Raw genomic sequence first — 125,153 nt, 5'->3', positions numbered from 1 at the left:
CTGGGCTGGTTTTGGGATGCGGTCGGGGGAGGAGAGATTTTGAAGCTTGTGAAGTCTACATTGATACCATTGGGCTGCAGGGTTCCCAAGCGAAATATGAGGTGCTGTGCCTGCAACCTTCGGATGGCATCGTTGTGGCACTGGAGGAGGCCCAGGATGGACATGTCGTCCAAGGAGTGGGAGGGGGAGTTGAAATGGTTTGCGACGGGGAGGTGCAGTCATTTGTCGCGAACCGAGCGTAGGTGTTCCACAAAGGAGTCTCCAAGCCTCCGCTTGGTTTCCCCGATGTAGAGGAGGCCACATTGGGAACAGCGGATACAGTATACCACATTAGCAGATGTGCAGGTGAAATCTGCTTGATGTGGAAGGTCTTCTTGGGGCCTGGGATGGGGGTGAGGGGGGAGGTGTAGCACTTCCTGCAGTTGCAGGGAGAAGTGCTGGGTGTGGTGGGGCTGGTGGGGAGTGTGGAGCGGACAAGGGAGTCACAGAGAGAGTGGTCCCTCCGGAAGGAAGATAAGGGTGGGGAGGGAAAAATGTCTTTGGTAGTGGGGTCAGATTGCAGATAGCGGAAGTGCCGGAGGATGATGCGTCGGATCTGGCAGTTGGTAGGGTCGTACGTGAGGACAAGGGGGATTCTGTTTTGGTTGTTGTTACGGGGAGGGTTGTGAGGGATGAGTTGCGGGAAATGCGAGAGACACGGTCGAGGGCGTTTTTGACCGCTGTGGAGGGGAAGTTGCGGTCCTTGAAAAACGAGGACATCTGGGATGTCCGGGAGTCGAATGCCTCATCTCAGGAGCAGATGCGGCGGAGGCGAAGGAATTGGGAATAGGGGATGGCATTTTTGCAGGAAGGTGGGTGAGAGAAGGTGTATTCTAGGTAGCTGTGGGAGTCGGTAGGCTTGAAATGGATATGGTTTCGAGGTGGTTGCCAGAGATGGAAACAGAGAGGTCCAGGAAGGAGAGAGAGGTATCAAAGATGGTCCAGGTGAACTTAAGGTTGGGGTGGAAGGTGTTAGTGAGGTGGATCCTATTCATGTACCTATCCAAATGTTTTTCAAAATGTTAAAATCTATAAACTTAGTAAATTAACAGGGAGATGAAAAAGGATGTTCCCATAAATAACTGATGTTTCTCGTAGTCAGAAGATAATTGAAAGTGATATCAATAAGATTATCATACCTTTAAGAATAAAATCATAAATTGGACCCATCTAGCCAATCTGAGACTGAGCATGTGCTGTTCATGCATTAGCAAGTCAATTGGAGACCAACCAGAGACTCCCCAAAGCCTGTCCACCATCTGAAAGGCACAAGTCAGGAGTATGATGGAATACTTTCCACTTGCCTAGATGATTGCAGCTCCAACAACACTCAAAAAGCTTGACACCATTAGTCCTGGTTTGTCCTAAAATAGCTCATTTGATTGCCATCACATTAACAAACATCCACTCCTTCCACCACCTGACCTGCAGTAATAGGCAGAGTGTACCATTTACAAGATGCACTGCAGAAATTCACAAAGACTTCTTAGATACCACCTTCCAAACTCTAGACCACTACCATTTAAAAGGATGATGAGAATATCTAGAAGAGAGCAGAAGATACATGGGAACACCGTCTTCTGCATGCACCCCTCCATGCCATTCACCAGCCTGACTTGGAAATAAACTGCCATTCATTCAGTACAACTGGGCAAAATCCTGGAACTCTCAAGTTTTTTGAGAAGATTTGTAGCTCAGGTTGTGAGATGAGATTGTAGACTTGCTCGCTGAGCCGGTGTGTTTGATTGCAGACATTTTGTCATCCTGCTTGGTTACATTGTTATTGCACCTCTGGTGAAGCGTTGGTGTTCTGTCCTGCATGTGATTTATATGGCTTGGCTTGCTGGAGGTTGGTATCACTTCTGGTTCTGTTCTTCAGTGATTTGTATATCGGGTCCAAATTGACATGTTTGTTGATGGAGTTCCAGTTGGAATGCCAGGCCACCAGGAATTCCCTGGCATGTCTCTGTTTGGGTGGTGCTATTTATGGATATGTTGTCCCAGTTGAATTTGTGTTCTTCTTTGTCCATGTGTTTTGAGACCAGTGAGAACTGGTCGTGTCTCTTGGTGGCTAGTTGGTGTTTGTGTATCCTTATTGTCAGTTTTCTTCTGGTTTGGCCTATGCAATGTTTCTCACAGTCCTTGCATGGCATTTTACATATTATATTAGTTTTATTAGTTGTGGGTTTGGGATCCTTTATGTTAGTCAATAGCTGTCGCATAGTAGTTGTTGGTTTCTGGGCTACCTTGATACCTAGGGGTCTGAATAGTCTTGTGGTCATCTCTGATATACGGTAGAGTGACTAGTATGTCTGGCCATGTTGGGTCTTCTTGTTGTGGTCTGTCCCAGAGGTAATGGCAAATTGTGCGTTTTGGGTATCCATTCCTTTTTAAAAACTCTGTATAAGTGCTCCTGTTCTGCTTTGTGCGATTCCGGGTTGCTGCAGTGTGTTGTGGCCCTTTGAATAATGTCCTGATGCAGCTCCGGTTGCTGGTGTAATTAAGTATCTGGTCCATATGTGTGGTCTTTCTGTATTCACTAGTCTGGAGTTCCTGTTGTTCTTACATTCTACTTTATGTCTAGGAAGGGTACCTGGTTATTGTTCTCTTCTTTTGTGAATTTCATTCCAGTGAAGATGCTGTTTGTGCGTCAGTGGGTTTCTTCTGGTCTTGTGCGTTTGATAATCACGAAGGTATCATCTACATAGCAGACCCAGAGTTTGGGTTGTATAGTAGGGAGTGCTGTCCGTTCTAACTTTTGCATTACTGTTTCTGCGATCAGTCCTGATATTGGGGATCTCATTGGTATGCCGTTGATTAGTTTGAATATATGGTCGTTGAAGGTGAAATGGGTCGTGAGACGCAGATCCAGCAGTTTCAGGGTGCTGTCCTTGTTAATGCTGTTGGTGTCGTGGGGCACCTGCCTTCCTGATTTGTCCAGCTGTGCGGCAATTGTCTCTTGGCTAGGTCAATGTTTATGGATGTAAGTAGTGCTGTTATGTTGAAGGATATCATTATTTCGTCCTCTTCTATTCTGGTGTCCTTGATGCTGTTGAGGAATTCTTGGAAGGAGTGGATGGAGTGGGTAGTGTTGTCAACTAAGCATTTCAGTTTCCACTGTAGTTCTTTGGCCAGTCTATATGTTGCCGTGCCTGGTAGTAAGACAATCAGTCTGAGGGGGACCCCTGGCTTGTGTACCTTAGGGAGTTCATAGAAGCAGGGTGGCAGGGTGTGTTGGATCCCTCTGTATTCATTTTTTGGTCATCTGACTTGCTGATATCTCCTGAGTTGTGTAATTTCTTCAGGGTTGTTTTAATCCAGCTCTCTAACAAGCAAAGCAGAACAGGAGCATTTATACAGAGTTTTTAAAAGGAATGGATACCCAAAAAGCACAGTCCACCATTACCTCTGCGACAGACCACAAAACATAACACAGCCAGATACACTAGTCACCTACAGTACATCAGAGATGACCACAAGACTACTCAGACTCCTAGGTGTCAGGTTAGCCCACAAACCAACAAGCACCCTGCAACAGCTACTGACAAACGTTAAGGATCCCACAACCAATAAAACTAACATAATTTACAAAATACCATGCAAGGATTGTGAGAGACCTTACATAGGCCGAACCAGAAGAAAACTGATAAGGATAAACGAACACCAATCAGCCGCCAAGACACACAACCAATTCTCACTGGTCTCAATATATGCAAGGAAGGACACAAATTCGACTGGGCCAACACATCCATAATAGCACAAGCCAAGCAGAAACATGCCAGGGAATTCCTGGCGGCCTGGCATTCCAACTGGAACTCCACCAAGAAACACATTGAATTAGACCCAATGTCAACCACCCCAGCAATCCGAGGCATATAAATAAGAAGCGGGACAGAACACCGGAGGCGCACAGACGGCGTGACCTAGCAGGGTGACGAAACATCTGCAACCAAACACACCACTGGACGAGCAACTCTCTCCCGAACAGCAACTAGGTCGATATGGAGTGTGGCTATTCAAGAATGCAGTGCAATCGTTGGCTGACCTAGCTTCCCGAGCTTTTCCACCACCTTTAAACGTGCACTCCTTGACGACGCGACCCTCAGGTAGACATACCCTCTTTTCCCGCTCCGCCGCCCGTTGGAACACGGATTTTAAATCCGAGCGGCCAGGGCCAAACTGGCATGCGCGGGAGCCGGAGCTGCCGGGCAAGCGCAGCAGGAAGGGTTTAGGCCCAAAACGTCAGCCTTCCTGCTCCTCTGATGCTGTTTGACCTGCTGTGTTCATCCAGCTCTGCACCTTGTTATCACAGGAATAGCCACAGTCCGCTTTGGACGCGGCGAAGCGTTGTCACTGATCCAGCTGTGAAGCGAAGGCCGGCGAGGCAAAGACAATGTCGGGAATGTGAAGTATTTCTTCTTGCTTGAAGTAAACCTGCGAAGCGATGATCGTTTGGTTTCGGTTTGATAGTCGGGGAATGCTGCCAGCTGTTGATGGATGAAAGTTATTTTGCTGTTTGAACCGCGTCGGTGCAGTTGAACAATTGGACTCTTGCAATTTTATTGATGTTACTTCGACTGCGGCTCCTGTACATGGCTATTCACAATCCCCATTAGACATCTTTTGTAAGTACTTAGTTCGCTTTCATTCGCCGTGTACTTCCATGCGCTTCAAACTTTCCCTCACGCTATATTTTTTGATTATCTGTGCTGCACAGTTTGCGAACTTGGATCCCTCGCACCAAACAGAAACCGAATTTCCTTCATCGCCAGTCCTTCTCTGGAAGTTGATCCAATGTTTATTTATGGCAAATGAATGAATTTAAAGTTATCGATATTTTTCAAAAGATATCAAAAGGTGTCGGCACCGCAATAATTCGTGCAAGATGCAAGAATATATGTGTGTGTGTTTTAACTTGAAGAAGGAAATTAATTCTCCTGTCTTGTAGCATTGTTGACATTGTTTCAAATGATATTCTTGGTCATCAGCTTTCTTCAATAACTTTCTTTCGAAAGATTATAGATAGTCAGCTATGGATATGGTGCCTATGGCTGAAGAAACCAGTCTGTGACAAAAACAAAACAGGAAAGCTCAGCAGCTTCTGTGGAGAGAAATCAGAGTTAATGTTGCGGGTCCAGGGACCGTTCCTCAGAACTGAGTTCTGCTGAGCTTTTCCAGCAATTTTTATTTTCGTTTCTGATTTTCAGCGTCCGCAGTTCTTTCGGTTTTTACCAATCTGTGAGATGCTGCCTTAGGTCTTTTGGAAGCGTTGTCCATCAAACATTGTTGTAGGTTCTGAGGAAGGATCACCGGACCCGAAACATTAACTCTGTTTTTTCCTTCACAGACGCTGCCAGACCTGCTGGGCTTTTCCAGCAACTTTGTTTTTGTTGTAGGTTGTCGTGTTCGGTGTTGTCACCTTTCGTCAAACCACAGTTTTCATTAATCGTTAAGGTGATGCACTCCGGTTATCACAGCTGATGTCACCACTTTTTTCTTTTGACATCGGCTAATATGTCCCAAGCGAGGAAAGCAATGTTTCAGGCTTTCATATCATTTGCTAGGATGCTTGGAATCCTACTCGTCTGCTGGTCGTTTGGTTCTGATAATACTTGGGTATGTAACCATCAGGATATTCTGTGTTAATGATTCAAAAGTTATGCCAGTAGGACACAATACAGAGCCATGAAATAATTGAGTAAGTCAAGCTCTACTTAATGGGTGGTGTTTTTGTAATGGCAGATCTGTACGGTATTTTTACATAATTGAATCATGGAATGTTACAGTACAAAAAGGAGGCCATTTGAACTGTTGTCTGTGCTAGTTTCTGCAAGAACAATCCAGCTTGCCTCACTCTGTTTTATAAAGAATCATCAAAACTTGTCCTAATTTGAAATTTTGGAATTTGTGCCTATATTTAGAAAACCAATCATCTTGAATGTCTTTTAATCAATTATTAGATTTTTCCTGCCAACGTCAGTGATCTCTGAACATACACACTCAGGTGTTTCTGTTCTATGCCCCTTTAATGTGTTCTTTAGTTTCTCTTGCTCTTTCTGTCTGTTTTTGTACCAAAATAAACCACTTCACATTTATGAGAAATTTTGTCTCCCATGTGCTTGCCCATACTATTAGCTGCTTATATCTTTTGAAAGTCAATAATCCTCCTCCCTGTTCAATATATTTCCAAGTCTGCGTTATCTGAAGTGTTGAAATTATGCCTTGTAAACCAGAATTCAAATCAGTATTAAACATCAGGAAAAACTGTGATCTGTGTACTGACTCATGTGAACCCCACCACATCCAGTTTGGAGAAGGGCATTCATCATGACTGTTTCCTGTCCTTTAGTCAGTTTTTCATTTGCTGTCTTTTTTTATATTTGACTTTGCTGACTTGTTTATTTTGTGACATTTTAGCAAATGCCTTTTAGAAGTTTTTGTACACCACTTCCTTCATCCAGTTCTTGTTATCTCTTTTTAGAAGTTTTAGTATACCACTTCCTTCATCCAATTTTTGTTACCGCCTCAAAAAAAATCAAGTTAGTCGGGACTTTTTTCACTGGAGCATACGAGGTTGAGAGGTGACTTTATAGAAGTTTATTAAAATCTTGAGGGGTATGGATAACATGAATGGTAGTTGTCTTTTCCCAAGTATGGGGGAGTTCAAAACTAGGGGGCATATTGTTAAGGTGAGAGGGGAGAGATTTAAAAAAGACATGAGGAGCCAATTCTTTACACAGAGGGTGGTGCGCGTGTGGAATGAAATTACTGAGGAAGTGCTGGATGTGGGCACAGTTACAACCTTGAAAAGACATTTGGATAAGTACATGTATAGGAAAGGTTTGAAAGGATATGGGCCAGGAGCAGGCAGGTGGGACTAGTTTAGTTTGGGATTATGTTCGGCATGGTCTGATTGGATAAAGGATCTGTTTCTGTGCTGTACTACTCTAGGAATAACTGTGAATATAAACAGAAATGCTGAAAAACAGCTGATCTGGCAGCAGCTGTGGAAAGAGAAAAGCAGAGTTCGGATTTCAGTTCTTCAATAGTTAAATTTAATTTTTCTTTTAACATATTTATGCTGGCTTTCCTTAATTATTCCACATCTTTCCATGCAATGATTTTGTTTAGATTATTGTATCTAAAAGCTTCCCCACCACAGAGGTTAAATTGACTAGTGAATAGTTGCTAGGTTTATGTTTATATCTCTTTTTAAACCAAGAGTGTAACATTAGCAATTCATCTTTATTTTAGTTTTGGGTATTGCTAACTAGATCAGCATTTATTGCACAACCTAATTGCCATTCAAAGAGTAGTGCTGAGCCGCCACATTGTACTGCTATAGCCCTTGGTATGTAGGTAAATAGTCACTATGTAGTTAGAAAGTTGTTGACCCATTGACAGCAAAAGATCAATGATATAATTCAAAGTTGGGACTCCTGACATTCTAATTGGGGGTGGCACGGTGGCTCAGTGGTTAGCACTGCTGCCTCACAGCGCCAGGGGCCTGGGTTCAATTTCCCCCTTGGGTAACTGTCTGTGTGAAGTTTGCACGTACTCCCTGTGTCTGGGTGGGTTTCCTCCGGGTGCTCCGGTTTCCTCCCACAGTCCAAAGATGTGCAGGCTAGGTGGATTGGCCATGCTAAATTGCCCATAGTGTGCAGGAGTGTGTAGATTAGGTGGGTTTGGGGAATGTGTCTGTGTGGGATGCTCTGAGGGACGGTGTGGACTTTTTGGGCCGAAAGGCCTGTTTCCACACTGTGGGGATTCTATGGATTCTTTGGAACTCGCAGGTTGCATTGTTGCATTTAGCTACTGCATCATTTGTCCCTGCCCTCTGGCATCACCTTTGATCCAAAGATTGAAAGATTATAGATTATATCTCTGCACTTTCCACCCTTGCTTCTCTTAGCATCTAATCTGAACCAGAGTAACTTTAAGTATAACTGGTGTTTTCTATACCTACTCTTTATCAAGGTCCAGCCTATGGCAGCATGAGCACAACATTGAGAATACTGGAACTTTGAAATAAAAACTGAAAATGCTGGAATTTCTTAACTTCAGTAAAGAAGAAGTTGAATTCCCATTTCAGATCTGTGATTTCTGTATCAATTGGTATTACCAATCTGACATCTGTCATTAGCACCCTTTCTCAGTTTTGTCTTACTCTTTATCTCTTTTGTTATTCATTGAGCTCTTGTTTTAGTTCCCTTGCCTTTTTCTTCTTGTGGGAATATACACAGACTGCACCTGAAATATAACTCTCTTGAAAAGCCTTGTCCAATGTATGTTTTACAAGTCAAATCTTTGACTTCAGTTTACACCTGCCCTCTATGTTCCTAACCTAAACTTTTCCCTTTTTAATCTTTCATTGGCATTTTCCTAATCTAAAATTTATGATACTGTGATCACTGTTACTTGAATGTTCCCATACTGAAGGTTTCTCTATTTGACCTACTTTTTCCCAACACCAAACTACCAAAGCTAACTTCCTTGTTGGGCAGAAATGTACTTTCAATAAAGTTCTCCTTAGTCTATGTCAGAAACTGTTGTTCCTCTCAGCTACACATTATTAACCCAGTCTGTATTGCAATAACTCAAGTTGGACATTGGTGAGGCTACTTTTGGAGTACAATGTACAGTCCTGGTCACCCTGCTATAGGAAGGATGTTAATAAATTGGAAAGGGTGCAGAAAAGATTACCACGACTGGAGGGTCCGAGTTATAAGGAGAGGCTTTTTACTGTGGAGCTTAGGAGGTTTGGGGCCGACCTTTATAGAGATTTATAAAATCGTGAGGGACATAGATAAGTTGAATAGCAAAGGTCTTTTCCCTACGGTTGGGGAGTTCAAAACTAGAGGACGTAATTTTTAAGCAGAGAGGAGAAAGATTTAAAAGGAACCTGAGGGGCAACTTTTTCATACAGAGGCTGGTTTGTATATGGAATGAATTACCAGAGGAAGTGGTAGATGTAGGTATAATTACAAGATTTAAAAGACATTTGGGCAGGTACATGAATAGGAAGGGGTTAGAAGATTGTGGGCCAAATGCAGGCAAATGGGACTAGTTTAGTTTGGGAAACTTGGTTGGCATAAATGGGTTGGACTGACTTTGAACCTCATGTATTGTTTTCTGTGACAAACTTGCTGTTTCATGTTTTCCCCAGTAATCAATAACCTCAAGAATACACCCAGTAATGGTACAAAAATAGAAGTTTCTGGAAGCTCAGCAGGTCTGGCAGCATCCATGAAGAAAAAAATCAGGGTTAATGTTTCAGGTCCGGTGACCTTTCCTTAGAACAGTAATGGTATTGCAATTATTTCTTCAATCTAACAAAATAAAGACAATAAAGGTGAGCGACTTTAACCTGCAAGTAGATTGGGCAAATCAAATGAGTAACAATACTGTCGTAGACGAATTGCTCAAGGGTGTATGGGATGGTTTTCTGCATCAAAAAACTAACTGGAGAACAGGCCATCCTCAACTGGGTATAGCATAATGAGACAAAAATAATTAGCAATCTAGCTGTGCAAAACCCCTTAGGGGGAAAAGCAAACAGACTATGATAAAATTTATGATTTAAGGTGGAGTGACACAGTTTATTCTGAGACTAGTGTCCTGAATCTAAATGAAGGGAACTACAATGGTTTGAGGCGTGAGCTGGCTATCATTAATTGGGGAACAATATTTAAAGGGATGACGGTGGATAGACAGTTGCAAACATTTAAAGAGCGCATAGAGGGATTGCAACAATTGTACAAAATAAAACAGAAAAGGTGGTCTGACCACAGCTAACGAGGGGAATTAGGGATAGTATTAGATCCAAGGAAGCGCACACAAATTGGACAAAAAAACACAGACCTGAAGATTGGGAGCAGTTTAGATTTCAGCAAAGGAGGGCTAAGTGATCATCATTGAATCATTTATTTATTGTCACATCTATTCTATGTGAAAATACATGGAAAAGTGCGTACCTTCGCCGTACATACATGGCGCCATTCACATTAACTTAGAATAAGACAAGGGTAAAAAAAAAATAACTTAAGAGATTCCAACTTTCCTTTCCACTGCTACAGTCCTGCTCCAGGCTTTCCAGCTCTCACCATGCTTCTGCCAGAATCCCGCTCTGGGCTGCCTCACAGCCTGCTCTCGCCAGCCCACTCTTGATCTGCCGCCATTGCTCCGGCCCACACTCAATCTGCTGTCACTGCAGGACACAACCGGTGCATTTAGCTCCTGCCACGTGGTTCCCGGTCACGACCCGGCTCCTTCCCAACTCTTTAGGTATGTAGTTAAAAGGGGTAGGGGGGATAGAATTACTAAGAGGGAGAGAGAAGGGAGAGAAAAAAAAAGACAAAGAAAGAAAGAGAACTGGCGAGCAGAGCGGAGGTCCGAATGGAGCAACTTACCCTGCCGCCATCTTAATGTAAGTATTGAATAAGGGAGGGAAAATAAAGTGCAAAAGCAAGCTTGTGGGTAACATACAAATTAATTGTAAAAGCATCTATATAGGAATGTGAAGAGAAAAAGATGGTAAAGACAAATGTATGTTCCATATCATCAGAAACAGTAGAATTTATAATGGGGAAAAAAGAGATGGCAGACTAATTAAATTTATGATTCTGTTTTAATAAAGGCCGACATAAATAAGATCCCAAAGTCATTGGGGTCACATGGTCTGGTTAGAGAGCAACTGGTGAAGTTGGGAAATGTGTTGGGGAAATTGGTAGGATTAAGAGTAAATAAATCCCTAGACCCCGATAATCTACAATTCCAGAGTACTTAAGGAAGTGGCCCTTGAAATAATGAATGTATCAGTGGTCATCTTTTAAGATTCTATAGACTCTGGAATTGTTACTTTGGATTGGAGGGTAGCTAATGCAATTGCACTATTTGAAAAGGGAGGTAGAGAGAAAAACAGGGAATTATAGATTTGTTAGCCTGATATTGGTAGTGGGCGAAATGCTAAAGTTCATGATAAAAGATTATGATCAGAACACTTGGAGATCTGTGACAGGGTATGACAGAGTCAATATGGATTATAATGGCGGAGGGGTGGTTGAGGGAATCCTTGCTTGACAACTCCACTAGAATTTTTGAGGATGAAACAAGTGAGTTGATAAAGGGGAACCAGTGGATGTGGTTTATTTGGACTTTCAGAAGACGTTCAATAAAATCCCATATAAGAGATTAGCATGTAAAATTAAAGCACGTGCAATTGGGTATAGTGTGTTGACATTGAAAGAGAAGTGGTAGGCATACAGGAAACAGTGAGAATAAATCGTTCTTTTTTCAACTGGCAAGCAGTGACTAATGGGGTTCTGCATGGATCAGAGCTTGGACCTCAGCTGTTCACAACAATATGTTGATGATTTAGATGAGGGAACTACATGTAATATCTCCAGATTTCAAGGCAATGCAAAGCTGGGTGGGAGGGTGAACTTTGAGGAGAATACAGAGAGGCTTCATATTGATTTGGACAAGTTGAGTGAGTAGGCAAGTACGTGGCAGATTAAGTATAATGTGGAAAAATGTGAGATTATCCACTTTGTTGGCAAAAACTGGAAGGCAGGGTATTAGAGATAAAAGGGGGAAGGTGCAATGAGACCTTGGTGTCCTTGTACACCAGTCGCTTCAAGTAAGTGTACGCATGCAGTAGGTGGTGAAGAAGGCAAAACGTATGTTGGCCATCAAAGCAAGAGGATTCTGGTTTAGGAGCAGGGATGACTTCCTATAATTGTACAGGGCTTTGGTGAGATCACATCTGGAGTATTTTGTGCAATTTTGGTCTTCTTATCGGAAGAAGGATATTCTGGCTATAGTGCACATCAGTTTCCCATTTCGTTCAGAAGTTACCAACTTCAGTAGTTCAGCATTTTCTCAGTACTGCATTGGATTCGCAGCCTAGATTTTCATGCTCAAGTCTTCCCATTGGAACTGGAATCCACAACCATTTTATGCAGAGGCACGTATGTTGCAAACTAAACCACAGCTTTGGCAGCCTTTTAAATGTAAGACTTGGAATTATTTATGGAACTAATTCGTCTTATTTTGCAGAAACTGTTGAGCTTCCTGCCGCACCGCACCCCCTGCTTTGACCTGATTCTTTGTTGCTCAAGTGCTTGGCTTTCTGTACTGCTGTTTCTGCACCCCATTCTGCTTATTCTTTTTTCCATGGCCCCTGTTGTAGCATTTCATGATTGCAGAGATTAATAATCATATTAGCAGTAATTTCTGAAGGTGGCATGAGAGGAAGCATGAAACACTATAGCCAATGTTTGTCTTCTACAAATTAGAGAATTGTATTATGTGTGTGAGAGAGTCTGTGCATCTTTTTGTGTGATTACTCATCCATGCGCACTCCTGTTACTGCCCCTCCCCCCACCCCCACCAGAGAGTATGCATTTCTCAACTGGACAATTGCAAGTAGTATTGTGCTTTTGTTTCCTTGATGCATCTTCTCAGGTTTGGGGCAAGGATCCACAGTGTACACTGTGTGGTGTAAACACTTCTTATGTAACTTGTGCAGGAAATCTTACATTTTCACTTCTGCTTCAACATTTTTAAAATACTCTCTTTTTGACACAAAGGAGAAATGGGTGATGGAGTGATAAACTGGGAGGCAGTGGCCTAGTGGTATTATCACTGGACTGTTGATCCAGAGACACCAGGATTGTTTTGGGAACCCAGGTTTGAATCCCAACATAGCAGATGACCACCAATTTTGGTGTCATCCACAAACTTACTAACCATGGCTTTTTATATTCCTATCTAAATCATTTATGTAAAATGACAGACAAAAGTACACCCAGCAAGTGAATTAAATTAAAAAAACTTGAACTAAGAATCTAGTTTTTTTTAAAACTAAAAAAGTTTTTTTACTTTGACTAATCTAATTTTTGCTAGATTAAACACAATTATTGTGCAGTGTTATACATTTAAATAAGATTTGTATGCTGTTTAAATCCTCAGTGACAGATTGTCAAAGATTCAGTAAACTACAAATAAGGTTTTAATGTTTCACATTTTCCCTCCTGCTTAACTCTCCAGCTAAGGGTGTTGGAAGACGAAGCAATCATGGCTGATGTCCTGCCGAATGCAATATTAGAAATTTGTGTCGTTGTGGGAGCATCTGATGAAAAACTGAAGGAAATATGCCAGGTGAATTTCTTTGTTATAAAAAGATCAAAGGATCCGGGGTCTAGATTGGAACATCTAAGTGCCCCTCCAACTATTACATTTACTTTTACTTTAAAAAGGTTTACATTTGAATTGCTCAGCTTCTGCTCTTGAATCATCTGTTTTATTTTTGATGCTGTTGTATTTCATTTGACACTAGTTCTTGGTACGGTAACTGAGTGCTTAAAATTTATTAGTGAGTGTATTTTTTACCAGTTGATATTCACCACACTGTATGCTACTGATTTCTTCCTATCTCCCTGTGAGTAATGACGTAGAATCATTACAGCACAGGAGGGGACATTTAGTTCATTCCTTCTCTACGTAAACGTAATCAGGTATCCCCAGTCCCTTTGTTTCTGTGTAATTTTTCTTTTGCTCAGATAATTATCTAATTCCCTTCTTTTTTGAAGCCCTATTTGCCTATTGTCTCCATCAGACTTCAATGCAGTCGATTCAATTATCATAGAATTCCTACAGTATGGAAGCAGGCCATTTGACCAGTCAAGTCCACACTGACCCTCCGAAGAGTGTCCCACTCAGACCCCACCCCAACCTTATCCCAACCCTGTAATCCTGCATTTTCCATGGCTAGTCTGCACATCCCTGGACGCTATGGTCAATTTAGCACAGTCAGTCCATCAAACCTGCACGTCTTTGGAATGTGGGATGAAACCAGAGCTCCTGGAAAAATCCCATGTAGACGCTGGGAAGATGTGCAAACTCCACACAGACAGTAGCCCCGAGAGTGGAATTGAACCCAGGTCCCTGGTGCTGTGAGGTAGTAGTGCTAACCACTGAGCCACTGTGCTTCCTCTTTATGACTCATTCTTTAAAGATTTCCTTTTGTCATGTGTTAGCGTTTGTTGTTTTGCTAATTTCTAGTTTTTTATTCGATGATTCTTGACTTTCACTGGTTTCCTCCTGTTACAGTGTCCAGACTTCTTATGATTTTAAACACCTCTAACAAATCTTTCAACCTCCCCTATAAAGAGAACAGCCTCAGCTTCAACTGCCAATCCGCATAACTGAAGTTTCTCATTCCTGAAACTATTCTTGTAAACTTGCTCTACTTCCTTTCCTGTGCTTTTTCATTCTTCCTAAAGTGTGGTGCCCTGAATTGGACATAGTTTTCGCTAGTCCAATGTGCCATTAGAGATTCAGTATTTCTTCTTTTACCACTTGTATAGCCTAGGATCAAGTTGACCTTATTAACTGTTTTTCTACCTATCACCTTCAATGATTGTGCACACACACACACCCAGATCCATCTATTCCTGCAGTAGAATTGTATCTTTTATGTTGCCTTTCCACATTGTTCTTACCAAAATATATCTCAAAACATTTCTCAGTATTACATTTCATCTACTGAATGCATTCCCAATCCATTCATTTACTTCGTTTTTGATTTCTTGTCCTTATGTTCCTCATGGTTCACAATACTTTCAATTAAGTACCATATGTATATTTTGAAATTTGTGCTGTGCACCATCAAGTTAAACCATCCATACAGATCAAGTGAAGCAGAGGCCATTTGGACTGCTAGGAAATCTCACTGTAAACTCTTAATCCAAATTGACTTAATCCAAAATTAAACATGCATTACTGTTTCCTGTTACTCAAAAACTTCATATCAATGTGTGCACGGACCCCTTCAACTTTGCTGACAAGACTTTTAGTGGCATTTTATTAATTGGCTAAGGCGTTTTATTAATTGGCTTTTGGAGTTCCAAATGTATTAAATCGATTGCATTATCCTTATCAATGCTCTCTTTTACTGTGTTATGCGCATTCTGAAACTCTTGCTCTCAAAGCTTCTTTCCCACCTTGAATTGTTGGATTGTGAACAATCTAAATTTTCAGAGTTTATGGTCAGTTGGAGATATTTGATGTAGAAATCATTTTATTTTTTGTAGATACGATCATAAATTAAGCTGTTACTTTACTTGATTTAATGTTGGAAGTGGTCATAACAAGATCAGTTATATTTTTGAGTAATGTTTGTATGCAGCAATGGTTTGTCTTTTTCCTTTTAGGTAGTCCAAAAAGATGATGCTCAGTCACATATTTGTCTTATCCCAGAGGTTCGGTCAGCTCATGTTCCTCCATTTGTCACTAGAGACATCAGCCACTCTAGTCACATTGCTCAAAGTTTTACCAAAACTTCAAGACATCGCTCGTTCAGGAAGAAAAAAGATTTTAAGCATTCAACATCTGCCCTAAGCAATACAAATGCAAATCATAAAGAGCCACAGACTGAAGAGATTAGCATTCCAAATAACATTGATCTCCAAGGATTGCCTCAATTATGTTTCCCAGGTATTTTGTTTATATTTGAACATCAATCACTTTACTCCTTATCACATCCTACTTTGAAACCACTTTATACCTAATACGGTGACACATTTTTCAATTTTTCACCTGTTTTGTGGTGAATTCCCAATTTAGCAGAGTTATGCAATAAATTTCGATTATGTATGCTTGTGTAGATACCGGGAGGTAGGTACTTAATCATCTTGGTTTAGGATTTAGAGCACAGTCCACAACTTTGAAAACCCGGTTTGGATGAAAGTGCTCTGATAGATATGCTTTCCAAAATGGGATTTGATGAGGGAATCTAAAGTTGTTTCCAATTACAATGCACAGATATCAGTCTCTCAATTTTAATCACTTAATCCAGAATTAATGGAAATTGAAAAGCTTTACAGTCAAATCTGGGGTCCAGCAAAGCTGTCATTGCTCCTCTGTCTTCATGTTTTGTATCAAATCTGAGTCCATCTTCTGCTTGGATCTTCTTCATTCTACAAAATGCTGAATATCTGAAACCAATTTGACATAACACTGGGACCTAGGGTAAGGTATCAATTTTACATCTTCACTCTTGGTACAGAATTTTCTGAAGGCACTAGAAATATGCTTTGGAGTGTGGTAAGAACCTGATGAACCTAGCTACTGGTGTTGTGCTATGTGATGAAAGTCTGACACATACTGTAGCGGTTACCTGAATCACCTTGGGCTTTATCTGAAGATCAAAAATAAACCATGTCCCAGGGACATGATGATGTATATGTTTTGGGATAAAGGGGCAATAAAACACCTGATATTACCTTCATCTGAAGATTCTTGACGTACAAACACCAAGTCTTGCCATGCATTATGTTTCATTTTGTTCCTAGTGTTGGGAGAAATGGGGTCTGGCTATTTTGCCATGGAATGCATTGTTCAGTTGGACAGTTATACCATTTGACTTTTTATTGAAATGTTTATGCAGAAAACTTATTTGACCAAAGTCAATCAGGTAGTGGTTGATGCTCTACAGGGAAACAGGAGGGTAATGGATCTTGCTGGATGGTTCCTGACTGATTGATTGTCAAAATTATTCGACAGAATACCTTGTTAGTAGAAATTGCAAACAAGGATATAGCTGGGCTGTGATGAAAAGGCCCTTCCAATCCTTCGTGAACATCAGAGGTGGGAACAGACTGTCGTCCATTTCCTTCAGTAGTATGCATTCACAAAGAACATCTGAAAAAAGTTATCATTTGTTTTCATTGATGTTCATCCAAACAGCTCCCTAACAAAGGAAATTTTGCTAATCTCAGTGATGCTGCAAAGAGAAACATCAATTTTGTTAAAAATTATCTTTGATCTGAAACATGTCACTCTTCCACTTCAAGGAGCCGCCCATAACCAATTGTTGCAGGCTGACAAGATTATGTGCTGAGGAAAAGCACTAAAACTTGTTTCTGCCACATCAAATGCTTAACTGAGATAATAATAATCAATGGGCACAAAATATGAAGGGTATAGAGAGAGATGATGGGAGTAAACTTGTTCCCTTTATAGAGCGCCTTAGATTTGAGTAATTAAATATAATTATTAATTAAGCATTTAAATTATTTAAGCTAAGGGGCAGGAGGTTTGAAGGGGATTTAAGAATTTCTTTTCACCTGGTGAGTGATTATCTCAGACTCACTGTGTCTGAAAGGTGATAGAGCTGGGGACCATCATGATATTTAAGAAATATTTAGACGAGCATTTAAAATGCTGTAGTGCACAAGGCTATGAGCTAAGTGCTAAGAAATAGGATTAGAGTTGACAGATTTTTGATGATCAGTATGGACATGATGAGCTGAAGGCTCTCTTATGCTGAGTTACTCAAACAATGCTCCTATGGTCCTCATTTTTCCTTCAAGTTTTAATATATTTTGCGCTTAATCATTCTATTGTTAAAGCCACAGTATTGTTTTAGTTTACATTTAAGTCAGAAGCATTTCAAAATAACTAACTTGTTTCTGTGATGTTTACTATCATATCACATTAAATTTGTTAGTTTTCAATGATCATTGGAAATCATGAGGCATTTAAACTGTATGAAGACGAGAAGAGGAATTCTCTTCTCTCAAATGGTCACAATTCTTTGGAATTCTTTTTCCCAAAGTGGGAGGTATTGGTGAGAACATTGAGTACCTTTAAAAGTAAAGATAGAGATATATAGATTCTTGACTAACAAGAGCTTGGTGATTAGCAGAGGTAGACATGAATGTGGATTTGAGATTACAATTAGATCAGTGTGATCTTATTGAATGATATAGCTGGTTGGAAAAGCTGAAGAGATACTTTCTTCTAATTTGTGTATTTGTACACCCATGTGGTTTGACAATTGAAGTTAAATAATGGACAGAATTTATAATATACCTCTGAAGACTGAGCACCCATTAATTAGACAAGAAGGAGTGACGTAGAGACCCTGTTGCTTTCCTGCTCACCTCACATTTAATTGAATAGCGATGGGAAGACCTCATGGGGCTCAAAATATAATCCTGCAACTTGAGCCTCTGTAGTACCAGCAGTGGACACTACTTGCAGTAACGCTGGCTTACAGGCCACTGTAAAAACAATTTTTTAAAAATTAATTTTCTGTTTTTTGTGGGCCCAAAATGGGAGAAGGATTGTTTTAAAAAGCCAGGGGTTGTGAAAAGGATTACTCCACTTTATAAAAGCCTAACACTTGTTGTAATTGCAGTTTATGTTGCTATTTGTTCAAGCAGTGATGGGGAAGTCTAGTTGCAGATGAGCTGGAGCCAAGAATTGTGTATGAATGGAGATTGGCCAGCAGCAAATAGCTGATTGGTCTGGGGAACGATGACTCATTGTTGATGACAAAGACCTTCTGCCAGCTAATAACTACGTGATTGTTTCTCAGGTAGCTGAACATCTTGTGGTTTGAATGTTTTTTGTGAAGCCATTGGACGTCTGGAAAGAGAAAAAAAGTTCTTCTCTCTGCAGTAAAAACATGTCAAGCCTGAAGAAAGACAGGTTATTTCCCCTCATCGGTTATTGTAATCTGCCACTTCTAACGAATAAGTCAGAAACATTACAAGTGTGAATAGGTTGCCCTGTGACTCCTGCAAAAGTGTAAGTACCTGGAGAAGGAAGATGGAGGAGCAGCAAGTCCTGACAAAACAAAAAGAAAAACAAAAACTGTGGACAGGGACAATTGAACTGCCTTCCCAGCCTTTCTACCTGCGCATTGTTTTGTGTCTGTATGTATGACTGTTTGTATGTCTGTAGGGAAAGTTTTATAATGGGGCTAGAAGTTTAAGACAGAGTTACATATGGATGGTTCATACAAATAAATCAATTCTATTTTTAATAAATAGTAATTCTTAATCATAGAAGCCTAGGCAATGCTTTTTGTCATACTTGATGTAAGAGACAAGCAAATTGGGAAGGTTTGCATGGTTTTGTAATATTTTTATTCCTGGAATAATCACAAAAGTTAGTGGGGCTCAATTCTCGGCACACCGCCCCAGTGAGGCATAATGCCACTGATTGGCTTGCAGCTGTTGGGGTGGGACGCACACGCACACACGCACACACCCAGACACACACACTTCCCTCCACGTCTCTATACAGACACACACCTCCCTCCTAATCTCTATACACACACACACACACACACACACACACACACACGCGCGTGCGCGCGAGCACACACCTGGTCAGGCCAGCGGAAATGACTACAGCACGGTTGTCTCAAAAGTATGCCATTTGATCCATTGAGTTTAATAAGATAAAGTTCATCTGGTAATCCTGTTTTAACAATACGTTTAACCTTCATAAAATGAGATTGCGTGAGGCCATTTTTTTTGGCACTATTGCTTCTGGTGTGACTGGTTCAGTTTCTCCTGCTGTTTGCTCAGGGAGGAAACACAGTTTATGATTTGGGAGCCGGATTTGAGCACTTTGTGCCTTCTACCAACCCTAAAAGCAAGACTGAGCACTTGATCCCGTGTCCCTGCAGTCGGGTAAACTTCAGGGAAATCCTTATCTCTGGAGTTATCACACCTGGTGCTGAAGATTTTTTGAGATAACAAGGTGTAGAGCTGGATGAACCCAGCAGGCCAAGCAGCATCAGAGGAGCAGGAAAGCTGACGTTTCGGGCCTAGACCCTCCTTCAGCTTGTTATCTCAGATTCTCTAGCATCTGCAGTTCCTACTATCGCTGAAGATTTTTTTGTTGAGTTGTGCAGATGAAGTCTGACAGGACTTAAAGCTTGTAGCTTTCCTGGTCATAGAGTGTGGTACAGTGCAATACAATGCAATGATTGGTGCTGAGTACTTGTATATCTTTCTGAAATCAAATTGGAATTCCGGCCAGTGGACATGTTTGAAGCCAGTGTTTAAAATTTAAAGGAACTGCGTGGGGCATAGATCCCACGTTCAGCAGAACCTTTTTAGACGATCATGCCAGTTATGTCAACAAACGTTTTCTGGGACCGAAGTGTTGACAAGTATTCTCTACAATATTGATTGTTTATTTACAGGAGAACTGCAAATAGAAACTGAACCAAAGGAGGATCACTACCACTTCTTGGTGTTCACAGATGTTTTTGGAGCAAGAACCTATGGTGTGGTAGTGCAATTTTATAGGCCTATTCAGGTATGTAAAGTATGCATCAAAATACAGTGTATAGATTCATACCTGGAGGTTTCTAGAGAAAATTTTTATCTTCTGCAATTTATCCCAACTAGGCTGTTGCCAGTTAGAAGTACTGAATTGCTGATTATTCTCAAACCAAGGTGCAAAGTGTTATATTTCTTTGGCCTGATCAACTGGTACAGGATGCCAACCACATCGGGAATTGGTACAGTAGCTGGGTGAATAAATATGTGCTAGTCGGTGCACTAATCACTTGCATATCGATGCAAGGATTTCCAGCATTGTAAAGGGTAACTGTGGGAGCTTTCCACTTGTTGATATTTGATGACCTTTGTGATGGAATTGACAATTAAATTTTACATATTTTGATGTGATGTATTACCTTACTAGTGTGGTTTGTAAACAGGTAAAGGTAGAATTGTCGTAGTCTCTCATCAGAGAGAGCTGAGTGTAGGGGTTTGTAAATAGGTAAAGGTAAAATTGTCATAATCTCTCTCACTATTGTCATAGTGTAGGTGACTTTAGCATGAGGCTCACCAACCAATGCGGCACCATTGAATAGGTAGGACCTTTATGATGACCTCAGCCAGTTGCATTGCCAACAGAGCTAACTGACGACTACCACCACCTTCTGGGTGAAAAAGATTTTCCTTGTGTCCTGTTATGGACCAGACCAAAACCCCTCAAAACATGTCAAGGAGTTGGCCGAGAACCTAACTTTTTCTTATTTTAGAGGCAAGTGCCAGGCATTGTGTTCTGGATGCAGTTCAATCGGTCAAACAACCAGGCTTAAGCAAAACACGCTTTATTGATACAGACAAAACAAAAATAAAATAAAAGAATTGGCTTAACTGTAACAATCGAAATACTTAACAAAATAATAAAATACTCATTAGCTGTTCTAATATAATGGGGCAAGTTGCTGTAGCCTTACCAGACGATAGGGCTGCGCTCTCATTTAATGGTGGTGATTTAACCCAAGGGCCAGCATACCTCACGTGAGGGGAGAAGCTGAGAAGACAGTCCTTCGTGGTAACCTCAGCAGACATGGGGATTGAATTCATGCTGGTTACATCACACTGCTTCCCAACGCAACCGTCCAGACGTTTGAGCTAAACCGGCTCTCCTCCAATTTAACATCCACTAAACACACCCTTGGCAAAGGCAAAGTCAGTAAAATACATAGAGATAGTCTCTCATGCAATTCTAGCAGCAGGAGGAGAACTCGAGCTTTTAGCTGTGCCAAAGAGAGAGAGAGAGAAATGTAGCAGCTTTTACAATCCCAACAGCTAGTGAAAGGTAAAACTCCTGGTTCTGTGGAAGCTTGACCCCACCCTTTAAGGCAGCTTCTGTTATTCCAACTTTTTAAAACAAAACCAAAGGCCTCAAGTCTTTTACTGTATTGGCTTGACATAGTTTGCTTGGCACACCCGTCTCAACCTCTGTTCATAAGAAAAGCCAGGACAAAGTACACCTCTTAAAGCCATAGCATCATCACAGTCCCTTCCACTCTTACTACACCTCACCTTAAATCCCAGCCTCCTGAGAGAGCTGTCCAGTTTTGTTAGAAATAAGTGACTGACCACTGTATCTGCAGTCTGCCACCTCTGCTGCTTCCTTACTTTCCTACTTTGCTTTCCAGGAATCTTCCAGCATTTCTCTTGAGCTGTAATTTTTGCTTCATTTAAGGTAATAGTTTGGATATCCATTCCCTGTTTTTCCCCTTTTACATAAGCTTTTCTTTGTCACTGACTAATGTCTTGACTATTGAATCCAGTGTTATCTAATTTGTTATACTTGGAGGAATTATAAGTCTGCACTGTATAGGTTGACTGTGGGTCTGGTGGATATGTTTCCTTTTTCCTTATTTAAGTAAGATCTACCTCACTGGGGAGTAGCAATACAGTTTACAAATTTAGCTTTAGAAAAATGTGCAGAGATTGCATACAAAATATAAAGTTCAGTTAGTGCAACTCTGAGTCATGTGATTTTGCTTCTGTTGACAGGAAGAAAAGAGTTTTCAAGATGGACAAGCACATTGGGATGCAGCTGTGCAAAAGCCTAGGATGTCTTTATATGCTCCGTTCAGTATTTGTGTGATATCTAAGTTCCCTTACTTTACAGCCTTTAAGGATTCTCTGTCCTGGTAAGCACTAACATATCAGTTAACTTTTTTGTTACTGTGGTGCAGCTTGTTAGTGATTTAAAAACTGCTGCAGTTGAGCATCTGTGGTGGTTAGGTTGAATGTCGATGGTGGTGAATGTGGCGCTAATCAAGTGGGCTACTTCATCCTGGATGATGTTGAGATTCTGGAATGTTGCTGGAGATGCATTCATTCAGGCAAGTTGAGAGTACATCACACTCCTGACTTGTGTCTTGTAGATAGTGAACAGGCATTGTAGAGACTGGAAGTGAGGTACATGAGGGAGAGCTGCTAGCCTGTTATTTTAGTCACAATACGGTATTTATTTGCTTGTCCAGTTCAATTTGTGATCAATAGCCCTAGGATGTTATTAGTGGGAGATTCAGTGACTGTGAATGTCAAGGGGCAATGCTTAAATTCTGTCTCATTAGAGGTTGTCATTCCCTGGCACTTGTAAGCATGTTGTTATCCAGGTCTTGCTCCATATGAACACATACTGTGTTTGCATCTGAGTCATGAATAGACAATGTTTAGGACCAATCATCAGCAAACTTTGGACCTTGTGATGCTGGGAATGTCATTTGATGAGGCAGCTGAAAATGTTTGGGCCTAAGATCCAGGACCTGGGCCTAGATAGTTTACTTTGTGCCGTGCAATGGCAGTTACTTCCTTTGCGTGCAGGTCGAACTTAACTAAACAAGGACATTAAATAGATGTGGTAGGCTGTTCAGGAACTTCTCATGGATTGGCACTGAAATCTTTTATTATGAAGTAGTTTTCTATTCAAAAGAAGTTGTTCAATTGTTTCATTTATTCTAACAAAGTCATTACTTAGCAACATGGATTTTGCTTGATCATGGATTTGATCTTGTGTAGTACAAATTAGGGTCTTGGTGTGAAATCTTCCCAGAGTCTGAATGATGTGGAACTATGACGAGAAATTTGGAAGAATTTTTGGGAGGTTGAGTGCTGCATTTCTTGAAGTTGGGAGCAATAAGTTGCGTTTTCCAGTGGAGTTTTGGACATCGAGATGAGATTCTTGCTAGTAAGTGGTGAGAGGCCTATTACCGGAGGAATATTGTTCATAACCACCCTCATTACCGAACTTTATTTATGGTCAGGTTCCTATTTTAACATATATCAGATTGAGACTAGACACCAAGAATGCCTGACATGCGAATCAGAGTGGGTACCTGGTGACTCTAAATCGCAGCTTGTTTCTCAGGACTGCTGGATTAGACACTTGGCAGCAACTTCTCGAGGCAAAGTCAATGGGCAGTTTCCCCCCACTCCACTCATGCATGCTGGCATCTTGCGTACTCATGGTATTGGCTGTCAGGTGCTGTGTCAATATTGGAAGGAAGGGGGTGAGAAAGAGGTGTGTGTGTGGATAGTCTATGCCTGGCGCAACTGTCCAATTGGCTATGCCACATACATTAGGTGGGGTCCATGCCAGTTTGGTGGTTCTGCTGGTGAACTGATCAGGCAGGACTCTTCAGTTATCTTTAGATAAAGTATGCTGCATTATCCTGTCATGCTGTGCTCTGCCTGCTCCATTTTTGCAATGAGGGGATATGATGGATGCTGAGGAACTGGGAGAGTGGGAGCAATCTTTTGAGGAGGATGAGCACATTGAACAGGAAGAACATTGCCTTCAGCATGACAGTGCAGTTGCATTGGATGCTGCAAACCAGACAGAACTCAATTGGCACCTGTTTCCGGTAGACTCGAGCTGGGTGTAGTGTTCACTCATTGACTCTAAAGTACTTTTCTCTCAACATGTGAACAGTTTGCTTGTATTCTGGGAAAGAAATGCAGCTTGTGTTTGTTTCATTTCTGTTTGCTTTTATTGTTGATAAATAAAAGCTAAATGTTTGAATAATTTGAAGGCTTTCCTGCATATGATGACCCCATATTTAATGATGATAAAATGCTGGTCTCCAGTGGGTATAGGAAAAGGAGTAGTATTGACTTCGAGGTTGTTTCTGTTGCAAGATGGAATGTTGTTATGGACTGGTGAGTTGTGCGGCTTGGCACTTAAACAGAGATTTGGGGAGGAAAGTGAAGTTATATGTGCAAGGAAGTGTCAGCTATTCTGTGTATATTGCATTGAGAAGTGCAGATTTGTACCTATTGTGCGTTGATAGTGAACAGCAACTTAAAACAGCCAACGCTTGGCTGGGTGTCAGCTAGGGTTCAAAGACGGTATTGGTTCCAAGGATGATAGTGTATTCTTGGGTATCCCAGCAGTTCCTTCGTCTGTGGTGAGTGGTAGAATCCAGTTAGTGTTGGACAAGAGGGGTGCCATAGGGTCAGGGTAGGTGGTTAATGAGGTGAGTTTGGGATGATTGTGTGAGTAAACTGCTTTTGCTTTGCAGAGAGAAGTTCTTCATGAAGGTTATTCAACCTATCCAGTCCATACTGGTTTCCTGCAGAGCAATTCAGTTAGCCCCACTCCCCTGTTCAGTGTGACTTCCAAGTGTAAATTTCTCAGCTCACCATCCTATGATGCTGATCACTGGTGTTTTGTTTGGGGTTTATCAAGTTTATTTTTATCATTGCGGGAGTGTTAGACATTGCATAATATAAAATAAGAAACTGTGGAGAAATGCAGCATGTCTGGCAGCATCTGTGGAGAGAAAGCAGAGTTAATGTTTTGAGTCCAGTAACCCTTTCCAGAATTAAAAATTGTTTTATTTTGTTGACATTTATTTACAAGTTCTTGGTCTTTCTTTCAGTCTTACCATGCAAGTGAAGTCATGTCATCAGGTGGACTTTGATCATAAAGTTCACCAATTTGCGGCAAAATTAGCATTGGTTCCCAGTCCACCACCTGGAACCCTCCATTTGGTAAAGTAGCATTTATCGTCAATTTACTTTTACTAAAAGAAGGTGGACTGAGTTCTCTAAACTTTCAAATGCTGAAATGGAAATTAATACATTGGTGCAGCATCTCTTATTACTGGATTACTACAATTATCAAGCTCTCAGTGAAAATAAATTTTGAAATCAAAGTTTTTAATGGTAACAAATTGATCTGACTCCAACTATCTTGCTTTTCTGTCATTGTTGCAATATGTAATATGAACTAAAGGAGTGAGTTTAAAGGGTTAAATTATAGGGGAAGTTTGTAAAACTTTGTGTTTGGTGTTTATAAAATTGAGGTCAACCTAAATTTAAGTGCCTGAAGTAACGAAGGGATTTGTTTAGGCAGGGGAAGGGTACGGTGAAAATATCTCAAATAGGAAAAATACACAACATTGCGGCACATTTTTAAACTTGCAGTTCAGCCCTTCAGAAGTGAAGTAAGGAGTGCCTTGTCATAGTACAGGGATAGTGGAGTTCTGGAACTCCTCCTAATAAGTCTGTCAGTTGAAAATTTGTCTATGATTGTATTGTTAAAAATATCCATCGCATAGTTCTAAACCCTGCTTTTATACTGAGAACGCTGTCATCAGACTTGCAGGCAGTACATTCCGGATCCTAACTGCTCACTCATTCATATTTGCTGTTTTTGCAAAAGAATTTAAATCTGTGCTGTCTGGTTCTTGAACCCCTTACGATCTGAAATTCTCCCTATCTACTATGTTTAGACCCCTTTCAAAACTTGGCCTTCTCCACTCCATGGAATGCAGTCCTAAGTTCTTCAATCTATCCTTTTAACTTGTTCAGGAATGAGAAACTTCATTCTCATAAAATGCTTCTGTACTCTCTCTTCATTGTGTTTATGTCCTTCTAAAGTGTATCTCCCTGAATTGTACACAGTTGTCCAGCTGAGATCTAACAAGTGTCCTGTAAAAGTTCATCATAACCTCCCTCTCTTGTACTCTGTGCCCCTATTAATGAAGCCTGGAATACTATATACTTTATTCACTGTTCTTTCTAGCTATCTTGCCAGCTTAATGACTTATGCACACTTACACCCAGGTCTCAATGCTCGTGTATGCCCTTTAATTTGTACTGACTCTCCATGGTCTTCGTATCAACATGTACCATCTCTCACTTCTCTGCATTGAACTTCATGTGTTACTCATTCGGCCATTCCACCAACTTGTCAAAACTGCATTGAGGTCCTCTATCCTTCTCATATTGGCAATGCTGCCAAGTCTAGTATTATCTGTAAACGTTGAAATTTGTCCCTTGCTCACCAAGATCTAGGTAATTTATATATACAGAAAAAAAGATCCAATATTGAACTTCATTACAAACCTTCCTCCAGACTGAAAAATACCTATTAAACATTATTCTGTTTCTTATTCCTTAGTCAAATTTGTATCCACCTCTTTACTGTTCCTTTTATTCCATTAGCTATGACTTTTCTCACAGGTCTATTATGTGGCAGTGTACTGAATGTTTTTTTGCAAATCCATGTCCACCACATCAACAGCAAAGCCTTCATCAACCCTCATCAAAAACATCTAGCAAGTTAGGTAAGCACCATTTTCCCACAACAAATCATTGCTGGCTGTTCCAAATTTCCATGTGGCTATTAGTTCTATCCTGAATAATTGTCTCTAGAAGTTTGCCTTCTGCTTTAATTAAACTGACTGGTCTGTAATTTTCGGGCTTGTCTTTACAACCTTTTTTGAATAAGGGCATAATGCTGAATAAGAATGGAAGTGTTATGGGGATAAAGCAGGAAAGTGGATTTGAGGTTTCTCAGATCAGCCATGATCTGATTGAATTGTGGGGCAGTCTCAACTGGTCAAATGGCCTACTTCTGCTCCCATGTCTTATGTTCTTATAGTTTGCAGTTCTCCAGTTCTCTGCCGCCACCCCTCAGCCCAGCAAAGGTTTGAAAAATCGTCAGTGTCTGAACAATTTCCATTCTCTCCTTTCAGTATCCTTGGATGTATTTCATCCGATCCTGTCATCCTCCTTATCTGTTTGAAATCCTTTTGCACTGCCCCCCCGCCCCTGCTCTTCCTTCCACTATCACTCGGTCAGTATCCTAAAATTCCCTTCCTACTACTGCTATATGTCTATGCAGACCAGAGGAACTGCACCAATCAAGAAGTTATCTTACCACCATCTTCTCAAGGACATATGGGATTGGAAACAAACACCAGAAATACTTAATTCCACAGGCAAAATTTAAAAACTTCAAAAGTACTGCTTTGAATTTTAAACATTTTGAGACATCATGAATTGATGAGTGGGGCTTTTCTTCATTCCCTTTAGTTTTTTGTGACTGTTTTTTACAAGAGAATGTAGTTGTGATATTTTCAAGTTCAGGAATTTCTTGAGTGTTTCAAGATAACTTCTTTTTCATGATTCTCCAAAATGTCTAATTGCATTTGGAAATGACACAGAAATAGGCAAGAAGGCAAATTGTGAGAGGGATACACCCAGTTTAGAGATATTGAAAGGTTAAGTAAGTGGGCAAAAAGTTGTCAAAAAGAGTATAATGTGGGAAAATGTGAAGTTGTTCATTTTGGAAGGAAGAATAAAACAATAGAATATTGTTTATTCCTATTTATATGGAAGAAAAATTACAGGAATCTGCAACATAAAGGTACTTGGGAGGCACTTGTGCATGAAACACAAATCTACCACACAGTTGCAGCAGGTAATCTGGAAGTCTAATGGAGTATTGGCCCTTTACTTTGAGGGGGTTGGAGTATAAGAGTAGGGAAGTCTTACTGTAACTGTACAAAGTGCTGGTGAGACCACATCTGGGATACAATGAGCATTTTTGGTCCCCTTGTTGGAAGAAAGATTTCAGTCATTGGAGCAGTTGAGAGAAGGTTCACTAAGCATAATCCCTTATTGCACATGAGCAAAGGCTAAACAGGGGTTGGGACTTGACTCACTGGAGTTTAGAAGAATGAGGTGATCTCATTGAAACGTACAGAATTTTTAAGGGGCTTGACACGGTAAATGCAGAGAGGATGTTTTCTCCTGATGGGAGAATCTAGGACCAGAGAGCATTATCTTAGAATAAAATTGAGATGAAGAGGAATTTCTTCTCTCGGCCTGTTAAGTATCTTTAGAACTCCTTGTCACAGAGAGCTGTGGGAGCTGAGTCCTTGAGTATATTTAAGGCATTGATCGATTCTTGATCAGTCTTGAATCCAGGGTTAGAGGGAAGTGCATTAAAGTGGATGTGAGGAATGTTGATTCAGCCATGATCTTATTGAACAGCGGACCATGCTAGAGGGACTGAATAGCCTACTCTGGTTCTTACTTTTAATGTCCTTATGGTGTTATTTATTTCTAAGTATTAGCTTCAAACTTATTGTAAGAGAGCATTAATATGTTTTTCAGGTATTTAATTTGAAACCATTGCAGATTATATTGCCTTCAAGGGAGGATCCGAAGTACCCTATAGTAGATTTGGACCTTCACATTCCTTTCCTCTGCTTCAAACCTAAATGTATCCTTCAGGTAATTACTGCCCCATATTTGGAGTAACACTTGTCATTTATGGCATGTCTGCTTTCATGGTCTCAATCACTGACTAGGTAATTTCTGTCTATCTCACTGTACCCTTACTACTTGATTCCATCTTCACGATTTCCTTCTGATATAGTGACTGGAAAAGGACTTCCCCAAGTCACTGCTACTAATTCTCAAATTTAAGCTACCAAACCTTTGGTCTTCCATTTGCCAGAGTATGTCATAATTTGCTTCAAGGATTAACCTAACCACCTTTGTGTAATAGGTCACTGAAAATGCAAACTAATAATTTTGCATTGAAAAGCATTGACATTGCAAACTTGGTATGGAAATGGGAAACTATCAGGACCATGGGGGAGCAGGACAGGGAAAATGGGCACTGGGACTGTTGTTTAATTACCTTCCTTTCTAAAAAAAAATGTATTTGACACTTGTCTGCTCACTCCACTAACTTGTTGATGCATTGCTGAATATTTCCTTTCAGTTTGCCAAGTGCTTTGATTTGATTTTGGTTGTAAGTTTTGATATGTATAGCTTCAGAATCACAGAATGGTTAAAGAAGTGGTCATTTGGCCTTGCATGTCTGTGGTGACTCTGCATAAAGGAGCAATTCACCAAATACAATTTTCCTGCTAGCTCCCCATAGCCCTGCATATTTTCTTTCTCAGGGGAGAGCCGGTGGCAAGTGGTGACATATTGGCTAGTAATTTGGAGTTTTAGGCTCATGTTCTGGGGAGATAGGTTTGAATGCTACCATAGCAGATGGATGAAATTTAAATTCAATCAAATCTAGAATGTAACCATTGGTGTAAAAACCCATCTGGTTCAGTAGTACTTACGAAAGAAAATCTGCAATCCTTATCTACTCTGGTCCACATGAATTAACTCACAGCAATGTCTTTGACTCTTAACTGCCCTCTGAAATGCCCTAGCAAGTCACTCAGTTGTAAATAAGCATTAAAGATCTTGTTGCAAACTGGTGAACTGCTGAAAAGTTTAAAGAAAGGAATGAAACCAGATAGACCACCCAGATCACATGACCTGGACGGTGGAAACTGCTCTATCAATGCTGCAAAACCCTCCTTATTAATATTTGGCACTTGTATCAAAATTGGGAGGTTGACCCATAGACCAGTTTTTTAAAAAACAAAACAGCCTAATATATTCATTCTCATGGAATCATGCCCAAGAAACAACCATCACCATTCCTGGGTATATCCTGGCAATAGAGGTGGTGGTGTACAGTTGGGAGCCATCAACATTGACTCTAGACCCAAGCTGGATGTGTTCTGAAGGACTTGGCTGCTAAATTAGATCAGTGGTAGATAGTGAAAGAACGAATAAGAGGAAAATTATCACTCAACCTTATCCTCCCCAGTCGCACGGTGGCTGTGTGGTTAATACCTTTACCTCACCATGCTAGGGACCTGGGTTCGATTCCAGCCTTGGATGACTGTGTGTGTTTAAAGTTTGCATGTTCTCCCTGTGTCTGTGGATTCCTGCTGGGTGCTCCGTTTTCCTCCCAGGCTCTAAAAATGTGCAGGCTAGGTGGATTAGGTAAATGAGGGTTAACAAGGTTAGGGTAGAGGGCTGGGCCTGGATCTGGGTGGAATGCTATTTGTAGAGTCGATGCAAACTCGATGGGCCAAGTGGCTCCTTTCTGCATTGTAGAGATTCTGTGATCTTCAGTATGTTTGTAGTAGTTAGAGTTAGAGTCATAGAGATGTACAGCATGGAAACACACCCTTTGGCCCAACTCAACTATGCCCACCAGATATCCTAAATTAATTAGTCCCATTTGCCAGCATTTGGCCCATATCCTTCAAAGGCAACTTCCTTCTCACTGTATACCACTGTGCCACCACCTTTGGTGAATCTGTCCTGTTGTTGGGCTAGGACATACCTAGTGATGGTGATGTCTGGAACATGTCTGTAAGTATGTCTATGTCAGGCTGTTACTTGACTGTGGGTCAACTCTCTCAATTTTGGCACACACTACCAACAAAGAATGGAGGACTTGGAGAGATTATTGGACTATGTGTGATGTAAGTTCTGGTGCTTTGATCAATGCTAGTGGTCTATCTGTCCTTCTTTCAGATTTTGTAACAGTTTGTTACAACTGAATGGCTTGCAATGCTATTTCAGAGAGCAGTTAAGAGGCAACCACATTGTTTGAGCAGTTCAAGAAGGCAGCTCACCATCTTCTCCAGGGTATTGGCAATAAATGCTGGCCTAGCCACTGATTCCCACCTTCCACAAATGAATAAAAATTAAAACCCCATTTCCTTTTGAATACTGTGCACTATATTCCCAGGTGGTACATTCTAGAACCTAAATACTCGTTGCATTCTCTGTTTCTGAATCCTACCATAAATAGAAACAGTTTTTCACTATCTACTCTGTTCAGGTACCTTACGATTTTTAAAAAATTCTTTCATGGATATGAACACTACTGGCCAGGTCAGCATTTGGTACCCTTGAGGTTGGTTAACAGGCAACCACATTATTGTGGTTTTGGAGACACATATGTGGGCCTGACCAGGGAAGGATGGCAGATTTGCTTCTCAAGAGATATTCATGAAAGAAATAGATTTTTATGATAATCACTGACACTGGCTTTCAGAATATATTGATTAACTGAATTTAAATTCAACCTGTTGGCATGATGGTATTTCTATGTATGTTCCCCACGGCAGTGTCCTGGGCCTTTGGATTAATAGTCATATGACATTACTATATAATAACTAACAATATGCCACTGTTTTCCTATACAGTTTTAAAAATCAAATCTCCTCTCACTTCTCTTCTCCATTGTAACAGTCTCCATTTCTCCAAAGAATCTATTCAACTGAGGTTCCTTAAGAATTTGAGAGTCTTTTCTGTACTCATTCTAATGCTTTCACACCCTAAAGAGTGGTGCCCAGAACAGAACTCAGTATTACAACTGAAGCTGAATGAGTGTTTTACCTAAATTTGATTTTTTTTTTGCTTTCGTAGTGTGCACCCCTATTAATAATGCATAGGACTCTCAATTCTTTATTTACTTATCTCTCAATCTGTTTTGTCATTTCCAATGATTTATGTACAGGTTCCTTTACACCTGAGCTCTCATTAGAATTGTGCCATTTATTTGATATTGTGTTTCTGCATGCTACCAAAATGAAGCACTTCTCATTTTTCATCTTGTAGTTGTGTTCAAGTTACTTATGTAAGTAGGCCAGGCATGGACCAACTGTGAATATGTTAAGGATATCTCATGGATCTACTCAGAAGTTTTCATTGTTAAATTTTACTTTTTGGAGGAAGCTTTGAATTCAAAAAAATTAAAATACTTTTGAGGTTGGTTGGCTCGCCGAGCTGGTTTGTTGTTTTGCAGACATTTCGTTACCATGCTTGGTAACACCCTCCGTGCAGCCTCTGATGAAGTGTCGGTGTGTTTTCCCGCCTGGCTTTTAAACTCTGTGGTCCGTTGAGATGGATTGCCTCACTTCCGGTTTTTCTTCATAGTGGAATGTATATAGGGTCGAGTTCAATGTGTTTATTAATAGCATGCTTCGTGGAGTGCCATTCTTCCAAGAATTCTCGTGCTTGTCTCTGCCTAGCCTGTCCCAGTATCTTGGTGTTGTCCCAGTCGAAGTTGTTGCTCTCCTTGTCCATGTGGATTGAGATGAGTGAGTATTGGTCGTGTCTTTTTGTAACCAGTTGGTGTTCATGTACTCTTGTTGTTAGTTTCCTTCCTGTTTGTCCGATGTAGTGTTTCTCGCAGTCTCTGCAGGGGATTTTGTAGATGACATTGATCCATTGTGGGGAGTGGGTCTTTAGTTCAGGTGAGCAAGTGTCGTAGGGTTGACGTGGGCTTGTGTGCCACTCTGATGCTCAGCGGTTGTAGGAGTCTTGTGGTGAGTTCCGACGTCTTCCTGATGTAGGGTAGTGTGAGTGTGTCAGGGCGTGTAGAATCTTTCTGATGCTGTTCGTGTAGGCGTCTTCTGACCCAGTTCTTTGGATATCTATTATCCTTGAACACTTGGAAGAGGTATTCTTCTTCCTCTTGGCGTCGTTCCATGTTGCTGCAGTGTGTTGTTGCCCTTTTAAATAGTGTTCGCATGCAGCTTCGTTTGTGTGCGCTGGGATGGTTACTATTGAAGTTCAGTACCTGGTCTGTGTGTGTGGCTTTTCAGTGTACTTTCGTTTGCAGTTCCCCATCTTGGGACAACACCAAGATACTGGGACAGGCGAGGCAGAGACAAGCAGGAGAATTCCTGGAAGCATGGCACTCCACGAAGCATGCTATTAATAAACACATTGAATTCGACCCCATATACATTCCACTACGAAGGAAAACCGGAAGTGAGGCAATCCATCTCAACGGACCACAGAGTTTAAAAACCAGTCGGGAAAACACACCGACGCTTCATCAGAGGCTGCACTGAGGATGTTACCAAGCATGGTAATGAAATGTCTGCAAAACAACAAACCAACGCGGTGAGCCAACCAACCTCAGCACCCACAACCCGAGCTACAGATCTACTCCAAAACCTTAAAATACTTTCACAGGATGGATGATTATCGCTGGCTAGGCCAACATTTATTGTTCAACCTAGTCACCCTTGAGAAGGGGTGGTGAACAGCCTTCTTGAACTAATGTAGTCCATTTGGAGTAGGTACACCCTTAATGCCATTAGGAGGAAGTTCCAGGATTTTGACCCAGCAGCACTGCATGAAAGGCAATATATTTCCAAGTTAGGATGGTGAGTGGCTTTGAGTGGAATTTGCAGGTGGTGGTGTTCCCATGTATCTGCTGCCCTTGTCCTTCCAGATAGTAGTGGTTGTGGGTTTGAAGCTTATTGCCACAAGATTCCATGGAAAGCGCAGTTGATGTAATTGAAGCCCTTTTCTTTATAGCAGTGAGTGTTGGCTACATGGCCTTCTTGAACTGTATCTCATTGTTCAAGTAGAATAGTCCATAAAATATATGGAAGATAGTGTGCCTGATTTTAGTGAAAAACAATAGTAATGTTGAACAATATGCAGAAGTGAATGGATTTTAAGGACAAGTAAAATACCTAGGGAGGATAAATGCCAAGTATTGATAATTTTCTCATTTTTCTTTTTACCTCAGATCCTGACATGTTTTTTAATTGAACAGAGGATAGTCTTTCTGTCAACTGATTGGGCTTTGCTGACACTCATCGCAGAATGTTTTATTCTCTATCTTCACCCACTCCAGTGGCAACATACCTATGTTCCTATCCTGTCCAAAGGCATGATGGATTTTCTAATGGCACCAACAGCTTTCTTGATGGGCTGCCATGTTGATTACTTTAATAAAGTTAACTCTGTAAGTATTGTGTTATATGTCTGCATATATTTATAGATATCCCAGCTGCTGGTAATATTGGACAGGTCAGATTTCCGAATGGAACCTGACTTGATAAATGTAAGTTTTTCTTTTTGTTTACTGTGGAGTTCCGTTACTGAACATATTCATGTGGCTGCGAATAAACTTTTAACAAAAGAACGTAAAAGTTTATTACACAAGGAAAGCACAATCTATATCACCTGATACCAGAACAATTGATAAAATTTCATTACAAACATCAGAAAGAAAGATTCATTCATTCTGTCACCAGAATCAGAGACACTCAAACCACAATGAAGAGTTTCCCTCATCTCTGAACTAAAGTTTCTTCCTCAGTTGTCATAACAATAATTTGTTGCCTTTCAGTAAATTTATTTGCATTCACTCCATGCTATTTTTTCTTGTGAATGTGTTTCCAAGAGCCTTCAAATAAACTGCTAACTTAGCACACTTACTATTCCACGTAGATGCCCTGAATTTACATTTTAAAGGCCTTGTAAGATGTCTTCCTCTTTGATATCTCCATGCTTCTAGAACTTTCTTTGCATTAACCTGGATACTTTACATGACTTCTCCTTAGCCTGACTGGTTTGACACTGCTGCTAATAGCACTTCTGCTGTAAAAACATTCTGTCTGCATTAACTTGCTCTGACCCTCTGTCACTTTCTCTTTTTGGATTGTAAAACCCAAGCCTGCAAACACCTTAGTAATTATCTCCCAGGCATATTGCAGGTTAGTTAGCTAAAAACCCATGACTTCTTGTAAATGCTGCTTTGAACTTACTGTTCAAAATTAATTTTTGACCTTCTTAAAAATAAATGTCAGACTTTCACAGAACTGAAGACTAAAATCCATTTTTCCCCACTCTAGAACCCAAGTTCCTAAATAAAAATAATATATGTAAATGAAAGTTCATAATATATCTTAAACTTCTACTATTCTTATTTTTTAAAATATATATCTTTGCTCCTCTTTTCCTGATATCCATGAAAAATGGGAAACCCACTGGAGTTGAGACTGGTAACAAGTAAAATATTACCTGTGTCCTGTCCTGCCAGGAAGTTCAATTGGCTCAAAGTTTCCCATAGTTATCCACACTTGCTGCATCCACCAGAAGTTTTCTTTGATACCGTTGCTGGTTCTTCAAGGTCACCAGCAAACAAAAATTTTGCTCACTTGCAATGATCCTATATGCAGCGTTAATCTTAGCAGTACTAACAGCATTACAATCAAATGATTTTACAATTTGAAAGGAGTACATTGCACTTACCTGGATGACTACAGCTCTAACAACACTTGAAGTTTATCATTTATTTGCTCGTAGGACAGGGGCATCATTGTCTGGACAAGCATTTATTGCCCATCCCTAGATGCCCTTAAGAAGGTGGTAGTAAGCTGCCTTCTCAAACTGCTGAAGGCGTGTGCTATAGGTAGATCCTCAATGCCATGAGGGAGGACATTCCAAGATTTTGTCTCAACAACACTGAAGGAATTACAGAATCATTCCCAGTCGGGATGTGAGTGGCTTGAAAGAGAATTTGCAGTCGTGGTGTTCCCATATATTTTGTGCCCTTGTCCTTCAAGATGGTAGGAATCGTGATTTTGGAAGGTGCTGTCTAAGGATCTTGAATTTCTATAGTGCAATGTATTGATGGAACACACTTCTGCTACTGCACATTGGTGATCAAGGGATTGGATGCGGTGTCAATCCAGTGGTCTGCTTTGTCCTGGACGGTGCCTGGCTTCTTGTGTTTTGTAGGAGCAGCACTCATTCAGGCAAATGAGGTGCGTTCCATCAAACTCCTGACTTGTGTCTTGTAGATGGTGGCTTGTCACCATTTTGGACAAAGCTTACTCGATGGTTTGTTTATGGATGTGTGCCATTCACTCCCTCCACCACAGGCGCAAAGTAACAATAGTGTGTACCATCTACAAGATACACTGCAGAAATTCACCAAGGCTCATGAAACCGGAACTGAGGAACTCAACCAGGTTGATGTTGAAATGTATGTTGCCTATTTCTAATTGTTTTTGAACTAGGTGACTTGCTAGAGCATTGGACAGACAGTGTCTGTAATACTGTGTGCGGTACTGGTCACTGTGCTTGCAAATAGATATTAATACGGTGGAAGCAGTTCAGAGAAGGTTTACTAGGTTAGAATCTGGACTACGTGAATTGCCTTCTGAGGATTAGCCAGACAGACTAGACCTGCATCATCTGAAGTTTAGAAGAGTCTGAGGTGACTTAATTAAAACAGAAAAGATCCAGAGTAGACTTGACCAGGTAGATGTGAAAAAGATATTTCCTCTTGCGGGAGAGTCTAGAACTAGAGGTCATAGTTTATTTTAAAGAGTCACCTATTTAAGACAGAGGCGAGGAAACATTTTTTCTCCTAGGCTGATGAAACTTTTTGTTTCCTCAAAAGGCAATGGATGCATCCTCTTTCAATATTTTTAAGGCTGAGCTAGATAGTTAAAATCAAATCAGCCATGTCTTATTGAATGTCGGACCAAGCTTGAAGGGCCAAGGGGTCTACTCCTGTTCCTTATTCGTATAATAACACTTTCCCAAACTATGACTGCTACTATTTAGAAGGACAAGGGCAGCAGATACATTGGACAACAATAACCATATATCAGTACCCAACACCTGCAAGTATCCTAACTTGGTGAATATCCTGGAATTCACTTCCTTACAACATTGTCGGTCTACCTCAGCCAAAAGGACTGCATTGTTTAACAAGGTTAGCTCCTGTTGCCTTCTCAAAGGCAGCTAGGGATGGGCAATAAATGCTGGCCCACGCAGAAAAGCCCACACCGAATGAATGAATTATTAAAAATTGTAGCTGATCTTGTTGTGAGGAGCGAAGAAATGTAATGTGTGCTGCTCAAGTGAGCTGATAAAACTTGAAGAAATGCACCTCAATTTAAACAATTTGAGAAATTAATGTGACAAGTTTTGATTGTTTGGGTATATTGCTTGTCTCTGCTAGAGAGGTCCCTAAAAACAATCCAAGTTTCTATTAATTGAACGTTAAGACTGCTGGATATTGTTGTGAATGGGTGAGTGAAGTAAATTGAACTCTTATTTTTCTTGCATTCTGTGCACAAGCAGAGGTGTTTCCTTTTTCTCTTTTGAATCAGGCTGTGCTGTATTTCCCTCAATGTTCTGTTTGGGAGTCTAATTTGCAAAGTGACCAGCATTAAAAATCTTGAGGTCAAATCAGAAGTACAGTTTATTCATGCTTTCAAACCCAGGGAATGATTGTAGCAACATGCACACAGAGTCATTCAAGGAAGAAAAAGGAATAGGAATAGGTTACAATAAAGAATATGAGTATTCATTCACATGATTTTAAAGTCCAAAATGTGGAGGGTTAATTCCTGCAGAAACTCCAATTCAGGCAGGTTCAGCTAACCAAGGCACAAGCTGCATGATTCCTTGTAAAGTTGAGAAGGCACAGCAATGTAACATTGACGTGTAGATACTTAGTCTGCTTTTCAGTCTAATTCAAGGTTTCTTTCTGAAATAGTTTTTGAAACAGCTTACTTGGACTTGAGATAAGCTGGGCTACTGGCCTCAGGTCTGTTGATAGTCTTGTAGACTTAAATCACTTGGGTGATCAAAGTAGACTGGATGTAACCAACTGGTTGATTTCTTAGCAGACTGAAGTAAGGATGCCCAGAGTTTAAATTTAACTAAAACACTTTTGGTCTATTAAATGTTTGTGTCAGAGTTTCTGGATGAGCCACATTAGTTAGTAATTGTCTGTGCCCTGGTCAAAACCATTGTTTGTTTTGAGACCTGGATAGTCAGCCATTCACATCTTTTCAGGTATAATGAATTTTGATAGCTGTCTTTATTTGCCAGACTCTGCTGGCAGGCCATATCATTGATTATTGGTTTATATTTATTGATTGCAAGACCCACATATTACAAGGGTATGAGGTTTAAGGGGCTGGTGTCTTGAGTTTTAGCCTGGTAATTGCTGTTCAGAGGTTTCAAGAATTGTAGTTAGCTTACATGATGTGATTGACAGTAACCACCTATTAATCCTGCAAAGTCCATTTTAAAACAAACGTAAGAAAGTATAGATTTCAAACCAATTTATGGTCTTGTCACATCATATTGACATGACAATACGACAAGAAGGGAAGTAGTTTGTAATCCATCTGAAATGGCAATGGCCTTTTCCTGTTTAAGGGTTCAGTATTTGAATTTTTAAAAAAAGTTAGAACAATATAAACCATTGCATTCCAGAGAATTTTAAGGAAAATTGCGTTGAATCAACATTTTAAAACAATATATAAAGCCTAAAATTAAATTTACTTGCTCTTAATTATATAGGAAATTGAAGGCTTGATATTGGTGAACATCGATGAAGGAACCATTAAATCCTCAGACTTGTCACATATCAAACTAGATATACCTGAAATTCCTTTAGAAGCAGCGGAATGTTTTACACAAAGGTAAATGCAATGGAAAAACTGTCTTGTTGTTTTTGCTTTTTTTCTAATTGTGGATTGAAATGAGAAAGGAACTGTTTTTAAAAAAACAAATAGCTGGAATCTGGCAGTCCTCATAGTAAGTGTCATTTATACAACTGTTTACTCATTGAAGTGTGGTTTGTATACAAGTTGGAACCTTGGAGTTTTATACAGATGGAGCTTTTGCTGGCAACAAGCCACAGGTTGGTTTGTAAAACTAGTGACCAGTTACCAATGACAAAGATCTTAAGCCTGCCAACAAACATGTGATTGGTTTAATTATTGGTACACTTTTTATTCTCTTGCGGGACGTGATCGTTGCTGGCTGCACGGTATGTATTGCCTGTCCTTAGTTGCCCTTGAAAAGGTTGTGGTAAGCTGCCTTATTGAACTGCTGAAGTTCATGTGCTGTCGTTAGACCAACAATGCCGCGAAGGAGGAAATTCCAGGATTTGACACTGCAACAGTGAAGGAGTGAAGATATATTTCCAATTCAGGATGGTGAGTGGCATGGCTGGGAATTTGCAGCTGGTGGTGTTCCCTTCTTCTTCCAGTTTGAAGTTGTTCTGGGCTTGGAAGGTGCTGTCTAAGGATCCTTGGCAAATTTTTGCAGTGCGTCTTGTAGAGTACACACGGCAACTCCTAAGCACTGGTGGTGGCAGGGGTATAAATGCGGGGCCAATCAAGTGGGCTGCTTAGCCTGGGATGGTGTCAGGCTTCTTTGAGTGCTGTGGGAACTGCACTCATCCCAGGCAAGTGGAAAGTATTCCATCACACTCCTGTTTTGTGCCTTGTAGATAGTAGAGAGGCACTGGGGAGTCAGGAGGTGAGTTACTCGCTGCAGAATTCCTAGCTTTTGACCTGCTCTCTTAGCCACTGTATTTATATGGTGAGTCCAATTGAGTTTCTGGTCAATGGTAACCTCCAGGATATGAATGGTGGGGGATTCAGTAATGGTAATACTGTTGAATATCAAGGAGTGGTGGTTAGGTTGTCTCTTTTTGGAGATGATCATTGCCTGGCATTTGTCTGGCACAAATGTTACTTGCCATCTTTCAGCCCAAGCCTAGATTATTGTCCATGTCTTGTTCTATTTGAACATGGACTGCTTCCATATCTGAGGAGTTGGAATGATGCTGAACATTGTGCAATTATTGGCGAGCATCCCCACTTCTGTTCTTATGAGGGAGGGAAGGTCGTCGAGGCAGCTGAAGATGGTTGGGCCTAGGCTACTACCCTGAAACAATCCTGCAGAGATGCTCTAGAGCTGAGATGACTTCCAACAGCCACAACCATCGTCCTATGTGCCAGGTATGACAACCACTGGAGAATATGCCCCTGATTCTCATTGATTCCAGTTTTGCTGGGGCTCCTTGATGCCAAGGGATGTCACTCTCACCTCACCTTTGGAATTTAGCTCTTTTGTCCATGTTTGAACCAAGGCCTTAAGATCAGGAGCTAAGTGACTGATGGAACCCAAACTTGTGTCTGAGTTTTGGCTTGGTAATTGCTGATTAAAACTTCCAAGAACTGTAGTTAGTTTACATGATGTAATCAATGGTAATCACCTTTTAGGCCAGCAAAGTCCATTTTAAAATATTACAGATTTTAAACTGATTTATGATTGCATCATGTCTTAGTGACATGACAATTCGACAAGAAGGGAAGTAGTGAGTTTGTAATCCATCTGAAATGGTTAATTATAATGGTCTTGTCCTGTTTAAAGGTTCGTATTTGAATTTTTAAAATAAATCAGAACAATAAATAGAAGAATATAAACTATTGCATTCCAGAAATGTTTAAAGATAATTCTATTGAACTGAAACAATTTAAAATAATTATAAATCCTAGGAAATTGAAGGCTTAATATTGGTGAAAATTGATGAAGAAACTATTAAATCCTCAGACTTTTCAGAGATCAAACTAGACATACCTGGAATTCCTTTAGAAGCAGCTGTTGAAGACACGTTCACATTACTGATGATTGAGAATAGATTGATGGCGTGGTAATTGACTGGGTTGCATTTGTCCTGCTATTTGTTTCAGAACATACCTGGGCAATTTTCTGCATCATTGGTGGATGCTAGTGTTGTAGCTATACTGGAACCAACTTGGTCAAGGGTAAGGAAAGACTGGAGCACAAGTCTCCAGTACTGCTGCCAGAAATGTTGTTAGGGCCCATCACCTTTGCAGTGTCCACTGCCTCCAAATTGGCTGAAGACTGGTGTCTATGATGCTGGGAATGTCTTGGGGAAGCTGAGATGGATTTAGCACTTCTGGCTAAAGAGAGTCAAGTAAGCCCAAGGTGATGTACAGTCAGCCTCCACCTGATGAAGTGGATGATAACGACCCAAAGAGAAATCTTTGTGGTCTAACCCTCTCCTTTAAACACATTGTGAACTTGAGCATGAACATAACCAGCACCTTTTCCACTGTCTCCACCCTTGCGCGCTTCTCATTTCATTCCTCCTCCCTCAGTCCCTGTGCAGGAGAGTCACCCCCACACCAGCATTTCCCTGGGACTCTGAACTCTAAAGCGTTAGGAAAGGTTTTGAAGGATCTGTCTATTTCACGATATCTTATATCCAGATGTGCTGAGCTTTCTCATCGTTGAGGTTGGAGTTATTTGTGGAGCTTCTTCCTCTAGTGAGTTGTGAATGGTGATGAACAATTAAACAACTGGATGTGGCAGGACTGCAGAGCTTAGATTTGATCTGTTGATTGTGGGATTGCTTAGCTGTATCAATAGATTGGTGCTAATGCTGTTGGCACACAGGTGGTCCTGTTTGGTAGCTTCACCAGGCTGGCATCTCATTTTTAGCTATACCTGCTGCTGCTCATGACATGCTCTTCTGCACTCTCCATTGAACCAGGGTTGATAGTAATGGTTGAGTGGTGGATATGCCAGGTCATGAGGTTGCAGATTATGTTGGAATATGATTCTGCATCTCATAGATGCCCAGCCTTAAGTTGCTGTATCTATTTTTAGTCTGTCCGATTTTAGCATGGTGATAGAACCATACAACACGGTGGAGGGTATTCTCTATTTGAATGCTGAACTTTGTCCCCACAAGGACTGTGCGGTCTTACTAATATTGTCATGGACAGATGCATCTGTTACAGGAGAGGATGAGGTCATTTTTTCCTCTTGATGGGTCCTGTCCTCCCTGCCGCAGATCCAGTCTAGCAGCTATGTTCTTTAATCAGTAATGCTGCTTTCGAATCACTCTTGGTGGTTAACATTAAAATTCCTCGACCCAGAGTACATTTTGTGTCCTTGCCATCCTCACTGCTTTATCCAAGTGTTGTTCAACATGGAGAAATACTGATTCATTAGCTAAGGGAGGATAGTACATGGTAATCAACAAGAGGTTTCCCTGTCCAAGTTTAACCTGATACCCTGAGACTTCACGATGTCTGGAATTAATGTTGATGACTCCCAGGGCGATTCCCACCTGACTGCATACCAGTGTGCTGCCACGTCTGCTGGGTCTGTCCTGCCGGTTGTTTTTTAAAAAGTCCCAAGTGTGCTTCTGTTCTGTTCATTTTACTGTGGCTCACTTGGAATTGAAATCCCTTGTCATGAAATTGACAGATCCTTCAAAACCTTTCCTAACTCTTTCTAGCATTAAATTTACCATTGAAGATGTGCACTTCATTTGACTCCTTTATTTCCTTGAGATTTAGTTGCATTAGAAATTGCTTTATTGGTTATGATTCTAACCCAAAGATTTTGTGCCTGTCAAAATGCAAATAGCTATATTTCCTGAAGGGACAATCAACCCTTATCTGATCTCAACTCAAATTACTTCAATGGGTGTCTAATTTAGACTAGTTAGAATTTGATTGACAATTTTCGAATGCTAATTAGAAATTCTTGCATTTCGTAACTGTTGAAAGCATATCCGTAAATCATAGCAGCTGCTAATTCCCACAAGAGACAAGTCCAGTTATATCAGCTCAAAATTAAGATTATCAAATTGATATCAGAATAAAAATGATAATTTTGGACAGTAAGCTAATCTGTAGAGAAGTTTTGAATTGCTGTGTTATAATGACTTGCATCATTTACTATTTAACTTTGTTTATTTTCCTGTATGCAAGATACTACAAATGTCATAAGGAGTCATATTATTTAAGACTTTATATATTCCACCATTCTTGAATCTTTGATTCTTTGGGTAAAGAAAAATACAAAAAAAAACTTCTTTTTCAGGATAGAAAGCTTACAGCTGTACTATGATCTGGAATTATCTCACTTGGGCTCCAGCACAGATATTTCAGATTTACGCATGCGCAGAAGGGAATGGCAGCAGAACCTGAATGTTCAAATTCAGCAAATATCCTTGGAACTGATGGTTAACATCTTCAGGTAAAAATGACTTCAGAAACACTTATTTTATTGGATTCACCATTGAACCGTTACTTAATTTTTATCTAAAAATTTAACAATATGCACTGGAGGCTCAGAGGATTTGGGGTCAGTGCCTTGCTGCTTAGTCAGGTCAACTGAGATGGCTCAGGCCAGATGACCATTTTAATGATGGTGAAATAAAAATAATTGGAGATTAAATGCAAATTATCAGTTGTGATTTTTGAAATAAAAACAAAAATGCTGGAGAAACTGAGAGCCTAACAACATCTGTGGAGGGAGAAGTGGAGTTATTATTTGAGTCCAGCATTACTCCTCTTTAGAGTTTAAAAGAGTGATGTCAGTGTGATGTATACATCAGTGTTTGCTGTCACCATGCATGAAGTCACAAATGGGATACACGTGTATTTCTAGATCCATCATTGTTAAATAGACAATTGAGAAATTGCATTTTCCAGGATATCCAGGAGAAAGTTCTAGTTATTTGTAAATAAATCAATGAAACAGTGGGATTTTATTGGTGGAAATTGGTTGAAATTCAAATCAATGCTTCCTTAATGCTTATCATAATTATAATGGCAAATTACTTGGTTGAAAGTGTCATGTGTTGTTATCTGTACAGGAAATATTTATGATAGTGAATGACCACTCCATCAGATCTTTATATTTCATATTCACTATTATATAAAAAAAAACTTACCTGTAGTTACTTCAATGTCTCTACAGAGTTGCTGGAAAAAAAACCTACAAATTAGTAGCTCTTTTCAGTGTAAATACTACTTCCTTGTTATTAAAAATTCAGTTTCCTTCACACTGGGAAATGTGCTTTGCAAGGAGAATAAAGATCAGTTCAATATTGTCACAGTCACATAAGAGATCTTGCTTGAAATAAAATGCTTGCATCTGAACTGTTTTACTATCATAAAAAAAAATCTTTCTCTGGTAAATATATGTAGGAAGATACAAAATAGAATTATGGTATTGTGCCAGATATCAAGCGTACTGTTAAATTTCTGATACTGCATTTTCTTCTAAGTCAGTTATCACATTTTTAAAAAAAAGTTACTGTTGAGTTTAATAAAAACAGAAGCTGCAGATCTGCCGAGTTTCTTCAGCACTTCATCTTTTTATCTCAGAGCTCCAGTATCCTCAATATTTCGCTTTCTGTTTTAGATTATACGTTGAAATACTCTGTCTTAAATCCATGTCCATAAATTTAACTTGTATACTTTGAATGCCAAAATATTGATCCATTTAAAATGTTAAATTATAAAACTCTTCACTGCAAAGTTTACATAACCATTATTTTTGCAGGGAAGTATCAGACTATCTTAATTATGAATATCGCGTCTTCAACAGTGAAGAATTTTTGAAGAACAGAACCATTTCTGATCAGCCTTTTTACAAAAAGGTATTCATTTAAAAATGATATCGGCATGTGAAAATGATACTGATACAATGGACCATTACAATTTTCATTATAGGTGGGAACCATTTGATGTGTTCCTACAGCTATCTCATGCAATTAGGTTCTCAACTCTAATTTGTTCTCAGTACTGTTTCCCTGTCCCCTCTAGTATATTTTGGTTTTCTAAATCTAATTTCTTCTTCATGTCAAGAATGAATTCCTGCAATTCCACTTGAGGATTCATTTCATATTCTTGTAGATCTTTTACAGAAAAAAATCCCCAAGCTTCTCTTTTATTTTTATAGAACTAGTTTTGAATACTGTAGTACTAGTTATGTTCATTGTTGCCAATGAACTGATGGGTAGAAAATTTTTTTATTTATATTCTGAAAGTTACTATGATTTTGAAGTTTGATGCTCTTATTTTTGCCTGTTCCACACTTAATTTTTCCTGTTGATTCTAGTGGATTCATATTCCAAGTTTTCAGTGGCCTCAATGCTTTTTTTACTTTGTGCTGAGAATGGCACACAGTATTCCAAACCATATGGCCTAACCAAGATTCTTGTACCAAGTGCTCAGATATCTGAATTCTTCTTGGACTTTCTATCTTTCTTTTTTTTAACTATTTGTCCTTCCTTTTCCAATATTCCTCGCACTCTTAAGGTATTTCTGTTCCTTAATTTTTTTCCCCATCCAGTTGAGAATATCATTCCATTCTTGCTAGTTTTTGGTAGAATATAAACTCCAAAAAGCATAAGATTTTCTGTACTATTATTAAAAATACTTCAAAGTAAAATATTCTAGATTAATGCTTATTTCAGTAATGTTTCAAAGAAATAAGAATATCATGGGGCTGTTATCCTAGATTTTTAAAATGATGAAGGACATGAGATGGGCTTGAATGTGGTTAATGCAAAAGAGATTGTTTGTTTGATACAAAAATATGGTAGAAACTCAAGGAAATGAGTACATTGAGCAAACAAAATATCAACTTGGCATATTGAATGACTTTATTGCCAGGAGATATTTTTCTTTGTGTTATGTGATTATGAAGATTAGGGTTGAAGGTTTACTATATGTCGTTTAGCAAAACTTTAGGCCAAGTATGGTAGTTACTAAACCTAGCATACAAAAAAAATTCACTTCGGTTAAATCTTGTTTCACTAGATCAAATGAAGCAACAAATTAATCACAAAGTCTTGTGTGAAATATCGCTATATCAAACATTCATGTACAGAGTAATAAGCTTACAAAGAAGGGGGAGTGTGTCTAGCACAGACAAGAAGGTAAAGACAATTGTAGTTTTAAATTTTTGAGTCCTTCAGTTGTGAGGATGACCTGAGTCTCAACAGTTTAACTGTTGCTTTGTCTCTTCAACACTGCTCAAGTTTGCAGATCTTGAGTTTTCGGTGAACCATTGTTACTCCAAGTTCCTTTTTAAGGTTGAGAGGGAGATTTCCAAGATGGTGCATTCCAGTTCTAGCTTACAGATCCATTTATCCTGTTATTTGCCTTAGATGCCTCAGAGCATTTGTTGATGAAAGTCTGTTTATATTTTCCTGACTTTGCTCACTGTTTTTCCAAGTTGAATACTCCATAGACAACATTTTATCGCAAACTGTAACTTGCAGGAAGGTGCAAACCAATTTGGAGATACAGGTCTGAGTTTCAGTCACATTTTAGAACAATTCTAATTTTGGATCAGATTGATTCTTGTTTACTAATCATTTCATGAGCTCGCCTCAACTTAGTCAAGTAATTACAATAGCTATTTGAGGTAAGCAATTGACCTTTTTAAAACTAATCTTGGTCCATGAAAGTCTGAAGTATTTAAGTCAAATGATTTAAGTTGAAAATTGATAGTGCAATTTAACTATGATCATAACAATTTTTAAGATTGGTTTTGTTATTGCAAATTCTAGGTTTTGGAGACGTATATATTCCATTCTTTCCTTAAAGCTCGTTTGAGTGGAAAAATGGATGCTTTCAGCTACATGGAACTCAGCAGTTGCTCCGAAAATGACAGGTAAAACTGAAGGATTGTGTTTTAGAAATCACAGTTCTTCAAAAAAGCATGAAGACTGTTGCAGTTCATTTATGTAAATCCAAAACCAACTGTTTAAGTGAAAATAATTGATTTAGTGCTATTTGAAGTAAAACATGGAATTCTTGCGCAGAGAAACCTGAATAGGATTTCGATGGAAACTGCTATTACTACTGGTTTTGCAAGTTCTTGCCAGATAGCAGATAGGTTTTTCATCTGGGAGTGAGTTATGTTGTTGATCTCTACTGTCTGGTTGGTGATGGTATGAATTTTGTGCAAAGATTTTAGTTTTGTGTCCGAAGTAAATTGAATGGGAGCTTAATGGTGATAGAATGGAATAGGCTTCACCACTTAAATCCTGAGAGCTGATACTTGCTGTGAAGTTTATTTCAGAGTATTTGTGATTCAATGAAGTTTTGTTTTGTAGTTTTTCCATGGTTCTAAATTAAGAGTTAGGAGTTGAATATCACATTTAAAGACACGTTACTTCCTGTTTATTTTAGGTGCCAGTGTTGTACTGGGGCAGACAAAGTCAGAAGCCACATGACACCAGGTTAAAGTTCAACAGGTTTATTTGAAATCACACAAGCTTTCGGAGCGCAGCCCCATCATCAGGACTATAACCTGGTGTTATGTGACTTCTGACTTTGGAACTTGTCCAGATCACCATTGGTGAGAATTTAGCATTGCAATGATTGTGGTTGTAAAATAATTTCTTATCCTCTGACATGGTGCACCTCTACAACATGCTGGGTTTCTATTATGACAGTTTAATGGTTTGGCATTTAAAATTGATTGTGCCAATTTGCAATTAATATATTCAGATGTTAGAGTATAGGGTTATGAGTAATAAATTCTACTTTTTGAGTGAGCTGCATAGATGATTTATACTTGCAGTATTAAGAAACTAAATTTTACATGGGAATGGATCATGGCAAAAATCTTTAGATTTCTCTCTGCTGCCTTGTCACTCTTTTCACTTCTGTTAGCAGAATGGAGCTTGGATCTAGTTTTCTCGATTTAATTCAAATCAGGCACAAAAACAGAAATTGCTGGAAAAATCTCAATGGGTCTATCAACATCTCTGGTGAGAAAGCAGAGTTAATGTTACAGGTCCAGTGACCCTTTTTCAGATAATTGAGCCCCATTATTCAAGTTAACAAGTTATCACAAATGTATAGCTACCCAATTTTTTAGGACAAAAGAGATTCAGTCTTAATCATTAACAAGGAAATGACTATTTATTGTAAACAAAATTAGTCTAGAATAAATGAAAAACAAATTACTAATCTCCTATGATGTGTCTTGTGTCTTGTGTTTATCTCTGTTTATGTGGCATCTCTTTAAAACCCCAACATATACATTACTTCACAGAGGATTTGCTAACCAACAGAAAGCAGAGAGTTGGGATAAATAAGTCTTTTTCTGGTTGGCAGGATGTAATTAGTGGGATATTGCAGGGCTTAGTACTTGGGGCCCCAAATATTTGCAATCCATATTGACTTGGATGCGAGATAGAAAATACTATAGCCAAATTTGCAGCTAACACTGAAATAAGTGGGAAAGTAAGTTGCAATGAAGAAATAAGAAATTTACAAATGGGCCAAAATTTGGCAGATGGAGTTCAACATGGATAGCTAAGAGATTATTCATTTCTGGTCAGAGAAATAGAAAAGTAGCTTATTATCTAAATGGAGAAAAAAAACTTCTAAGTGCTTTGGTGCAGAGGGATTTGGACATCCTCATGCATAAATCACAAAGCCAGTGTACAGGTACAGCAGGTAATAAAGAAGGCAAGTAGAATTTTGACATTTGTTGCAAAAGGAATAGAGTATAAAGTAGGAAGGTGTTGCTGCAACTGTATAAGGTGTTAATGAAACTGCACCTGGAGTATTGCATACAATTTTGGTTCCCTTATTTGAGGAGGTATGTCGTTACATTGGAGGCAGCCCATAAGAGATTCACTAGATTGAATCCACAAGTGAGGAGTTTATCTTTATGAAAACAATTGAACAGTTTAGACCTATACTCATTAGAGTTTGGAAGGATGAGAGAAGACCTAATTGAGGTATAAAAGATTCTAAATGGGATTGACAAAGTAGATGTAGAAAGGAGGTTTCCTTACTTGGGGCAATCTAGAATGAAAGGTTATAGTTTTAGGATAAGGGTAGCAGACTTAAAATAGAGATGAGTAGAAATTATTTCTCTGAAAGGGTCATGAATCTGTAGAACTCACTGCCAAAGAGTGCAGTAGATGCTGGGACATTGAGTAAATTTAAGGAGATAGACATTTTTAGTTAGAAATGGTTTGAAGGGTTATGGAGATTGCAGAAAAATGGAGTTGAGATCAACCAAGATCATTTTAAATGGGAGAGGATGCTCAGGGCTGAATTGGCAATAAAAATAAATTCTGTTAATCAAAATCTAGACTGCAAAGGTTGGATGAGTTGTTTCAGTCCCTTAAATTCTTGGTAATGATGATATGATATTGTCTGCTGAGTGATGGTTGATCTTTAGTTCAATAGCCAGTGTGTAGACCTTTTGTTCTATGTGAATTCTTTCATTTCAGCGTCTTCAGGTTTTGTTTTATTTTTGCTCAAAGAGAAGGGTGAGAGTTGTTTCATTTTTGCTTCTGGATGTCTCCAAAAGCACCACACTCATAGCCCTGTAAAAACAAGCTGCAGATAGCTCAAAACCAAGCTGCGGTGAGGCAGTTTTTCCTTAACTGAAAAACTTCTGGTGGCACTCTTTTATAAAGTATCCACCTCATTTCTTCAAAAATTAAGAGTCTTGTGAAATTCAGATATATGCCACACAATCCTATTTGACCTGGATGCTGCACAAAATCTCCTTGGTAGCTTTTAGTTACATGGCAGTGTCCAACTTTTTCTTTTCCAGTTTATAGTCGAAAGGGAAAAATCTGTGGACCCTTACAAAGGCACAGCATATTATGTACCACAAGACAGACCAAGATTCAAGAAAAGATTCTAATTTTTGTTTGCTGTTCCATTTTCTAAATTAATTGCATCAAGATTTTTTTATTCACTCGTGGGACGTGGTGTCATTGGCTGGCCAGTATTTATCGCCTGTCCCTAGTTGCCCTTGAGAAGGTGGTGATGAGCTGCTTTCTTGAACCACTGCAGTTCACATGCTGTGTATTGATTCACAATGCCCTTAGGGAGGGAATTCCAGGATGTTGGCCCAGCAAAAACTGAAGGAAGGGTGATATATTTCCAAGCCGAGTTGCTTGGAGGGGTACATGCAGATGGTGGTGTTCCCAAGTTGCCCTTATCTTTCTAGATGTTACATGTTTGGAAAGTGCTATCTAAGGATCTTTGATGAATTTCTGCATCGCATCTAGTAGATAGTAGACATTGCTGCTACTGAATGTAGTGGTGGGGGGAGTGGATGCTTGTGGTTGTGGTGCCAGTCAAGTGGGCTGCTTTGTCTAGGATGCTGTCAAGCTTCTTGAGTGTTATTGGAGCTGCACCCATTCATGCAAGTGGGGTGCATTCCATAACACTCCTGACTTCTGACTTGTAAATGATGGACAGGCTTTCAGGAGTCAGGAGGGGAATTACTCGCTGCAGAATTCCTTACCTTTGACCTGCTTTTGTAGCTGCTGTTTATGTGGCAAATCCAGTTGAATTTCTGGTCAATGGTAATCTGCAGAACATTGATAGTGAGGAATTCAGTAGTGATAATACCATTGAACGTTAAGGGGCAGTGGTTAGATTGTCTCTTTGTGGAAATGGTAATTGATTGGGATTTATGTGTTGTGAATATTACTTGTCACTTGTCTGCCCAAACCTGGATGTTGTCCAGATCTTGTTACATGTGAACATGGGCTGCCTCAGTATCTGAGGAGATGTAAATGATGTTGAGCATTGTGCAATCATTGGTGAACATCCCTACTTCTGGCCTTAAGATGGAGGGAAGGTCGCCAGTCCAAGTATTTTAAGTGGTAGATAAAAGATGTGTATTTACTTTTGGTACAATTTAAAAATTACTTTTTGGGTTTTATCAGTAATCTGTTTGATGTATTACCATGTCATGTATGCTGATTCCTTACAATGGATTTGCCTTCAGGCGAATGATAACTTATTTGATTTTTATTTTTTTTTACTAACATGCTGACTTGTAAGTATCCTATTATAATCAGGTGATTAACATTATTCTAGGGTAAAGATGCTAGATAGTCCACGGAGGCCCACAATGGAAGAAATGGCTATGAAGAGGGAGCGTAATTCGGACTTCTTGATGATTAAACGACTTGCTGCCAGCATGCCAAATCTACCAGTGGATACCTTGTATGATTTTTCGGTTGTCCATCTGTCTTTAGGGAAGAACAAGCATGAAAATGGTAGTAAAATTTATTGCCAAACATTCATTTAAAAATGATATGGGTTTTCCAAAGTTTACCTGCATAAACACACTTTTTTCCCTTTATACTTCATCTTTTATGTTCCTATAATAATTGAATTCTAATGGCTTTTACAGTTAGTTTTGGTAGTCTATTTGAAACTGCTGCAAATAAAAAAAGTAATGGTTTGGAAAGGCAAATCAGGGCAGGATTTTTCCACTTAATGGTAAGGTCCTGGAGAGTATTGCTGAACAAAAAGGCCTTGGAGGGCAGGTTTATAGTTTCTTGAAAGTGGAGTCGCAGGTAGACAGGATAGTGATAGTATAGTGTGGACTTGATGAGCCGAATGGCCTACTTCCACATTGTAGGGATTCTGTGATTCTATTCTATGAAGAAGGCGCTTGGTATCCTTGCCTTTGTTGGTCGGTACATTGAGTATAAGAGTTGGGACGTCATGTTGTGGCTGTACAGAACATTGGTTAGGCCGCTTTTGGACTACTGCGTTCAATTCTGATCTTCCTGTTATACAAAGGATATTGTGAAACTTAAGTAGCTTCAGAAAAGATTTAAAAGGATGCTGCCAGGGTTGGAGGGTTTGAGCTATAGGGAGAGATGAATGCTAGGGCTATTTTCCCTGGAGCATTGGAGGCTGAAGGGTGACCTTATAGAGGTTTATAAAATCATGAGGGGCGTGGATAGGGTGAATAGCCAAGGTCTTTTCCCCAGGGCAAGGGAGTCCAAAACTAGAGAGTGTACGTTTAAAGTGAGAGGGGAAAGATTTAAAGGTGACCTAAGGGGCAACTTTTTCTATGCAGAGGGTGGTACGTGTATGGAATGAGCTATCAGAGGAAGTGGTGAAGGCTGGTACAATTGCAGCATTTCAAAGGCATCTGAATGGGTATATGAATAGGAAGGGTTTAGAAGGATATGGGCCAAATACGGGCAAACAAGACTAGATTAATTTAGGATATCTGATTGGCATGGACGAGTTGGACCGAAGGGTCTGTTTCCATGCTGCACAGCTTTATGACTGCATGACTCTATAACCACCCAAAGATTTAACTTAAGAGGGAGAAATATGATTCAAATTACTTATACATCATTTGAAAGGTTATCTTTTTAATTGAATTTTTTTCATACTGACAGAATTACAGTTTTTTCACATCGTGACTAGGTTAAAAGTTCTTTAATAGGTTATGGGGAAGAGATAATGATGTCTACCTCACAGGTAAAAGTCTCCAGTTTAAAACTTTTTGGAAACATTGTCATGTACCATCCATGAAGCATGACTATGAAATTGCATTATTTCTGTTTGTTTATAAATATTGGAGGGTGTTATAGTACATTGTTAGTCTCCCTACCTCTGGGCCAGAAAGTTCAAGCCCCATTTTAATATGTTTTGGCCGAGGAGATATGTCATAACACATTCTCATAAATTGATTACAAAAAATCTCCCTGGATTAGGATGATTTTTCTTTTAACAATATATTCATTCTCCCATATTAGATATAATTTGTTACAGTTTTGTTATGTGAATATAAATCAGTGAAATTCAATGTTTTTCATTCATTTTATGGTTATTGAGATTAGAAATATTAATGATGCATAAGGACAGAAAATGCTGGTTGATATTTGAAGAGAGAAACAAATGATCTTTTCAGGTCAGTGCCCTTTTCATCGGAAGGAATTCAGATACCTAGGGATCACACTTTCCAATTTTCTCTGCAAACTGGCAAATAGAGAAATAATTTTCCTCTATTGTGCAAAATATTCCTCAGTCCCAACTTTTCATATGTCCCCTTCTGCATCAATATAGTATTTTTCTGTTTTCCCCACTGTTCATTCGTGGGCTTCCTGAGTGATTATGATGCTTAATGCTTACTTAGGGCAGTGGTATGTAGACAAGTTGTTTGAAAGCTAAATAAAAACAAAAGTGCTAAAGAAACTCAACAGGTTTGATATGGGCCTACCTATACCTATCTTTATGTGGGATACTCCTTGTTCCACTCCTACTCAGAGCCCCTCCAACACATCTTTCTTTGGTACATTGATGATGTCATCAATGCTGTTGCCTTCTCTCATTGGGAATTGGAAAAATTCTTCAGTTTTGCTTCCAGTCCTTCTCTCTCATTCATCTGTTTTTGTTTTGACTTTACCCTTACCTGGCTTGACTTTACTGTTTCCATTGCTGGAGATAGGCTGTCCACTAATATCTGTTATAAACCCCGGTTTCCCAAAGTGATCTTGACTATACTTGCTTATATTCTGCTTCCTGTAAGGACTCCATTCTGTTATGTCAGTTTCTCTGTTTCCGTTGCATCTGTTCTAATGATATCCTTTCTGTAGGGTGCCTCCAAAATGTCCATTCTTTTCCCTGAACTGAAGATTAAATCTCCACCGTGGTTGATGGGACTCTCAGTCATGTTAGATTTACTTCCTGCGCTTAAGGCTTTCACCTCCTGCCTCCCAGAACAATGAAAGGGTACCCCTGATCCTCATTTTCTATTGATCAGCCTCCAGTTTCAAAGGATCATTTTCTACTTTTCCGTTGCCTCCAGCAGGATGCAGTTGCCAAATATATCTTCCCCTCCCTCGCCAGCATCCTGCAGGGACTGTTCCTTTAGTGATACCCTGGTCCACTCTTGCGTCACTCTTAACACTTCTTCACTGTGATCATAGCACCTGCTAGTGTAATTGCAAAATCTGTAACATTTTTCCTTTTGTCACCTCCCTCCTCAATGTACAACACTCAAAATACACCTTTATAGTTGAAGCAGTGGTTTACTGGTACTTCATTCAAACTGTACTCGCTCCTCACAATGCTCACCACACTGGCGAGACCAAAAGCAGACTGGATGGCTGTTTTACAAACCACCCTGTCTTTAAAAATAATGCGATCTTCCAGTTGCTTGCCACTTCAATACCTCATCGTGCTGTCACGCTAACAGTTCTGTCATAGGCTATCTGCTGTACTCCAACAAAGTTCAATGCAAGCTTGTGGAAAATTTGGTGCTCTTTCTCTAAGGCAATTTGAAGTCTTTAGATCTCGACATTGAGTTCAATAACTTCAGAGCATGAACACTGTCCTCCATTTGGTTACACTGCTGCAGTGACTCATTTACATTGGTACTGTACTTGTGGTTCCACTGTACTTTGTCATTTGAAGCTTAAGTAAGATTTCCACAAGGTCCTTCACCAACTTCTACAGGTGCACCATTGAAAGCATACTGTCTGGGTGCATAACGGCCTGGTATGGCAACTGCGCTGCCCAAGACCCTCAGAAACTACAGAAGGTTGTGTGCACAGCTCAGACCATCACAGAAGCCAACCTTCAGTCTGTGGACTCTATTTATCTGGCTCGCTGCTATGGAAAGATAGCCAACATCATCAAAGACCCATTGCATTGGCCTAGTGGTATTATCACTAGACTGTTAACCCAGAGACCTAGGTAATGTTCCGGGGGCATAGGTTCGACTCCTGCCACGGCAGATGGTGGAATTTGAATTCAATAAATATCTGGAATTAAGCGTCTAATGATGACCATGAATCCATTGCCGATTGTCAGGAAAAACCCATCTGGTTCACTAATGTCCTTTAGGGTAGGAAACTGCCATCCTTATCTGGTTTGGCCTACATGTGACTCCAGACCCAGAGCAATGTTGTTGACTCATAACTACCCTGTGGCAATTAGGGATGGGGAATAAATGCTGGCCTAGCCAGCGACACCCTCATCCCGTGAATGAATAAAGAAGAAAAAAGCACCCTGTAGAATAACACAAATTATTCCGGATTTGATTCAGGAAGAAGTTACTAGAGCATTTATATGTCTTACCATTGTATTCCTTGCATATAAGGTTAAATTAAGACAATGGAGGGTCTCTCTCATTTGTAAGAGATCTTTGCAACTCCTGGATTGAATGCAAATAGGTATCTTGGTTAAACATCTTGTGGCCAGCACAGGAGTGGAGAGCTGGGAAAGACTCAAAGGTTATCTTTTCTTTGCAATTTTAACCTTAACCACTCTGCATGAAACTGAAGGGCTGAGATTAATGTCTTTTTTTAAACATCTGATTTCACATTTTAATCTCATTTTTGATTTCTCTCTCTTATCCTTTCTCCTTTGGTGTTTCTATATGTCTCCCTTTGTTTAATGCATGTAAAAATAACTATTTTCCTCTTTGGGAAGGACTGTAAATTGCAACCCTGGTAATGACCTCCCACAGCCTCTTCCGTCAGGCAGAAGATACAGAAGCCTGAACACAGGCACAAGCAGGATCAGGAACAGTTTCTTTCTGACTGTTATCAGACTGTTGAATGGACTCTATCCTCAAATAATGTAACCTGCAATGTAACCTGTATGCCTTTAAATCTTTTTGGTCTGTACATCCTTTGCTGCAGTGATCTTCCTGTACTGTTCGTAAACAAAGCTTTTCACTGTATTTTGGTACACATGACAATAAATCAATCCAATCCAATTTGATTTTAAAAAGCCAGCTGCTGGGGGAGACTAGTTGTCAACTATCCTTGCTGGAAACTATGATATTGTATTGCAAAATGCTATTACTGTATGTTGAAACGTATGCAGCATATCTGCAAAAGTTGAATTGTCTTATAAGGCTGCTGCATTTAAGATACATGTAGTCTCAAGTTATAGCTTAATGAAATGAAACAATTTTCTCAGATTGGAGTACCTCTCAATTAAGTAGCCCTCCTTTCAACGATTTTGAGAATGTAAGTAATTAGTGGATACATTGCAAAAGTAAATACATTGAGATGAGAAATACTGAATAGACATCATGTTGAATGATTTATAGTCAATGTACAATGTATTTCTTTCAGCTTTAAAAAGGAGCATGAAATCAGTAAGAAGATTCAAGCTGCCAGAGTTTAGTAGCCCTGTTATGTATTCTAATGTGATTGACTGGTATATAGATTTTGCCAACTTGCTGAGCAGAGCCATAAATTCCACAGGAACGGAAAACTCAAGCCTCCTGGCAAGATATTACTATCTCCGTGGGTTGGCTTATTTGATGCAGGAAAAGTTTCAAGAGGCACTTTCAGATTTTCAGAGCCTTTATAAGACTGATCGTGATATCTTTCCCAAAGAACTTGTAAAGAAAGTGATCGGTGCAATGCCTCCAGATCAATGCAAACATGCAAGCCGAAAGCCAGAACTAAAGCGACTTATTAGCATAATGTTAGAGAAAGAAGGAGATGCGACTACATCTGATGAACATGTGAAAACTTTTCAGCTCCCTAAAACCCACATGCATCAAGAGGATTTTATGAAACGGATCCAGGAATCTGGAATTGTGAAGGATGTTGACACCATTCTTCGGTTGTTTGATGCCTTAACGATTGGTGAGTGATGCATTTTACATAAATGTGTCTCTTGTCCACATTTTCTCATGATTTAAAAAAAAAGTGAACTGAAGTTCCCCTTTTTTTGGGTACCCCAATGCAAATTAATTCTGTATTATTTGGCAGTTAAAATATGTTTGATTTCAAGTAGGATCCCTGATTCAATTAATCAATAATTCAACAGATAAGATCAAGAAATTTTTGTAATGGGTATGGCCATTGAGTAAAATAACATTTTTAGCACTTTGTATTCCATCATGAAATTTGGCAACCTATCTGGATCATCCAATTATGAATCTATATTTGTTTCACCTTGATAAGATTTTGGAGTAATTTTTATGATGTTATTTCCATGAATTTAAACAAAATTCACAAGGGATTAACTTGTAGAATAACACACATTATTCTGGATGTGATTCAGGAAGAAGTTACTAGAACATTTATGTGTCTTACAATTGTATTCCTTGCATATAAATTCGGATTAAGATAATGGAGGGTCTCTCTCATTTGTAAGAGATCTTTGCAACTCCTGGATTGAATGCAAATAGGTGTCTTGGTTAAACATCTTATGGCCAGCACAGGAGTGGAGAGCTGGGAAAGGCTCAAAGGTTATCTTTTCTTTGCAATTTTAACCTTAACCACTCTGCATGAAACTGAAGGGCTGAGATTAATGTCTTTTTTCAAACACCTGATTTCACATTTTAATCTCATTTTTGATTTCTCTCTCTTATCCTTTCTCCTTTGGTGTTTCTATATGTCTCCCTTTGTTTAATGCATGTAAAAATAACTATTTTCCTCTTTGGGAAGGACTGTAAATTGCAAAAATTTATATTGTATCTGGGTTGCTATGAGGGAGATCTTGGTTTTGATGAACCTGTTGGTCGTATGGTTACACATTTAAAACACAGTTTAACATTAATTGAAGTTTTAACAGTGCTTTTGTCAAATGTGAAATGATGCTTTAGAAGTGTTATGGGTAAAATTTTAAGTAAGAATCTGAACGTACGTCTTAGATTTTGCGTGTTTGATGTGGTTTTTAACAAATTGGAATTTTAACACTTTAAATGGGCTGGATTTTCATAGTCACAGTGACTTATTGAAGGTGTGAAGATGGCTAGGACTTGAATCTGTAGCCTCCAGTACTCACCAATGCAGAGTGTGGGCTAGACTCCTGACCTGGCAGGTTCCGTTGTAGGCATAGCTGTATCCTAGTCCTTGGCAACTTTCATGGAGTTGGGCCAACATGTAAATATTTTGTGATTCACGACACCCCTGAGTTGTCGTGAACCATTTTCTGGGTGAGAGAACCTTTTGAAAAGTACATTCAGAAGATCTTACAAATGACACACGTGCCAAACTATGCCCCTAACATTCCCCACCCCATGGACCCTTGTACCCTTCAGGCCAAGCAATGGCCCATTCACTGTAAAACACTATATGACTGATGAATCCTATAATAACAATATAACCGTGTATATTGAAAACCTTAAGAAAATATTCTTTATCCTTAACTTGAGACATTAAACAAACTGTTTTTGCTGTATCTCCATAAAAATATAAGTCATCCAGACTCTGTAAAGTATGAATAACATAAACTGCAAGTACTTGAAATTTCTATCTTCTGTAAATGAATATTGTCAGAAGAGATCACGGAGCAAGAGCTGTTGATAAAGCAATGTTTTCCCTGATGCACAGCTGATTTTACAAACTTTACCTCATTGGCATTCTTCAGATCCAGAGATCTGTTCCTGTGTTCAAACAGCTACATCTCCATATTGCTTGATTCCCAGCACTTCCTCTAGGTTAGGTTCTGTCAATTAAACAGTGTGTGTTTGGACTCGCACAGTGCCGAAACAGGTTGTTCAGCCCAACTCATCCATTCAGACCAGGTTTCCTAAAACAAACTAGTCTCATTTGCCTGAATTTGGCAAATATCCATCTAAACCTTTCCCTTCCGTGCAACTGTCCAGATGTCTTTTAGATGTGGTGGTGTACTCAACTCTATCACTTCCTCTTCCAGCTCATTCCACACATGCACCACCCTCTGTGTGCAAACATTGCCTCTAAGGTCCCATTTAAATCTTTCTCCTTTCACTTTTTAAACCTATGCCCTCTAGTTTTGGACTCCCTTACATTGGGGAAAAGACCTTAGTTATTCACCTTTATTTATGGCCCTCATGATTTCATAAAACTCTGTAAGGCCAGCTCTCAGCCTCCTACACTTCAACGAACAAAGTCCCAGCCTACCTAGCCTCTCCTTATAACTCAAACCCCCTAGTTTCAGTAAGATCCTTATGAATCTTTTTTGTACTCTTTCCAGTTTAATAGTGACCTTCCTATAGCAAAGTGATCAGAATTGGGGCGGCATGGTGGCTCAGTAGTTAGCACTGCTGCCTAACAGCGCCAGGAACCCGGGTTTGATTCGACACTCAGGCGACTGTCTGTGTGGAGTTTGCACATTTTCCCCATGTCTGTGTGGGTTTCCTCCGGGTGCTCCAGTTTCTTCCCACAGTCCAAAGGTTAGGTGGTTTGGCCATGCTAAATTGCCCGTAGTGCCCAGTGGTGTGTAAATTAGGTAAATTACACATGGGAAATCCAGGGTTGCAAGGATAGGGTAGGGGAATGGGTCTGGGTGGGATGCTCTTCGGAGGGGCGTTCTGGACTTGTTGGGCTGAATGGCCTGTTTCCACACTGTAGGGTTTCTATGATTCTATGAGATCTCCAAAAGTGACCTTACCAATGTCTTGTACAGCCATAACATGACATCCCAACTCCTGTACTCAGTGCTCTGACCTATGAAGTCAACTGTGCCAAATGCCTTCTTCACTACCCTATCTACCTGAAAAATCATTATATGATTAGGTAGAGTCAGCAAAGTTTTATGAAAGTGAAATTGTGTTGACGACTGATTTTAGAAGATTCAGTTATCATGATACAAGAACAGAAGTTGCTGGAAAAGCTCAGCAGGCCTGGCAGCATCTGTGAAAAGAAAATCAGAGTTAACGTTTCGGGTCCGGTGACCCTTCCTCAGAACACTGTCATGATAGATGAGTGAGTTCAGAGCTATCACTCTGTTTCAGAGAACAGTGTCACTCCCCCTCACTATACTTCCGTATACTGTTTCTACCTTTAGAGAACAAGACTAGAGGAGAAATAGTGGTGAACTAGGAGCTGGCAGAGGAGTTGAATACAAATTTACAGCAGTTTTCACAGGAGAAGACATGAATAGAATTCCAAAATTACTACATAATCAAGGGGCAAATGGAGGAGGGGAAATAAATGCAATAACTATCACTGCAGAAAATATGCTAGGGAACTTAATGGAGCTATAGACTGAAGTCCCCTGGACCTGATGGGATAAATTCTAGGATGCTAAAAGAAGTAACAATAGAGATAGTGGATACAATGTAGTAATCTTTCAAGAATGCTTAGATTCTGGAAAAGACCTAGAGGGTTGGAAAACTGCAAATGCACATCTCTATTCACAAAGGGAAGGAGACAAAATTAAAAGGATAAATATAGGCCAGTTAGCATTTAGAAATACATAATAAGATCAAACAGAATCAGCATAGCTTCATGAAGTGGAAATCATGTTTTACAAATTTATTAGAATCCTTTTGATGAGGTAGCAAACAGGATAGATTAAGGGGAACCAGTGAATGTAATATATTTTCAGAAGGTCTTTTATAAGCTACCACATTAGGCTGCTTAATAAGTTAAGATCCCTTGGTGTTGGAGGTAATATATTAGCATGTCTAGAAGATTGGCTAACAAATAGAAGACAGAATTGCAATAAAGGGGTCATTTTCAAGATGGCAACCTGCAACTGTTGGAATGCTGCAGGGACCAGTGCTGGGGCCATGATTATTTATTAATGGATATAGATTACTTGAATGAGGAAAGTGAATGTATTATACCCAACTTTTCGGATGACGCAATAATAGGTGGAAAAATAAGTGTTGAGGATAATACAGATTTTGCAGAGGGATATAGATGGGTTAAGTGAGATGGCAAAAAATTTGGCAGATGGAATATAATTTGATAAAACGTGAGATTTTGCATTTTGGCTGGAAGAATAGAGGACCTGAATATTATTTAAGTGGAAAAAGACTGCAGAAAGCTACACAACAGTGAAATTTTGGGGTTCTCATGCATAAATCGCAAAAAGCTAGCATATATGTTTGGCAGGTAATAGGGAAGGCAAATGGAATGTTAGCCTTTATTTCAATAAGAATGGAGTATAAAACTATACGAGGCACTAGTCAGACCACAACTGAAATTCTGTGAACAGTTTTGGGCCCTTTTTTAAGGGAAGATTTACTGCATTAGTGGCAGTCCTGAGAAAGTTCACTAGACTGATTCTGGGTTTGGAGACACTGTGTCTTAAGAGGAGAGATTTTGTAGATTGGACCTGTGCTGCGTGAAGTTTATAAGACTGAGAGGTGACTTTATTGAACCAGATAAGATTCTTAAAGGATTTGATGTGGTGGATGAGGTTGATTTCCCCCTGTGGAAGAGTCTAGGACCAGAAGTTGTAATCTCAATAAATAGTCACCATTTAAGATAGAGATGAGGAGAAATTTCTACTGTCAAAGGGTGGTGAATCTGAAATTCTGTGATTGTTGAGTCTGGGTTTTTAAGTAAATTCAAGGCTGAAGTGGATGGATTTTCAATGAGTAATGGAATCAAGGGTAATGGAGAAAAGGCAGGAGGTGGAATTGAGGATTATCAGATCGGTCATAATCTCATTGAATGGTGGAGCAGACTTGATGGGCAGAATGGCTTATTTCTGCTCCTGCATCTTATGGTCTTATTATGGCCTCTTGAATGGTTCACAGGTTGCTTGCGGGATAAATGTTAGCCTGGACACAGGGATAACTCAGAACAGGTCCCCAGCCAAAATTAGAATCAATGGTAGATTTGTCTGGAGCTTTGTAGGTGCATATCTGGTTTCCTCTGCATTTGTGTGAGGGCAGTTTTGTGATAAACTAGCTAGAGTAATATGGGGATGGTAAATGATGCACCAGTGCATTGAGACAGCTAACTTAATAGGTCTGATGGTGTTTTCATGTGTGTTTGTAGATGAACCAAGTCAACAGGTAGTTTTTCCACTGTGAAAGTTGTGGGTATCAAGTCTGGAAGGTTTTTAAACTGACCATTTCATGCCTTTGGTTTTCCAACACTGTGATAATAATCTGCTGTCATTCTAGTGGATATCTTGGCAGGAACAATTTATGTAACAGAAATGTAGAGACACGTTATTTTATTATACTCAAAAGTTTTACATGCCTAAACGGTTCCTTTAAAAATCGCATATTCCTAGCAGTGTGAAAATGTTATATTTTATTATTATTAATAATAATAATATCATCTATGCCTTGATAATTAAGGTTTCAGACCCAGCATTTCAAATAAAGCTTTCTTTTTATGTAAGCTCAGGGCAGGCAAGAATCCACATTTTAGTCAGGCTAACTTTATTGGCATGGGAAGAATGACAGTTAAAGCTGGTATTGCATAAAAGTATAGGCAAACAGTGGAGCTGTACATAAAAAAAAGTTTTTTGTTTAACATAGTATACTATCGGTAAGGGTATAAAGCTCTAATTATCAAAGAAAGCAGCAACAGTAACAAAATGAGAGATATAAAATTGAAGGAAAGAACAATAAAAGTGCAAGGAATAGTGTAAATTCAGGGGCTTGTGGACAGATCACTTCATGGGTATAAATGCTGACATCCTTGGTGAGGTGCTGCTGTAGCAAAGAGGAGGGCAAAATGAAGAGCATCTTCCATGTGACAGAAGCCAGAAATTGTCTGATTTATTCCATAATCAAGGCAACGGTTAATGGTTTCCCTTCACTCTAAACTGCAAACTTTGGGCTAATAATGATAAGTTTACTTGTCTTTCATTTCTGGGGAAATTTCTTCTCCCATTCCAGTCATGCTTCACTAATGTCAGTTCCTAACTCATTTAAGTTGCTTAAATAAGTGCTGATTTGGAAATGTTGGCATCAATATATTATAAGAGTTGAATCCAGAACAGCTTCTGTTTGCATTCGCTAATCAACAGCTACGTTGAGGGTAACCCTTCATCCACTTCTAGAAATGTGCTGTTCTCCGAGTTTCACCTCTGTTGTTTTCCCTCAGTCAGTTCTGAAAAGAACAGCTTTAATTATCGTGATATGACTTCGGGGCCATGGCCAACACCAAAAGCGGTTTCAAGATCAGTATTTTATTTATCGGCTGAGACTGGTAAGCAGAATGTAATGCTGGGCCATCTCCAAACACTAACAACTTTAACATCCATTTTGATGCCTTTTTACTTTATAACAAACATTATCATGCATAGACTGTAATATCTTCACAATGCATTCTTTCATTTTCTTATCAGCATTGCTTGCAAAGCATGTATCTGTTGCTTATTCTTGGTGGCCCTTAAGGTAGTGGTGAGATGCAGTCTTAAACTGCGGCAGCCCTTTTGGTGAAATGAAACTTGTAATGCTATTAGCGAATTTGAGAAATTTGCCCAAGTGACTATGAAGGAGAGTGATAATATTCATTGTGAGATGTTGTTCCCATGCATTTACCGCCCTTAACCTTCTAGTTAGTTCAGGTTGTGCAATCAAAGGGTGCTGCTGAAAAGAGTTGACACGTTTATGCTGTGCATGCACGTAATGCACTGATATTGAAAGAATGGATCTTAAATGATGAATGTTGTCCTGATCAAACAGATGATATCAAACTACTTAAAATGTGGTGAAAAGGCTTTGGGAATCAAGAATTGAACTACTGGAACAGAATTTGCAGCCTCGTTGCAGTGTTAATTTTGAACACTTTTTCCACCCTGATTTTAATTTCACCACCTTTGGTAGCTGTGCTTTCTGTGGCCCGGGCCCCAAACTCCGGAATTCCTTCCCCCAAATATCTCTGCCTTGGTCTTCTTTTAGAATGCTTTTTAAAAAGCAATCTGTTTGACCAACTTTTGCCCACTTGTCCTTTGGTGCCTTGGTGACAAATTTTGTTTAAAATGCTCCTGTGAAGTGCCTTGGAAAGTTTTACTGTGCTACAAATCGCTTTATAAATGCGAGCTGTTGTTAAAATGTTCAAGTTTTGCACAATATCAATAACTCATAGTTTATTTGTGTGAAGAAAAGAATTTTTAAAATCCAAGTGGTAACTTGACCATTAACTTGAACCGAGTTGATTCCAATTTTGTTGGTTTGGCCTTTATTCCTTTATAAAATAGCACTTTTCATAAAGACCATTTTTTTTCTGGTCTGAAAATGGTATTATTAAGTTGCAGTCCTCACTGTGAGGACAAAAATAAGAGAAATAATCGTTTTATGAAAGGGTGATGGGATACTTTATAGTAACTTGTAGGGCAAGTTAAATAAATGTATGAAGCAAGGAAGATATGCAATGGCGAGTATACAATGCAATGGATATTTCTATTGGTTCTGCACGGGAAACAAAAGACCTAGACCAGGAATAGACAATCTTACAACTTAAAGCCTGATTTGCAATTTGATAAGGTCATGACTGACTAGTTGTGGTCTAAACTCCCACTTTCCAGTCTGCCCTATAACCCTTGACTATTTAAAAAAAAAGGTTAAAGCAGCCTTGAATAAATTGGATAATACACTCTTTTCTCCAAAGAGAACCCTTCATGCTATCTACCTCTGGGCGAAAACATTTCTGCAAGGCTCCATTTTAAAATGGATATCTCTTATTCTTGAACTGTGACTCCTCATTCTGATCTTCCCATGAGAAGAAATAGCTTTCTAGGATTTACCCTGCCATGTACTTTCAAGATCTTTTATTAGACAACGAGCATACAAATGCTATAGCCTTCATGATTTTATGGTTCTAAATGTCTACAGATCTGTTTATTGAAATTTGTTGCATAACACATGATTGCTTACTTCTGATGGTAAGTGATCTCAATTATAAGGACTGGCTTAAAAAAAACTAGAGTAATTATTGTGCAAGGAGATAGGATCAATTAATGATCTCACAGTTAATGCACTGCTAGGTAACAGCAATCGTATGATTGCATTTTACGTTCAGATTGAGGGAGAGAAGAAAGGATCCAAAATTATTTTTTTTAGACTTTAATTCTAATTATGACGACATGAAAGCAGAGCTTGTTAAAATGAACTGGCAAATTTGGTTAGAAATAATACAGTTGCAGTGGCAATCATTTAAAGTTTATTATTTCCAAATACATGGAGTAGATATATTCCAACAAGAGAGAAAAGTTCCAAAAGGAGGACCTAGCATTTGGGATTAACTAAAAAAAAATTAATGTTAGTTGCACACATAAAGAAAAATCACATAATTGTGCAAAGATGGATGGCAGTTTAGAAGATTGAACAGAATATCAAAATCAAAAGAGTGACCAAACAATTAATAATAAGGAAAACAATTAGATTACAAGAGAAAATGAGCTAGAAACATAAAACTACTGGGCTGCTGAGTTCAGTATTGGTCTCCTTATTTAAGGATGAATGTAAATGAATTGGAAGCAGACTGATGCCTGGGTACAGACTGGGCTTGCATGTGCTGGAATTTAGAGTAAGAGGTGACTTAGTTGAAACATATAGCATCCTGAGGGGTATTGATAAGTTGCATGTGCAAAGGATGTTTCCTCTTGTGACTGAATCCAGAACTCGGGATCACTCTGTAAAAAATCAGGGACCATCTATTTAAGACAAAGTTGAGAAGAACTTTTTATCTCTCAAAGGCTTAAGTATTTGGAACTCTGTTTTTCAAAGACTATTGAAGTAGAGTCTTTAAATATTTTTAAAGCAGAGGTAGGTAGATTCTTGATAAACAAGGCGGTGAAAATTTATCAAGGATAGGCAGAAATGTAGAATAATAAAATCAACCATGATTGTATTGAATGGCTGAGCATGCTCAAGGGGCAGAGTGGCATGTTTGTCAGTGTAAAAGCAGGTTAAGAGCCAAATCTAGTTTGCAACATATATTGAGGGGAATTTAAGACTCTTAGATGAGAAACAAGGAGTGAAGGTTAATTCCCTCCTGTATGGTGAGTTTTTAGTGGTGGAGGATAGTTAATCAGGTGGGAGGGTGGCTGATGGGTCCACATTGTTTTCCCTCCTCTAACTGATTTAATCTGCAGTTGGAAAGCCGGTGGACCAACCTCCCTGCCTTACTGTCATCTAAGGTCCTTTTGGACAATGAATAACAATTTAAGAAATTCAGTAGTAAATTTAGGAATTGCATTTTGATAGTAACACCAGTAAACGCATGTGTTGCCTGTGGCTTCCTGGAGGTGGGGTGAGGTGTTCCTTGTTTAAAGGCTCTTGGTACCTGACATTCCATCCCTGATGCTGACTTTCCCTCTACTCTTCCTACCCTCCCCTTGCCTCACATGGATGGCTGTTTGAAGTATCAGGCACAAGACTAATGTTCTCCTGCTACATTGTATAATATAGTTGGTGATTTATGTTGCTAGATTATAAATAATGCTTGCAGCTTCAACTGTTTCTTGGCTTTACCTAATATTTGCTCCTTGCCAATGGGGTGGACCCTGCATGAGCTTTGCATGATGCAGCAAATTTCATGATTCAGCAAGATAGTTTACTCAAAACTACATCAGTTCATGAATTCTTTTGTCAATTTTATGGATTTCATTATTCCCCTCTAGTAGCTCATGCTAAGAAATCGTAGCACTGCTTCCCACAATTCTATATCCATTAATGCTGGTGAAACTACTGAGGTGAATGTCTTCATTTTCCAAACATGAGGCTTTCTACTGGATGCATACCTTAGATAAAGCTGACGTTATGTTTTCTTTCCAAATTTCCTAATAATTCATATGCAGAATAAGATTGTTTTCATAGTTGTTTTGGTGTTATTAGAGAGAAACAAATGTTGACTTGTTAGTATTTTGCACATTTTATTTTCTGCTTTAAAAGATCACCATTGCCATTAAGATTTCTTTTAATTTCCATTTAGAAGCAAATTCTGATCTTTGAAAAGGGTATATGTTTTTAATGCAAGTTGTGCAGTAAAGTTTCATTTTGTTTCAATTGCAGGGCATTTGAAACAGATCGATCCTGAGACATTTAAAGATTTTTACAACTTCTGGAAGGAATCTGAGACTGAGGCACAAGAAGTTAACCTTCCTCTGGAAGTGATAGAGCACCTGGACAAAAATGAAAGTGTCTATAAATTATCATCATCTGTGAAAACCAATTATGGTGTGGGCAAAATTGCACTGACACAGAAGCGACTGTTTCTTCTTTCAGAGGGTAGACCTGGCTATGTTGAGATTGCCAAATTTAGAGAGATACTGGTAATACTTTAGAAGAGTGCATGCAATTTATACTTTCTTGAATGATTGTAATTATTTTATCTCCTTAAAACGGTATAGATGATCCTTTGTTCTATGCAAGTAGCCTGAAGTGGGCAACCAAAGCAGGATTGCTGCCCAATTATACAAGTCCATGTTTTTCCTCATATCACCGTTAACCAGTTATTAATAGCTTTGTTCTAGAAAGATAATTAGTGGTTGCTGAAAGAATGGTGTATATTTTAGCTGTATGATCTGGTTAAACCTTTTTAAATTAAAAGCATTGGTCTATTGTTGGAAAACACCAGATGTGCAGTAAAAATGCTTAATATTTAGTTGATCTTCAAGCCTTTGATCTTCATTAGGCAAAACATAACTGAGCTGGAAAGTTTAGATATAGAAAATAGGAGCAGAATAGGCCATGCAGCACTTCAAGCCTACTTCTCATTCAATATGACCATGACCAATCATTCAACTCAACACCCTGTTCTTGCTTTCTCCCCATACCCATTGATCCCTTTATCCTTAAGAACTATATATCTAACTTCTCCTTGAAATCATTCAATGTTTTGGCCTCAATCGCTTTGAGTGGCAGAGAATTCCACAAGTTCACTACTCTCTGGGTGAAGGAACTTCTCCTCATCTCAGTCCTAAATAGCGTACCTCATATTCTTAGACTGTGACTGTTCTCCCCAGACACCAGGAACATCCTTCATTTTCACTATCTAGGATTTTATAGGTTTCTATGAGATCCTGTCTCATTCTTCTAAACTCCAGTGCCTATAGCCCTAATTGATCCAGTCTCTGTCCATGTCAGTCCTGCTATCCCAGGAATTGATCTGGTAAACATTTGCACTTCTTTCAACGCTAGAACACCTTTCCTCAGATAAGGAGGACCACACAGTACATCGTATGGTCTCACTAAGACCCTGTAAAATTGCAGCACTGTACCCAAGTTCTCTTGCTTTGAAGACCAACACAACATTTGCCTTCTTCATTGCCTGCTGCGCTTACTTTCAGAAACTGATGTAGAAGGACACCCAAATCTCTTTCCCAATCTATTGACTTTCAGATCATCTGTTTTATTATTTTTGCTACCAAAGTGGGTAACCTCACATCTCTATCCACATTATACTTAACCTGTAGTGCATTTGCCTCTTCACTTAGCTTTCCAGATCACACTGAAACATCTGTGTATCCTCACAGTTCATTCTTCTACTCAGCTTTATGTCATGTGAAAACTTGAAGATATTATGTATGGTTGTCATCTAAATCATCAGTATATATTGTGAACAGCTGAAGTCCAAGGACTGCTCCCTGCAGAACCCCACTTGTCACTACCTACCATTTTAGAAAATGAACATTTTATTTCTAATCTTCGTTTCCTGTCTGCCAACTTTTTTTTAATCAATGTCAGTACACTACCCCCATGCACTTTAATTTTACATGCTAATACCTTGTGTCGAACTTTGTTGAAAGCCTCTGAAAGTCCATAAACCACATCCACTGGCCCCCTCCCGTTAACTCTACTAGTTACATCCTCAAAGTTCCAGTATATTTGCCAAGTGTGAGTTCCCTTTTATATGTCCATGCCAACTCTACAATTTTGCCACTGTTTGCCAGGTGTTCTGCTATTAAATCTTTTATAATGGACTCTAGCAGTTTCCTGTTACCAACGTCAGGTTGACTTGTCTATAAATATTTCTGGTTTTCTCTGTACCTCCCTTTTTAAGTAGAAGCTAGCCTCTCCTGCAAGGGTCAATAGCATCTTGGAAGATGACCACCAATGCATCCAGTATTTAAAGAGCCACTTCCATAAGTATTGTGGCATATAGATTATCAGGCCCTGGGAAACATTGTTTTGAAACATTGTGAATAATTGAGCAGGGATGGAGATCTGACTGATCATCTAGAAGTGAGAAAACTGATTAATTTTCATCACAGTCCAAAAATTGCAGTAGAAAATGTGATGGTACTTGGAACAGAAGGTACTGCCTGAAACATGGCCTTCCTGTTTAACAAATCTTATGAATGGGTTTGTTGAATCTTATCTTTTTTTCATTGTTGATACTTTTCTTCTCAATTGTTAGGAACTTGAAAACATTTCAGTGATGTTTTTCCCACTTCGAATCCCAGCTCTTAAAATTAAAACTACTCGGAAGGAACCATTTATTGGAAACCTGAAGAATGAACGTGATCTTTGGCAGCTAATTGTGAAGGAAATGTGGGCTGGGAAAAAAATGGCCGATAAGCACAAGGTTTGAAACTTTTGTTTTGAAATACGTGATGATTTAAATATCTTTTGACGTTTAAATAATAAAAATCCATTCATCAGGTATACAAAGTCCTTTCATTTAACAGAAATCTTATTGGAAGTTCTAACCTTTTCGCTTATGATCTTTAACCTCTGATTTCATGGCCTCTTTCCAGCATTTCTGTTTTACAGTATTTTCTTGCAGAAGACAGAGCAATAACAAAAGTCATATTTGAATGCTCTTTAAGAAAAGAGTCCCTAGCAGCAGCAGGTGAAAAACTATAGCTGGCTTTAAAGATCAGTATATTGATCATAAACTTGATTGTGCTACTGAAGAGGTACACACGTGGACCAGAAATGACTGGTGGTCCTTATCGATTAGAAAGAAATACATAGAATGATGGTAACATCTATATTTTGAACAAACAAGAAGTTAAGGAGGCTTAATGGTAGTAAACTGCCAAGAATGGGTGTTATCAAATCTGGAGGTGACAGAACTTGGAGATGTGCATAAAGTTTTCAGTTGTAGAAAATCCTGATAAAAGGCAGAGATGTGCGACATTACAAAGGTGCAATTAAGGAAACTTGAAGGTTACCTAGAGGACAATATTGGGATGCTTGTTTTTCCTGATGTCTGTAAATAACATAGACTTGGTGTGGAGTGGATAATTTCAAACTTTGCAGCGCAAGCCAGAGTGCCGATGGGAAGGTAAGGTAGTTTTTTTTCCTGCATAAAAACTTACCTCGTGCAGCCGGCCTTCTTGTTTTCAGCAGCAGCAGCGCGAGCCAGAGTGCTGACGGGAAGGTAAGGTTGTTTTTTTCCCTGGATAAAAAACTTACCTCGTGCAGCAGGCCTTCTTGTTTTCAGCGGCACGTGTGTGGAGAGAACACGAGCTAGGAAGGAACTGATATATTCGAGCATTGGCTAAACCTGAAACACTACACTACATCCTCCTCCTCTAACCAAAATAAAAAGTAAGGTAAGGTAAGGCATTTTTTAAATTCTTCTGGAAACCTCGAGTAGAGGGAATGGAAGCTAGGGCAGTTGCGTGCTCCTCTTGCAGGATGTGGGAGGTAAGGGTCACTGTTGGTGTCCACTCTGACTTCACCTGCGAGAAGTGCACCCAACTCCAGCTCCTCAAAAACCACATCCTAGGGAACTGGAGCTGGATGAACTCCGGATCATTCGGGAGGCTGAGTGGGTGATAGAGAGGAGTTATAAGGAGGTGGTCATACCCAAAGATACAGGAGAAAGGTAGCTGGGTGACTGTCAGGAAGGGGAAAGGGAATAGACAGACAGTGCAGGGATCCCCTGTGGCCGTTTTCCTCAATAATAAGTACACCATTTTGGATACTGTTGGGGGTGGTGGGGGAACCTACCAGGGGAAGCCCATAGTGGACAGGTCTCTGGCACTGAGCCTGGCCCGGTGGCACAGAAGGGAGGGGGGCAGAATAGGAGAGCAGTTGTAGTGGGGGATTCAATAGTAAGAGGCACAGACAGGCGGTTCTGTGGACGCGAACGAGATGAACAGATGGTATGTTGCCTCCCAGGTGCCAGGGTCCGTGATGTCTCGGATCGTGCCTTCAAGATCCTTAAGGGGGAGGGTGAGCAACGGTACCAATGACATAGGTAGAAAAAGGACAGAGAATGTGAAAAACGAGTTCAGGAAGTTAGGTTGGAAGCTGAAGTCCAGGACAAAAAAGGTAGTTATCTCTGGATTACTACCAGTGCCACGTGATAACGAGGTAAGAAATAGGGAGAGAGTGCAGCTAAACACATGGCTACAGGGCTGGTGTAGGAGGGAGGGCTTCCATTATGTGGATAATTGGAGCACATTCTGGGGAAGGTGGGACCTGTACAGTAAGGATGGGTTGCACCTGAACCAGAAGGGCACAAATATCCTGGGAGGGAGGTTTGCTTGAGCTATACAGGATGGTTTAAACTAGATTGGCAGGGGGTGGGGAACCAGATTTGTAATTCAGAGGATGAGGTATTCAGCCTTCCACCAGACACAACAGGGAGTAAGGTTGTTAATAAAGAAATGCGGTCGATGGAGTGTAATTGTGGACACAGGAATGGTTTGAAGTGTGTATGCTTCAATGCTAGAAGTATCGGAAATAAGGCGGATGAACTTAGAGCATGGGTCAGTACTTGGAGCTACGATGTTGTGGCCATTACTGAAACTTGGGGAACTCAGGGACAGGAATGGTTGTTGGAAGTTCCAGGATTTAGATGCTTTAAAAGAAATAGGGAGGGTGGAAAAAGAGGCGGGTGTGTGGCATTGCTAGTCAGGGCTAGTATAGCAGCTACTGAAAGGCAGTTTGAGAATGATTTGTCTACAGAGTCAGTTTGGGTTGAGGTCCGGAAAAAGAAAGGAGCAGTCACTTTGTTAGGGTTTTTTTTTACAGACCCTAATAGTTGCAGAGAAGTGGAGGAGCGGATTGGGAGGCAGATACTGGAAAGGTGCAGAAGTCACAGGGTTGTAGTCATGGGTGACTTCAACTTTCCAAATATTGATTGGAAACATTTTAGTTGTAATGGTTCAGATGGAGAGGATTTTGTCCAGTGCGTTCAGGAAGGATTCCTGACACAGTATGTAGATAGACCAACACGAGGAGAGGCCACTTCGGATTTGGTGCTTGGTAATGAACTGGGCCAAGTGTTAGACCTGTTGGTAGGAGAGCATTTTGGCGGTGGCGATCATAACTCTGTTACTTTTACAATAGTCATGGAAAGGGATAGGTGCATACAGCAGGGTAAGGTTTATAATTGGGGGAAGGGTAATTACAATTCTTTTAGGCAAGAACTGGGTAACGTAAAATGGGAACAGATGCTGTCAGGGAAGAGCACTATTGAAATGTGGAGATTGTTTAAGGAATGCATACTGCATGTCCCTGCTGTTTGTCCCTAGCAGGCAGGGAAGATGCGGTCGAGTGAGGGAGCCTTGATTCTCAAGAGAGGTCGAACGACTGGTTAAGAGGAAGGAGGATGCTTATGTAAGATTTAGGAAACAAGGAACGGAAAAGGCTCTAGAGGGATACAAGTTATCCAGGAAGGAGCTGAAGAAAGGGCTTAGGAGAGCTATAAGGGGGCATGAGAAAACCTTGGAAGATAGGATCAAGGAAAACTCTAAGGATTTTTACACGTTTGTGAGGAATAAGAGAATGACCAGAGAAAGGGTAGGGCCAATCAAGGATTGTAAAGGGAATGTGTGCACGGAGCCTAAAGAGGTAGGAGAGGTTCTAAATGAATACTTTTCTTCGATATTCACAACTGAGAGGGACCTAGTTGTAGAGGAGGATAGTGTGAATCAAGCTGGGAGGCTAGAGGAGGTTGCTGTTAGTAAGGAAGATGTGCCAGGAATTTTGAGGAAGTTGAAGATAGATAAGTCCCCCGGGCCTGATGGGATTTATCCAAGGATTCTATGGGAAGCGAGGGAAGAGATCGAGGGCCTTTGGCGACGATCTTTCGGTCCTCACTGTCCATGGGTATAATGCCGGAAGATTGGAGAGAAGCACATGTCATTCCTTTGTTCAAAAAAGGGAATAAGGATAACCCCGGAAATTACAGGCCAGTTAGTCTTAAATCAGTGGTGGGCAAATTATTGGAAAGGGCCCTGAGAGATAGGATATATGATCACTTGGAAAGGCACAGTTTGATTCGTGATAGATGGATTTGTGAGGGGTAGATCATGCCTCACAAACCTTATTGAATTCTTTGAAGAGGTGACCAAACACCTCTGATGAAGGTGGAGCAGTGGATGTGGTATACATGAATTTAAGTAAAGCATTTGATAAGGTTCCCCATGGTAGGCTCATGCAGAAGGTAAGGAGGCATGGGATAGGGGGAAATGTGGCAGATTGGATTCAGAATTGGCTGACCCTTAGAAGACAAAGGGTGGTAGTGGACGGAAAATATTCAACATGGTGCTCAGTTACGAGTGGTGTACCACAAGGATCTGTTCTGGGTCCTCTTCTATTTGTGATTTTTGTAAATGATTTGGATGAAGGAGTGGAAGGGTGGATTAGCAAGTTTGTGGACGATATGAAGGTGGGTCGCATTGTGGACAGCTCAGAGGGCTGTTCTAGGTTACAAAGGGACATTGATAGAATGCAGAGCTGGGCGGAGAAGTGGCAGATGGAGTTTAACCCTGAAAAGTGTGAAGTGATTCATTTTGAAAGGACAAACTTGAAAGCAGAATACAGGGTTAATGGAAAGATTCTTGGCAGTGTGGAGGAGCAGAGGGATCTTGGGGTTCATGTCCACAGTTCCCTGTAAGCTGCCACCCAGGTGGATAGAGTTGTTAAAAAGGCGTATGGTGTGTTAGCTTTCATTAATAGAGGGATTCAGTTCAAGAGCCGTGAAGTTATTGCTCCAGCTATACAAAAGCCTGGTTCAGCCACATCTGGAGTATTGTGTCCAGTTCTGTCGCCTCACTACAGGAAAGATGTGGAAACATTGGAAAAGGTGCAGAGGAGATTTACCAGGATGTTGCCTGGAATGGAGGGAAGGTCTTACGAGGAAAGGTTGAGAGAGCCAGGGCTTTTCTCTTTACAACGACGAAGGATGAGAGATGACTTGATAGAGGTGTACAAAATGATCAGAGGTATAGATAGAGTAGACAGCCAGAGACTTTTTCCTAGGGTGGAGGTAGCTATTACGAGGGGGCATAGTTTTAAAGTGAGTGGAAGTAGATACAGGGGAGACGTCAGAGGTAGGTTCTTTACTCAGAGAGTGGTAGGGGCGTAGAATGCATTGCCGGAGAGGGTAGTGAAGTCAGCCTCATTAGGGACATTTAAGCGGCTGTTAGATAGGCATATGGATGATAGTATAATGTAGGGGTGGAGGTTAGATAGACTGAACTGTGATAAGCCCTTTGTTTGAACGTACCCCCGGACTGACTGTAAACTCCCTTCACTCCATTAAGGACTAGACCCCTTTAATTTTCAATGTTTACCACATAAGCTGCTGGCATATGTTGTCAACCCCTTGATTGTTCAGTATTCTGAGCTGTGACAGGCTGCCTGTCACTCCCTCTGCACTTAAAAAAGACAATGTAAGTCAGAGAGGGCTTATTGAAGTCTGAAAACAGCCATGATGATGTGGTGAGCCTGCTGGTTTGGCATGGATGAAGGGTAGGATATGGTATTCATGGAGGATGGTGATAAATGGTAATCAGGATAGATTAAACCTGGACAATAAGCAGCGAGCCACTGCTGCCAGGTAACTGCTGTGAATATCATGTTGGGAATTGATGTCATCTCCTTCCTCAAGAAAGGAGGGGAGAATCAAGAGCTGCATAGAACAAGGCAAGATTAGATAATAATGAGAATCAAATGCATGGAAATAAAAAAATCCCAGGCCCTTATCGAGACGCTGAGCTCGTTATTTGAATCTGTAGGGGAAAATTGGAAATTCTTTTCTTGATATCAGGAATCTGAGTTTTTCCATTTATTCCCAACCTTCTCGCATTCCCCACACTGTTTGAGCCGATGGAAAATTCCATCCATAGATTCCAGACTGATTTTTTTTTTTCCTAAGATCTTGCAACTTTGACCATCCTTATTGCTAAAATCTAATGAATTATTGTGGAAGCCAGTATTGTCTCAACATGTTCAAGACATGCATATGTTTCTAATTTGCCAGTGGTGTTTTCTTAACTTCTTTTTTAGGACCCACAGTACATTCAGCAAGCACTAACCAATGTTCTGTTAATGGATGCTGTGGTTGGATGCATGCAGTCTCCTCGAGCTATTTATGCAGCTTCCAAATTGGCTTATTTTGACCAAATGAAAAATATGGGTAAGAATAAGGATAGATTTTTATTATTTTTACTGACTTTTACAATTATCTTGTTTACATATTGTGTCAATATTAATTGCTAATTGCAACTTAAACATGAATATAAAAATGCAGCCAACGATAATTTAGAGTCATAGAGTCATACAGAAAGGCCCTTTAGCCCAAGTGTTCATGCTGACCATGTTTCCTAAACTGAACTGTCCCTTTTTCCTGCGTTTGGCCTATATCCTTCTAAACTTTTCCTATCCATATACCTGTCCTAATGTCTTTTAAATGTTGTAATTGTACTCACTTCTACCAATGTCTGTGGCAGCTTATTCCATGTACGCATCACCCTCTGAAAAAGTTGCCCTTCAGGTCACTCTTCAGTCTTTCCCCTCTAACCTTAAACCTATGCTCTCTAGTTTTGGACTCCCCTACCTTTGAGAAAAGACCTTGGCTATTTACCTTATCTATGCCCCTCATGATTTTATAAACCACTATAAGGTCACCCCCGCCAGCCTCTTACGCTCCAGGGAAGAAAGTCCCAGCCTATCTAGCCTCTCCTTATAACTCTAACCTTCCAGTCTTGGTAACAACCTTGTAGATCTTTTTTGCACACTTTCCAGTTTAATAACATCCTTCCAATAGTAGGGTGACCAGAATTGTACACAGGACTCCAAATGTGGCCTGACCAATGTCTTGTACAGCTGTAACATGACATCCCAGCTCCTGTACTCAGTGCTCTGACCAATGAAGGCAAATGTGCTAAACACCTTCTTCATTGTGTACCTGTGACGCCACTATCAAGGAACCATATGTCTCATTGTTTGACAATACTCCTCAAGGCCCTACCATTAACCCTAAGATCTGCCCTGGTTTGTCTTTTCAAAATGCAACATCTCACATTTATCTGAATTAAACTCCATCTGCCATTCCTTGGTCCACTGGCCCAGCTGATCAAGATCCTACTGTAGTCTTTGATAACCTTCTTTACTGTCCACCACACCATCAATTTTGGTGTCATTCATGCTAGCCATGCCTCCTATGTTCTCATCTAAATTTTTTATATAAATTGTGAATAACAGTGGACCCAGCACCGATCCTTGTGGCACACCACTGGTCACAGGCCTCCAGTCTGAGCAACAAATCTCTGCCACCACCCTCTGTTATCTACCATCAAGCCAATTTTGTATCCAGTTGGCTAGCTGGATTCCATGTGATCTAACCTCACCAATCAATCTAACATGCAAAACCTTGAGAAAGGCTTCACTATAATCCATGTAGACAACATCTATTGCTCTGCCTTATCATCTTGGTCATCTCTTCAAAAAAAACTCAATCAAATTTGTGAGACATGATTTCCTACGCACAAAGCCATGCTGACGATCCCTAATCAGTTCTTGCCTTTCCAAATACATGTAGATCCTGTCTCTCAGAATCCCATAGAATCACTACAGTGTAGAAGCAGGCCCTTTGGCCCAACAAGTCCACATCCCACCCAGACCCATCCCCCTATAACCCACCCTATCTGCACATCCCTGAACACTATAGGCAATTCAGCATGGCCAATCCACCTAGCCTGCACATCTTTGAACTGTGGGAGGAAACCGGAGCACCTGGAGGAAACCCACGCAGACACGGGGAGAATATGCAAACTCCACACAGACAGTTGCCCAAGGCTGGAATCGAACCCAGGCCCCTGGTGCTGTGAGGCAGCAGTGGTAACCACTGAGCCACCATGCTGCCCACCACAGAGCCATCGTGCCACCCACAATTCCCCTCCAACAATTTACCCACCACTGACGCTAGGCTCACTGGTTTGTAGTTCCCTGGCTTTTCCTTGCAGCCTGTTGTAAATAATGGCACAGCGTTAGCCAGCCTCCACTCTTCCAGCATTTCATTTCTGGCTGTCACTGATACAAATATCTTTGCTAGGGGCCCTGCAATTTTTTCCTTAGCTTAAAACAACATTCCGGGATACACTTGATCAGGTCCCAGAGATTTATCTAGCTGACCTCCAGCACCTCCTGTTCTGTAGTGTGGATTCTTTTCAAGACATGCTTATAGAAATGCCTTACAGAAAACCAACTTTAGTATGTTGACAGGCTCCTCTTTATTCACGTACAGTATACTCAAATTCATGAGGAAATTGTGTACATTTTTGTGACCTAAATTGAAGAAAACGGCTGATGCCCAATTTTTAAAAAATAATGAAACACACAGCTGCTACATGCAGAGACTGGGTAGTTAATGGATGTTGTGTTCTCATGTGTTCAAACTCAAAGGTGAGGTGAGAGTGTCTGTCCTTGACATCAATGCTACATTTGTTGAGTGTGGAAACAAGGAGACCTAAGAAAGTATAGTCAATGGTAAAACTTTCCACAGGTTGGAGACATCTGGTGCAAGGGAAGATAGTTGTGGTTGTTGGAAATCCATCATCTCAGCTGTGCAGGAGTTCTTCAAAGTAGCGTCCAAGGCCCAAACATCTTCAACTGCTTCATCAATGACCTTCCCTTAATTAAATGGTCAAAAGTGGAAATGTTCAATGATGATTGCACAATGTTCAACACTGTTCAACACTCTTCAGATACTGAAGCAGTCCATGTTGAAATGCAGCAAGATGTAGATTGTTTAGGCCAGAAATGGGCTGAGAGGCAGCAAGCTATTACTCGATTTAATGGTGAAATCTGGCCAGGACTTCAACCAACAGTGGTCTGACACTGGGGTCGGAGGTGTCCAGGGTTCGATCTTTGAGTAGTGTTGTTCTTCAAAATTCTGCTGTTGTTGTGTTGTTCTGTTATTTGATTCTTATACAGATTTTCATCCTTCGGTCTCTGAGGTGATATACTAATGATTTCTTTACAGTCTTTCATCCAAGTTACTGCAAGACTGCAGCTGGCTTCCTCATCAAAAATAATTTCTTTGTTTCTTGTTACATTTGACATTGACTGACAGTCTGTTTGAAGCCGTAGCTTTCCTGTGGTTAACTCCTTAAATTCTTTTGCAGGGCAATCCTTGTCCTTTGTGGCCATAAAGCATCCAGTTTATCAAGCAAGTGTCAAAGCAGTTTTGTTTATGTAGTCTCACCAAGACATGGCTAATTTCTTGAGTCTCTGTGTAACAGCTTGTCTTTGTACCTAAACAGTTTATTTCAGACAGAGTTATTGCTGTGTGTTATAGTTTATCTTCTGTTGATTCATTCAGTCCATGAACAGTTATTAAAGTTCTGAACTATGGACCATCTATACAAACATTGTGGCTACAAGATCAGGTCAGAGGTTAAGAATCCTACAGCAAGTAAGTCATCTATAAGGTGGAAGTCCGGAGTGTTTTGGAATACTCTACACTTGCTTGGAAGAGTGCAGCTCTACAACACTCAAGATGCTTGACACTTGGAATTCACTAAAGCTCCTGAGATAGCACCTGAAAAACCCATGACCATTGTCGTCTAGAAGGACAAGGACAGCAGATTAATGGGAACACTACCACCTACAAGTTCCCCTGCAAGCCACTCACCAGCCTGACTTGGAAATATATCACCATTCCTTCAGTGGCACTGGGTCAAAATTCTGGAAGTCCCTCCCTTATGGTATTGTAAGTGTACCTACTCCAAATGGACTGCTATGGTTCAATGAGGCAGCTCACCATCACCTTCACAAGGGCAACTAGGAATGGGCAATAAATGCTGGCCAGCCAGCAATAACTAAATCCCATGAATGAATAACAAAAAAAAAATTATTCAATGTTTTTGTCTTTCCATTGTGTTTTACTAATTATTTGTTTATTGACCATTTTCTGATATTAGACTTCTGTGTCCAATTTCAGTTGTACTTTGAATTTTTTCTAGTGCTTCCTAAAACAACTTCAGAGACTTTGAAACACAAAATAAATCCTTCTGCTGGTCAAACAAGTCCTCAGGCTGTGAATGCACTTTTGTATACACCAGGTAAGAAAAATAAATCAATTATTTTGTAATGAGATATTGCATAAGTGTGTTGAGCTAATAGATTAGATTTTGAAATTGTAATGGAGATGCAAAGCTTTTTGTTGTCATTACTTCAATGAAACTGACTGCACACTTGCAGAGTAGTATGAATAAATTCACCTGTTGCTGTTAGTGAACTTCTATCCTCTTTTCAGGCCCCTTGACTGCAATTAACAGGAAATCTATGAATTGATGCAAAAATCCAATCTTAGGCTGTTTGTCTCTTGAAATATATTTGAAAAGTTTACACCTTGTTAAATCTTAATCCAATCAAATTTATTTTGCTGCATTAAATTTCAAATTAAAAGTGCTTGGCGTCCTGGTTTGGTCTCTGGTGAGGATACTTCACTGTGATTAGCTATTAACCTGCTTACTAATATCACTGCTATTGCACCACTGAAGATCCCTGTGGATTGCCACTCATTTCATCAGGAAAGAGGAAGTCTGTGCCAGAGTTTCTCTGGGTCAGAAATGTGATTTCTGACCTTGTCCACCCCAGTCCAACACCAGCACCTCCACATCAGTTTCTCTGGGTCAGTGTTTCTGTCATCTATTTCTCCACTATAGTCCTGTTTTGATGCTGGGAAATTGGGTGTGACCACAGACTGGGATGGGATGAAATGGCATTGAAGACAGTGAGAAGGGTTGGCAGTGATAGGGGTAGGAGCTTGAAGAGCAAACAACAAAGTTCCTTTTCCCCCGCCATTTTTGCATGCTCTGCTGAATACAACGATCAGGCCTCTGAGCTTATTTCTTTAGGCTGTGGCTCACTGCACCTCGGCAAGACAAAAAGTTGCCTGCACGTCATCAGGCATTGGAGCTGATGCCAAGGCTGGTATACCAAAGTGAATGTTTCGCATCACCCATGAATCCTCAGAGGAGGGAGAGCTCTAGAATCATAGAATCCCCAATCCTCTGAAAAGCATCCCAATTCCCCCCCCACCCTATCCCCATAACTCTGCATTTAACATGGCTAATCCACCTAGTCTGCACATTCTTGGACACTGTGGGGCAATTTAGCATGGCCAATCCACCTAACCTGCACATCTTTGTGACTGTAGGAGGAAACCCACAAAGACATGAGGAAAATGTGCAAACTCTGCACACACAGTCACCCAAGGCTGGAATCAAATCTGGGTCCCTGGCACTGAGGCAGCAGTGTTAACCGCTGAGCCACCATGCCATTTGTAATGCTAATTGCTTGTCCTGCAGCCACACTGGGAATTGTGACCCACAGTTTGGGAACATGTGTACTAGCACCTTGAGGACATCATTCTTCGAAGTGTATGCTGCTATTTTGTTGCTGAACAAAAAAAAAAACTGGACAATTACATTTGTGTCAGACCTTCTAAAATTGAATGAGTTTATTATGGTTTGAAGGACCATCAGTTTCCATGGTTTTATGTTGCATTGTGAAAAATTACATGTTCTAAATCACAAATTACACACTTCACTCTGCTAGGTCATCGAACACATCTAGAAGAAGACGAAAATGCAAATCCAATATTATGGTGCGCATTAAGTGAAGGAAAAGTAGTGCTCTTTAATGCAACAACATGGTCCATTCAGCAGCACAGTATTCAAGTGGGAAGCTTGAAATTGGTGAGTTGAAATGTTTTAAAACATATGAGAGGACATTGAAGGCAAATTAAGTATAATATGAAAAATATTGGACAAGTACATTGCTGATGCACAACAATGTGCAGTTTCTGACTTTCTATATAACTAATCATGTTAACATTTAATGGAACGATGCTCCTGTTTACCACAGGCATTAGGTTACTATATAAACTTACGTGAAAGTTTCCACGATTTTGTTTTGCTTAAAAACTTTTGTTTTTTTCCATGTGCATTATGTAAAAATTGACTTAAGTTTTTCAGTGATTAATGTCCAAAAATATCACAAAGTATAATCTTTCCAATCACATCAAAATTCTCAATTTATTATTCACGAACAAAGTTAATCACCATATCCCTTGTCAATGAAGTATATTGCTTGTCAGTGGAAGCAGAATGAATGTAGACTGATTTTGAATTTTAGGAGAAACAACTTACAGATCAGAGCAGTAAAGCAAACGTCTTACACAGAGATACCCAACCTCCAGAGCAAACATTAAAGCAATGGCTGGGCTTTGTGACCTAAACTGTTGCCATCAACATTGCAGAAGCGTGTGCTCTTGCAAATACAAGTCAAAGAGTCATAGAGTCCTACAGCATGGAGACAGGCCCTTTGACCCAAACGGGTCTATGCCAACCAAAATGCCTATCCACGTTAATCCATTTCCCTGCACTTGGCCCATATCCTTCTAAACCTTTCCTATCCGTGTATTCATTCAAATGCCTTTTAAATGTTGTTAATGTACCCGCCTCAACCACTTCCACTGGCAGCTTATTCCATATGGGTACCTAGAATACATGACCCTCAATCCCGTGTGCTTTAATATTACACACTAATCTCACATGGGACTTGTTGAAAGCCTTTTGAAAGTTGAAATAAACCATATCCACTGGTTGTCTCTCATCAACTCTACTAGTTACATCCTTGAAAACATTCCAGTGGATTTTTCAAGTGCGATTTGTCTTTTGTCAGTCCATACTGACTCTGTTTGATTCTGTCACTGTTTTCCAAGAGGTGTGTTATTAAATCTTTTATCATGGACTCTAGCATTTTCCCTGCTACCAACAACAGGCTGACTTGTCATAATTCCTGCTTTTCTCTCTTGCTTTTTTAAATGGAAGGTTACATTAGCTACTCTCCAATCTATAGTAAGTGTTACAGAGTCTATAAAATCTTGGAAGATGACACCTATGCATCCACAATTTCTAGGGCCACTTCCGTAAATACTGTGCAATGTAGCTTATCAGGCTCTGGGAAATATAGTTTGAAAAAATTGCAAATAATTGAGCAGGGAGAGAGACCTGACTGATCATATAGAAATGAGAAAATTGATTAATTTTCATCACAGTCCAAAAATCGCGGTATAAAATGTGATAGTACTTAGAACAAAATGTAGTCCCTGAGACTTGTCTTTCTGTTTAACAGCTTTTATGAATTGTTACAACTTGATACTTTTATTACTTGAAAGTTAGCCACTTTTGTTATTAATTTATTTTCAGAACTGTATGTTGGCAGTGGAGTTCAGCCAAGTTTGGGTTGGTTCACAAGATTCCTCTATTTACATTATCAATACTCATAGCATGTCTTGCAACAAGCAACTGACTGAACATTTCAGTGATGTCACTGACATGGTCTTGGAGGATAAGGGCTCAAAGTTCAGGTATTGTACCTAAAACAAGTATGTTCTTATTGTCTAGAAGTTGGATTTAGAGCTTTGAAATTGCAATATTTGAAGAGAATATATGAATAATGTATGAATTAATACAGCATGCTGTAATATTTGAGTAAGCATTTTTGATTAGTTTGTGTTAAGTAATGAAATAATAAAGGTTTTGTATTTCTAGTCAAAAGCAAGTGTATTCATGCAGTCTAGATGGAAGAATCATTGGCTGGGACGTGCACACATTAGAGATAAAGACTAATTTTCAGTTGTCCAACTGCCACAAGCTAACTGCCATTAAACTTCACAATTCTATGCTCTGGTGTTGTGAGTATTAGCTATATTTTTACTTTCTTTAAACTTTCTCAAAGTCTTACATCAAGACAAATTGTGCATGTAAATAATATATTTGTTTAAATTACACAGAAGATCATAGTATTTAATTACAAATCACATATTTCCTCAGAGTTGTAATAATCCAATTCATTTAACAATTGCATTCTGCATTTTTTTGACTATCGTTTATATGGTGGAATGTTTCCTTATATTTGATACCTTACATAGTTTTCACTTAATTGTGGAACGGTTGTCACATAGAAAGACACCATTTGACTTATCAGTTTGATGCTGATCCTCTGCCAGAGAAATTTAGGAAGTTCCACTTCCTGGCCCTTTCTGTGTATCCCAGCGAGGTTTTCTTTTCCATTCAGGTTTTATGCAATTCTGTTTTAAACACCACAGCTGAACCTGTCTCCATCACAAACCAGATTCAAACTGTCACTACACAAAAAAGTTTTTCTCATGTTACCATTGATTCTTTTCCCAATCACTTTAAATCTGTGTCCTCTGGTTCTTGATCCATCTACCAATGCGAGCAATTTCTCCATATCTGTTCAATCTAAGTCCCTCATGATTTTGAACACATCTATCAAATCTCTTTCAGCCTTCTCTTTAAAAATATTCTCCCTAAAGCCTTCAGGTCCCTTCTAAAATATGATGTCTAAAGATCTTGGTTGAGATTGAACGAGTGTTGTTTAAAGATTCATTATAACTTCCCAGCTTTTGATCTCTGCTGTATAAATTTCTCTAGTGGTAAACTGTTTTCTTTTCTGGCTAATGTTTCCTATCACACAGCTAATTCAGAATGCATGTTGCCACTGTCCCATTTATTCAATGGGCTTCAACCTTGCTATTAACCCTGTTGGGTGATGCCCTGCTTCATACCTTTTGAGACTCATATGATAATGAATTGCCTTGCCTCCATTACTGCTCTCTGTTATGCCCTCAAAAAGCTCAATCAAATTAAATCGTTGTCTATGGTATTAGTATTTCAAGCTTGTCTGCCCTGAATCTATTAGGTATAGGAGACGCACTGCTGGAAGTGAAAAAAAATGGGCAACTATTACGAAGAGTGACGTTATTGGAAAATCCAAAAGGGCGTCATGTCCAATTTAGCAGTTTCCTTGCCTTTCCTGAGGTAGGCTGAAACAATTAAATTTTGACACAACAAAAGTAAAAACAATATATTGCTGATGCTGGAGATTTGAGGTAAAATCAGAAAGTGCTAGAGAAACAACAGGTCCAGCAGCATCTCTGGAGGGAGAGAAAGTGGGAGAACTAAAGTTAACATTTCAAGTCCAGTTGAAATTGGAAAATCAACTCTGTTTTTCTCTCCGTATTTGCTGCCAGGGTTTCTAGGTTTCTCTAGTGCTTTGTACGACATATTGAGGCTTCGTGGAGAGCCCAGACAACCATTAACCCTCTGGGAATATCTGAACCCAGCTTCATTTACTGAAGGATGGAACAGGTGTTTAAAATGGTGGATTTCTGAGTGTTGCTAATTTGCCACCTGGCAGAAATTTCTTATCCTTACTGATTCCATCCCTGTTTCCACCCATGTTGGAAGATCACAGACATGAAGCATTAACTGTTCCTCCACATTTGCTGCCTGAACCTGCAGAGTATTTCTGACATTTTCTGATTTTGTTTTAAATTTCCAGAGCACATTACATATTTTACTCAACTAGAATATTTACTTATTATACAAAAAAATCTGTGTTCATTAAACATTGAGTAAAGAAATGAAGAATATTGTTAATGATAAGAAAAGAAGCTCTGCTAATAGTACTGATTTTGCGTAAACTTGGCTGCATTAGAAACACTTAATTGAAGAAAATGGGCATCTATTTGCTGCAGTGAAATTGTGAGAAAAGTGCATCATTTTTGAGCAAGTCAGCTTGTTGGAGGGACACTTCTGCATTTTTATATATACATATATGTGTGTTTTTTATATATATATTATATGCAATTTTTTTAAATTACTGGGCTTGTAGCAACAGAAGCAGTAGTCTTGAACAAGTGTTTTGAGATTAACCTTAAGTGGAATGAGCCAGTAATGACTGTTCTACATATTGTCTCCTTTTAATAATTTGCTGGTATATTTTCTCTTTAGGAAAATCAGTTGGTGACAGCATGTGCTGATAAAGGAGAAGTTTGTATTTGGGATATGAAGAATCTATCAAAACCCATGCAAAAGATCCAGCTTCAGGCCTGCAAGAGCATTAATTGTATGATACGTGTTAAAAATCAGGTAATTACATAACTTCAATTTCAAGTTTATTTAAGGAATGGAAAATGTATGGTGCATGGTAGTGTTATTGGAGTTCAAACCATTTCAGTTCATTTTTCTCAGTACCACCTTGTTGAGTCTTAATCAGAGCTACTGTTATCAACCATAATGTGTCAACTTTCTCCCCATAGTAACTAACAAAAACTATATTGGGGATTTTCTCACCACTTTACTCATTCTGGTCAAGTGATTTAAAGCTCCGGTGGTAAAGTTGGCTCTCATCATTAGTCCACTGTTTCATGGTTTAAATGATTGTTGTTTTTACAGACTGTTAAAAGAAATTATCAAGCATGTTCAAATTATTGAAAAAAAGCAAATTAAATAATATTTTAAAGTTCAATAGATTTATTTTCTACAAATTCTTTCATTTAATACATATTGACTGTAATGTGTGCATGTGTTTTAGATTTTAAAATTAATTTTTAATAAATTTGCTTAAGTGATGTTAGAAGTAATGCTTGTTGCGTTCTACCATTGATTTTATTTTTCTTCATGATTTTAATTTATTTTTCTTTTTTTTTTCAAAAAAAATCTTTAAATGCGGAAGCGCCAAATACCCTGCACCAGGGTTTGCAAGTCACATTCTCAAGTATCCTCTGAATTTTTGATTAGAACTGGCTCTAGAATTGTACAGACACAAAACCTTCTGCAACAATCATGAAAAATTTGGCACTGTCTGCTGTGGGCAACTGCACTTGTGCACTACTCCGGAGACACTAATGAGCATGATTCCAGACCCATTGCGTCTTCATGTAAAAATTCAATGATGTCATACATAAAGTCTGCACTGCGTATGCACAGAGAAGACGCGCAATATTGAAATGGGGGTCAGTGGGGGGAAGAAGTGAGGAAGCAGGAGGACGGGGAAAGCGAGGAGATGTGACTTGAGATATAAGGAGAAGCGGGGCATTTGAAGCGTGAGTGAATCCACGAGGGAGAGTGAGAGGAGTAAGGAGGGTTTGGGGGCCTTCCTCCCTTCCATATTCACGGCCAGATCTCTGTCTACCCAACCCCTTATTTAAATTTACATGAGAATTTAAGTGGTGCACAGCCTGCGTGCGCTGGTGTTAACAGACAAAGCTGAAAGATTTAATCATCTCTTTATGTGCTACTCTGTCTTCTGCCCATTTCCTGTCTGTTAAGTTGAACTCATCCAAAACTCTGCCTGAATTCACACCAAGTTAATCATACCAGACCTTTGCTAACATATATTGTGCCCTGGTTTGGCAATAACTTGTGTTTTGATCTCCGCAGATTGTTATGTGGACAAATCAGGTCCCACTTGGGCACCTGTCTTGATAAACAATGTTCTATTTGTTCTTTTTTAACTAAGTGGTTCCTCGCTAAAACATAAGCAGGCAATTCTATTGATTTTGCTTGAAAATAAATCAGACTTTTGTTGCAAAAGAAATTTATCTGAAATAGAATAATCCAAATTATCTACCTCTTTGTTCTTCTTTAAGTTTTTCTTTGGCTAACTCATTTTCTATAACTACTTTATACCTGGAATTAAAGTTTTCTTAATTTCATCTCTTTGTATTTCTCTCTGCTTTTCTTTCTCCTCTCTTTCCATTGTTCTCCAATTTTCTTTCTCCTCTGTCTTTTCATTTCTCTTTCTAGAAGTCCAGTTTTTATTTTGAACTGTTTCCTTTCTAACAATTCTAAATGTGGTATAACCACTGGAAATATCTATCCTGACAAACTCCTAATTTTAAGTATCTTCAATATATCTGCTGAATTCCTTTAGCTTAGCTTTAGTCAAAGGTTGTAAATAATCCACTGTAAATCTTCCACTTCCAGAAAACTCTTAATAACTTCTAAGCCATCATCAAACCGTGTGCAATAAATTTCACCACAGCAAAGCTAATTTGAACCTAGAGCCACTCTGTTACTTTGACAAGATAGACACAGACCCCTGTTAAACAAAATGAATTCGGAGCTCTCGGATGAACCTCCACTTGTTATTGTCTCTGTGAAATATCACAGGTTCAGCCAGAATTACCGCTTTTCTGATGCTACCTAATGCTCATCTAAACAAATTTTTAAATCCGTAGGAATGCTATTTCTGAATTCTTCCATGGTTAAAATTTCCCCTACGTTCTCAATTTTTTTCTCTAGTTTAAGTGATCTAAACCATGGATCCCAAAATATTTCGTTCTCCTGTAAAAAAAATCCACAACTATCTAATTAGGTTTCTCTCATGTCATCATAAATTTCAATTGATAAACTTCAGGCACAAGCTCATAAGCATTGAGTATTGCCTGTCTGACAGTTCCAAACACTGCAGGGTGTTGTTCTGACAGGCTGGCATACAGTCTTAGCTATACCTGTCAAAACACTCTGTAAGCTCTTTTGGTAACTTCATCTGTCTAGTGATTTTCAACTCCATCTTCATTCAATTTAGCATTGAGTGTAGATTCTTGGATCAATCAAATCTCTCATTGGAATTCCAATGATTCTCCAATTAATATTTTCTCTTCCATTAACCCCACTCAAAGACAAATAGCATCATTAACCAGAATCAGTGACTGACTTGCTCCAGTCTATCTGTATTCATGTTGGTTTACCTTTATTTCGAAGCATAAAGAGATAACTGCCCTTTTGAGATAAAATATTCTCAACTTCCAGTGGTCTGAGCAGTGTGTTCCTTGATCATGTGCATACGGGTTGCTATTATGTTGGTAAGGTTTCATTTGCTGATTTATCTTCTATCAGCTTGTTTAATAGTATTGCTTTAAGTTGGCTATTGAGGGCTTTTGTGGCACTGTGATTGCCCCTTACCTCTGAGCCAGAAGGCCTGGGTTTGAGTCTTATCTGCCCCAGTGGTGTGTAATAACACCTGAACAAGTTGATTAGAAAATATCTTAAGCTGGCCTTTGTGTGGTCAAATATCATCTGGATCCCAATTTTAGCCCCTTTGCATTCAAGTGTTTTTTCCCATTATTTGGAGAGAAATATTTTTAACTGTGTTAGATTTCCTTGACTTATGTGGAAGTATGTTTCTTTTTTCCAGTTTCAAATACAAAAACAATTGATAAGATTGACTATTGACTATTTTCTGCATGAAAATTTCTACTTACAAAAAAAGTGAACTTTAATATTGTATAACAAAATCACAGTTCTTCAATAAAGCATAGAGTTTAGGCATTGCTAATAGTACTATGCTGAAACTGGTTAATACTGTGTTGAAAGGAATATAGCTGACTAATAATATGATTTTTAAAAATCTCTTTCAGCTCTGGATTGGAGGCAAAGGATCAGACAAAGTGAGAGGGAAAATCTATGTGGTAGACACAATCACATGCAATGTGGAAAAGGAACTGGTAGCTCATGTAGACATGGTTCGAGCACTGTGTAGTATTGAAGACAGATATGTTATTAGTAGTGCTGGCAAAGAAGATGGGAAAGTTGCCATCTGGAATGTGGGGTAATTTATCATCTTGCATGCATTTTACCTCAATGATGCTATAGTGTTGAACTTTGAACTTTGCTTATTTGAGGGAAGCATGCAATTCCTATACTTTGGCCCAGCTGTTTAATAATACTTTTAAAAGTGTATCTGAAACAGGAACAAAGTACTACAAAAATTACTTAATGCATGCAACAATGAGACCTGAAAATATTTTTATTTTGTACGGAATCATTAGGAATCTGCACTAATACAGAATAGTAGTGAATTTTTCACTTTGATTCGTGCATTGGTACAAGCTGCCTCTTGAAATTACATGGTGCAGACAAAAAATTGTTTCAAACTGGTGCTAAAGTGGAATGATTTGGGCTAGCTTGAATTGTATTAATACCATTGTGCAACTGACCATAACTTACTTCCTACTTCACATGAATTAACCAAAGAAATACTAATCAGATTGCCAAATATGCAAAGTCCATAGATCAGGCAACATCTGCAGAGAGAAATATTTCAGGTCAATAACCCAACTTGCTATGTGTTTTCAGCACCTGTTCTTATTTCAGAGTTTCTGTATCCATGGTACTTTGCTAGTATTTGATTGCAACAATTTTGTGCACATTTTGCAATTTATTACTCAATTTTTTCATTTTTTATTATATATTCACAGTTGCTAGGCCATTGCTTTGGGGTCATCCTACAAAACTAAATTTATGTAGGGAATGAGGAATTTAAAAGTGAAGCAAAGGTTTGGGAGCAGAAATCAAAGTTGAGCTTGAATATTAGACGGAATATGGTTAATATTGTGAATAAGCTGTTTTGTATGCTTTTTTTCCCTGCAAGTTTGTAGTGCTATATAATAGAATGTACAGAATCTGAAAATATTTTTGTGGTCCATCTGCTCAATCCAGTTGCCTAGGATATAACACCAATATTTTTTTACAAGTATTTTGAAAAGTACAAAATGTCAATGCAACACCAAGCAGTTTTTTGAGCTTTGAACCTTAACTGTTGAAGGGCGATTGTATAAAACATCACTGCCTGTAGCGCATTCGTCCATATACTTCTATGTCTATATGTATAATTGTATAAATTTTAATATTTTTGATCAGACATATTTAAAATAATCTGTAAAGTAGGCATAGAACACAATTCACTGCCTTGCATCTTTTGTCTATTATGTTATGTTTAATGTATACAGGCTGCTAATTGCAGAGCAATATTCAACTATTATTAATTTTTCTTAAGTAAAAACAACCCACCTACCACAACATTCTGTAGAATATTACAACATTACCAATTCCTTCCCACTCATATCAGTAAACCTGTTATAATGCTCTGATTGATTTAAATGTGCTTGAAATAAAACCATAAGAAAGTGAAACTTGAGGTTTGCGAATGCCTTGTGAGCCCCAGAAATTATTAAATAACAACCAACCGTGCTGGAGCTGCAGGTTGCTCTCTGATTCAGCATTGACTAGAAGGCATGTCATGGATTGGCAGAAATTGCACTAGTTACATACATGGTGTACTGTGCTTATGATCTAAAAATATTTCACCTAGTGTGATACACTAAAGTCTCAACTTCAAGATGAAAGTACCCCATCAGTGTTTATATTCCCAATGTTGAAATTCAGTATTTTGTAATTAGTGCTGGATTGAGTAAATTAGAAAGTAGTTTCTTCTGAGTAAAGAGCAGTGATACACTGTTATGCATTACAGTTTTAAAAAAAAGGAAAATCTTTGTTTTGCTAATTATGGAGCCATTGATTCATACAGCACAGAAACAGACCCTTTGGCTCAACTTGTCCAAACTCACCAGACATACTGATCTGACCTAGTCCCATTTGGCAGCATTTGGTTCATGTCCCTCTAAACCTGTCCTATTCATATACCAGTCCAGTTGCCTTTTAAATGTTGTAATTGTACCAGCCTCCACTACTTCATCTGGCAGCTCATTCCATACACACACCACCCTCCTGAGTGAAAAGTTGCTTGTTAGGCAATCTTTCCCCTCTCACCTTAAACCTATGCCCTCTAGTTTTGGTCTCCCCCGCCCTAGGAAAAAGACCTTGGCTATTCACTCTATCCATGCCAATCATGATTTTATAAACCTCTATAAGGGCACCCCTCAGCCTCCGACAATCCAAGTAAAAAGCCCCGGCCTTTTCAGCCTCTCCCTATAATTCAAACCCTCCAGTCCCAGCAACATCCTTGTAAAGCTTTTCTGCACCCTGTCAAGTTTAGCAACGTCCTTCCTATAGAAAGGCAACCAGAATTGTATTTTAAAAGTGGCTTCACCATGTAGGGACCAGAGAGCATAAACTCAGAGTAACGGGTCACCTTGTTATGACAAAGATGAGGAGGAATGCCTTCTGTCAGATGGCAGTGAATTTGTGGAATTCTTTACCACAGAAGGTTGACGAGGCTGGGTCATTAAATATACTCAAAAACTGATCGACAGTTTTTTAATCAATAAGGGGATGATAGATTGTGGAGAAAAGACAGGAAAATGGAATTGAGGACATCATATCAGCCATGATCTCGTTGAATGGTGGAGCAGACTCAGTGGGCCAAATGACCAACTTCTGCTTCAATGTGTTATAGTGTTATGACATTTCTGCCTTTGTTTTAGTGTAAATATTTAGCCCAGCACAGGGATATTGCAATTTCTGAAATACACAGTAAATGAACAATGCAGCATTTGGTAAAATAATCACACTGGTAAAAATGACTTTTTATTGATAATTGCTTGGTAGTACAGAACTCAAGCATTGCTGACAAGAGATGCAGGTGAAGATTTTCATTTTGCTCTCATGAATGTTTTCATCAACATCAATAGATCTGTAGTTGAGTTCAGTTTCAATTGTACCATGTAGCCCAAATAGATAAGTTTTGCCATGGAATCCTCTCTAGGCCCAGGTCTTACTGACAATCTCTTTGTCAATTAGCACAAGAGGCATCCCTTTGATTGAATAATGACTAATCTCCCACCTCTTGAACACTTGCGACAGTCGGTGACACATTTGCAATATTTGAATCCACAGCTACATCAAAGAATTTCTGTGCTCAGTTTACTAAATTCCATTCTGCACTTGGATTTACCATTGAAAAGGGGGCGTCAAACGAGCACCCTTTCCTTGATGTGTTGGCTGAGAAAATTGCCAATGGGTTTGGTGCTAGTATCTGCTACAAACCTACATTCATTGGTCAATATATGCATTACGATTCCAACAGTTCCATTTGCTGCAAGATCAAGCTTATTGACAAGCTCATGAATAGATGTTGTGAGAGGATGTTTCAAAACTATCCTCATGAAATCATCATTCATGTGGTATGTGAGTTCCAATACAGTTGAGATGCATTCTTGCTACATTTCCCATGGCATTGCCCTGACAATTCAGTCTACCTGTCTTGGCTGTGTTTAATCAGCTAATTAAGATTGACATTTAAAAATTTTTGCTACATCTCCATGCTGACCAGTCAGCTCTCTTCTCATGCTGTATACATTTTTATTGTTGGAACAAATACATATAAAATGTTTGTTGTATTGCTCAATGCCAAAAGCAAATACCAATATTCAATGTATTTAACACAGCTTAAAATGGGTCTTCATTAGCAGTTTGGTAGTTTGAAAGAACACATTTTTGTCAGTTATTTTTCAGCAATTTAATAAATAAAAATAAGTTTTATGCTAAGATTATTCGTGAAGTCAGGATAGAAAAAGGCATTTAATATTTTACCCGCAATGGGATTGTTCCTTTCTTATCAAACTGCAAATTTGTTATAACGTGTTACAGTATGTTATTTCAGATAGTTAAGCTGTTAAATAAAATGTTTTAAACTAAGATGCAATAGAGAGTAAACATAAGCAAAATCAGCTGTGTTTAGTGAGCAGATCAAAACCAAAGTATGTCACTTTAATGGACCGTGTAAAATGCAAAAGTTAAATTGAAATTGTTATGATATGAATACAATATTTGATGCTTTGTACAGTAATGTTTTTCTTAAATCTCATCATTGCTGCAGTACTGGTCATATTTCATATATCCATTTCTCCGATGTTTCTTATATTAATAAATAAATCCTTAAAAAAGTTGTAGTAGTATGTCTTTGTTATCCTTCCTTTCAGAAGCGAATGTTTGACTCTGAATTTCTGGATTATTACTAATGGTATTTTGTAGAATCCAAATGGGATGATTTTGGTTGCATTTTGTGAAAATGATAAAACGAAAGGAACCACTTAGTATGTCACTTTCCGTGTAAAATGTTAATTGGCCTGTGGATTATTGAACAGTTGTCGATGACTAAGAGCTTTCGCCAGCCAACAGCTGTGTGATTGATTGACCGGTAACTGAGCATCTTGGAGTTAGGAACAAGTTACAGAGAAGAGATTTGATCTCTACCAGCCCAGAAATGGTCTCTCTTTGCTCTCTACAATCAAAATTACTTTAAATGTGAAGAAAACCTGGCAGCTGAGGAGTGGGCAAGGCCAGCCTGGTGGAGCGCTACATGGTCGAAACCTTCAGCAAGGCCTGCAGATCCATTATCGCACTGTAATTGAGGTGGCTGGTGGCGAGAGTGGGAGCAGGCAGCTCGAGGTGGCCGGCGGCGAGAGTGGGAGCAGGCAGCTGAAGGTGGCAGGCGGCGAGAGCGGGAGCAGGCGGCGAGAGCGGGAGCAGGCAGCTTGAGGCAGCCGATAGCGAGAGCGGGAGCAGGCAGCTCGAGGTGGCAGGCGGCGAGAGTGGGAGCAGGCAGCTTGAGGCGGCCGGCAGCGAGAATGGGAGCAGGCGGCGAGAGCGGGAGCATGCAGCTCGAGGGGGCAGGCGGCGAGAGCGGGAGCAGGCGGCGAGAGCGGGAGCATGCAGCTCGAGGTGGCCGGCGGCGAGAGCGGGAGCAGGCGGTTAGAGCTGGAGCAGGCGGTGAGGGCGGGAGCAGGCGGCTCGAGGCGGCCGGTGGTGAGAGTGGGAGCAGGCGGTGAGAGCGGGACCAGGCAGCCTGTGATGGACAGTGGCGAGAGCAAGCACCCTGGGGCAGCAGCGGGTGAAGTTGCCCAAAGCAGGGAATGTCGAGCCCTTGTAAGGAGTGCAAGCCCAGCATGGTCCTGCTTATGGACTGTGGTGTTGAACTGTTAACTGTGTTTCTTTGTCTTTCCACTTGTTAGTAATAAGGACTGTAATATTTAACTTTTCAACTGTGTTTTCCTTATTTTCTGCGCTGTAACTAAGATCCTAGGTATCTTTTGTACCTAAGGCGACTACTTGTAAACTTTTTACTGTACATATGTGACAATGAACCTAATTCTAATTTTCATTAATCTTTTCCTTCAGTAATTGCTGTAAGCTGTGACTCTTAGTTGATTGCCCAGGGCAGTGCGATGGTTCAGTGTTTCGATCCCAGCTTCAGGTGACTGTGTGGAGTTTGCATGTTCTTCCTGTGTCTGCATGGATTTCCTCCAGGTGCTGTAGTTTCCTCCCACAGTCCAAAGATGTGCGGGTTAGGTGGATTGGCCTTGCTAAATTGTCCATCATGCCCAGGGATCTGCACACTAGGTGGGTTAGCCATGGGAAATGCAGGGTTACAGGGATAGGGTAGGGGGTGAGCCTGGGTAGGTTGTTCTTCGGAGGGTGTGTATGGACTTGATGGGCCGAATAGCCTGCTTCCACACTGTAGGGTTTCTATGAAATCATAAACCAGGCGCCAGTAATGGGATAAAAACAGAAGTTGCTGGAAAAGCTCAGCTGTGAAGAGAAATCAGAGTTAACGTTTTAGGTCCAGAAATGTTAACTCTGAATTTTCCTCGCTGATGCTGCCAGACCTGCTGAGCTTTTCCAGCGACTTCTGTTTTTGTTCCGGATTTACAGCATCTGCAGGTCTTTCGCTTTTTTTTTCCCATCAGCAATGGGACCTTTGCTGTTTCTGATATGTATTACTGATCTATATCTTGGTGTACAGTGTATGTAAAACTAAAGCACATTGAATTGAGGTTATGTGCTGATGTAAATAGAGAACTGGTTGGCAGACTGGAATCAAGACTATAAATAAACAGGTTTTTCTTCCTAGGAATCTAAATGTAATACCTCCAGGTTTGGGAAGAGTATCCCGCAGTCAGCGTTGCAGTGAGGCAGACTGGGAAGAGTCCTGCAGTCAGTTTCACAGTGAGGAGCAAGGTATCCCACATAGTATCCAAACTGAGCTTCGATGAGCAGATTATTGCTATGTAAGTACTGTTGATGACCAAATTTATCAAAAAGAGCTGAATTCCACAGGTGAAGAGAGAGTGACTGCCCTTGCCATCGAGGCCACATCTGACCAAGTATTGCATCAAGGAGCCCTAACAAAAATGGAGTCAGTGAGAATCAGGGGGAAACCTCTTTGCTGTTTTAGAGTCATATCTGGTATATAAGAAAATGGTTGTGGTTGTTGGAGGTCACTCATCTCAGCTCCAGTACATCTCTGCAGGAGTTCCTCGGTAGAGTCCTAGGCACAACCATCTTCAGCTGCTCCACCAACGACCTTCCCTCCATTACAAGGGCTGAAGTTTGCCGATGATTACACAATGTTCAGCACCATTCATGACTCCTCAGATACTGAAGCTGTCTATGTCTGCGTGCAGTAAGACATAGAACGTATCCAGGCTTGGGCAGACACGCTCATGCCATACAAATGCCAGGCAATGAACATCTCCAACAAGAGACAATCCACTCAGTTCTCCTTGACAATCAATGAAGTTACTATCACTAAATTGGCCAATATCCACATTCTGGGTTTACCATTGACCAGAAACTTGGTGGACTCACCATTTAACTACAGTGGCTACAAGAGCAGGCCAGAGGCTAGGAATTTTGCAGTGATTAATTTATCTTCTGAGTCTCCGAAGCCTGCCTGTTATCTACAAGGCACAAGTCAGGAGTGTGATAGAATATTCTCCACTTGCCTGGATAGATGCAGCCCTAACAACACTGAAGAAGTTTGACTTCATCCAGAACAAAGCAGCTCACTTGATTGGAACCACATCCACTCCCTCCACCACCGATTGTTGAGTAGCAGCAGTTCTACAATCCATAAGCTGCACTGCAGAAATTCATCAACAATCCCTAGTTAATACTGCCCAAGTCATGGATGGCATGGTGGCTCAGTGATTGGCAATGCTGCCTCAGTACTGGGGACCTAGGTTTGATTCCAGCCTTGGGTGACTGTGTGTGATTTTGCAGGTTCTCCCTGTGTCTGAGTGGGTTTTCTCTGGGTGCTCCAGTTTCCTCCCACAGTCTAAAGATGTGTGGTTTAGGTTGATTGGCCACGGTAGATGTGGAGTTACGGAGATAGAGTGGGGAACTGGGTCTGTGTGGGTTGCTGTTCAGAGGGTCTGTGTAGACCTAATGGATCAAATGGCCTCTTTCTGCACTGTAGGAATTCTAATGAAACCCATGAGCACTTCCATCGAGAAGGACAAGGGCAGGAGAGTCATGGGAACATTACCTGCAAGTTCCCCTCTGTGCCACTCAATACCTGACTTGGAAGTATATCACCTTCACTGTTGCTGGAGTTCTCTTCCAAATGACAGTGTGGGTCTATCTTATGTGAACTGCAGACAGAGGCTCCAGAAGGCAGCTCACCTTCAACTTCTCAAGGGCAGTAATGGATGGTAATAAATAATTGTCAGGCAGCAACACCCACATCCCACAAGTGAACAAAAAAAAACTTTACTGATGATGAGCTGATCGAGTTGTAACTGACCAGAACGGATTTGTCCTGCTCTTTTTATTGACAGGACATACCCGGACAACTTTCCATATTGTTGCGTAGATCACAGAATTGTCTTAGCCAGGAATGAGGTCATTCCACCCATCATGTCTCTCCAAAGCCACATTATTTGCTTGTAGAGACTGTAATGTAGACCAGTTATGGGCATTCGTGCACTGATTTCATGGTCACCATTACTAAGGCTTCCTTCTGATTCCAGATATATTAATCAATTGATATTTACATTTGAAATCAGTTTAAGTTGATGCAAGGATGGGACTTGAACTCATGTCCATACAGCATTAGCTGTGACCGCTGGATGAGTGGTCTAATAAGACTACCACTGTGCCACCATCCCCTTAGGGGAGCTTTTTCATTATTAGAGATGTTACAACTTTAAGTCTGTTATCTCAATTCATCAGAGCTGCTGAGACCAAGTCTGGCTCCATGATCACTGAACTGCAACAAGAGATGCATTTTTCTGCTTTGCCACTAGAGGGACACATTGATTCCTTACAACAATGTAACAATTTGATGGTTACATTGTCAAAACCCTCCCATATATTTTTTCTCCCTGGTTAATATAGCTTCCTCCATCATGCATTTCCTTTTTTATGTAGTTGTACAGAGAGTTTAAAAAAAAGTAATCACCATATTCCTGCTCTATCATGAGGTAGAGAGAAAGAGTGAGGGGGTGGTGGGGGAGGGAGACAGAGAGAGATAGAAAGAGTGAGGGGGTGGTAGGAGAGGGGAGGGAGGGAGACATATGACTGGTGGTGATTTAACCTTAGAGTCAGCATGAGTCCGAGGCAGGAAACTTTGTGGTAACTTTATCAGGAATTGAACCCATGCTGTTGGCTTTACTCTGTATTACAAACCAGCCGTCTGAGCTAAGTGACATCTAATATGGGGGATTAAAGATAAAGGGATGTCTTAGGTTCTTCTGGCCTAAAACTTTAGCTTTTCAATTTAGATATTGAAAACTCCTATTAGATCTCCTCTGAGCCTTCCCTCACCAGGAAAAACTGTCCCAACTTCTCCAGCCTATTCTTGTAACTAAAATTTGACATCCTGGAACAATTCTCATAAACCTCTCCTGCACGTTCTCTAATGCATTCACATCCTCTGCTAATATAGCATCCAGAATTGTACACAACTCCAGCTAAGTAGGATATATCAATTCTGAGCAAGAACCTCACTACTTGTGCACTCTGACTAGACTAATGAAGTCTAGAATACTGTATGCATGCTTTGTTAACAGCTGTTTGTACCTGTGCTTTAATGACTTGGGTACATACATTCCTATGTCTCTCTGCTCTTGCACACCCTTTAGAATGGTGGCAGTCACTTTATGTTCTTTGCATCAAAATATATTACTTCTCACTTCTCAGCGTTGATCTTCATCTGCTTGTTGTTTTGGGGGTTCTGCACTGTCCTCAGTTTGCCAACTTTAAAATTATTCCCTACACGCAAAGATCTAGATAATTTTATTTATTTCTATATATAAAAATGAGGAAAAGCAAAATTTTGAACTGACCCCTGGAGAACACCACCGCCACCAAACTTCTTCCACCCTGAAAAATGCCCATTAACTATTACTCTCTGCTTTCTATTCCTCAGTCAACTTGATCCCCATTGCTACTTTCCCTTTTATTCCATGAGTTATAATTTTTCTCTGGGACTACATTTAACACCTTTGGGAAGTTTATGTGCACCGCTGTAGAAGCTAAGGATTTAAATGAGTTCTGTAAATTTGAATATTAGATGACAACTAGGGAGCCATAGTCAATTCTGTAGATCAGAGCAGGACATTACAAAGGGACCAAGTACATGTTTAGAACTAGGACAGATCGCTTTAACGTGAAATGTTAGATTTTCTCTTCCTCAATTCAAAGTGCAAAAGGGACTTTTTTTTAAAATGGAGAGAGTCTAGGAATGTTGTCCGGTGGCAGTGTTTGCAAAAAATTTACATTTGCACAAAATCATGAAAAGCCTGCTACAGAAAGTAGTGGAAAAAATTAATGAAATTTTGGTCTTTAATGGGTTTTAATTGAAAAATGAAGTGATGTTTCAATTATTTGGCAACTTGGTCAGATTCCACTCAGAATATCACATTTAGCTCCTACTGTTGATTGTTGCATAGCCAGATTCTATGTTTGAGATTGGGCAGCAGTAGGGTGTTGGTCAGTGTTGGAGACATTCTCAGAAGGGCCTAGGCAGCATAATTCTACACATCACAAGTTAAAATTTTCTGGGCAAATAAATAATGACCGTGGGTAGAACTTAGTTAGGGTTTTGATAAGCTTGTGGTGAACATCTAAACATTCAGCGTTGTCATTGGAAGAACAGAGGAATTAGGAAAGAAAGACACAAGAACTGAAATTGACCATTTGGCACCATTGTTCAATTTTATTACTGACCAATCATCGCCCATATCCTGTAATTACAAATATTGACATGTCTTTACCGTACTCAATGAGTATCAATAGCTGTCTGGGACAGTGTGCTCCCAAGATTTACAAACCTTCAAAGGAATTTCTCATTTCAGTTCTGAATGGCTGATGTCTCATTATGAGGCAGTGAACCACTTCTAGATTTCACAACATTTATGAACACACATCCAGGCACTGACATCATCATGTACAAATAATATGTGATGACACACACAATTTTGAACTGGACAGGGAAACACTAGGGAGAAGCAGAGAGGCCAGGAGGGGGTGGAGGTAGGCACAAGGATTGCCTCGGAGGTAGGAGGATCTCTCAAATGTAGTCTTTCAACATGTTGAAGTTTACCAACTGACTTGGAATGTTGTTGCTAAGGGGCAATGTATACATGAGAAAAAAAAAGGTAAAGATTTATAAAAAAAAATTTACTCTGGATGTAGGACTTCCTGGGTGGGCCAGCATTTACTACCCATCCCTAGGTGCCTCTAGATGTAAACAAGGGGAATGTTGTAGATATTGCTAATATTTACTGTGTTACACTGCAATTATACTGGTCAGAAAAGAACTAAGTCAATTAAATTCCACTTAATCATACAACACAACAAAGGCATTACAGGAGGACTGCCAAAAGTTCTTACAGAAAGCAGGACACAGAAGGATGATGTGTTATAGCAAAGACAAACTCCATCTTCTATGATTTGATGCTTTGAAATCAAATTAGGTATCCATCCAGGCCTAAAAATAATGCTACAGATTTAAGTGGTCAAAAAAAACCCAGCCTCGAGTTGAATGAAGGTTGTGAAAGTTTGCAAAGATGCTTTTTAATGCAGGAAGGACTGATGACAGCTGTTCTGAAATATTAGGTATGACATGAATGAATGGATCACTTTAAAATATTAAGTTGCATGGGGCATAAAGTGAAGTTTAGTCAGAATAGAATCAAGGGAGCAAGAGGTAACTCTCAGACAAACTTAGCTTCAAGAATGCAAGGGATGAAATGGGAGGTAATTTAGAGAGGTACAGAAACAGGATGAGTGCAGAGGGTCCCAAATCTTAGTGACAAAGAAGCCACTTGTAGGAGAGGGTGTAGTGGATAGCGGAAAAGGAGATCACCAGGATGCCAGTAGAGGAATAAACTTTTCACAATGATGCAGGAGTAGTGGGTGTTTTTGACAGAGTGCAACAGGAATAGTATAAGATCGGGCTTTCCTGCAGCCAAGGAGGTAAGGGAGTGACAGATACATAAGTATTAAAGCAAATGGACTGCCAAAAGCTAGGTGGCTAAGAATTTTAAAACATTACTGTAGAACTAGTTGTGCTGTGACCCAAGGGTTTGATATATGACCTGGAATGTGCATGTAACACTACGCCACACAATGTGGGAAAAAAAATTCCAAATCAGGAGCATTAACGCCATTCAATGAGATTGCAAAAGGTCAATACTTCTACCCATGTTCCAAAATAAAACACACCGGCTGTGATTCTGCTTCATATGGCTGTTGTGCTGTTGAAGTGTATCAATCCTAGACAGCATGCTAGATTTTTTGGAAAGCAGGTATCTTTCCCCATTGTCATATTGTTTTTCTTTCTTTAGCAAATGTTCAAAAACAGAGGCAGTTTAAAAACATGTCAATCATTCTAAAGTGTAGGGAATTGTTTCCCAAGTCCATGCCCTTTGCACCAGGGTGGCATAGTGGCAAGCACTGCTGCCTCATAACATCAGGGACCTGGGTTCAATTCCACCCTTGGCAACTCTGCAGTTTGCATGGCCCCCCCCCCCCCCCCCCCCCAAGTCTGTGTGGGTTTCTTCCCACAGCTCAAAGATGTGGTTAGGTGGATTGGCCAGGCTAAAAATTGCCCAGTGTGCAGGAATGTGCAGGCTAGGTGGATTAGCCATGGAAAATGCAGAGTTGCAGGGATAGGTTAGGGTGTGGGTCGGTGTGGGTCTGTGTGGGATGCTTGAGGGTCAGTGTAACACAACAGGCTGAATGGCCTGTTTCCAGTCTGTTAGGGATTCTATGATCTAAAAATGACTTGGGAGATCACATGATAGTGCAACATTAAAAAAAAACCTGCATACTATAATTCACAAATCTGACTACTCCATATCAGTATCAGAGTTTATATTCTGTCTAGATGGTCTGATTTCAGTGGTAATGGGGAATAGTGTTTATATGATGCACGGATGCAAAGAGATAAACAAAAATGAGGTTTCTTATGGTACAGTGGTAGTGTACGAGCAGACCTAAGTTGAAGTGCCACCTGCTCCAGAGGTGCCGAATAACATAAACACAGGTTGATATAGAAAATAGCTAAAGATGCAACTGGAGCTCTGGGAAAGGGCAGGGGAAGACCAGCCAAACTGCTCTTGCAGACGGCAGCATGTGCACAATTAGGTGAATGGCCTGTTTGCTAATGATAAATGATTCTACAAAAAAAAAAATGACTTGTAGAGCACTTCAACCTCAGCTATATTAATATTCGGTCTTGGATGATGCACGAGGGATGAAACAGTAACCAAAGAAAAAGTTTTGGGATGGTGATGTAATTAGATTGTTAGATTGTTTAACAGCCCTTCATCCTCACAATTGGTCAGCAAATTTAGGCCCTTTTTTTCACCCCCCCCACAAAAAAAAGGGTGCAGCCTTCAAGGACATTTGATTGCACAGTTTAAAAATAACATAGGGTCCAAGGCTGTGCAAGCAAACTATTTGAATGAGAAATGTTAGGGAGAACTACATGTAATGATTTCAGGTGGTTTTTTTTTAGAACTGCAGGGAGGGTTATTAACCTGTAGAACAAATTGCTCACTTGCGCAATGACCAAATTCACTGTTAACACTCGATGGAGCAAGAATTCCCTTGGAGATTTTTGTTAATCTTGGAAGGTTTTATTTTGCTCCATGCAAGAGCTGCTCATTGGTAGAAGCAAAGAAGTCCATATGTTTAATTACAATAGGGTTATACAGAGTAGGCTCAAATGGTCCACTTCAAAGAGAATATCATTATTCCAACACCCCCCCCCCCCCCAGGTTAAGAACAAACAAGGGTAAGATGCGCACACAGTTGAATTGGCTATGCAATGCAACCAAAAAGGCATGGGGTTATCAAAAATGTCTGGTTACCTAGCCTTTGAGAGAGTGTTAAGATGCAAAATTAAATATGAAAATGGGAAGTAGAAGATAGCAAGTGAAGGGGAATGAAAGACAGAGGAGAAAAGGAGAAATAAACAATAAACGGTGAAGAGAGAATACAGAACAAAACCTCAGCCAACAAGCATCTAGCAGAATTATTTAACAACTGCAAAACTGCTGCAATTCAAGGGAAAATAAATTACAGCAAGCAATCATGAGCATGATCATGATCATGGTGCTCAGATAAGTGGAACTAGTCAATAGCTACAAATCTGAACTTTGGCATCTTGCAAAATATTACTCTAGGTTATAAAATGCAGAATAAAAAGTTGATGGGGCAATTTGAGTTTTGCATTCAGGTCAACTGCCAGTACATTTTCATATCATTGCACAATGCAGTGGATGTTTATTTGCAGTTACAGCAAATTTATCAAGAGATAAAATTTACAGGGAAGCAAACCTCAAATTTAAAGCAAATTTGTACTGGTCAAGGATATGTATGAACTGTGTAACAAACACACTACAGTAAAAATAAGTGCACTCTGACAAAGATATGTTCATTGGAATTTTTATTCTTCATGAAATAGAATATATTGAAACACTATATGGAAGAATAGAATTTTTCTACTTTTCTTTTAAAATCAATTGAGTACACAGTTAAAATGGAAAGTGCTTAACAGTCACTGTTTCATGCAATGACTCATTTTCAATCCCTCCAACAAAAAAAAGCTTGAAAATACAGAAATAAAGTCTATGCCATTAAGTCACTCATTTCATTCTATCTTAAATGTTCTTTGCTTTCATCCCTTTTTAAACAAAGCATGTGTTTAACACATTTAATATTTCCACTCAGCAAGAGCTACTAGTGCCCCAACTTAATAAGTTGATTAAAAAAAGCAGTCGTCTTTTGGCCAGTTCACTATGGAACCATATTTAAAATGAGATGCCTTTGTAGAAGCGATTGGTATATATTGGAGACATTTGATGCATTTCCTCCACCATTCCATTTAAGTGCAGTTCAATAATTACAAGGTGACAGTAGCCTCCTAAAACCATTAACCTATTAACATTGATAATTTTGGTGAACCTCAAATATACAGAAGAGAAATACAGTTTACATGCTGTGCAAATTTGGAGCATCACTCTCATTTTGGCATATTTCAGTTGTTTATGGATGGGTCAAATACAAGATCTTTGCAGCATGTTAACTAAAACAGCAAACAAGCAGGCCATTCTCCATAATTCAGGATTTAAAAGACAGTAAACATGCTCACAATACAATTTCTTTAACTGTAGTTCTGAAATGTGCAGAATAGAAAACATCAACCATACTTATAACCTGTTCACAAAGATTCTACATTGATCAGTGTCAGTTGGGCACATTTTACTGTGCTGTGACCAAGCTCAATTTTTTGTATTAAGTAAAGTGATTTAGTCATACTATTAAAACAAGATGTATTCATTGTCAATAAATAAATTTAAATTTGTATTTGAATAGCTTTCTTCCCCATTCTATCCCATTGTCATACAACAGATGTTACAACAAATTGCATCGAGTATTCATGAAATACTGCACATTCCCATCATCTTCAAAGTCAAGTTTGAACAGTTAGTAGCTCCACTTTTACTGGACATAAAAGTTAGCTACAGATTTATAACTTTGACACGCTCAAAAACCAGATTTATGCCCGTACAACAAAACTAACTTTTATAAATTCAAGGAAGATACCTGTTTACAAGAACTCAAATATAAACTGCACCCAACACAAGTTGGCATTTTGGTAGATTGGGTCTGTTACAGTCAGTAGTATCTTAAAATACAAAAAAATCCAATACAATTGCAAAATAAATAGGACACCAAAAACATGTTTAAAAGTCTTTTTTGATGTAGAATTGTGTGCAATTTCTGTTGCATTGCCATAGCATTTCAAAAGAACCACATATTACATTCAGAGTTTTGTTTTAATAGTCAACATCATGGTGATACAGGAACGTGTTGAACTGTAAGAATTTCTGAAAAATGTCCTTTTGTCATTTGTTGTCGTCTATTTGCTTTGGCTAAATGGTGCCTTTGTTCCAAACAGACATCCTTGCACTGCATCCACACTTCAAGTACTAATAATGAACTTTAGAACACAGAGATTTTACCAACAATGTCACTGTTTTCCTGATGACAAAACAGCAGTTTCTGCATGTGTTCAGAAGTCTATTTTACAAAGGTAGGTAGATAAATTATTGCAACATTTGTTTGATTCGTCTGCACGCAACAAAAAGAAAACAAAGTTAGTGGTTAGTCTCAGCTTTTCTTTCTTCCTTAGCAGAGTGAGGAAGATGTTTCAGTGGACGCAGCCCAGATTAATCCTGAAAATAATCAAAGTTTTACAAGTAGTTCTCTTTTACTCCAAGATGAAGAGCTCGTGCAACAGAAATGGCTATTTTATGCTGCATTTTGCTGTCCTTTCCTGGTAGTAATAAGCAAACTTCAACCCACCTCAACTGTATCATCAAAAACTAGGCCACAATTAGTTTCAGGCTTCTTTGGCCCCAGATTAATTTTCAAAAAGACTGACATTGTGTTGCTTGAACTTTCACTCAGTGATAAAAAACAACTTTAAACTGGGCTACTCAAACCAGTTTTTCTATAGATACAATTTCAGACATTAAATGGATTTCCTCAATAGAAAGAGAATTGTTAAACTATTACTTCTACACTAGTGTTGGGACTGCCAGTTGGAAACACCAAAGTTTGAAGTGCAGTCTCAAACAACATTAAAGTTCTGAATCCATATTGGGAGTAGTGAAGAAGCTCCATCAGTCTGAAAGACAGAAAAATAGCAGGAACAGTCCCATCCTGTAGAATTAAACTTGTAACATGCCTATGGACATTGATGAACAGAACCTAGACAATTAAAACACGTACAATTCAGCTAGCTAGCAGCATACAAGAAATTCAAAGATAGCAAATTTTTTTTTCTTTTTTTTAAAAAAAAAAACACAACTCAGTAAGGACTTGTAAACCATTTGTATTTTCTGGGCAATTTCTTCACTTAGTCTTGCTGAACTAATCAATCGTGTTGGCATTCACATCAGATGTTTGATCTTTACCTCTTCCAGTAAAGATAAAAAGATGGTATTGCAATACAAATTTCTCTTAAAATCTGAAACAAAGGAAAAACTGGACAGATGTTCCCTAAAATAAGGTATTAATGGTTATAGGCTCATTGCAAGAGGTCAATTTTCTAGTTGACTAATCGGAGAAAACAAGCCAGAACAGTTCTCAGCTATTTAATACTACATTCTACATGTCTAAAGACAGCTGTCCATTTCACAAAACTCATTCGCCACAATTGTTATTAAGTAAAACCAGTTAACAATGTTCATCTGGCATAAGAAAAATGTGGCTACTGATTTTCTTCCTATAAAATCTAGGAAGCAGAAAAATGTTTGTGGCTTACCTGATTAAAGATGACATGTAAAAAAGGGAAACCATCTGCATCATGCCATTTGAAAACAAATTTAAATTGCCCAGGAAAATAATTAGAAAATATAACTTATTTCCACAAGAAATCAATGGCATCTTACTGTTCAAAATTATTACTTTAAAACTCCAATTATGCCAAGATTGAAACTGTAAAAATTTAGTCCTATCTGTGTCAGAAATATTAATGGAGACTATTCAAAATAGCTTTTTAGGAAATAGATTGATGTGGCAAAATAGAAAAGCTTTACTAGCTACAAAATGGTATGTTTGTACATTAGACCAAGGCAACTTTTTTCTGAATGGACTTTGGTACATAAACACAGTAAAATATTCTGAAAAGTCTTCACTTAAAACTTATTTTAAAAATAAAACATCCGTGAAACCATTTTATTTCATAGTACACAATACCAGATTGCTGGGGCAAACTTTTACCAGAACCTAAGTTAGCTTTTGTTTTTTTTTCTGCAAGGTGGGTTAAGTCTGCAGAAGAGAATGGAGGAGAGGAAATTCATTGCATATGCCTGATCATGCAATTTCTGGAATGCTTTGCTAATGTGCCACTTCACACAGCTGATTCAATCTCCACTTCAGAGATGGTGCCTTTATGAGACAGCTTCAAAAGAACTGGCTTCTCTGTATTTTTGTCCCCCGTTTCTGAAAATGCCATAAGAGTCTCTCTATTCTCTTCCTCTCCTGGGTCCTGCTGATTCTCAGGATATATGACAAGAAATAAGGCAGACAAAAAGCCAAGAAATGAACCAATGGATGCCACAACAGGGATGACTCGAACTGAACCAACAGCTTCCACCACACTGCCCAGTGCTGATGCTACCAGTATTTGGGAAATGTAAACTTGGCAGGACAGGATTGCACAATCTATACCAAAGCCTCTCTTGGAGTTTCCAGGACTGTGATTCCTATACTGCAAAAGAAAAAAGGACAAAGTTTTACTAGACTAGATAATGAAGATTCATCTAATAAAAATACAAATTAATAAGCATTGATTTGAAAAATTAAAAAATTTTAAAAGAAGTCAAACATGTTAGAACAAAGGACAAGCCCTTCAGCCCTCCAAGCCTGCACAGCCATTTTTGCCGTTTCATACTAAAACAGCTTTCACTTACAGGATCCGTATCCCTCTATTCCCTTCCTGTGTATTCGTCCAGATGCTTCTAGAATGCTGCTATTGTGTTTGCTTCCACCACCACCTATGGCAGTATATTCCTGGCACTCCGCACCTTTTGAGAAAAACTTGCCTTGCACATCTTTTAACAGTTCCCCCCCCCCCAACCGCCTTCACACCTTGAACCTGTGTCCCTTAGTAATTGACCCCTCCACCCTGGGAAAAAGCCTTATACTTTCTACTCTATCCATGCCATTCACAATCTTATAAACTTCTATGTGGCATTACAGCACATCTGGACTGAATCACAGAACTCCTGCGTTCCAGTGAAAGCAAACCCAGCCCATCCAACCTTTCTTCATAGCTAAAATAGGCAATATCCTGGTAAACCTTTTCTGTACCTGCTCCAAAGCGTCCAGATCCTTCTAGTTGTGGGGACCAGAACTATTTGCAACATTTCAAGTGTGGCCTAACTAAAGTTCTATAAAGCAGCAACATAACTTGTCTATCCTTATAGTCAGTGCCCCTTCCAATGAAGGCAAGCATGCCATAAGCCTTTTTTAAAAAAGTTACCTTACCTACCTGCACTGCCACCTTCAGTGATCTGTGGACCTGCACATCCAGATCTCTCTGCATATCAATGCTAAGTGTTCTGCCATTCACTGTATAATTTCCACCCATATTTGACCTTCCAAAATGCATCATGTCACTTGTCCAGATTAAACTCCATCTGCCACTTTTCTACCCATTCCTCCAACTGATCTATATCCTGCTGTATCCTCTGACAATCCTCCTCACTGTCCGCAACTCCAATCTTTACTAAAGTTTGCAGACAATAAAATTAGACCAGCTACATTTTCCTCCTATTCATTTATGTAGACGAACAGGAGGTCCCAGCACTGATCCCTGTGGAACACCAATACTCACTGCCCTCTATTCTGAAAAACATCCTTCCACTGCTACCAGAGTCTTATGACTAAGCCAGTTCTGTATCCATCCTGCCAGCTTACCCCTGATACCATGTGACTTCACCTTTGGTACCAGTCTGCCATGAAGAATGCTGTCAAAGGCTTTACTGAAGTCCATGCGGACAACCACCACTTTGCCATCAGCTTTGTCACCTCAAAAAACTTGATCAATTTAGTGAGGCATAACTCCCCCACAAAAAACCACGCGGTCTATCGCTAATAAGTCCATTTGCTTCTAAATGCCTATAAATCCTGTCTCCGAGAATCTTTCCAATAATTTTCTGAAGTTTTAAATACTAGATGGATCAAGCCCACCAACTGTGCTCTACAAGCAAGAATATTTGTCTACACAAATTTAGATTGAGTTATTAAATTATTCATAAATGCACCACCATAAACCAGGAAGCACTCAGCAATCTGTTTAAATCAGAGGTTCAAATGCTCAATCGCATTACATGTCATTCAGTACATCTAGTCTGGAGAAACGTGTGCCATTACAGCACAGAATTCGATGGAATCACAGAACTGTTTGTGCATTTGGCCAATTGTCTCTGCGCTGGCTGTTCAAACAAACATTGACAGTAGGTAGCAATCTATTCAAAAACAAATGCCCTCTCAATTAACTGTTTAATTCTCAAATCTAATTAACTGTACTCCAATTTGAATTCCACATTTAGATTAAGCTATTTCAGGAATACTCTCTGCCAAGTACTACAATTCTAAAAGTGTGGTAGCAAAAACAAAAAAACAAACAACTTAAATATGCTGCTTACTGTTTTCATTTCATGGTATTGCCCAAGAAGAGCATACGGACAGTACGAGATACTCATAGACACTATTCCCATGGTACTGATCATTATCATTGCCACATAAACATCTGGAAAAATAGCCATCACTGCAGTACCAATTGAAAATCCCAGTGTTCCCAGTGTGTAGATAACTTTAATGCTCAAATCGTAGTTGTCCAGGTACTTTTGCAAAATGGCTGCCAGGAACAAAAAAAATAGAAATTTATGAAAACAAACAAGATAGATTTATAGCTGTGAATAGAGAGAAGATGGATTTTAATCAAAAGCTTTCAACATCTGCACAATTAAAGTCACTATTTTCTCAGCAGATAATAATTTGGCTTTAATATTCAGACAGTACTAACTCTTAAAAAGTTAGTCCTACTGATCTTTTCATACCTGCCAACCTTTGCAGGATGAAGGAAAAAAGGGAAATTGCCTAAAATCAACTTATATTGCACATTTCAACCTGCTATATATGCTCAAACTCTTCAGGTGATACGTGTGCAAACTAGCCAACAAAATGGAGAACTAACATCTGCATTCCAACAATGTTGGATTTTGCCCTTTAGGTAATACTTATATAGTACAATTTACTGATTGAACAGAGGCATAATTACTAAACATTAACATTTTATTACCATTATGACTAACCAGAAATTTTCCAGAAGCAATCACTGAAGTCTGTACCTTTTAGAAAGTCATCTCATCATAAGCATATGTTACCTCTTCGTAGTACAGATTTTGAAGATTGTTTGGGGAAAAAAGAAGATGCCAAAATTACAAAGAATTAGTCAGCGAGTGGATGCTGCTTTCTCTATTAGCCTCAGCTAATAGCTCCTGGGTAAATTTAAGAAAAAGAGGCATATGTCTTGACTATATTCATGTTTTGTTCAGAGAACAGGTCCTTACAATTAGACGTACATTCTTTCTAGCAACCACAAAATGACCCATGTTTCAAACTCCACAGATTTTAAAAGAGAAGCCAAGAATGATTTTAATGCATTCAGCATTGGTTGAACAATCATAGAAGCACATCCAACGGATGTTTAGGCTCGCGTTTTGTAAACGTAGGCTGGTCGAGTACACAGTCTGTACTCTGCTAATTATAAACAACCAAAGGAGCTGGAGTATAAGTGGACCCTCATGCTTTTACCACAGCAACATCTCAACAAATCAGTTGAGATGTCAGCCAATCAGCATCTTTTTCTCTTATAGTATAAAAAGTAAGAATTGATGGAAAATTGGCATTATTGTATTTGTCCTGATGGGTGGAAGACGAAGCTTTAGCAACATATCTGGCAGTTCAGTGAAATGCTAAGCTCATAACACGAGGAGATGTTTTTATGCAAAAAGATTCTCTCCAAAACATCTCAATCAGCAAGTCAGTAGTTCCTAATTGATAGAGGCTTTGAAACAAAATAAATATGGCTTGTTTACGTTAAAGAGATTCCCTGGCTCTCCTAAAAGCATTGTACACTTAGGAGATGGTATAGTGGAAACATCAGTGGACTAGCAATTTAGAGGCACCAGGTAAACACTCCAGGGAAGTCAATTCAAATCCCACTATGGCAATTGCAATTTAAAAGTTATTATTTATCTGGTATTGAAAACTAGTTTCAGTAATGATAGCAAGTGTCTTAAAAATCCATCTAGTTCACTAAAGTCTTTTAGGAAAGGAAATCACAATTCTTACCAGGTCTGGGTCTATGTCATTCCAGACCTCCAGCAATGTGGCTTTTAATGGCCCTCTAAAATTGGCAGGCAAGGCCCTCAGTTCAAAAAAAGTGATGGGTAACAAACGTTGGCTTTTCTGGGGAAACCCACTTCTCATCAAAAGAATAAATGTTAAAAAAATGCTAAAACTTGGAATTTTATTTAATCTTCAAACTCATTATTCTGCATCAGAACTATTGCTGTAAAATAGTGAATTGGACTAACTGAATTCTGAAATGGTATGAAAAATGCACACTAATGAATTAGAACACTGCACTTAGAGGTTTTAGTACTTAGCTGTTCTATGCACCATCTTGGCCATGCTTTGCTAAAATCAATACCTCGTTGTTCATTGCGATGTTAAAACATCCTCTTCAAATAACACTTACGGTTCCCAAAAGCTGTATTACATAAAGGGACAGCATACTGTGCAGTTATGAAAACATTCAGACAGCTGTCAGCACTAAAGAGTACAGCAACAAATCTCCACTCATGACCAGCACATTGAGCCGTAGGTGAAAGGTGACAGGGCAACAATCATTCTTCTAAATTGACAGCAGTCAAACCACATGAAGTAAAATGCTCCTGAAACAATATCTGGCAGATTCATGCAATTGATTATGGCAAGCTTACAGGAAAGCCTTGGGTTTAGCACAAGAACTGAATTTTAAAAAGGTACACTTCAGCCTGGTTCTGGCAGAGTTAGCCTCATTACTAACCTGAACAGATGGCAGCAGTAGCAGCATAAATAACAAGTCCCCAGCATCCCATCTGTACACCAGTGTTATAATTCCACAGCTCAGTAGAATTGGGAGGACCCTGTAAAAAAAAACAATTGAAGAATCCGATTAGGCCAGCAGTAGCAACACAAGTGACAAGTATTGACGTTTGCAGTTCAATGGCTGAATATGCACTACTATAACTTTGCACAACATACTCCCTATGACCATGAAACAGAAGAAGTGGGGGTGGGGGGAGACAAGTATAATATAAAGGAGAATAGTAAGCATTAGGGCAATGAGTTCACATCAACATCAAGAATATGAACAATGTGAATCTTCAGAGGATCTGCTGTAAGCACGTTTGATCTTTATCATTAAAGCCCAAGATTTAGAATATGTTAAAACCCTAGTAAAAATATATTGTTTTCTAAACAAAATCATTGTCCTGCATTGCTAATTCACATTTTTCATATATATGGACAAACACGTTATCTAGTTTTTATTAGTTCAGAATTTATTTTGGAAACTTAGCCGATACGCATTCACTGTTTGGAAGTTCTCAGTGGCAGATACTTGGAAACAGAAGTAGTAATTCATTACTTAAACCATTCCCTCTGCAAATTGACTGCTTCTGGTATTTTGACAACTATGCCAAAAAACTGGACACGTCAAATGCTTTTTCAAGAAGATACCAAGGACTAATTTCTAATTGCTTCCAGTTCTTGAGTTTTCAGCTAACATCGGAGTACAATTATGTTCCTAAGTCATTTGTTCTCTTTTCCTGCTTTCAGTCAGTCAATCTACAATACTTGACTACTGTGGTTGCAAATGGCTGTAACATCCAAAAGATGTCATTGCTGCTTTCCCAATTCACCAATATAGTTTAAACTCTTGTGCATGTGGGGAGGGGGAGAAAAAAAAAAGGAAAAGAAAGAAAGTAAATTAATTGATCTATAAAGTCCATATTTCAGATGCAAGTCAATTCTTTCTTAAAAAGGATACATACAACTGGCTGTATGTAACAAGTGTCAAAAACTCATAAGAAAACAATTTGCTTTCTGTAAGAAAATAGATCAAGGTTGCCATGAAGTAGAATGAAAAAATGGTGTACATTTAATGTGGCTGAGCACAAAGTCTATCCATCAATTCTTTCACAGTACACTAAGTTGATGTTTTAAAGGTTGGATATTGTTACAAGTAAAGGTCAAGTCACACATTTGTATTTCATCCTGTTTTCTTAAATCATGACGGTTCATACCCTGGCTTTCCTTATACCACAACATTGGGAATAATAAAAGCTGAAGGATTAGTCAGTAGTTACAAAAACAAATGTGGATGGAATGATAATACCTTATGAAAAGGTGTACTGATTCCGAACTGCAAGAAACTAAATCATCTGGATAAAGCATTAAAATATTCCAAGTCCTTATTTACAAACAAGGCAACACAGTTTCAAGTTAAGGAAACTTTCTTTTTATATGCACCATTTCCACTTTCAGCTGATTAAATTAATGCATGGCTTCTGTATTGAAGGACTACTGAGTAATTGACAAAGAAATAAAGGTCTCAGAAACCAAAAGGCTACAGTTAAAATATAAGCCATAGTATAATGTTCTGTGCTGTCATTGCTAGGATTCCTATCTGTAGTCAATCCATGCCTGAGATTTTCATTCTTTTCAATGAATTAGATTCATTCACTTCTAAAAGTTAGAGCACACAGTTCTATTGGACTTCAGTTCTAAACTTGCTGTTAAAAGAAAAAACGCATAATTTCAGGTTGAAGTTTTGGAATATGATTTGAACCAAATTTTATTTAAAAGAACAAAAAAAAAGTGACACCTGGCAATTCAGCAAGGACCAAACAACATACAGTATTAAATCATTACTCTCCTTCCAAACACCGAATAAGCAGTGCCTCAATACAAGATCAACAAATTCACTTAGCGAAAGATACTACAGGATATTGGGACTAAGCGGTGGTTTGGTCCAAAGCCAGTACAGGTACAATAAACCGCAAGTGACCTCCTCAGTGTACAAGTGTCCGATCATTAAATCTAGGTGACAGATAAACAAAATTGGAAATTATAGATAAGCAATTACAGTGTGGCTCAATTGCAGAAAATAGGGAATCGCCTACAGAGCTTGCTTAAGACATCTGCTCTAGATGGTTAGATTAAACTCAAGTTTTAAGAGAGAGTGTACTTAACAGGGTTAAATGATTTTAAAATTCCACAATACTGAACATTCTGCCTCATTTGTTAAGCCAAATAGATTTAGTGGGCATACCTTGCATAATAAAAATATCAAGCATGAATAGGAACAAAATGGTTCCATTACATTAACTTACTTTTGGATCTCCTCCATAGATAACCTGCCCCATGAAATCTGTGTAGAAAACCGCAGCTCCAATCACTGCAAACCAAGTTACAAGGTGGCATACACACAGCCTTAACAGCTCCTTTGGCATTTTCAGCATGGACAGCCATAGGAGCTTGACAGTAGTCTCAGCCTCCCCTTCCTCACTCTCTGTATCACTGCTCGAGTTGGTCACACCACTCCGGTTACGCAGTCTCTGTCGCTGTCTTTGCCTCTTCTGCAGATCATACAGGTCATTCATACTCCGTGAGGATTTGATGAGAACAATGGCATTGGCACGACGAAAGCGGTAACGGTGGGAACCCATCTTGCCATAATATGAAAAAGTGTGAGATGGCTGTCGGTAGAACATGTGCCTTCGCCTGCGCATGGAGTTGCAGGTTGACGATTGTTTCATTTCAATTCTGGATGTATTATGGTTGATATTACCATTGATAAGGTCATCAGCACGTCCATTTGCCATTTTGGAATCAGTCTTCAGATCAGTCTGAGAATAATCTTCAGATTCATGTTCCCTGAGCAAAGCAGACACTTGATTGAACCTGGACATAACTTCCTGATTGTTACTTTTGGATAAACTCGATAAAGAGTGACACATATTATCATATTGGTCCTGAAAAATAGAAGGTTCAATGTCCCGCAAAAAGAACAATTCTGGTTCAATTTCTATCGTTGCATCAGGCATGTGCAAAACAGAGTCACTTTGGCTCCGCCCAATATTTACATCCAGGAAGTCAAGATCGACATCTTGCACCGAGGAGGTTTCGTTACGGAAGACTGAAGCAGAGAAAGGTCCCTCCTCATGGGCCAAGTCAAGCTGAGGGAGGGGTGGGAGACTGTCATTTATTCTGACAGTAGATCGTATCTCAGTTTCATCATCAATGTGATCTTGTTGTGGGTTGTACTGTTCTTCTTCAATGCTGAAAAGATGTAAAGCAACAGATACAGTAAAGATGATGGATGCAAAGAAGAAGAGGACTTGTTGTTGCGATCTGAAAATCTGTCCCAAAGTGGTCTGTGTCCAATCTAAACCACCCAACATATAGCCAACAGCTCCACCCAGACCTAAGGAGAAATGAGAGATAGACACCAATTAAGAATCTTATGCAGCACACAGTCTATAAACTACTTGCCTTTTTAAAGGCTTCACGTGCTTAATGAATGCAAGTTTAGTTAAAATCATCTCAAATCCTAACGTGATTAAAATCATCTTTTTGGAAGAGGGGAAAGACATTTGGCATTAGGGAAAACGGAGTTGACATCCAAGTTCAGCCATGATTATCAAACTGCAGAGCAAGTTCAACAGGCTATAGAGTCTAATCGTGCTCATACCTTGTTATCTCCAGGGCCTGAAAAGATAATTGAATATGGTACTTTTTGGGCCAGATTACAATATTTTTCAATATAAATACCATATTCATAATCAATTAATCTTTCCACTGAGAAACAGGCAGCTGTTTCTTGAATTGGCTCAGGCTTCCATTTATTCAGACTATCAATCAATTTCAGATTTTGTTCCACCCTGAGAAAAACAGCTGCATTGAAATTCTAAACTCAAAATCGGTCTCCAGGTTAATAGCACATGTCAAACGATTCATGTTGCAGTCTATCAATACGGCTACAGAGTCTTGAATGTTGAAAATCTGTGTATCTGTTAAGTAGTAAACATCTCCAATTAAATTTCCCTCTTGGAGTTCAGGCATCCAATTCCTAACTCTTCAACAGTCTTCCTATGCTTTTGCAGGATGTCATAACTATAGTAATGGCTATTAAGTTGTACAGTACAGCTGGTTGGGGGTCAACAAGTGCTCCACATCCTCTGCCATTGGCCATGAATTTCAGTCTATTTCATCCATTAACATGCCTGCATTCCTCTTCCATTCCTTAAGAAAATCCCAACATTTTGCTTGGAGATACAAATGTTATAAGTGACCTCTGACATTAAGGCTTTGCTTGCATTTATATCTGTTACATTAATATATTCTGTTTGAGTTTTTTGAACCTAGAGTTTTGGAATTGGCTGTTTCTGTACTATTTCTTCAAAAGATGAAATACAAAACAAAAACGTGAAGTTCCATGAAAATAAGTGGTTTCACACGTGGTTCAAAGCTGAAATCAGTATCACCAAAAGGCAGGAAAACTTGGATTCTCTTCACAAGAGGATATATACATACATTTTATAGTATATCCAGTGTAGAAAAGAGGGATAAGGAAACAATTTACAATATTCCAAGTGCAAAATTCAGTTGAAATAGCCAACATTTATTACATGGGGTAATACAAAGAAACAAATTCAAAGTAAGTTTATTTAATCCTTCCAAGTTGTGGTTCAAGTCCCACAAAAAGGATGGATCAGAAAATCTAGGATCACTTTCTAATGCAGTACAAAATGGGTGTTGCACTGTTGGGAGCATTTTTCAAGTAGACATGAGAAATCTCATGGCATTGGTGCAATGAAGAAAAGGGAAGTTCTTCACAGAATCTTGGACAATATCTATCCACCCAAACAACATCAGTAAAAATAGCATGTCACTATTAAGCTGTTGTTTGTGGGAACTTGCTGTATGCAAATTCGATCCGGTGTTTCTTGCCTTACAATCAGGTTAGTATCAGACATCCAAAGGTAATATGTAGTTAAACTGCCCATTTTTAGAAATTACATTAAAAATACATGCTGAACATAATGTTTAGGGATAAAGTACAAAACTCCTTTAGAAAAGCCTTCTCATACATGTTAAACTGAAGCAAATTGGCCTTCAAAAATAAGTATTTAACAAAAGGAACAGGAAAGAATGGTTTATACTTAATTGTACACACTACTTTTGCATCTATGTGGATCAATTACAGAGTTCACATTAAAATTATGAAAAGTCATTCCTCCTTTGCTTTTTAAGAGGTAAACTTGAAAAGAAAGTCTAAATGCAAACCTGCAGAAAAAGCATGGATATTGAGTGCCAGATCTTGCTCTTCAGTGTCTGCTACATCCAGCAAATAAGCTCGGATTGGTCCCTCTGTTGCATCTGCGCAAAAGTCCAATATTACTACACCTATAACAGTCAGGACTATACCAATTGGCTGATGGTCAGGGATGTCTCCAATGGCTAGACCTGAGGAGCAGAATTGCTAAAAATAAAACAGGACTGCCAGAAACACGTGTTCAAACTAATGTTAGTACACAATTTTCAATTTCCCAAAATGGATACATTTCAATACCACTAGATCATCTGAAAACACAGTCTTGAAAAGTAAAATTTGTTAGGAGTGAAACTTGTTTCGGTAGAAAAATATTTAGATAATCTAAAAGATTACTGGCTAGCAAATAAATTTATTGCTCAATATATTGCTAAACTTTTAAAAATGTTCAAGCGGAATACGTACCATTAGTGTCGAGTTATTCTAGAGTTTATTTAAATTAAGACACAACGTAAACATTTTTGAAAATCTATTAAGTGTTATGAAGATTCATTAGTCAAATTAGTTTCAACTAATTTTGGATTCAGAAAAGAACCTTGCTTCAAAATATTTTAAAGTTCATTAAAGTTAGTAGTTTTACAGATTAAGGATTCTTCTGAAGCCAATAGGCAACAACTGGAAACAAAACCATAAAAAGGCACAGGAACAAAAGTAGGGCAGTGGCGTAGTGGTAATGGCATTCAGCTCGTCAAGTCATGGCTGATCTGATAATCCACAATTCCACTTGTCTGCCTTCTTCCCATAACCTTCAATTCAAAAATCTGCCCATCTCAGCCTTGAAAACAATTCGGAACTCCGCCTTCGCTAAAGACTTTCAGATTCACTACTCTCATGAGAAGCAATTCCTCATGTCTTAGAGGTCACCCCCCTCAACCATCTGAAAACCAATGAGTAAAAATCCAACCTATCCATCCCATAAAAGTCAATATTCACACTGGAGAGCTCAAGTTAACCTGAATCAACAGCACCTGAATTGTTGCTCCTTTACACACCAAGTAGAATTTGCTGAATGTCCCTTATTTATACGAAATGAATTATTTAAACAGAAATTGGTTGACTAGGGATTTTTTATTAACATGTGTCTAACATTTCTTTACCCAACAATATTGAATTAAAGATTTGAAATGCAATATTTTGGGTCAGAGTACTTGTGGATTGCAAGGCAGGACATTAGAATTTGGTGTTTGTAAAACACTATGGGGATAGTAGTATGTGGTCCCTTTATGTTTAGAGATTCAAAAAGGATGTCCATGGGTTTGCAAATGTACACAACACCTGAACTGAAACATTTGTATCAAAAGGCTATACTGTTAGCAGGCAAAGCAGCATTTTTACCAAGACAACAGGTTTTTGAATTTAGCCAATTAATTTAAGCCAGGCTGTTTGATACCAAAAAAAATTAAATTTAAATCTGATTGTTTTGACAACATAGGACCAATCCTATTGTAAGAAATTGATACATCAAGGGTACAAAAGATGAAGGCATTTGGAAAAATCAGGGGATATCCAGCTGTCATCTGCCAAGAGAACAATTCTCAGCTCTAAATGAAAGAACCACTGGCTCTCAATTCTCTAAACCTTAGAGTAAGCGCCATCTAAATTTAAAAAAGGTACCTATGGCACAAATAGTTAATGGTCCTGACAAAAACATTTGACAGAGTAGGCAATACTAACAGAAGGATTCACCAAGGCGGCATTCCTGACAGAAGAATTCAGAGAAGACCCAGAACATTCCGGGGTTTATTTTTATTTAAACCACATCTGTATAACTGATTGGGGGCTCTTAAATTATAGAGTGAGGCACACTTCTCTGGGTGTTGTGGTTTTCGTTGTGCGCACGTGTGTATACATGCCGGCCGGGGGGTGGGGGGGAGGAGGCAGCGAGGGAGGAAGATGGGGGTGGTTGTCGCTTTCTGCTTTATAACTAGATTTGCCGAAATCTTGTTTAGCGAACCACTGATTTTTTAGAACTAAGATGACAAAATGTAAATGCAAGCTACACATAAATTTCCGTAATAAGATGAAATATGCATTTATTGCTCTTGCAATAATCAGAACTTTAGTGCCAGTCACATTGGGACCAATTCCTAAAATGAGGAAAACAATTCTAATCCATTGCAAGAGCAATAAATGCATATTTCATCTTATTACGGACAGACATGAAAAATGCTTGCCCTTGAGTGTTCTTGCACATGAAGGAATGTTTACTGGTTTAAAAAAAATTAGTTGTTTCTTCTGAAGACCATAACAGGAGGTGCTTTAAAGATTTGAGTCTGATATGAGCAAAGTGTTCCAATAATAAAGGATGTGGACTTATACTCCTCTGACAACTGCTTGAGAATTCTTTTATTAAAGAGGAAAACAACAGGAAACATTTCTTATGAATTGCTTCCTACCATTTTTCTCATGTGAAAGAAGTTGGATTTATGGAATTCCCAAACCATGTGAATGAATCAAATTGAAAATGACCAACTAGACAAAGTTTTTCAAAAAATGCATTGTTTTTTAATGAAACTAACCACAACTCATTGTATGGTGTAGGAAAGCTTGTTTCCACTTCAGAAATTAGCATGTTACTGATATCTTAAGTACTTCAACTCATTTCCTCTGCGGAAATTTAGTGTTTTGAGTTGCTCCATTAGTCGCTATGGGAGTAGATGCTTGGGACTTTCTGTAGAGTAGCCAGCAATGCAATTCCTTATTTCATTTTGGATTGGAAATTTTTGCATTAAGCTCCAATCTGAAGGCAAAACAGGCTTCCAATAAAAAATGAAAATACTTTATTGTGGATCTGAGTAAGGTTTTAAAACCGGGGTTGTGATAAGATACAAGAACACTTATTAGGAAAAGATGGTGCTTCCCTTATGCGTGAAGGAATGATGAGGATATCAAAAGGATGCATGCATCTAGATCCAATCATTTACTAGTGTAAAAATTCATAGCAATTCTCAATGATCAAACTTAGTTGACTTAAAACTATTAGCATGTACAGCTGTCTAGACTGACTTGATAGTATTCAGATTACCAGAGGATTATTTCTGAATTAGGGATGCTGAACCTTTGCATTACAGACCTCATAGAACATTTCTGCTTTAGTGGTGTACAAATTTAGAACTCATTCAAAAGAGAGAGTGTGAGAGTGTGAAAACAAGCAAGCATAAAAAAAAAAAAAGTGGGAGGGAGAGAGAAAAAGCAAGAAAGAGGAAAGAAATTTGAGGAAGAGAGAGACTGAAAAAGAACACTAGGGCCGATGTGTAGTCAGGACGAATGGGTAGGCCAATTAGAGTTCAAGGGATATGCTCAGTTTGAACTCCGTACTTTGTGCGCATGGCAAAAAAAGGAACTGCTGCTGAGAAGAATTCATTTTTAAAAATTAAATTGCCTTTTACCAAACTGCATTTTAGGTCTTGCGAGAAAAATAAAATCAGCCATTTTCATTTCAATGCAAAGTTTTTTTTTTGGTTGCACAGCAGTGAATTTCATCAGCCATTTGTCAAACTGATTGATGTCCTCAACTATGCAGCTTATAAGGAACATTGGTGGGGAGTAATAGTGCTGACAACCAGCGACCAGCTTAGGAGTTTTGACTGCCAAAGCAAATCTTCATCCAGCTGAAGAAGGCACTTGATAGAGAAGACGACAAAGGAAGTGTTTCAAAGACTCCCTGAAGAATTCAAGAAATTCAACTTGTCGATTCTTGGGAAACCCTCATTCAGAAGGAGGTCCAATTCCACCTTCTGGAAGCACTACCAAATGTGTGGTCAGAGGATCGCATGTAGGACCCATAGGACCTATGGCCAGAGACACAGGACTTCCTATGTGGGTATTCATACCTGTTAGCAAGGGAGTGTCGCTTCAGAATGTTGATGGAAACTTTAGTGCAAAGCCAAACCCCACAAGTTACTCTCTTGAAGTTAAAGGGTTCAGAGAACGACAGTGAGGTGGCAGCAGTTGGAGGGGGGAGGATAAACAGCAAGGGGGGGGTGGGGCTAAAGGGGTTTGTGAGACGCAACATAGCAATATGTAGTAGAGGAAAAAAGGAGTAGGGAGGAGGAGAAAGTGGAAAAGAAAAAGAAAAAAGGAGAAAAGAAAAGAAAAGAAAAGAAAAAAGAAAAAGAAAAGAGAAAGGAAAGGAAAAGGAAAGGAAAGGAGTAATGAGAGACAGTGGGAGAGGATAGGGAGGGATAATTTGCTGAAACAGGAAGAAACCGCAAACTGAAAAAACAAACAACTTACTACCTACTAACCTCATCCCGCCCCCTTGACCTGTCCGTCCTCCCTGGACTGACCTATCCCCTCCCTAACTCCCCACCTACACTCACCTTTACTGGCCCCATCCCCTCTTCTTCGACCTGTCTGTTTCCTCTCCACCTATCTTCTCCTCTATCCCTCTTCTATCCACCTCCCCCTCTCTCCCTATTTATTTCAGAACCCCCTTCCCCTCCCCCATTTCTGATGAAGGGTCTAGGCCCAAAACATCAACCTTTTTGCTCCGATGATGCTGCTTGGCCTGCTGTGTTCATCCAGCTCTGCACCTTGTTGTCTCACTTTTAACCCACACTTCCATGAGAATCCACCAAAGCCAGTTCACGATAACCCAAGGTCAGCTAAACCCAAAGCTTTAGTTATAAATCATAAATTTGGCTGATTTTTCTTCTGTCTAGCTGTCCTTCTAAAGCAAAAGGCAAATGAGTTTTTAGGCTTTGCCACTTGGTACTAAGCAATTGCTATTAATTATTCATTTAAATTATCAATTTATTACTTTTGAATTTTGTGGTTCACAGTCATTTTTCTGAAACTTTAAAATGATTTAACTGAAGAAACTGAAGTATGGGAGGATGTACAACTTCTAGAAATTCTTGTTCACATTTATAACAAAGTATTAATATTTATGACAACCTTTCATAGATTAATTTACTGCTTAAAAAAGATACTTGCAATTTTTATAGAATAGAAAACACCATTTGGCTCAACTAGTCTGCTAGCGTTTATACTTCATAAAAGTCTCCTCCCATTCCATCTACATCAGTCTTTTAGCAAATCTTTGTATCCTTTTCTCTCATCTAATTATTTAGATTCCTTTTAAAAGCAGCCAAACCATTTACTTCAACTATTTCCTGTAGTAGCGAGTTCCACATTCTAAGTGCCTGTAACGACATTTCTCATTTCTAGTTGGTTTTATTAGCAGTTACCTTCTATTTACAGGTCCTAGTTTTGGATTCTTCCAGATATATCCAATATTAGAAACTTGGACAAATCCAATCCAGCCAATCATCAAGTGCCATTAAACAATGACATCAAGTAGTAGTTACGTAGCAATAACTTGCTCAATGGACATTCAAGTTTGGTACTGCTAGGGACACTCCCTAAGTTCATAGACTTGGCACAAATTTGGTCCAAACTCGCAAGGCAAAAAAAAAAGGAATTGGAATGCCCGAGGCAAAATAAGAGTGACTGCCTTGACATCAAAAGGTAGCATTTGACCAAGTACAAAATCAAGGAGTTCTGTGAAAATTGAAGCCAGTGGGATTAAGGGTCAAACCTCTCCATTGGGTGAAGTCATACCAAGCACAAAGTAAGATGGCTGTACTTGTTGCAAGCCAGATTTTCCCAGCCCTAGGCCATCACTGCAGGATATTTTCTAATAAACCTGTTCAGAGATGTTATTACACAACTCTGGAGCAGGTGAGCTTTGAACCCATGCCTCCTGGCCATCACTATAACAATCCTAGGCCCAACTACCTTCAGCTGCATCAAATGACCTTCAATACTTAAGGTAGCCTTCTTGAGGCGAAGTGTAGAGACCCTACCCTTGAACCAAGAGTCCCAGGTTCAAGACCCACCTGCTCCAGAGGTGCGTAATAACAGCTGAGCAGGTTGATTAGGAACATGTTCCTTTTTGAATCTAAGGTCAGAATGAAGGGCACTTGTGGTTCAAGTGGTAGTGTCGACACCCCTGGACTGAGGTGCCTGGGTTCAAGTCCCACCTGCTGCAGAGGTGTGTAATAACATCTCTGAACAGGGTGATTAGAAAGAGAAGTTAAATAAAAAATATAATTAGGCCAGAATTTAGAGCTCCTGCAGCACAGTGGTAATTTCCTTACTTTTGAGCCTGAAAGTCTCACCTATTCCAAAAGTATGACATAAGATCACTAAACAGTTTGATTAAAAAAAAAAATCACAATGTCAGAATTTAGGGCTCATGGCACAGTGATAATAAACCTACTCTGAGCCAGGAGGCTTGAGTTCAAGTCCTAGCTGCTCCAGCAGTAATAATGTCTCTGAACAGGCTGATCTAGAGTGAAACATTAGAAATACCCATAACGTCAAAATTTAGGGCTCTTTGGCACAGTGGTAGTGTCCCTGCCTCTGGACCTGGAGGCCCAGGTTCCATTCCTACCTGCTTCAGTTGTTTTATAACATTTCTGATTAGGTTGATCAGAAAACATTTCATTTCTTGTTGTGATTGCTTTAGGGGCTCAACGCAGCAGGTAATATCCTTATGCCTAGGTCATGAGGTCCAGTTCAAGTCTCACTTGCTCCAAAGGTATGCCCCAAAAAGTCTGAACAGGGTGATTACCCATATCTTGATTCCTTGCTCAAGACTCTGAAGTGGATCTAGAACCCACCAACTGTGTTAGAGGTGAGACCAAAATCAACTCATTGCAGCACTGTATTTGAAAGTAGGCATAAAGGTCAAATTTGTAGTTGAAACTTGCCCACAGTATGTTCACAAAATATTGTCAGAATTAGGGTCTTACGGTTCAGTGGTAGTATCCTAGGAGGCCCAGATTCAAGCCACACCTGTTCCAGAGGTGCGTCATAACATCTCTGAACAAGTTGATTAGAAAACCCTAAAGGTCAGAATTAGGTATGTTTGCTATTGATTGCACCACGTTCAGTGACATATATACTCAATGTCCCTTTCATCGATTTGAAAATTCATTCCTTCACAACTGATACAGTGCACCTTGCATATTGCTGTCACTGCAACAACTCACCAAGGCTCCTTCAGCAGCATCTCCCGACCCTCAACCTCTACCACCTGGAAAGGAAAGGGCTGCAGATACATGGGAAAACCAATGACAAGTTCCCCTCCAAGCCACAGGCCAAGCTGGGAAACAAAATATTTCAACTAAATGCAAAATTCCATCTTTACCTAGGAGGGATCCATTTAAGAACAGGGCAACCCCAAACAGGACTCCAATACAAAGGGCCAGAATGAAAGGTCGTCGGCGGCCCCAGGTCAAAGTGCAGCGGTCACTTGCAGAACCGATCAGAGGAGTGAAGATCAATCCCAGGATTGGGCTAAGGAACCAGGTAAGACTGTAGTACTGTTCTGGAAGACCTGTAAGAAAAGATGAGAATCTTCAGGAGATAGTTCGTAAGTGCAAATAAACTTAGAGATATGAGCTAAATTTGAAGTAAATATTTTTATTATTCCCCAAGTCACAGTGAAGCTTCCCACGAGAATCCACACTTTAATAGCACTAGAGTTGAGGTTGAAGTCTGGCCTTAATAATTGACTAATAATTTCAAAATTCAACTTTAGTACCAATTTCCTTCAATGACAATAGATGTTGGCAATGCAGGAAGTATATGGCCGATTCTGGTTGTGATAGATTGAAAAGTTTGGAGAAAGACTTCATCTGGAAACCCTCCCTTACAGCACTTTTATGCTAGTGATCAGCTGGCACAGTTTTAAAGACTGCTGGATTCTATAACAAGTTTGACAGGTTTTTTTTCTTTCAGTGATTCATGCATTTTGTACCTTCACACATTTTGTATTATGTTCTACTCATCATCTCATCTCTGCTGTCATATAACCTTTTCCCAATTTTCCATTTATATGGATCACTACTTACTTTGCTTCTCAGTTCTACAGGCTAAAATTCCTACTTTGGAGAATGCAATTAGTAGCATAACCACTTACCAAATCACAGTCAACACGGACTCGGAACAAATATTTTGTCTAATCAATTGCTGACTGACTTTGAAAACAAAATTGCAGTGAAAAAATGCTATGAATAGCAAATTGTACATGAAAGCATACTTGTAAGATATAGTTATGCCACAGATGCTACCAGACCTGTTGGAGTTTTCCAGCAGCTTATTTTTATTCATATTAAATCTTAAATTTCTGAGGAACTGAACTGAAGGAATGAAAATATTATTGCAATGCTGTTATGCAACACTGCTTATTCACAAGCTTGTGGTTGCCTATAGGGCTTCTTCCCCCCACCCCCCTTTGGAGCAAAAGTTGAACTTGTAAAAACAAGTACATTCAAGCTATTAAAGCAGCAGTTTAAAATAAACCTATCTCCTGAAAATCCTCCACCTAAACTGTGCACAATAATTTGATGGAAAAGGAGCATTCAAAATATCACAAAATCAAAGGGAAAGTCTAATCTTGTACTACACCAGGAAAGCAGTGGGATTTAGTCGAAATAGCCTTTCTCACAACACTACACAGGATAAAATGACGGTATTGAGCATCAGTTTGCTGATTGAAAACAATAATATCTGCATAAATTCCATGCTGCAGGAAAACACTTATTGTGTTGCTCCAGCTCAGAGAATGACTGGATCTCAAATGGTTTGACAGCCTACTCATTACAGAAGTCAACTCCAGCCATCTACACTGACGCAATTTCCTTTGGCCACAAGAAAGTTCGCTTTCCTGTTGGCTCCCAGACTAATGGCAGGTAGATCGTTCATTACTACTAGCTTTTCATGCAATTAATAACCCGAACGGGAAACACATGAATTCACCTGTTAGTGTGATATATAACATGGTATAAAACAAACAGCACTAACTGGAAACAGTTTTCTACGTTAAATTTAATCTGTTTACTCTAAATATTTTGAATTTTCTCTCCCTTTCCCATTGATTTACTGTTTGCAGAGATTACATCTCCATTTTTCAAAATTGAACAACTGTTCAAAGATTGCCTAGTACGCGTGACTGAAGGAGCCCAATGTACTCAAATGAAGATATAGGACATGCTCCACTACGATCCATCTCCAAAACTGGCATCAGTTATTTAAAAACAAAAATCAACAAAACACTCCAGAGATTGAGGAACAAAACAGGAAGCTCTGGAACAGTGTGGAGGCAGAAGAGATTAACCGCAAGGTAACATTCAAATTCAGCAGGTAAAAAGGGAAGGCAAAATGGAATGCTGGACTTGCTTTCAATGAGAATTGACTATAAAAGTAGGAGGTTTTGCTCGAAGTATACAAGGCACTAGCCAGAACACAGATTGACCATTTTGGACCCCTTACCCAAGGAAATTACAGGGGCCTGACATTATTTTTTTTTTTTAAAAATGGGCTCTGGGCATAGGTGAATTGCCACAGGATTGGAGGGTAGTTAATTTGGTTTCACTTTACATGGGTGCTATAGGTAGACTCATTGGTGTCTAGTTCCCTGGTTTAACATCATTGGTAGGGAAACTATTGGAAAAGAAGCGAAGAAGAAAATGAATCTCCATTTAAAGAAGCAGGGTTTGAAAGGTTTGATCAGAGATAGTCAATGGGGCAGTGTCAGAGGGAGGTCATGCCTAACAAATCTGATGGAATTTTGAGAGGAGGTGACCAAGTGTTTAATGAGGGTCAACGTAATTTATATGGATTTCAGCAATGTCTTTCGCGAGGCCCTGTATGGGAAACTGAAAGAAGTTGCTTGTGGTAATTGGGGCCAAAACTCACTTGAGACCAGGTGCTAGTAAAAGGCTGCTTGTATGACTGGAGCCATATGTGCAGTAGTGTACTACAGGGACCATGCAAGGTCCCTTACTGTTTGCAAAATTCATATGATGTAGTGGAGAATGCATTTGGGGTTGGGCTTAGGGGATGGAGAGGATACGAATCATAGTGTGCAGTGTGGAAGCAGGCCATCGAATCCACATCAACCCTCCATAGAGG

At 39.4% G+C, this 125,153-nt stretch overlaps 2 protein-coding genes across 7 annotated transcripts in view; one reads left to right on the top strand and one right to left on the bottom strand.

Moving 5' to 3' along the window:
* Window positions 1–4,241: 4,241 nt before the first annotated feature.
* Window positions 4,242–89,620, top strand: dennd3a (DENN/MADD domain containing 3a). Of its 3 annotated transcripts, XM_020512990.2 has the most exons (25): window positions 4,243–4,664; window positions 13,090–13,200; window positions 15,255–15,537; window positions 20,048–20,163; window positions 22,170–22,309; window positions 25,046–25,157; window positions 28,575–28,694; window positions 33,826–34,044; window positions 38,415–38,536; window positions 42,771–42,926; window positions 44,241–44,337; window positions 46,258–46,361; window positions 50,561–50,742; window positions 55,582–56,103; window positions 62,248–62,352; window positions 66,162–66,421; window positions 68,509–68,676; window positions 74,346–74,475; window positions 78,305–78,403; window positions 79,905–80,044; window positions 81,560–81,720; window positions 81,905–82,047; window positions 83,079–83,197; window positions 84,173–84,310; window positions 87,586–89,620. In XM_020512990.2, the coding sequence occupies exons 2-25, from the start codon at window positions 13,117–13,119 to the stop codon at window positions 87,778–87,780; spliced, it is 3,915 nt and encodes a 1,304-aa protein (XP_020368579.2). In that variant the 5' UTR covers window positions 4,243–4,664; window positions 13,090–13,116; the 3' UTR covers window positions 87,781–89,620. The 3 variants fall into 3 exon arrangements, with proteins under 3 accessions (XP_048451925.1, XP_020368579.2, XP_048451924.1); XM_048595968.1 differs by lacking the exon at window positions 28,575–28,694 and having other exon boundaries at window positions 4,242–4,664; XM_048595967.1 differs by lacking the exon at window positions 62,248–62,352 and having other exon boundaries at window positions 4,245–4,664.
* A 12,011-nt stretch (window positions 89,621–101,631) lies between these two features.
* The window catches only part of slc45a4b (solute carrier family 45 member 4b), a 64,942-nt gene continuing 41,420 nt past the window's right edge, over window positions 101,632–125,153 (bottom strand). For 3 of the 4 annotated variants that reach the window (XM_020512992.2, XM_048595958.1, XM_048595957.1), the window contains exons 3-8: window positions 122,386–122,574; window positions 115,181–115,360; window positions 112,225–113,318; window positions 109,875–109,974; window positions 107,425–107,636; window positions 101,632–105,482 (exon numbers count right to left, since the gene is read on the bottom strand). In XM_020512992.2, the coding sequence (XP_020368581.2) occupies window positions 105,123–105,482; window positions 107,425–107,636; window positions 109,875–109,974; window positions 112,225–113,318; window positions 115,181–115,360; window positions 122,386–122,574 (2,135 nt within the window). In that variant the 3' untranslated portion in view covers window positions 101,632–105,122. The remainder of the gene's footprint in view (window positions 105,483–107,424; window positions 107,637–109,874; window positions 109,975–112,224; window positions 113,319–115,180; window positions 115,361–122,385; window positions 122,575–125,153) is intronic. The other variant, XM_048595959.1, reaches the window with a different exon arrangement.

Source organism: Rhincodon typus, chromosome 4 (assembly GCF_021869965.1).
Source record: "Rhincodon typus isolate 14 chromosome 4, sRhiTyp1.1, whole genome shotgun sequence".
NCBI classification, from domain to species: Eukaryota; Metazoa; Chordata; class Chondrichthyes; order Orectolobiformes; family Rhincodontidae; genus Rhincodon; species Rhincodon typus.
This window is presented reverse-complemented; position numbering and strand designations above follow the sequence as displayed.

Bases quoted from the DNA above. Each gene is read 5' to 3' on its own strand.
- dennd3a (XM_020512990.2), top strand. From the start codon at position 13,117: ATGGCTGATGTCCTGCCGAATGCAATATTAGAAATTTGTGTCGTTGTG. The intron at 22,310-25,045 runs GTAAGCACTAAC...TCTTTCTTTCAG, and splicing joins TTTAAGGATTCTCTGTCCTG to TCTTACCATGCAAGTGAAGT. The intron at 74,476-78,304 runs GTAAGAATAAGG...AATTTTTTCTAG, and splicing joins TGACCAAATGAAAAATATGG to TGCTTCCTAAAACAACTTCA.